General features: G+C 42.9%; 6 protein-coding genes across 7 annotated transcripts in view; 1 reads left to right on the forward strand and 5 right to left on the reverse strand.

The window, feature by feature from the left end:
- Positions 1–505: 505 nt before the first annotated feature.
- Positions 506–4,314, reverse strand: LOC135551424 (C-type lectin domain family 6 member A-like). The gene is made up of 6 exons (XM_064982639.1): positions 4,169–4,314; positions 3,899–3,991; positions 3,519–3,683; positions 2,856–3,007; positions 2,279–2,397; positions 506–1,830 (listed from the first exon to the last, which is right to left on the reverse strand). Exons 1-6 carry the CDS (start codon positions 4,251–4,253, stop codon positions 1,668–1,670), a joined length of 777 nt encoding a protein of 258 aa, XP_064838711.1. The 5' UTR covers positions 4,254–4,314; the 3' UTR covers positions 506–1,667.
- A 3,761-nt stretch (positions 4,315–8,075) lies between these two features.
- Positions 8,076–16,304, reverse strand: LOC135553325 (neuronal pentraxin-2-like). The gene is made up of 7 exons (XM_064985483.1): positions 16,295–16,304; positions 14,377–14,990; positions 12,323–12,599; positions 11,942–12,187; positions 10,552–10,802; positions 9,307–9,486; positions 8,076–8,285 (listed from the first exon to the last, which is right to left on the reverse strand). The coding sequence occupies exons 1-7, from the start codon at positions 16,302–16,304 to the stop codon at positions 8,076–8,078; spliced, it is 1,788 nt and encodes a 595-aa protein (XP_064841555.1).
- A 24,186-nt stretch (positions 16,305–40,490) lies between these two features.
- LOC135551425 (voltage-dependent calcium channel gamma-6 subunit-like) lies at positions 40,491–45,101 on the forward strand. The gene is made up of 4 exons (XM_064982640.1): positions 40,491–40,914; positions 43,292–43,366; positions 44,201–44,338; positions 44,878–45,101. Exons 1-4 carry the CDS (start codon positions 40,491–40,493, stop codon positions 45,099–45,101), a joined length of 861 nt encoding a protein of 286 aa, XP_064838712.1.
- A 7,068-nt stretch (positions 45,102–52,169) lies between these two features.
- On the reverse strand, positions 52,170–66,339 carry LOC135552269 (voltage-dependent calcium channel gamma-4 subunit-like). Its single transcript, XM_064983790.1, has 6 exons — positions 66,278–66,339; positions 65,842–66,130; positions 65,120–65,347; positions 58,656–58,739; positions 55,937–56,077; positions 52,170–54,344 (listed from the first exon to the last, which is right to left on the reverse strand). Exons 2-6 carry the CDS (start codon positions 65,870–65,872, stop codon positions 53,527–53,529), a joined length of 1,302 nt encoding a protein of 433 aa, XP_064839862.1. The 5' UTR covers positions 65,873–66,130; positions 66,278–66,339; the 3' UTR covers positions 52,170–53,526.
- A 12,768-nt stretch (positions 66,340–79,107) lies between these two features.
- Positions 79,108–118,340, reverse strand: LOC135552270 (voltage-dependent calcium channel gamma-7 subunit-like). Of its 2 annotated transcripts, XM_064983791.1 has the most exons (7): positions 118,254–118,340; positions 116,201–116,375; positions 111,472–111,667; positions 91,162–91,251; positions 87,258–87,398; positions 84,616–84,761; positions 79,108–83,348 (listed from the first exon to the last, which is right to left on the reverse strand). In XM_064983791.1, the coding sequence occupies exons 3-7, from the start codon at positions 111,659–111,661 to the stop codon at positions 82,872–82,874; spliced, it is 1,044 nt and encodes a 347-aa protein (XP_064839863.1). In that variant the 5' UTR covers positions 111,662–111,667; positions 116,201–116,375; positions 118,254–118,340; the 3' UTR covers positions 79,108–82,871. The 2 variants fall into 2 exon arrangements, with proteins under 2 accessions (XP_064839863.1, XP_064839864.1); XM_064983792.1 differs by lacking the exon at positions 116,201–116,375.
- A 25,736-nt stretch (positions 118,341–144,076) lies between these two features.
- LOC135553326 (glutamate receptor ionotropic, NMDA 2D-like) overlaps positions 144,077–144,179 on the reverse strand; it is a 48,784-nt gene continuing 48,681 nt past the window's right edge. Inside the window, exon 14 of the mRNA XM_064985484.1 lies at positions 144,077–144,179. This exon is cut by the window's right edge and continues 2,912 nt beyond it. Coding sequence (XP_064841556.1) covers positions 144,077–144,179 — 103 coding nt within the window.

Below are 144,179 nucleotides of genomic sequence, written 5' to 3' on the forward strand. Positions count from 1 at the left end.
CAGGCAGTTCAAAATATTGATCGAAGATATTTTTGAAGAATGTGATTGTTTTTCCTGAGTGTGTCTGTAGTTTAGTTTAGTCTCTTGTATTTTATATTGATATCTTGTCAAATGTGTGAAATTGTAAAATACAGAGCTGCATGGTGAAAGATACCTTGGTCTCAATCAGACTCCCTGTTGAAATAAAGGTTAAATAAAATAATTTCAAAATGATAGTTTTCAACAAGTAGCTATGTTTCGCGGCTATAGGCCTACAGTGTTTGTTTATAATTTCATTGTTATAAACAATGGAGTAAAAAACAAACTTATATTTTGGCTTCTGATGGGGTAGTTGAGCTCATAAGGCATTCATTCATAAGTTACAATGCCACCAGAAAGTATTCATACCCCTTGTCTTATTCAAAACATTGTTGTGTTACAGCCTGAATTCAAAATGTATTCAACAGATTTGTTTTCTCACCCAACACCCCATAATGACAAAGTGATTATATTTTTTTGAAATGTTTGCACATTTATTGAAAATGAAATACAGAAATAAACATTCACATAAGTAGTGACACCCCTGAGTCAATACATGTTAGAATCACATTTGGCAGCAATTACAGCTTTGAGTCTTTCTGGGCAAGTCTCTACCTGGATTGTACAATATGTGCACATTGTTCTTAAAAAAATATTCAAGCTCTGTCAAATTGATTTTTGATTATTACTAGACAACAGACTTAAGTCAAATCTGTAACTCGGCAACTCTTTTCTTGATAAGCAACTCTGCTGAAAGGTGAATTCATCTCCCAGTGTCTGGTCGAAAGCAGACTGAACTAGGTTTTCCTCTAGGATGCTTAGCTTCATTACGTTTATTTATCCTGAAAAACACCCCAGTCCTTAACAATTACAAGCATACCCATAACATGATGCAGCCACCACTATCCTTGAAAATAAGGATTTGCCTCAAACATAACACTTTGTATTCAGGACAAAAGGTTCTTTGCTTTGTCACATTTCTTACAGTATTACTTTAGTGCCTTGCTGCAAACAGGATGCATGTTTAGAAATATTTTTAGTTCTGTACAGGCTTAATTCTTTTCAATCTTGTCAATAAGGTTAGTATTGTGGAGTAACTACAATGTTGTTAAGCCATCCTCAGTTTTCTTCCATCACAGCCACTCTGTAACTGTTTTAAAGTTGCACTTTTTTATCCCTTATTTAAACCTGCCATAACAAAAGGGTTGAATATTTATTGACTGAAGACATTTCCGCTTTCCATTTTTAAATAAATTGTAAAATTATTGTGTATATTCCAGTGACAAAAACATCTACGCTTCAATCCATTTGAATTTTGGGCTGTCACACAACAACATTTGGAAAAAGTCAAGGGGTGTGAATACTTGGAGAATCAATGGGTTTCTATTCTTAATTTAAAAGTCCAAAAATGGACGTAGGCTAGCAATTTTACAGCAACTTAATTGTCAATGTGCAAACCCCCACATCCACCAGCAAGAGGAAATGACAAATCATAGGTATTTCGTTATGTATTTCAGTTGTACATACATTGCATAATTACCAATACCATACATCAAAAGACAGTTAAAAGATCTTTAATGCAACCAAATGGCACGGACTCCGACTACCCTCTCCCTTCCCCTTTCTCTCCTCTCCTGAGATAGAGTCTGTCACTGCAGGGTGCCCTGGGTCCTCTCACAGATGCTCTTCAGGCTGTTCTTGCACATGGTGGCGTACCAACCGGCCCTGTGGCTGTCTCCTGGCGACAGCCGGGCACACAGTTCCCTGGTGTCCCCCTTCTCTGGCTCGTGATCCCAAAATATGTCCCAAAACCTGTAGAGGTAACACAGACACCATCAGTTTGTACTTAAAAAAAACTTTTTAAAAATGACCATATACTGTAGATACATTTGGTTACTTTGTCAAATAACCATCAATGCAGAGTAATACATCAGTAATGCATCATACATGGAATTTCATCAAATGAAATGGACATATGGCAATAAATATGCTGTCTTCTTGAGCTTAACTAGGCCAATATCTCTTCAACGAGACCTCATACAGTAAGTATCCTCATATGGTACTGTGATTTGAGGTAAGGTGATCCCGTCTCGAGTCTCGATTCAGGACTCCACGCCAAACTATAGAATTGAGATCCAAACTCAGGTCATTTCTGGACAATACTTTTATCAATTTACCGGACCTTTTTTTTTTTTGTTTTTGCCCTAGACTATCCTCAGAGGCAAATCTTCTGTAACTTTAAGTTAAGATTCTAAGTTACCCCTTCTCCACCGGGGAGTCGTCCACCCAGTGCCAGGCCCCGCCTGGGTTACCATTCCTCAAGCCGATCCAGTAGGAGTCTCCCTGGCTCAACTCCTTGGCTCTCGCCCACAGAAAAATCTGAGAGAAATGCAACACTCAGATGTATGCCTCAAATAGACATGGCCCCACACTTTCGTATAACTCCTAAATCTATTCTTAACTTTAACTGAGAGGGTCAAATGTACTGAATTGCACAATGAATGTCTAAACACGAATGACTGACCTTAGATGATGTTTGTGTCTGTATTAGGCCTACTGCATAAAGGAATACCGCAGCTTTGAGTGACGGGGCAGCCTATTTATTGGCAATAGTTCCAGGTAATTCTCAGTAAATCTCAGTTCTCCATTTACTGCCAAAGCACAGGATTTTTGTGAAGATTTTGATTTATCATGATTTAGGTTCTCAATAATCTCTTGATTCAAATGAGATCCAAATGTGATATTACAGAATTGAGAAATAGGCTACAAAGCATTCCTCCAAAGAAACCGAAATCTGTATCGATATCATTGGGTGACGGGGTTCATGGCTGTCATACTTGCTCCTCCTCACTCTTCACCATGGCAAGGTTGCCCCCTGCAGCTAGGCAGTGGTACTGACTGGAAATCCAGTCCAGTCTGTCATGGGTGTAGAGGTAGCATCTCTCCCCAAAAGACTCCCATCCCTCTGGGCATGGCCTGCACTCACGCTCTGCGAAACAGGTGGAAGGTTACGCCAGAGGTCAGTCAATGTCATAGGGGTAAAGGTGAACAGGGGTGAAACAGGTCCCCCATGTAATAGGTTTTTACATCTCTATAGGATCACTTGTATAAATAAAAAATGTCCTAAATACATCAATAGAAATACTCTTAAAACCATCAAGTGGTGATTATATATTGTGCTACAATATGATCTAATAATAGCTAAAGCAATGCTGTTATTAGGATGCCAGGCCAAAAGCCTAGGCCAAGTGTGATAGTATACCATTTGCACCACTCTTGTCAGTATCGGCCATTTTGGAATTTTAGGTTGATCCTGGTGATCCTTCATCATCTTTTGTCTGCCTGTCCATATATTAAACAGGCCATTGGATGAGAGTATTTCCAGTAGGCCATCATCCATGTCCCAGCTAAAAGCTCGCAGAACTATGCAAACTCAAGCAAAACTCTTCATAATTAATGGCTTCATAGCAAGAGTTTGATCAACCTGAACGTCTGCTCACCATTGGTGCTGCTATTGGTGATGGGACAGTACTGGTTGAGTGCTGGGTACTTGTGGAAGAGGAGGAGGTAGGAGTGGTTCAGGGTGTTCAGCTTCTGAGTCAGGTCTTTGAGTCTGACCTCCTGCAAGGCGGACTGGGATTGAAAGACCAAGGTGATCTGCACCACTGCATCATGCACCCCCGCGACCCCATTGCGATGGACACAAAACAGTGAAAGGGCAATGTGAGGATGAGGTAGCATCAGGAGACAATTCTAATTAAATGGTCAAGTTAGGGTTAAAACCTTAAGTCTTGACCTTCAATAACAATGTAAATCAGTGGACTCCTATTTCTGATCCTTGAACCTGTTCATTTCAAAATGATGACCAAATAAAACTCACAGTAAAATGTCTGTAGGAGTGTGGCCATGGTCAGTAGAAAACAGAGCAGGGCCAGGTAATGTGATAACTGTCTGTACTGGGTGTACCACCAATCTGAGAGGGGGAATAGTTCAGCCACAGACATTAACGTCACTATAGACATATTTCACACACAAAAAGTACAGCATTATGTCTTTTAGACATCAAACAGGCAATAATCCAGACTTCAATTTGAGCTGAGCTTTTGTCTATGGATAAAAATGTGCTATCACTTTATGATAATGGCATCACCTCTCTCTGTTGACCACTCCGTCTTTTCAGGATGTAGCAAGCCTGGTCCAGATGTCCCATTCTCCCCTGGTCTTATGACTCCCATTCTCCCGAAGCAGTAGGACACTGCTGGAGACTGAAAATAGATCCAGCTCTGCTGAGTTCCACCTCCCAAATGAGCGTTGAGGCGGTATGTCACCTTTAGCTTCATGCAAAGTACATTTGATAGCAAACGTGTTAGGCAGGAAAAGTTTTGATTATGGTCAAACACCCTTATTCTGTTGTGATGTTTGTGGACAACTTGTAAAAACTCTACATAGCTTGTTGTAACGTTTCTGTTAAGAATATCTGTGGTTCTCCAGGGCCCGTTTCCCAAAACATCTTAAGGATCCTATGGTTCTAAGCTGAATTTAGCCGTAAGATGCTTTTGGGAAACCCTGGCCCCTGGTCTCTAGGTGTTGTCTCGGTCAATTCAACATGGCGCCCAAAATAAAGATGTAAGCAATCAGTATGTGGGCCATAACAGAATGCAATGTCCAGCCACAAGACTTCTAATTCAAATGCCCTCCGTGCTTAGATAACTGCTATTGTTTTAAAATGCAGAGCTTATCTATACTTAGACACCTAGAGTCTTGCATAAAAAAACTCAATAATTCATAATCATATCTGTTTCAACTGACGCGGCTTAGGTGCTTGGTTATGCTTTTAAGCGGACCAATTTTGTAGGCTGTGCGAGAGTCTTGTTTTGCCAACTGATAATCACCAGCCAGTTGAGACCGGCAGCCACAGGATTTGAATTCTTCCAACAGCACGCACCCTCTGCACGCTTATCAGCTCTCGGGTTCTCAACACAAGGCAAATATCAAGGCATAGGACATCCCTGGGGGGTTGAAAGTGCTATACGAAGAAAGACAAACATACCGTACAGAGCTGAGGCTACAGCTAATATTGTGAGTTAAAATAGGCTACAGTTTATTCCTGAAAAAGATGAGGACCTTATTGCTGGCGGATATTCCAAACCGAGCCTATATTGTGCCTTGCCAAAAGTAAATGTATTTCGTATACTTTGTTCTTCTAATCTTGTTGATTATATATGATATGTGATCTTTGTTGTTGTGCTGCTTGCCTCTTTATAGCATACAAAACAAAGCTGAAGCATTCTAACTTGGACAGAAAAAAAAACAGGAAAAAAAAACAGAAAGACGAACAAATAACATCTGGAGTGTTAGGATTTTGAGAACAATATCCCGGCATAATATGTCCCACTTTTATTGGTCTTTAAGCCGTCATGATGATATCGGCTACTGAACATACAGAACACCTTCCAAAGGCAACTCACACCCTCTTGTGGCCAACAAGGTGGACTCCGATTGATCATCATGCCTCTGCTTCCTTTGTATTAAGGCCTCCCATCCTTTACCTGTTTGGTGTTCACAGATCTGTAAAGGGGCTGGATATGTGTAAGCAATATAACAGTAGCTGCCCTTCCCAGCATGCTCTGTGTTTGGAAATCTTACCTTGACAGGGCTGGTGTAGGCGCAAGCATTTGCTCCATCAAAGCAGTAACACATCTGATTTTACTTAATCACAGTTTTAACAAAAATTAACAGTCTTTATTCAATGCTTTAATTAGAAGTGTTACTGCTTGACTGGAGCAAAAGCTTGGATCAGCACCAGCCTTTGCAGGGTAAGACTGACCAGCAATGAAAGAAATGACATGATATCCATTCATGAGATACGCAATCGTTTTATTCAAAATCTTGATTTTATTGAAACATATTTAACAGAGTTAATTCACGTATTCCTCTTTTAAGTTTTACAATTCATTTGACATGTTTTGGCTTACACACAAAGGAAAGGGACTTTTGACCAAACACACAAGAATGAATAAATAAAAGGTTGCCCAATATTTACAGACAAGAAAGAAAAAAAACATTGAGTGTGTCTTTATATACAGATTAAAATGTATACCAAAGGCGAGATTAAGCAAACGTTATGGAAGCAACATAGATTCAGATTATACAACTGCATTCAATGCTGTTTAACCTGAATTATATCCAGTTGTATTAGCATTCATTAATGAATCAATAATATTTTTTATTTGTAACAAATTAGAAATATAATTGTTTTTTTTTGTGTGTTTCTTTACTTCACATACATTTGGCCCACTAACAGGAAAATGGGAGCATGGGTTTTTATAATGCTCAACTTGGCATTATAAACTCTTACACAACAATACAGACCACTATGTCCTCTCACAAAGGTGCATTAACAAATATCTACAAAATGTCACCCACTGTAATTGTTGTGTACTGTAATGGTTGTAATGACTATCAGTGGTCAGGGGGGCATGTCCAGCTAAGCTCTATACTATCACCATGGCAACAACAGATGACCCTTTTACGATCAGTGTTCATGTGATTCAATGAGACATAGACATTCCGAACTTAATAGCCCACAGTGAAATGGGGGTGAGTAAGCAAATGCAACTAAATCGATTCCTAATTTGAATGCTTTTACAGACAGAAAAGGGATGACCACAGTGAAAGGATAGACAAGGAAAGGATGTGTTGTTGTGTAAAATGCCTTATATTTACAAAAAAAAAATGAATGGTTTGTATTTGTTTATGATTTTGACAGTTGATATTCAAGACAGGCTATATTTTTTTTCACCTATTTTTATAAGCATTTTACATGCATAAAAAACACAGGACCCAATTAATAAAAACCAACATTGGATGAGGTTGACTTTGAATATAAGCCTTTTAGAGCATTACAGAATTGTTTTTCTTCCCCAAGCTGTTTTGAGTGCATGTGCATTCATGCGTGAATGTATTTAAGAGAATGTGTCTGCTATGACAACACGGAAATAGTCTGGATCTAGATCCGAGCTCTATTTGTCAGGTAAATCTGCCTGTAAAACCACAAGATTACAATGGAGATGTCAGCATTGGCTTCGGACCTCTTGACAGGCAGTTAACCTGTATTTATGCAGGGCTCATATCCACAACTTCAACTCGGGTGTTTCATAAAACCTGGCAGCCATTTCAGACACACTGATAGAAATTACAATCCAGTTGAGTGTTGAACAGTTGATATTGGTAGAGCTAAATTCATCTGAAAAATAAAATGGAACGTTTATCAGTTGCACGTGTGTACAACACAGTAGTATAAAATAGTCGTCTAACATTTTTTGCGTGAAAGGTAGACTTGAGAAAAGGCTAAACTACCCCCCCCCAAAAAAACAACTAAAACCATAGATGAGATCCTCCATCTTCATGTACAAAAAATACAATGTAGTACCTCACATTCAATCATCAAATCATTATCTTCCAACTCATACACTTGCCATCGATGTGGCTGTTTTGAGTGCCTTTAGTTTGTTCATTCCATATTGTCCACAGTTGGTTTATGAGCATTCTGCCTCAGTGCGTTCCTTTTAGTCACTGGTATCGTCCTGCTCGCCAGCAAAACAAACCCAGAAAGACGAACAAATAACATCTGGAGTGTTAGGATTTTGAGAACCATATCCCGGCATAATATGTCCCAGTGAAATGTTATGTTTCTTTGAACACCTGACTGATGAAGGGCTTTTACTAAGGCCCGAGGCAAACATGGGTGGACCCATTTAAAGACAGGGAATCCTATTACCGGTATTGGATCCCGGGAGCAGCAGCGCTCATGGCCATTCAGTTAAATCCAGCCTTTGCTCTTTTAAAGTCTTCCCAGTTCCTTGGCCCAGCGAGGTGGAAGGCAGAACAGAGAGGAAAGGGATGACAAAATTGCAGAATGGCTAAGGGCCAGCCTGGTTTGTTGCTAAGGGCCTGTCATGTGTCTGCAGCGTAGTGCACAGAGCCCTGCTGCCACACCAGACAGCTCGTTAAACAACATCAGGGGCCATTTTTTATGAGGCAGAGTGGGGTAGTCCTTAGTGGCAGGGGTCAAAGGGGTATTTGGTGACCCCGCCGTGAAGCTCGACCACTGCCTCTGTCCAGGAGATGAGGTCACCCGCCAGGTGACCTCCGCAGGAAGCCTGGCTATAGATTTCATTGGGTGTGAGAACGCGGGACCACAACTGGAGGTCTGACATCTCGCCCACAAAGGACTGGGTGGCGTCAAATCGGCCACCTAGGGTATCCTGTTAGGAAAACACAGGGTAATTGTTAAGACTAAAGGCCCACAAAATATGTAAAAGTACTAGATATACCACAATAAAAGATCAATACACAATTATTTAAACAGACTTGTCTCGTCTTTGAGTTTTCCACCTTTTTACCCCTTCAAAGCAAGGTTGGTTAACCCGCCAACAACGTTCTAAAACTAGGCCGTTCAGATCAATCAACCCTCGTACTTAAAACCATTTCATGGCCTAGTCTTATGGTAACTTGTTATTTGTGGCCTAAATCATCAGTCACTTCCTGGAACTCACTAGACATGACATTAGAGCCCCGGTCAGAGTGGATCTTCCAAGGAAGACCAAACTGAGTGATGAATTTGAAGCATTAGCAACAGTTTAAGCTGTAATATGTTTCAGAGGGATCAGTCATTTTATATTTACATTTGAGTCATTTAGCAGATGCTCCAACCTGGACTCAGGGGTAGATGTAACATAGTGAATGTAAATCTGGGACACTCCATTTAGTTTGATATGTTACATTTCATATGGTATGAATTCATTTGTGGATGTCCATCATCCATTTAGTATGAAATGTTATGAATTTCAATTCATATGATATGTTGTGGCTAAAGATAGCTAGGTGGCTAAAGCTAACGTCAGCTAGATGGCTAACATTAGCTAGGATATGGGTTAGGGGAAGGGTTAGCTAACATGCTAGTAGTTGCAAAGTAGCGAAAAACTAGTAAGTAGTTGCTTATTAATGCTAAAGTTGACTCCCCAGCTTAGTTTTTGGCAATAGCCTGTGTCTTCTCAGGACACAACTAAATTATAATCATCTTTAACATGATTGTATTAACCACTTTTTGTATTCTGCAAAGCCCAAAATTGGAAATTGTGACAGGCAATTCCCTGCTGGTAACATTTGGAGGCAGCAGTGGGATCCAGTACTGCTGTTTGAAATTTCAGTTCCTATCCCAGCGTTTCATATGTTCTTCAGAACTTTGAGAATGCAAATTCATAACGAGAAAACGTATAGTTGTACCTGTTCCTGGCCCAGAATAAAGACTCCACCAGGCTTGATGGGATGCCATGCAGATAGGTTCTCTCCAGACCCCCTTTTGACGCCATCCTGGAAGGCCTCCCAATGCCCATCGTGTGACGACCATGTCATGCACAGGTGGTGCCACTTCCCATCCGTCATTGCCATGGGCAACGTCACTGCCTGTGCAGAGAATTAGAGTCACTGGCTTGATTAAATAATTGCATGATTGGCTGAGTGATTGATTAATTGGCTCAAGCCAAAGAGTCCAAACAAAATATTTTGGTGAAAAGTTCTGTTCGGAGAAAGAGATTATTACTAGGTTAATTGATTGGTTCATTGGCTGACTGTAGTGTCACTGTCGTGGACATTTTGAAAAAATTCAACACAAATATTGTTTTTTAGGGAGATATTTTATGAAAGATTTGTCCGGTTTTGTGAATAGGTACAAATAGCCATCACATTTCAAGTAATGTCATTTTTTCCTTTTGTGTCAGCTCATAACAACATAGACTTCAGGTGTCATAGCTAGGCATCTCCCAGGTTGAACCACCAAATCCCCTCTTGTCTGGGAGAAACCCTGACTCATGCACAGGTATAGTATGGGCCCGGACCATGTGTCTATCCCCGCGTCCACCCTGTCATGGGACGCCTCTCCACATGACTGTGCTAGGTAAGCTGCTTGCCCTTTGCCCTCTGAGGTCTTATGCCATTAGGGAGGATGATAGATGAGGATAGGGCCACTGTCTCTAAGGGGGAAAGACAGGGTGATAGCAGGATCCAGGTGAACTGTAACTGTCACAACAGCCCCCTGCCTCGTTCCTTGAGGACAGGAGATAAATCGAAATCTGGTGCCTGATTGGATGAGAATGGAGTCACCTGCCACTGAAGTGTAAGCTTGCTTGCCTTGAGGTGATTGATTTTCCACTTGTGCTGCCAATGGGACAACTGACAGATAACATATGCTTATTAAAATGTTGATAAAAATGTTCAAACACTCCTTGTCAGAACCTGTTTTTGCTTTGTTATTATGGGGTATTGTGTGTAGATTGATGAGGGGGGAGAAACGATTTAATCAATTTTAGAATAAGGCTGTAACGTAACAAAATGTGGGGAAAATCAAGGGGTCTGAATACTTTCCAAATGCACTGTATATGTGTAAGAAGTGAGAATGTACAGTATATCTTCACAAATTGGTCACTAGGGGCACAATGTGAAAATATGCAAAATATGCAATCATGCTCTTACATTGTCGTTAACCAGTAGTTCCATGGGATTGTTGCCCCATTCGATCAGAACCAGTTCGTTGGCCTGTCCCGGGACAGAGTAGGAGAAGGGCGTGCCTAGGCCAGGCCCTGATCCCCCTTTTATCCAGAGGCAGACAGTGAGGGCGAAGATTTCAATGAGTAGGGTCTTTTTTATCCTTCCATACATGTAGTTAGTGCGCATAGGGAAGCCAATCTGGAAAGCATCCGGACTCTTTGGCTTTTTCCGGGTACCTGTTGGAATACAAAACAGCAAAATATAAGTAATGAACAGCTGAGGAGTGAAATTAAAGTCATTTGCCAGTGTCTGTGTTCTTCGAAGGCCAGCATCCCGGTGTCACCTCTACACTGTTGACTTTGAGACTGGTGTTTTGTTGCGGGTACTATTTAATGAAGCTGCCAGTTGAGGACTTGTGAGGCGTCTGTTTCTCAGACTAGACTCTCTAATGTTTTTGTCCTCTTGCTCAGTTGTGCACCGGGGCCTCCCACTCCTCTTTCTATTCTGGTTAGAGCCAGTTTGCGCTGTTCTGTGAAGGGAGTAGTACACAGCATTGTACGAGATCTTCAGTTTCTTGGCAATTTCTCGCATGGAATAGCCTTCATTTCTCAGAACAAGAATAGACTGAGTTTCAGAAGAAAGTTCTTTGTTTCTGGCCATTTTGAGCCTGTAATCGAACCCACAAATGCTGATGCTCCAGATACTCAACTAGTCTAAAGAAGGCCAGTTGTATTGCTTCTTTAATCAGTACAACAGTTTTCAGCTGTGTTAACATAATTGCAAAAGGGTTTTCTAATGATCAATTAGCCTTTCAAAATGATAAACTTGGATTAGCTAACACAAGGTGCCATTGGAACACAGGAGTGACGGTTGCTGATAATGGGCCTCTGTACGCCTATGTAGATATTCCATTAAAAATCTGCCGTTTCCAGCTACAATAGTCATTTAGAACATGAACAATGTCTACACTGTATTTCTGATCAATTTGATGTTATTGTAATTAATAGACAAAAAGATGTGCTTTTCTTTCAAAAACAAGGACATTTCTAAGTGACCCCAAACTTTTGAACGGTAGCGTATATGTTGTTTTTTTTGTACCTTTATTTAACCAGGCAAGTCAGTTAAGAACAAATTCTTATTTACAATGACGGCCTACCCCGGCCAAACTCAGACGATGCTTGGCCAATTGTGCGCCGCCCTATGGGACTCCCAATCATGGCCGAATGTGATACAGACTGGATTCAAACCAGGGACTGTAGTGGCGCCTCTTGCACTGACTATGTCTATACCTACAGCTACAACTTGAAATGCATGATATAAATCGGACAAGAGTAAACAATGGCAAAGTGGGTTATTTATCAGAGAGTTTCAATACCAGGGTTAGACTTCCTGTGGTTAAGGTGGCTCAGCACAGTTTCCAGCTTGTTGTGTCCACGGCCAAGAGGTAATGGAGGTGGTGGCTTGCTGTTATAGGCTGGACGAGGACGATGGGCATGGTCGTCAGTGCCTTGGTGGTCATCACCGTTTTCACGGTGGTCATCGTGAAGATCATCGTGGTGGTCGTCGTGATGATCATCAGGATGGTCGTCATGGTGATCGTCATGGTGGTCGTTATGGTGTGTGTCATGGCGGCCGTGGCTACGATCATAATGGTGGTCATAGTGTCGGTCATAGTGATGGTCATCATGGTGACTGTTTTGACGGTTGTTGGGGCGGTTGTTGTAGCGGGTGGGGGTGGGGGTGTGGGTGTCGTGATAGTCATCATGGTGGTCGTCGTGGTGACCCGGTCCATGTTGGTCATCGTGATGATCATCGTGGTGGTCATCACGGTGACCAGGTTCATGGTGGTCGACGTGGTGGTCGTCCGGATGGTCATCGTGGTGGTCGTCATGGTGGTCATCGTGGTGGTCGTCATGGTGACCATAATCATGATGCCCACCGTAGTGATTGTTGAGCTGCTTCTCAAGTGCGTTGATTTTACGTTGCAGGAGGTCTCTCAGTGAGCTTGAATAGGAGCTGGAGGAATTCCTGGCCTGGAGAAAGTGAGAATTAATAATAGTTATAATAGGAAATGTTTGCATATCTTATTATTAGTCCATGTGCTTGGTAATTAACACTTTCTGGAGAATATCCATGGTAATTTATTTCCATAATAGGACTTTTAAAGAGATGTTTTTTTGTTTGTTCTTTAGACACTTCTTCTACTTCAGCCCATTCTGGGTTGCTTACTTCGGCCATGTTGTGCTGCCCCTAATCTCTCCAAGTGGGCAGATAAATGAAATAATACGAAAGTCGGCTCCTCCCTCCCTGGAAAACCTCCTTCCTTCCTTCCCTCCCTCTACTTCTGTCAGTGTCTCTGATCAAATCCGGCTTTAGTCAGTGCCAGAGCACACCAAGATTATTAGCTCATCACCATGGATGATGCTAATTGGCATTGAAGGTGTCTCGAACCCTGCAACACTTGGAAACCGGTTCGCGGCATAGACGTCCCTGTTATGTGACGGAGCTCCAATCTCAGCTGTACTGTCTTTGTCTAACACCCTCAAGGCAAAGGTTTCTGTGTAACCCTTTCTCTATGAACCACCAGTGTTATTATGTGTTATTAATGCGCGCATAGGCTATAAGCCTATCTGATGTCTTATAGCAAGAATATTTGATAACAGTATATTTTTAGAGCATGACAAATATATCGTTTCATCTATATTATTGGCCAATATTGGCCTTTAACCGATATTTCGATGTAGGCCGATAAATCGGCCGATAAACAATATTCAATAAATAGGATGAAGAAAGTGAATCTCAGTGTTATCTGAACACTTACGGCCATTCTCATGGTCATTATTGTCACAATGTAAGCAAGCAACATTTGAAGAATTTTTTGGGACAACTGCTCTTTTGGTTGGCAATCTAAGAGAACTCAGTGTGAAAAATGTTCACTTTTAATTCTCCCTGCTGTAAAACACTATATCGGTCGGCATCTACTTTCAATGAACCACCAGTATTAATAAGTGTTATTAAGGCCGACACTCTTAGTAAAAAGGGTTCCAAAAGGGCTCTTCGGCTGTTCCCATAGGAGAACCCTTTATGTTCATGTAGAACCCTCTGTGTAAAGGGTTCTACATGGAACTCAAAAGGGATCTACCTGGAAGCAAAAATAGTTATTCAAAGGGTTCTCTTATGGGGCCAGCCGAAGAACGCTTTGAAGTTCTAGATAGCACCTTTTTGTCTTAGACTGTATACCAAGTCTTATAGCAGGTATTACAATTCATTATGGAGTGCTAGAATCACTTTAAGTGGATTGATAACACAGCTGGTTCATAATGAGAATCAGAATTCATTAGAATAAAAAAAATCATCTTTCATAATCCCCCCAAAATAGTGGTCAATTAAGTTTGATTTTTGTATCTATAAAGGATCTTCATTCACGCAATAAAATAAACAAAAACTGTGTTCAGTTGGTTGTTAGTGTCAACAGTCATATGTCATACAATCACTCAACAGGACCCTCTCCTAGGCTTCGTGAATTCCCATTGCATTAGTGCAAGACGGCTCTATGGTGAAAGTCAGGATAATTAACTAATCAATGTAGGTCTTCATACGCACACACATGGATGGAACTTGGGCTGTAGGCCACTTATATCCTCACGGCGTGGGAGAAAGCCGGAACGCCCTTTGTCGTGTTTAATTTCAGGTCAGTAACGAGACAAACAGTGCCCCGTAGTGATGCACAAGATGACCTCTATCCACACAAAGGGCAAATAAGCTTCCTATCCCTTTTCTTACTCATCCTTTGATCCTGTTCCCGCTCACCTGCAAGTTCTCCAGCCTCTCCTTGAGTGTCTGTAGCGTTTTCCTAGTCTGCTCAGGGGAGAAGGCCCCATGCTTGCTCCCAGGGTTATCCTTCCCTCGGTGGTGTGGGTCTGATCGGTGCCCATTGTTCAGTGGGTAGTGTGGGTCCCCGTGGTGGTCAGTGTCATGGTAGGAGTGATGCGAGCTCGGGTGATGGGAGTTGTGACGCGCGTTTCCATGGTGGTCGTCGTGATGGTCATCGTGATGACCCACCCCCCGGCCAAAGCCCTCACAGAGGGTCAGCTTGGCAGTCAGTTCCCTGATCGTCTCCCGTTGGTCTAAGATGGTCTCCTTTTGCCGCACCAGGCTCTCGCGAAGGTGCAGGATGGTGGATTTGGCCTCGTCTGATATTCCTATCCCCATCCCCATTCCTATCGGCCTCCTGCCGTTACCATTGGGCGCCCCTGCAGCAGGTCCATGATGCCCATTACTGCTGGGTCTGTCGTGGACAGGTCCGTGTGCTGCCCCGCCTGGTGTGAAGCAGCTGGGGTCTGCGTCCGCTGGAATTGGGGTGCAAACAAACTTGGGCTGGGCTCCATAGTCATAGTCTAATCCCGGCAAACTAACAGCAGCCGCTGAGGAAGATATGAGAGTATAGAGGAGTAGAGAAAAAAGAGGGAACGAGGGTAGGATGAAACCTGGAAGTACTCCACCCCAATGCGTTTGCCCTGTAGACAAAAGCGTCAGGGGTGGGATGGCGTTGTCGGCCATCTTTGGTCGGCGTCTCGTTTCTCTTCTGTCAAGGGAGGCGGCTGGGCAAGCTGATTTGACACATGGCAAAAACAAATCCCCAAATCCCCTGTACAACAGGGTCAATTTCTTCGAGAAGTATTACAGCACGCAGGATCTTGTCTCTCTGCTAAAGCTGTTAGTGCTTCATCACCGTGTCGCTGTATCAAACAATGCACGTTGGCTTCATAACGGGACAAATGGCTGTCGAGGTGTCCGCCTCCCGGTGATCCCTTTTGGCACAGCGGGCCTCTTGTGATCAGCAGCCAAACGAATCCGTTTCTAGCCGTCTTCTATCCATCCATCTCATCTGGAAGGAAAAGACAAAGGCGATAAGTCATTCATTGGAAATACTAAGTCTTGGGAAATACAAATGATTCCAAACCTTATGAATAGACAACAACGGTGAATAGACAACAACAGCAATATGCGAGGGCATGATCAGACATTGATTCAATGAACAGTACAGAGCAATAGGATGGCGATGACAGGACACGAGCACAGCAGCGGTGGGGAGTAAATGGAGCTAGGATCATAAGCAATTCAACTACAATGATGTAGTCAGTCAGTCACCGCTATTGGTTTTCAACGAGCCAGCAATGGCTTGGAGTGAATGATGCCAACAGCTGAGAACCCCCCTGGGCAGTGTAATTCGATTACAAGGCAGCCAGCAGGATGCAGTTAATGAATGATGGTTTTCATTTTCATGTGGACCGACAGGCAGTTTACTATGCAGGGTTAGTAGGAGGTTATTCATACTGGAACAACGGGAACAGTTGTCTGAGACACGGGGATACCACCAAAATAAAATATATTGAAAGAGACACAAATAGTCCTCGTGTTATTGAGGAGGTGTGTACAGACTACGATAGCACAGTATCCCTGAGTTACAATGTACAGTAATGGGAAAGAACCTATTTTTTAATCTGGGGAACAGCATTTAACAAATAGCCTTGTTAGAGTTAATGTTTATGTCATTTGTAATGTGTAGTCAGAGATTGACATCCATCAAACCACCAGACTGCAAAACAATTCTAAGAGTAGGTATAAAGCCTCAACTAATCCAACAGTTCCTGAATTGAGGGTCAGTGAGGAAAAACCAGGAGAAGGTAACAGATTTCTCAAGGACACTGCCTAATAAGCCTCTTACCAATCCCCATTGCGATCTTCAATTCACCACACCTACCGATAGGCCACGGCCTGCTTCTTACAATATAATCCCCAGTCCTATATTTTCATCAGATTATTGAGAGTTGATTGATTTGTCACATTAGTCATTCTTAATCCAATGTATTTAAAGGTAGTCTCAGCGAAATGACGTTGCAACAAGCAGCACCACAGATATTGAGATGGGCGAGATGCAACACTTCGCTCTCACACAGTAGCCACGGGACCAAAGAGCAGAGAAGCTGAGCCTCGCACATCAACGCTCTTCGTTGTTGAGGAAATTGACCCACTATGCTGTTTACTTTTTGCATCGACATCACATCATGGAGTATACCTTTAATCGGATACAGTATATTCTGAATAATACATGAAACATACTTTTATCAAGTTGGCAATTCTTGAGATGTCAGCATGCTATATTTCAACTTCTAACGTGGATTTTTAAAAATGTGGTAGAATAAACTCAGTAGATTTCCCCAGCATGTTTTAATGAGGAATTCGACGCTACTGGATGTGTGCAACAGATGTAGCGCATGGATGACACATTCATCTGCAAATGAACTCTCCACCATCTGTTTTCACTCACTTTAACACACTAGCGTAATCAGACATGGCCTTTGAAGCGTTTGTGCGTCACACATGATTCGTGCGTCATCATATTAACAACCACAGAGTATTTTTTCCCCTGGGGTAATATCACTGTTTGGACTACGATGTGGAGTAACACTTTACGTTAACTTGCTCTAAACTTGTAGTAAGTAATGCTGCAATTACCCTAGTAACAACATTGTATTAACCTGTTCTGATAGTTTTTTTGTAATTACACATTTTGACACCTGTTGTTAAGCAGTTTTTATTGTCAGACAGGTGGAAATAGGAAGATGTGAAATAACAAAAAACTCCCTTACTAGGTAATTACTAAGCACTTATTGAAGGGATAGACAGTAAAACTTTTCCCTGTAAATGTACAGCATTATACTTGCACCAGAGTTGCCAGATGAATACTGTCATTGTGCTTCACAGCAGTGATGCTGTGATATTTGACGGTACTATTTTCCTTACCGTAAAACATATTACAGCATCCCTTCTGTAAGGGAATGATGTAATGTTTTACAGTAAGGTAAATAGTACTGTCAAATATATGTCAGCAAAATTGCAGTATTAAGCTGACAACTCTGGTGTAAATGTACAGTGAAAATCTCCCTGAAAGCTACAATAAATGTAAGAAAAACAATACATTTGCATAAAATACGTTTCTTCAAACTGGTAACAACATTAACAGAATTGACAACAGAAGTAAGAACAGTTAACACATATTTAAACAAGTAAGAGCACAATTAAAACACACAAAAAAATATATATTTTGTGTGAGGTGTTTTAAAAACTATATTTTGAGTGGGGTGTGGGGTACAATCCTAGATCTATGGTAATCAGGGCAACTAATGGTGTTTAGAGGCAGTGAAACACAACGGGACAGTTTGGGCAGGAGAGCATCCAGGAGAGAGAAGTCTGTGGGTGTTCCTCATGGGGCGCCGTAACAATCCTCAGTTTTGATTTGTCAGCTCTTCTCACCCCTAAGACAAGCATAGAAAAAGAATGAACTGAACGATAGACAGAGAGCACCAGGGCTGTTAGTCTGTGGGTAAAAAGATGTGGTGACAAGGGGCATATCAAGTGTGATGTGGTGACAAGGGGCATATCAATTGTGATGTGGTGACAAGGGGCATATCAAGTGTGATGTGGTGACAAGGGGCATATCAAGCAGGTATGTGTGTGTGTGTGTGTGTGTGTGTGTGTGTGTGTGTGTGTGTGTGTGTACTGTGTGTACTGTGTGTACTGTGTGTACTTACCTCACTAGACGTCTTCAATCAAACTCAGTGAGGGTTGAAAACAGCTGTCTTCCTCTGGGCCACCTTGTCATGTCCCTTGTCCCATCTTCAGGGTTCATCATCTTGGGTGGATTCGAACCAGTACAGCCATATATCCAATATAGCTTATGAAGTCAATTGAGGCAATGAACAAATACAAATAAGACAGCTATGTATACAGTTGAAGTCGGAAGTTTACATACACATAGGTTGGAGTCATTAAAACTCGTTTTTCAACCACTCCGCAAATTTCTTGTTAACAAACTATAGTTTTAGCAAGTCGGTTAGGACATCTACTTTGTGCATGACACAAGTAATTGTTCCAACAATTGTTTACAGACAGATCATTTCACTTATAATTCACTGTATCACAATTCCAGTGGGTCAGAAGTTGACATATATTAAATTGACTTTGCCTTTAAACAGCTTGGGAAAATGGCTTTAGAAGCTTCTGATGGGCTAATTAACATCATTTGAGTCAATTGGAGGTGTACGTGTGGATGTATTTCAAGGCCTACCTTCAAACTCAGTGCCTCTTTGCTTGACATCAAAAGAAATCAGCCAATTGTAGACCTCCACAAATCTGGTTCATCCTTGGGAGCAATTTCCAAACGCCTGAAGGTATCACGTACAGCTGTACAAACAATAGTATGCAAGTATAAACACCATTGGACCACGCAGCCGTCTTACCGCTCAGGAAGGAGACGCGTTCTGTGTCCTAGAGATGAACTTTGGTGCGAAAAGTGCAAATCAATCCCAGAACAACAGCAAAGGCCCTTGTGAAGATGCTGGAGGAAACAGGTACAAAAGTATATATATCCAGAGTAAAACGAGTCCTATATCAACCTAACCTGAAAGGCTGCTCAGCAAGGAAGAAGCCACTGCTTCAAACCCGCCATAAAAAGCCAGACTACGGTTTGCATCTGCACATGGAGACAAAGATCGTACCTTTTGGAGAAATATCCTCTGGTCTAATGAAACAAAAATAGAACTGTTTGGCCATAATGACCAACGTTATGTTTGGAGGAAAAAGGGGGAGGCTTGCAAGCCAAAGAACACCATCCCAACCGTGAAGCACGGGGTGGCAGCATCATGTTGTGTGGGTACTTTGCTGCAGGAGGGACTGGTGCACTTCACAAAATAGATGGCATCATGAGGAGTAAAATTATGTGGATATATTGAAGCAACATCTCAAGACATCAGTCAGGAAGTTAAAGCTTGGTCGCAAATGGGTCTTCCAAATGGACAATGACCCCAAGCATACTTCCAAAGTTGTGGCAAAATGGCTTAAGGACAACAAAGTCAAGGTATTGGAGTGGCCATCACAAAGCCCTGACCTCCATCCTATAGAAAATTTGTGGGCAGAACTGAAAAAGTGTGTGCGAGTAAAGAGGCCTACAAACCTGACTCCGTCACACCAGCTCTGTCATGGGGAATGGGCCAAAATTCACCCAACTTATTGTGGGAAGCTTGCGGGAGGCTACCAAAAACATTTGACCCAAGTTAAACAATTTAAAGGCAATGCTACCAAATACTAATTAAGTGTATGTAAACTTCTGACCCACTGGGAATGTGATGAAATAAATAAAAGCTGAAATAAATCATGCTCTACTATTATTCTGACATTTCACATTCTTAAAATAAAGTGGTGATCCTAACTGACTTAAGACAGGGGATTTTTACTCGGATTAAATGTCAGGAATTGTGAAAAACAGAGTTTAAATGTATTTTGCTAAGGTGTATGTAAACCGACTTCAATTGTATGTCACACAGGGTTGTGACAGCTAAGGAGAATACTGTGCTGATGTTGTTACCATTCATGCTCTCCTCATTGAGTAGACTGTATCACAGTGACATCTAGATGGCTAGCCATATTAGTTCTTTTTTTGTGTAGGCTGCTATCCTACTTGAAATATAATCCTGGGAGGAAAATAAATTGGATATGCTTCTAGCTACCTCCGGTGACACTGTGATAGAGCTGCCCAGTGGTTGGCAGGCACAACACTATGAGTCTTATCCAATGGCCATGACTTTTGAATTGCTAAAAACAAGCCTTTTCTCTGTAGTAGTAGTGAAAACATAATGGGTCCCGCATCTGTGCTCAGTTGATTCCCTAATGCACTCAGAGGCTGCGGTAGAGCAAAGCCTATCATCACAACAATTATTATCTGGCCGATTTTTTTTAGGTCGCACAGAGTAAGATATTTACGAGCAATTTAGAGCCGATCGAAAAGGCTTGTGTCAACATTAGCCAGCTAACTGTTGGTTCGCAATAAAGATACTTACAGTGCCTTCGGAAAGTATTCAGACTCCTTGTCCTTTTCCACATTTTGTTACGTTACAGCTTTATTCTAAAATGGATTAAATAATCTACACACAATACCACATAACGACAAAGCGAGAGAAAAAAGGTTTTTAAAAAAAGAGTTTTAATTGTTTTTCTCAAATTAATAAAAAAAAATACAAAACTGAAATACCTTATTTACAAAGGTATTCAGACCCTTTGATATGAGACACGAAATTGAGCTCAGGTGCATCCTGTTTCCATTGATCATCCTTGAGATGTTTCTACAACTTGATGGGTAACTGTGGTAAATTTAATTGATTGGACATGATTTGGAAAGGAGGACATCTGTCTATATAAGGCCCCAGAGTTGACAGTGCATGTCAGATCAAAAACCAAGCCATGAGGTTGAAGGATTTATCCATAGGGCTCTGAGAAAGGATTGTGTCGAGGCACAGATCTGGGGAAGGGTACAATTTTTTTTCTACCATTGAAAGTCCCCAACAACACAGTGGACTCTTCATAGAGCTGGCCGCCTGGCCAAACAGAGCAATCGGGAGAGAAGGCCTTGGTCAGGGATATGACCAAGAACCCCATGGTCACTCTGACAGAGCTCTAGAGTTCCTCTGTGAAGATGGAAGAACCTTGCTGCACTCCACCAATCAGGCCTTTATGGTAGAGCGGCCAGGCAGAACTCACTCCTCAGTAAAACGCACATGATAGCCCGCTTGGAGTTTGTAAAAAGTCACCTAAAGACTCTCAGACCATGAGAAACAAGATACTCTGGTCTGATGAATGCCAAGTGTCACTTCTGGAGGAAACCTGGCACAATTCCCTACAGTGAAGCTTGGTGGTGGCAGCATCATGCTGTGAGATAATTTTTTAGCAGCAGGGACTGGGAGACTAGTCAGGATCTTGGGAAAGATGAACAGAGCAAATACAGAGAGATTCTTGATGAAAACTTGCTCCAGAGTGCTCAAGACCTCAGACTGGGGCGGAAGTTCACCTTCCAACAGGACAACGACCCTAAGCACACAGCCAAGACAACACAGGAGTGGCTTGAGGACAAGTCTCTGATTGCCCTTGAGTGGCCCAGCCAGAGCCCAGACTTGAACCCGATCGAACATCTCTGGAGAGACCTGAAAATAGCTGTGCAGCGATGCTCCCAATCCAACCTGACAGACATTGAGAGGATCTAGAGAGAAGAATGGGAGAAACTCCCCAAACACAGGTGTGCCAAGCTTGTAGCGTAATGCTCAAGGAGACTCGCTGCTGTAATCGCTGCCAAAGGTGCTTCAACAAAGTACTGAGTAAAGGCTCTGAATTCTTATGTAAATGTGAAATTTCCATTTTTCCTTTTTATACATTTGCAAAAATTTCTAAAAACTGTTTTTGCTTTGTCATTATGGGGTATTGTGTGTAGATTGATGAGGGGAAAAAATGTAATCAATTTTATAATAAGGCTGTAACATAACAAAATGTAGAAAAAGTCAAGGGGTCTGAATACTTTTCGAAGGCAGTGTATAAACAAGTCAAGGTACCTACCCAGTAGCTTTTGAAAATGTTATTCCACTTCACAGCAGCTTCAAGAAGGTATTTTATAAAATAGTCTGATATTCATGTCTCGCCAGACAGCATGAGTTTGGTGCCTGAAACGGATCATTTGAATCTACAGTAGGCCTGAGCTATTACCATAAAGAAGTACAGCATGTTAGAGTAATTTTCTACAACAGTACTTTTTAAGCATTTTACCCATAATTCAGGGCAATCTACAGTCTTATTAACGCTGTGTAACAAATTTACAGTGTTTTACTGTTGAAATGACAGAAAAGTCCAACAGTACAGTGAGAGATTATGCCATTATTTGCTACAAAACAGCCACAACCTATAATGTTTGTAATTAAGACGGATGTCTATAGTTCACGAGCAATATTATACTTTGAATTCAGGTTGGACGTAGCTTCTCACTCTAGATCAAATGCACTATCGACGTTAACATCAGGTGCTTCTAAAATATGTATTCAGAGCATAAAACAGGTTGTTTTGTTGATGATCCTTGATGACCAAGTCTCAAATCCTCAGTATCGCATGTTTCTACCTCTTTATATCTTTCTGTTCCACCACTCCTTCATAGAGCAATTTACAGTAACACTGACACTTCCTATAAGTAATCTATTTGCTGCCTTTAATTAATAAGTCAATGGAATGACTAAATGTGGGGTAAGTCATTGTTTTGGACAAGCAGCTACGCGCAAAGAATCCTCCACGAGCCTTGGCAAGTCCAAGTCTTCTAACCAGGAGGGACTTTCCTCCTCCCAAGGTTGACACACTAATAGGATTCCCAGGATTAATACCTGAGGGTGGAGCGGAGGATTAGCCCTGGCCTGCTCACCTCAGAAAGTCAAGGCGTTGTTTCCATACGTGTAGAATATATAGGATATTTACAGTATTTCACGTTGACTTTTCCACAAGGTATGCCTTCCACAACACATTCTCATCAAATAAAGTTGTTCGGTATAGGTGCTACGAATGGTACACAATTTCCTTTAACCTGATTCTAAATTAAAGTTTTAAAACAGTACCACATATCATATCATGGGTATGTATTCATATATAATATCAAGGGTATATAGAAATATAAATACTACTTTGAAAATCTGACACTGTATCAAGGCAATGACATTTTCCAATTTAGTTGTACCTTTTTTTCGTCTTTCGCTCTCAAACCTTAAAGGACAATTCCGCCAGTTTTCAACCTCATATTCTTCATTTGGGCAGCAGGGTAGCCTAGGGGTTAGAGCATTGGACTAGGAACCGAAAGAGTTGCAAGTTCAAATCCCTGAGCTGACAAGATACAAATCTGTCGTTTTGCCCCTGAACAGGCAGTTAACCCACTGTTCCTAGGCTGTCATTGAAAATAATAATTTGTTCTTAACTGACTTACCTAGGTAAATAAAGGTTAAAAACAAAAATTAAATATCCAGCACCAAACCAGTGAAAACAGTGTGTTTCTATGATCTGTGGTTAAAAAGATGAGAAGAAGAAAGGTCTTTAAAAAAATGATTCTCTGTGACATGGTAGGATTAAAAAACGGTGATTTTCAAAACCTATAATGCGTTTTTAGTCCAAGGGAGGGTATTTCCATGCTCCCAGTGTCACCGCGAATCTCATAGTGTTTGAAAATCACTGTTTTCAAACTACGTAGGACAATTACAGTGTACCACCACAGACCTGTCCATCCAAGCAATTAGTAAGACACAGTCTACTATAAGTGGGACCCATGCTGTTTCCAACAAGTGTTTTGTTAACTGGAGTTAAAAAAATTCTGCAACATCAACGTGTGTTCAACAGGCCCTTCATTTTGGCGTCGATAAGCATGCTTGCCGTTAACACTTCCTAAAAATAGGCTGAGCCATGTTAACTTCACTGCAGGGGTTGAAGTAAAAGTCTAAAGGTTGTGCCACTGACTCAACCTCAACCGTGACACGATGTGACGGTTTACCCCTGGGCAGCTATCGGGAACATGTAGGACAGGTGTCTCTGGACTGTACAGTTGTATACCATGCTTTCAAAAGCTCATTATTAAGTGTGTTAAGAATAAAACACAGACACTTAATCTGACTTAATAGATTAGTTGAAGCTGCAGAAAAGCACATGTTTCATTGTAATCCATAGTGGAAAGGAAACTATCTAAAAATCAATGACCGTGTTGCCTTACATATTTTCATTCTGAAACACCATGTGAAATGCAGTACTCTTATGACCAATAGGAAATATCAGCAACAAAGCAAGAATTGGTTATGTATCGCCGCGACTATGTAGAGATGTCAAATATTTGAAGGTGCCAAACATATGAGCCTGGGTCAAAGGTCATGACCTTGACACAAGCATGTGGCCACAAGCCCATTCAAAGAAGGCATTGGACTGAGAAATATGCTTATGCTGGTGAATTATCCAGTTATCACAACCAAGGTGATCGTCTGACTTCACACTTAGTTCCCATGGACTCTGTGTACAGTAAAACACTGGTAACTGTCCATGACCACTACAATTCCATTTCATACCGTTGAAGCAGTGGTGGGAAAAGTACTTAATTGCCATACATTGATCAAAAGTAAAGATACCTTAACAGAAAATGGCTCAAGTTAAAGTGAAAGTCACCCAGTAAAATACTGTACAATGTGATTAAAAGTCTATAAGCACTTAATTTTAAAAATACTTCAGTATCGAAAGTAAATGTAATTCAAAATATATACTTAAGTATACTTTTAGTATAAATAATTTCAAATTCCGTATATATGGCAAACCAGACGGCACGGTTGTCTTGATATTAATTTACGGATAGTCGGGCACACTCATCATTTACAAATGAAGCATTTGTGTCTATTGAGTCCGTCAAATCAGAGGCGGAAGGGAGGAGCAGGGATGTTCTCTTGATAAGTGGGTGAATTGGACCATTTTCCTGTCCTTGTCACACCCTGATCTGTTTCACCTGTCTTGTGATTGGCTCCACACCCTCCATGTGTCGCTTATTATCCCTGGTGTATACAGTTGAAGTCGGATGTTCATACACCTTAGCCAAATACATTTAAACTTCTTTCACAATCCTAGTAAAACTTCCCTGTCTTAGGTCAGTTAGGATCACCACTTTATTTAAAGAATGTGAAATGTCAGAATAATAGCAGAGAAAATGATTTATTTCAGCTTTTATTTCTTTCATCGCATTCCCAGTGGGTCAGAAATGTACATATGCTAAATTAGTATTTGGTAGCATTGCCTTTAAATTGTTTAACTTGGGTCAAAGGTTTCGGGTAGCCTTCCAAAAGCTTCCCACAACAAGTTGGGTGAATTTTGGCCCATTCCTCCTGACAGAGCTGGTATAACTGAGTCAGGCTTGTAGGCCTCCTTGCTCGCACACGCTTTTTCAGCTCTGCCCATAAACTGCTTCAATATATCCACATAATTTTACCCCTCATGATGCCATCTATTTTGTGAAGTGCACCAGTTCCTCCTGCAGCATAGCACCCACACAACATGATGCTGCCACCCCGTGCTTCACGGTTGGAATGGTGTTCTTCGGCTTGCAAGCCTCCCCCTTTTTCCTCCAAACATAACAATGGTAATTATGGCCAAACAGTTCTATTTTTGTTTCATCAGACCGGAGGACATTTCTCCAAAAAGTACGATCTTTGTTCCCATGTGCAGTTGCAAACCGTAGTCTGGTTTTAATGGCGGTTTTGGAGCAGTGGCTCCTTCCTTGCTGAGCTGCCTTTCATGTATGTTAATATAGGACTCATTTTACTCTGAATATATATACTTTTGTACCTGTTTCCTCCAGCATCTTCACAGGGGCCTTTGCTGTTGTTCTGGGATTGATTTGCACTATTTGCACCAAAGTACGTTCATCTGTAGGAGACAGAACGCGTCTCCTTCCTGAGCGGTTTGACGGCTGCGTGTTCCCATGGTGTTTATACTTGCGTACTATTGTTTGTACAGATGAACGTGGTACCTTCAGGCGTTTGGAAAATGCTCCCAAGGATAAACCAGACTTGTGGAGGTCTACATTTTTTTTCTGAGGTCTTGGCTGATTTCTTTTGATTTTCCCATGATGTCAAGCAAAGAGGCACTGAGTTTGAAGGTAGGCCTTGAAATACATCCACAGGTTTTATATATATTTTTATTTTACCTTTATTTAACCAGGTAAGCTAGTTGAGGGACAAGTTCTCATTTGCAACTGCGACCTGGCCAAGATAAAGTGTCGCAGTTCAGAGTTACACATGGAATAAACAAAACATACAGTCAATAATACAATAGAAAAAAAAGAAAAAAAAGTCTATATACAGTGAATGCAAATGAGGTAAGATAAGGGAGTTAAGGCAATAAATAGGCCATGGTGGTGAAGTAATTATGAAGTAATTACACTATAGCAATTAAACACTGGAATGGTAGATGTGCAGAAGTTGAATGTGCAAGTAGAGATACTGGGGTGCAAAGGAGCAAGATAAATCAATAAATACAGTATGGGGATGAGGTAGTTGGATGGGCTGTTTACAGATGGGTTATGTACAGGTGCAGTGATCTGTGAGCTGCTCAGACAGGTGGTGCTTAAAGCTAGTGAGGGAGATAGGAGTCTCCAGCTTCAGTGATTTTTGCAGTTCGTTCCAGTCATTGGCAGCAGAGAACTGGAAGGAAAGGCGGCCAAAGGAAGAATTGGCTTTGGGGGTGACCAGTGAGATATACCTGCTGGAGCGTGTGCTACGGGTGGGTGCTGCTATGGTGACCAGTGAGCTGAGATAAGGCGGGGCTTTACCTAGCAGAGACTTGTAGATGACCTGGAGCCAGTGGGTTTGGCGACGAGTATGAAGCGAGTGCCAGCCAACGAGAGCGTACAGGTCGCAGTGGTGGGTAGTGTATGGGGCTTTGGTGACAAAACGGATGGCACTGTGATAGTCTGCATCCAATCTGTTGAGTAGAATGTTGGAGGCTATTTTATAAATGACATCGCTGAAGTCGAGGATCGGTAGGATGGTCAGTTTTACGAGGGTATGTTTGGCAGCATGAGTGAAGGATGCTGTGTTGTGAAATAGGAAGCCAATTCTAGATTTAATTTTAGATTGGATATGCTTAATGTGAGTCTGGAAGGAGAGTTTACAGTCAAACCAGACACGTAGGTATTTGTAGTTACATTTAAGAGCATTTGGAGGCGACGGAAGGAGAGTTGTAATGGAGCTCGTCTGGAGGTTAGTTATTAACACAGTGTCCAAAGAAGGGCCAGAAGTTTACAGAATGGTGTCGTCTGTGTAGAGGTGGATCAGAGAATCACCAGCAGCAAGAGCGACATCATTGATGTGTATTTGGAGGTACATCTCCAATTGACTCAAATGATGTCAATTAGCCAATCAGAAGCTTCTAAAGCCATGACATAATTTAATGGAATTGTGCAAGCTGGTTAAAGGCACAGTCAACTTAATGTATGTAAACCTGAGACCCACTGGAATTGTGATACAGTGAATTATAATCTGTCTGTAAACAATTGTCATTCACAAACTAGAGGTCCTAACCGACTTGCCAAAACTACAGTTTGTTAACAAGAAATTTGTGGAGTGGTTGAAAAATTAGTTTTAATGACTCCAACCTAAGTGTATGTAAACTTTCGACTTCAACTGTATATCCCTGTGTTTCCTGTCTCTCTGTGCCAGTTTGTCTTGTATGTTTTTCAAGTCAACCAGCGGTTTTCCCGTTCTCCTGCCTTTTCTATTCTCTTTTGCTAGTCCTCCCGGTTTTGACCCTTGCCTGTTTTTTGGACTCCGTACTCGCCTGCCTGACCATTTTGCATGCCCTGACCTCGAGCCTGCCTGTCACACTGTACCTCCTGCACTCTGAACTGGTTTGGACCTTTTGCCTGTCCACGACCATTCTCTTGCCTACCCATTTTGGAATGTTTAATAAATATCTTAGACTCAAACCATCTGCCTCCCGTGTCTGCATCTGGGTCTCACCTTGTGCCTTTATAGTCCTGTTAATCACTCAAAATGTAACGTGTTCTTTTGGGTGTCAGGGAAAATGAATGGAGTAAAAAGTACATTGTTTTCTTTAGGAATGTAGTGGAGTAAAAGTAAAGGGTGTCAAAAATAGAAATAGTGAAGTGAAGATACCCCCCCCCCCCAAAAAAAAACTATTTAAGTAGTAGTTTAAAGTATTTTTTACTTAAGTCCTTTACACCACTGAGTAGGAGCTTTTGTAAACGAGCACTATCCAAACCTGACTTGGCACAGTGGAAGATCCCTTTAAAGTGTTTAGGTACTGGGGAAATACCTTGTTGTCCAATATATATTTGCTCAGTGTTTCGGACAAATCCCCTATTCAGTATCCTAGTCAAGCAATCATTATGATATGATTTTGCATTACGGTCTTAGAGAAAAGGGTTCCAAAAGGGTTCTTCGGCGAGGTTCCAAAAGGGTTCTTTGGCTGTCAAATAAGAGAACCCTTTTGGGATCTATGTACAACTCTTGAGGGAACCCTATTTGAGTCAAAGGATATTTATGTACGTAAGATATACAAACCTTGCAGAGAGCCTATCCAACTGATAATCTCTTAAATGTATATAAACTACTGGAACCAAGACATAAAAATAACTGATATTGGCTCAAGGTGAAGGGAATGTTGGAACATAACGAACAAAATTATTGTTAACGAAAATGTACACTTAATCCAGTTTATACAACAGGTGGGTCTAATCCTGGATGCTGATTGGTTAAAACCGCATTCCAGACGGTGTCTATTCCACAAGTTACAACCGGCTAAATCTATGACGTGGAAATGCTTAATTACTCTGTTCCATCTGACTGTGCTATCCACTGTCTCATCAGCCCAGCCAGGCAATTTATATACTAGATCTACATTGTAAAAAAGCATCTAGACATAATTTCCCATTTCTTTTAGAGTAACATTTGTTTTTCATCAGCAGAGATTTTGTATAACATTGCTGTCCGTCTTTCCGATATTTGCAACACTGTTTCAATTTTGAAATTTGATCTCCTATGGTAATGAACAAGTCGAGAGTGGGAACGAGACAGATAGGCTGGCAGCTTTTCAGCCAGTCAAAATCATGAATCAGCATAATTTCAATGGATAAATCCAAAAAAATGTCAATAGGAAAACGCGAAATGCGGCTAGTTTGCTGTCATTCCAGCTTCAGTTTGAAGTGACTGTGTTAGCTGTGCAGTTGGCTACTGTATCTCTTCTGAACAGTGGCTTGGCGAGAGAGCAAATGTTCTATGCCAGGTGAAATCGCACACTAGCTCAATATTATGTATGTTTAAAAAATAGCTTTAACAAAAGCAAATGCAGCAACTTTGACGTTATTCTGACTGCACTGTTGTTTGACGTGACTGTGTTAGCCAAAGTTGGCTAGCTAGCAAGCAAAGGATAACAATGTTGCCAGCCATCATGGCAACGGAACATTTAAAACGAACAACTGGGTCGCGTCCATAGATTTAGAACAAAAGACTTAACGACTGGATCGAGTCTCTGGCATCCGAACCGATAGAATGAACAACCAGCTAGCTTGAGTAGCAACCCTAGATTCGACTTTGCCTCGGGCATAACAAAACCCGTGCCAATAACATCCTCCAAACACCGGCTTCTCGGGCATTATCACTTAAATAAACTAATGCATAGAATTTATTACACAAGACAAAATTCACAAATTCTGTAGCACAACAGCAAAGCCATGTCTTAAGTGTAAAACTAACAATGACTCAATAATCCATGCCTTCTGGGAATGTTATAAAGTCCAGGAGTTGTGGGCGGAGCTGGAAAGTTGGCTGTCAGAATTACAATGTAAACGTATTTTTAATTTGTGTTTGCATATTTCAAGACATGGCATATGAGTGTGCAGTGAGATACCAAATGTGTTGGACGATACTTTTCTTGTCAATCATTTTTTTAAAGTATACTTAAAAAGCGAAAATCAATCAATCCTCCATCGTTGATACAATGGTAAGGCTTTATTATTTACATGTTGAAAGTGCATGGGCGATGGAGAGAAACAAAATGGTGCAGTTTAGGCCACGTGGGGGTGGCGGTGGGTCTGGTCAGGGGTGATGTTATGGATGTTTGTGTACGTCCATTTTTTAAACGAGGGTTCTACCTGTAACCAAAAGAGTTCTACCTGGAACCAACAATGGTTCTCTCAATGGGTTATCCTATGGGGACAGCCGAATAACCCTTTTAGGTTCCAGATAGCAACTTTTTTTCTACAAATGTACATTTCAATCGACTTCTTTATTCTATAGATAGTGAAGCATAATTACAATACCAAAGTACAAACTTGAGAAAAAATACAGACAAACAAGATTCCAGAAATAACCATACCAATAGTAAAGACATAATACAACATTTAAATCCCAATGCAGCTTGAAAGCAAGCATGCACATTTGCAGCAATACAATTGGCTACTCCAAAATATTTAAGTCATTCCTAAATAAGCAGTCACAATTGATCTATTTGTAATACTTTGTCACGTCAAACTGTTTCAGATCATGCTTCTATTATACTGTAGTTGAAATATCACGTATGATCCTATGGAAAATATGACTATTGTATAATTCATTTACATGGAAAAACCTTTATCCTATACTTTTCATAAGTTACATTTTATAGACATTTGTAGAATCCCAGGTAAGGTGTCTTGACAATTACGTAAAAAAGTACTAACACTCTAACACACTAATACTACATTGAGGGAGATCAATAAAAACTATGTCTACAAATTTGAACATATTGTTTTATACTAGCTTTTTCTGACTTCACTAGAAAATAAGAACAGCACCCTATAATTCTGAAGACATTTACTTTCAATCTGAAATCTTTCTAAAATAGAGTTCTAGCCAGGCTCGATCAACCATTTGGACAGAGCAAAGCAGATTATCTTGAAGGTTAGATTTGTACATTTTAAAACATTTGCAGCCATCCCAAGGAGTAATAAATGTTTTGGGGGAGAATACGTTTCCTTACCTGGTCACAAGCTACAGAGTCCCAAGCTGGTTAGTCCATCCCAAACACTGATCAGATTGAAAAGGATTTGTTCGAGGAGGATCATTTTAACTCTCTCTTCCTCTCCCTCCCTCTCTCACTCCTTTGTCTTTGTTTGCATATCCCTCCACTCCTCCTGGTTCTCACGGTCAACAATTGTATTGATTCTTCTTGACTTTCAAGGCATCAACAAGTACCCTTTCTCAGGTTCAGATTATTTCCCTACAGAGTTTTGGACACTCTTTTGTCCATGAACATCCAAGCATTAAAACTGAACTGGTAAAAAAAAATCTGAGTATAATAATGATGTTTATGAGCCTATATTGGCAATATATAATACATATAAGTTGATTAATTAAGTCCAAGCAACTGATACACTTTGACTACACTATATTCTACTTCCATGTACCAGAACAAACTAGGGAACCATTTATATACCGTGAAGACCATTGGGGAAATGAAACAAACAAAATGCTAGGTGGTTAAATGATACTGAACATACACCTCACATTATATTGATATGACAAATACAAGGCAGAAGCATAAGTTATCACATTCATTAAAGGAAAAGGTCAAATCTTTAGAAAAATGTATTATATAATATTGTTAAATATGTAGAATAGTTCGTAATTACCTTCATAAAGAAGATGAAACTGCCTTTTCACTTTTCACATTTCACCCATAATAATGACCAAATCAGAAATATGTTTTCTAATGCTAATTGTCGGAGAGTTCAGACAGTTTGGAGAGAAAATGGTGGATGAGAGAGAGACAGATTCCTAGAGGTAGAGCGGAGGATGGACAAGAGAGGAATGGACAGGAGGAGGGCGGACCGGGGGAAGGACAATGATAGCGAGGAGGGAGTGTGAGAGAGAGGTGAGAGGTGAGATGGACATTAGACACTAATTGCCATGTGAACGCCAAGTAGTCCTACCCAGCGAGAAGTCCTGGCCAGTGATTCTTCAGTCCAACCAGTGTGGCCTCTTATCTGCCGGGATGAACAAGAGTGGCATGGTCAGTGCACAACACCTATCAGCATGTTAGTAGCACATGGCTATTGTTGTTGTACGGTGTATTGCTGAATTTGAGAGCCAGGGTCACTCTCAGGGCGTCTACTGTACATTTGGAGTCGAGAGTGAGCAACATTTCAAGTGTTGCATCAACTCTAATAGTGTTACATTTAACCCTCAAAAGAGTTTCTGTAACTCTGCAAATAATTGCAATTGGCCAACACTGGTTATTGGTCCATTAACTTTATAATGGTGCCAGTCCCCAGAAATCGTGAAATCCTATTTTTCTTTTGTCAAGTACACATTTTGCACAGTGCGTGCTTGCAACAGCTCGTAAACAAACACGGGAAGGACAAAAGCCCCATTGATTGAGGAGGGTAAAATTATTGGCATTGTCAACAGTCACGCAGTCCCATCCAACCTATACGATCAAGGCCTGGCTTTTCCACAACTACTGTAATCATATTTCATAACCCAGATCTGTGCTCTCCACATTTCGTAGCTCAATGGTGCTCGACATAGGCCTTTCCTTCTAGCCTGACCCTAGTCATCCTTGTTATGGCACCCCAATAATAGACCTACCAGCTTTGGGGTCTTTTGGGGACAACGCCCCTATGTCTTCTATGTTCTGACTGGAATTATAAAATGACTGTGGGTCCAAGGTACCCTAATGATGACCGACGTCTCAACTTCCCCCCAGACACGTTAGTTTATTTAACATGGGCATTGATACCATATAGATAGGTTAGAGGATAGTTCAATTTGCCATTTTAATGGAATCAATGGCTGCATCATTTCAATTAAATTGAAACATCTTTATTTAAGTTCTGTTGCCAGATTGCTGTTAAGTAACGCTGCGGCTTTAAGATTGTGGGGAGCATGGAACATCCCTTTGTCTAAACGTGAGTGGCAACCTCTGATCATGTACTGTAAGTGTTATGCTACCAACTGATCATTTCTCTGGGGGCACCCGTTGAGAGAGAGCTAGGTTCTACCTCTGTCTGCCTGTATGACTCATCCTCTAACTACCGTCGCCAGCTACGGTCGCCAGCTAATCTGTCTCTTATAACCAGGAGTTGAGTGAAGAGCAGTTGTGAGAACAGGAACATGATCTAAGGATTAAGGAGAAGGGCGGGGAATGTTCTGCCTGCTCCCGTTCTGATCTAGGTCGTTTCCCTTTACCACACTTTCTTATGGTTGCATTTCAGTTGTTTTCATGTTACACCCAAAGACTGATTAAATTGTTCGTGAACTGTATTACACATCAATTTACATACTATTTTTTTATGATTTGGATTTGCACTATACTGTGGCTCAGTTTGCATTTTTCTGTATTTAAATCAAGTTAAAAAGTTGTCACTGAAAACAAGTAGCAGAGCCTACCAGCAGGGTCAAGCAGCGGCACTATGAATACATTTGCATACATTTGGCTGCAGGGCGAATTAGGGACCTTGGTCTCAGCCGGTTGCATCATATCCTCTTTCATCAATCTGTTGAGTGACAGGTTCCCACATGTGATGGGGCAATCCAGGGTCATCCTAATTTAGCCTCAGTGTACAACGGCTGGAGCCATTCAATCCGGCAAGGTGTCCTGTCGTGTCTTGAGGCTGTCAGGCATTCAACTGGTGTCCATTCCTGTTGCACAATCCCAGTATGGAGGTGTTCTTGAACTGGTCAGTCCAACACCTGGCCAGCTAACTGATCCTTTGGTGAAATAAAATGCTTTATTGGGTAGCTGGGTGGCCATTTTGTGTCTCTTGCAATGGTTGGTTACTCATTGAAATGCTGCTGTTAAACGTTATACTGAGTGCACCTCAGTACTAGGTGTAACTCCAGTAACGGTCATTTCTCTTTCACACAGTCAGTCTCTTCATAATGATAATTTTGTCAGGAGATATGGGAGTGGAAATTTGAGAAGGGGATATATTATGAGTGAGAGAGGACATAGTGTGTTAAACGTAATTGTTGATAGAGAAATGGTCTGTGACTTTAGGGTGTGTGTGTGTGTGTGTGTGTGTGTGTGTGTGTGTGTGTGTGTGTGTGTGTGTGTGTGTGTGTGTGTGTGTGTGTGTGTGTGTGTGTGTGTGTGTGTGTGTTGGCGTAGGCGTACCTTCAATTTCATTTGTATGTCACCAAGCGAGTGATAGAAGGATTGAGAGAGAGACAAGGAGGTTGATGAGTAATCGTTTTTCTTTGCAGTGCACATAACTGGCAGGTGCTCCTCCTGTGGCAATCCCCTTATCTCTCCCTGCATCAGCCTGGACCTATAATATAATCAGAGAGAGAAGGAAGCACAGCATTACCACTGGCTATAATGCACCTCACAGTCAGGGAGGAGTGGAGATGCACTGCCATACAGACAACACATAGAGCGCCACAATGGAATATACACTGCTAAACCCTTATACCACACCATAGACAATCATTCGAGCTATAACTATAGATATACACTGAGCATACACAACAGTAGGAACACCTGCTCTTTCCGTGACATAGACTGACCAGGTGAATCCAGGTGAAAACGATGATCCTTTTTTGATTTCAACTGTTAAATCCACTTCAATCAGTTTAGATGAAGGGGAGGAGACAGGTTAAAGAAGGATTTTTAAGCCTTGAGACAATTGAGACATGGATTGTGTATGACTGCCATTCAGAGGGTGAGTGAGCAAGACAAAAGATTTAAGTGCCTTTGAATGGGCGTCGTAGTAGGTGCCAGACGATACCGATTTGTGTCAAGAACTGCAACGCTGCTGGGTTTTTCACGCTCAACAGTTTAGAAGCAGTTTAGAAACACTATGCCATGCCTACATGCCAAATAAGGCATTAAAGGAAAGGTTCACCCATTTTGAATGTTATATTGTTTTTGTGCGTCTCCGAGGGATGTTCCATCGATTCCCTGGGTCATTTCATGTTTTCAGGTGCATCTGAGTTATTGGCATTCAAGCAGGCAGAAATCCGTCCGGGATGACGTAGCACCGTGATAAAGTCGCTCTCACTACACTGGATGTTCATTTGAATATGACTTCTAGATCGCAGAAACATCGATCCAGGTGTCAGATTTCAATACTGGTCGTTGCCTACTCTAGAATATTTTTGCGATATTCCTACCCCAAGAAATGTGTAATTTAACGGAGGGTCTAGCACATTTGACCTATTTGTCTGCCTCTATGGTCCAGGGTGCATTGCATGGTGCCGTTGCCAGAGATAATATAGAAAGGAGGTATGAATGCAAAGAATGAAGGCACATATAACACCCTACCCGTGCAGACTGTCCACCAATCACGTTCACATGCTGCGTCACGCGGTCGCTAAGCTAATCGTTACGCAATCCATTCTCAAAGTCAGGGTATATGTCGAGAAATGTGCCTATTTTCCTGAAAGGAAGGAATGTCAGGATTCCAAAGCTATACGATACTACAGATAGCAAGTTAATTATCCCACATCTCATAAAATATTTGTAATGTTGTACTTCTTGTTGATGAATGTTGCTAATGTTCGGTTTTTGAGCTAGGACCCAATAGACTCCTTGTCCCAGAATCGTCCAGAATGGACTGTGCGGCCCATTGACGTAGCATGGGCAACGTTTCCCATCTCCTCAAAAGTATACCTGCTGTTGCGAATGTTAGACTCCACTCTGTAAGGCGCATAAATCTGCAGGTTGAACATGATGAGATAGACTCCTAAATTGATAGTGCAGTTTGTTTAGGAGATTTTACAGCTAACTAGCTGCGTTACATGCTGATATTGTCTTTGGTATTATTGTGTGTAGCTAGCTTTGCTAGCTAGCTAGCCAGTCGGTCCATAGAGAGAGCATTGCATTGTGGATTTTGTAGTTGACTTGACCTGCAACAGATTTTCACAGGGATTTTCCATGTTGCTACCAACCTTATTATAACGCAAAAATATTGTCCTCACGTATTAATGTTAAATAACACTAAATTAAAGGAATGAGTGGTTTTGGGTGGATTTCAGTACCACTCCAATGCAACACAACCCCAACTTTGTCCCTAACGAATCATCTCGCACTGGTCTAATCCTATCACACATTAAAGTCAAACTTCGCCATGCATGCCTTTTAAATCAGGGTGGCTCATTTTGTCAGCACCGCCACCCCACAAAGCTCTGACTGGTAGTGCCATCTTATGGAGATCATTCACTACTACATTATCTTAGTAACTCGCAGTCCAGGGCCCTTTTGTAGTACTTCAGAAATGCATCCTTCCTTCCTACCTGTCTTGAAGTAATCAGAGCTCTGAATCAGTTGGATTGGTGATAACATTGCTTACACCTATCCGATCACTTCTAAATCTATGCTTACCTCAAGGACGCAAGGAAGGAAGGAGACATTCCAAAAATATTTGAGGAAACAAGGAAGGAAGGATGCATTTCTGAAGTATTCAAACAGGGCCCTCAGTGTCTCTCGTTACTTATCACAATGCTGAGCACATCTGACTGCAGCATCCTGCCAGCAGAATAATTCCCTGTGCGAATGAATGTTTCCAGTCGCATAATTACCAACCCTGTTGAAGCACTGTTTGGACCAGAGAGGTCACACCTACCCCTGCGTTGCATTCTCATAGTCTAAGTTGAATTCACCAATTTGTAAGTCGCTCTGGATAAGAGCGTCTGCTAAATGACTTAAATGTAAATGTAAATGTTATTATGTTGGCCCAAAAGTACATACCAGCAGTGCACTATAGACATGTATTTTTGTTATAAAAAATGATTTGTGCATACAGTATGTATATTGTTTTTGAAATGCACGGATCCCTGTTTACATGGTCTAGAACTGATTACAATCCTCCTGTCTGTTAGTGTAGCAAGGTTTGGAGACAGTCATCCCTGGAGTCCCTGTATAACCTCACTACATAAATCTTTCCCCCTGATAGGGAGTTGTGGTGTGGTGTTGCGGTCCTTATGCCCATGTCGTGTACTGTATGTGCTTCTGGACATGGGATCTGAATGGCATGTGCTCGACATACAGTAGTGGCACGAACAGCCATCCCCATGCTCTCACTGTGTAAGGTTGTGCATTGCACGGCAGAGGTGTAAGAGAATTACGGCTCAAATCATTTATGGAACTTTCCGATACAGGAGAAAAAGGGACGTTTACGTTTGACTCAGCTTGAATTTGAGTTTTTATCAATCATTTATTAAGTCTCCCTGGGAAACTATTGCAATAACGTTGCCTTACGAATGGAAGACATCAAGTACATTTCTAAATTGTCTCCATTTCATATTGTTTTCCTGCCAAGAGGACGCCTTTATCTAGGGCAATGTACATAACTCACACTCACTTTTGCATAGCGTCTTCATATAGCAGCTTTAAAATAGGCTTCCAGTTGACTCAAGCAATACAGGTTTAAAGTCTTTGGATCTTGCTCAAGGATATGTTACTACTAACTGTTATAGACCCTGTGAACAGATCCTGAAAATCCAGCTGCTTAGCTGGAATCAGACAATACTGTCTCCTACATAAACCCAGATTGACCATGGATAAACTCTGGGTTTGAAAGGTGTCAGCAAAAGGCAGAGTACAGGGTTTGCCCCTGGCCATTACTCGATCTCGCTCAGCCTACGTCACACCAAGGCTATATGCAAAGTTTCTGATTTCAAGTGTTGCAGCCACAATTCTTTAATCTACCAAGTACTAGCAGAAGCCCCAGGAATCTACCTTCACCCCCTTTCCTGACATAAACTCGTCAGCAGGCCTGTGTCTCTAGTAAAAGAAAATGTATGTCATTAACAGGTGGTTGTCAAAAATAGAACGAAGAGACACACACACTAAATTATTTTGTGTGTGCGCGCTCTGTCTCTCTCTCACACACACCACAAAACACACCCAAACACACACACACACACACACACACACACACACACACACACACGCACACACACGCACACACGCACACACATGCACACACATGCACACACACACACTATCAGGTGCACGCTCACACACACACACACATACACACACACATACGCATGCACACACAGACACTGATATGGTGATATAGAGTGATATAGAGTGATACACACAGAGATATAGAGACCACACACTCTTGACCCATATTCTCGCTCATACATATTACAGGGGCCAGCAAAGACAGATAGATCCAGCACAACCGTACGTGCATGTCTAAACAAACATATACACAGGCATAGGCGTGTGGCCGCATAGCTACTAAACACACCCACTCACACAAGACTACTTTGGCCTCCACCCTCTTTCCACTCCCCATACCTCCTTTCCTCTCTTCCTCGGCGACCCCTCTCTCGCGCACTCCCTCTCTTCGCCTCGCCCTGTTTCATTCCCGAACTGAACCACACGCACACCGAACAGGTCAGCAATTTCTTCATATCATTGTTATGATTCGTAATGTGGCCATGACTGAGTATATAGTAAAGCAAAATTAGTAGAAATAAATTAATTTGGGTCCGTCGTAGAGAGATATTGAATTACATAATTGAAAAATAAATGGAATTGCTTATGCTTATGCTTATGATGGCCTTTAAAGTTGCTCTGGGGTGTCGGCATCTGTTGCTGGTCGAGTTTGCGTTTTTTTTGCGTATTTAATGGAGTTACTGATCACAATGTTGTATATTTCAATAGGTATTGAAATGGAATAAGTTGATTTGAATGGAATATTGCGAGGCACTTCAAAACCTCTTCAAGATTGGTGGGTCCCGGTTCAGCTAACGTAGGCTAATGCAATTAGCATGAGGTTGTAAGTAACAAGAACATTTCCCAGGACATAGACATATCTGATATTGTCAGAAAGCTTACATTATTGCTAATCTAACTGCACTGTCTAATTTACAGTAGCTATTACAGTGAGAGAATACCATGCTATTGCTTGAGAAGAGTGCACAGTTCTGAACATGAAAAGTTATTAATAAACAAATGAGCCACATTTGGGCAGTCTTGATACAAAAGTTTTAACAGATATGCAATTGGATCAGTCTGAAACTTTGCACATACACTGCTGCCATCTAGTGGACAAAATCTAAATTGCACCTTGGCTGGAATAATACATTATGGCCTCTCTCTTGCTTTTCAAAGATGATGGTACAACTTTTTTCTTGTTTTTTTCTTGTATTATCTTTTACCAGATCTAATGTGTTTTATTATCCTACATTCCATTCACATTTCCACAAACGTCAAAGTGTTTCCTTACAAATGGTATCAGGAATATGCATATCCTGGCTTCAAGGCCTGAGCTACAGGCAGTTTGATTTGTCATTTTAGGCGGAAATTGTAAAAAAGGGGCCAATCCAAAAGAGGTATTCAAGACTGAATCATACAGCACTGTTTTGCATCTGTAATTTGAATCTTTATTGTTCAGAACTTCCTCTTCCGGTCAATTTTTATATCCTGTGAGGGTAACGGTAATGAGGTGCAAACATTATTGCTGAAGCCTTTTCATTGCCTTATTTTGAGTTAGCGCACTAGTTGCTTAGACTTCTTTGTAAGATACAGTAGCAATTGTGTTGTCCATCTTTCAGTCGACATCTAAATATAGATATAGTTATTTAAGATGTATAAAAACATGTTAAAAAAGTGACTTTAACACAACTTTGACTTGATGATAGTAACTGATGTAACATGTGCACACAATATTTGCTTCGAAAGGTGAGAAAGGGTCAATGTAGCAACCATGCAGTTGGAAAATAGTATGTGCAGCATTAAATTGCCCATCATGTAGCCGTCAAGATGAAAATAATATTTGCCATGTTGGATTTTATCAGCCACTATAAGGGGGATACGGCAGTTTTAACATTTAGTTGATATTAACATTGTGATTGTTTAAAAAGGCAGTAGATTGTCTTCTACTGATGTTAAAACCCTCTGCTTTCGCCTTCTCCTCCATAACTCTGTTTCCCAACTTCTACCCAGAAGCTACCTCTCTTTTTGATATTCTTTTAAATTCTGTTCTAATTTATGACCCATTTTTTTCATTATGACCCGCTCATCATTGCATTCTTCTTCCAAACCACTTTTACATCAAGCTTTCGATGTCTGGTGTTAATAACTTACAATTAATGATTTGTGCCGACACCCAAAAAAAAACTAAACAAAATATATTTTCTGCACTGATAATCCTAAACATGATTTATCCTTTTTTATCATGGGTTTTAGCATGTTTGCTTCATAAACTGAGTCAGCAGTGCTGCTAATTCCCATTTGCCTTTTTTTCCTGTCCTCCCACATCTTCCTGTTTCCCTCCTGTCCTCCCACATCTTCCTGTTTCCCTCCTGTCCTCCCACATCTTCCTGTTTCCCTCCTGTCCTCCCACATCTTCCTGTTTCCCTCGCTCCATCCCGCTTGCCAAAACAACCCCTGTCTATCATAATTTCTATTGCTCCATTGCCACTTCACCATAGAAACCCATTTCCTGTCTCCTGCACTCTCTACATGTTTTTAGCCATTATTCATATTCATTTTTTTCTCCAATCGTGAACATCTGCAAAGCTGTTATGTGGTCCACCTTCTTTCTGCACGAAGAGGATGGCAGGCCGGTTCCACCGGGGGTGGGCGTAGGACCAGGGGGAGGTCTACTGGGACTGACCGGTGTCATGGGTGGCAGAGGGGCTGGGGCTGGTGCTATGGGAGTTAAGCGCCGGGGAAAAGCGTTGACATCGAGACACCCAGGGGACATGAGCGAGGTCCAGAAGGGCAAGATCAAGCTGGCGTTCTTCGTGGCCATCGTGGGCGTGGTATTGACAGTCTTGGGCTTGGGCACAGAGTATTGGGTGGAGCTGTCCCCGCCCAAGAACTTCTACAACAACCAGACGTGTCTGGCGGCTCACTACGGGCTGTGGAAAGGATGCTCCCGGACTCTGTGGGTGGCGGACATAGACCCTGAGCGAGAGAGCTGTGGTCCGGCTGAACTGCCAGGAGGTGACTGCTCTGGCGCTGCATGAATAGGCCTACATGATTTTGTGTAAACCAAACAGCATTAACTCAAACTCATTCATTCCAAACTATACACACCCAACTATCAGAAATCACAGACCGGCAAATTTTGAATACCGGCAAATTGTGTAAACCAGACAGAGTTCACTCAAACTCGTACATTCAAAACTATACAAAACGCTCTCTTGAGAAATCCTATGGACCCTTCTATGACAGATTTGAAAGGGGAAGTTCAGCCACATCTCACGATTTCAAGGCCAGAAGTGACAATTAAGATTTCATTACATAGCTATAGCCCCCACCGTTAGATACGGCTAGATATCAGGTATTAGCATTGTGTCCACAATCCAATCACTGGATGCAGGTGTAGACTGGGTCACAGATGGACTGCAATATACATTTACATTCTGTAGGGATAGATGCTTACCTTGAACAAACACACATATTACTCTCAAATACTTTACTAAAATAGAATAATAGTGAAGGCAGAGCTGTAGTATATTTGTATGGTAGTCTATACAGTGCCTTGCGAAAGTATTCGGCCCCCTTGAACTTTGCGACCTTTTGCCACATTTCAGGCTTCAAACATAAAGATATAAAACTGTATTTTTTGTGAAGAATCAACAACAAGTGGGACACAATCATGAAGTGGAATGACATTTATTGGATATTTCAAACTTTTTTAACAAATCAAAAACTCAAAAATTGGGCATGCAAAATTATTCAGCCCCTTTACTTTCAGTGCAGCAAACTCTCTCCAGAAGTTCAGTGAGGATCTCTGAATGATCCAATGTTGACCTAAATGACTAATGATGATAAATACAATACACCCGTGTGTAATCAAGTCTCCGTATAAATGTACCTGCACGTGATAGTCTCAGAGGTCCGTTAAAAGCGCAGAGAGCATCATGAAGAACAAGGAACACACCAGGCAGGTCCGAGATACTGTTGTGAAGAAGTTTAAAGCCGGATTTGGATACAAAAAGATTTCCCAAGCTTTAAACATCCCAAGGAGCACTGTGCAAGCGATAATATTGAAATGGAAGGAGTATCAGACCACTGCAAATCTACCAAGACCTGGCCATCCCTCTAAACTTTCAGCTCATACAAGGAGAAGACTGATCAGAGATGCAGCCAAGAGGCCCATGATCACTCTGGATGAACTGCAGAGATCTACAGCTGAGGTGGGAGACTCTGTCCACAGGACAACAACCAGTCGTATATTGCACAAATCTGGCCTTTATGGAAGAGTGGCAAGAAGAAAGCCATTTCTTAAAGATATCCATAAAAAGTGTCATTTAAAGTTTGCCACAATCCACCTGGGAGACACCAAACATGTGGAAGAAGGTGCTCTGGTCAGATGAAACCAAAATTGAACTTTTTGGCAACAATGCAAAATGTTATGTTTGGCGTAAAAGCAACACAGCTCATCACCCTGACCACACCATCCCCACTGTCAAACATGGTGGTGGCAGCATCATGGTTTGGGCCTGCTTTTCTTCAGCAGGGACAGGGAAGACGGTTAAAATTGATGGGAAGATGGATGGAGCCAAATACAGGACCATTCTGGAAGAAAACCTGATGGAGTCTGCAAAAGACCTGAGACTGGGACGGAGATTTGTCTTCCAACAAGACAATGATCCAAAACATAAAGCAAAATCTACAATGGAATGGTTCAAAAATAAACATATCCAGGTGTTAGAATGGCCAAGTCAAAGTCCAGACCTGAATCCAATCGAGAATCTGTGGAAAGAACTGAAAACTGCTGTTCACAAATGCTCTCCATCCAACCTCACTGAGCTCGAGCTGTTTTGCAAGGAGGAAAGGGAAAAAAATTTCAGTCTCTCGATGTGCAAAACTGATAGAGACATACCACAAGCGACTTACAGCTGTAATCGCAGCAAAAGGTGGCGCTACAAAGTATTAACTTAAGGGGGCTGAATAATTTTGCACGCCCAATTTTTCAGTTTTTGATTTGTTAAAAAAGTTTGAAATATCCAATAAATGTCGTTCCACTTCATGATTGTGTCCCACTTGTTGTTGATTCTTCACAAAAAAATACAGTTTTATATCTTTATGTTTGAAGCCTGAAATGTGGCAAAAGGTCGCAAAGTTCAAGGGGGCCGAATACTTTCGCAAGGCACTGTATGTAGGATCAACTGCATGTATTGGATTACGAGATGTCATGACACTAATTGTATAGAAGAGATAACAGCCTTGGTATTGTCATCAATGTGCGCGAATGTACGACAACTAGTGTGCAGCAAGCCGTACGAATCTCAATAAGATTATGGTGACGGGCAAGTGAATAAGGTCTCCATCCGTTTCAAATAAGTTCCTCGTCTCTCTTCATCTCCTTCAGAATCTCACTGCAACTACTTCAAGTTCTACACCACTGGAGAGAATGCCGTCATCTTCCAGAAGACAACAGAAAAGAGTGAGTCAGCTTGTCCCCTGCCCTCTTTCAACCTATGACCCACCTTTGCCCGCCCACTCTCTCTCTTTCTTCCTCGAGTCTGTCGTCTATGTTTCACTGGGTCAGCCATTGACTGCAGTGAGTGTCTATAATGCATTCCACCCACTCCTCTTCCGTTACAGCACTGAAGTCAGCAAGACAGCGTTTCTTCGTGGGTCTATGGGGACCAATTGTGAAATCCTTTTTTTTTTTCTCGAGCTCTAAACCAGAAGTGTTATTTATTTATTATGCTCAAAAGTACAATATCTTCTGTGTTTTGTATTTGTTTCAATGGGAATGATGCCCTATATTTATTTTCATTTTTTATTTTTTAAACTAGGCAAGTCAGTTAAGAACAAATTCTTATTTTTAATGACGGCCAAGGAACAGTGGGTTAGCTGCCTGTTAAGGGGCAGAACGAAACATTTGTACCTTGTCAGCTCGGAGGTTTGAGCTTGCAACCTTCCGGTTACTAGTCCAAAGCTCTAACCACTGGGCTACCCTGCCACCCCCATATGTCAGGAGTGTGACATTTTACGCTTCCCATTGTCCTCTAGGCTAGTCAGAGATGATGTACCAATATCTGTTAGAATTATAAGTGGATGCCATGACCTTGACCTTTTTGTCGATTGCCATTTTTGAACACTGTTTCCCACATGTGGTTGTTTTACTTACCTTAGTTGAATGCCCTCATTGCAAGGCGCTCTGGATAAGAGAGTCTGCTAAATGACTAAAATGTCATTGTACCTGGTGCCAATGTACTATGAATAATAGAATGTACCTGTATCAAGACAATAACCGTTTCTCTCTTCCCAGGTCTGAATGTGGCGGCGGCCATGATGGCCCTCTTCGGTCTCTTCCTGATGGTCATGGGGGCCATATGCATCACCACAGCCCTCAGCAAAGGAGAATCGTTCTTCCTCAAGCCTGCCTCGGTTTGCTTCGTTCTGTCAGGTGAGCGAGTAGACATGTGAGCCAAGGTATTATACACTGTGTTGACATAACATTAAGAATATCTGCTCTTTCCATGTCATAGACTGACCAGGTGAATCCAGGTGAAAAGCAATGATCCCTTATTCATCCCTTGTGGGAAGCATTAGAGTCAACAGAGATAGGAGATAGGATGCGAGGAGAACACCATTCAGACCTTACCCATGTTGCAGAGAGTTAGGACTTAACCTGTGCAGGCAGCAGAAACAAAACAAAGCTACTGGTACTCAACACCATTTTTTTTATTTTTACGAAAAACATAGAGCCATTGTTCAAGAGTATCAAGGGAGGTAATTAGATACAAAGGGCATTAGTCATGGCACCTGTAGAGTCCTGATATACTCTGAGGATCTGAGAAGTGGATGATGAAAAGGTCATATACTGTATATCAATACCACCTCCACTATCCCATCAGTAAGGTGTATTTACCATCTCCACACACACCAAGCCCCTAATATCTCTCTCTCTCTTTTGTTCTTCATCCCTCTCTTTCTCTCTCTTAGGCCTCCTGATGCTCCTATCTCTTACTGTTTTCAACCAATCGGTCCTCTCCTTCCTAGCCAGTGACCACTCGGTGCCTTTGCATCACGAGCTGTCTTGGTCAGTGTCCTGTATTGGGTGTGCAGGGGTCATGCTTATTTTGGGCGGAATCCTCTTTCTCTTGCTTGCACTGCCATTCAGCCCCTGGCGAAGGTGTTTCCCCCCCAAAAATGAAAGTGACAGCTAGTGAAGAGAAGGAAGTATTGCACTTTATCTGTATGTCTTATAACTGTTGTTGAGAAACGGTGTCTCTTGCAGTTTTACATTTTACGAAGATGTTCCTCATCATAAATGTTTTTTTTCTCTCCTTATTTTGCATAAATCAGTAGAGCTCATTAACGAGACATTATACTGCTCTTGACCTATGAAAGCTGAATAATTAACACTTACGATAACCAGGTTTCCATTCAATATTTTTATGTGAGTAAAATGCATGTTGAATAACAAAATGTCATGACAGGCGTGAAACATATTTTTTGGAAACATATTTTTTGGGGGGTAAACTTTCCAAATGTCAACAAAACAAAACATGGTGGGATCTTTCTTTGTCGGTAAAATTAATTATGCGAGAAATGTCGGTGGAAACGATTTTAACAATCATATCGAGTAAACTTTGAGTCACGCAATAACATGTAGTGTGGTCCTCCCACTACGACCTGTCGGAAAGCATACAGTCTATTAGGCTACAGATGAAATCATTTATGACAAACTTCACAGGCTGGTGAAAGTGCAAGGTGATGAGCTTGATGCTCCTTTCCAATAAATATTGAGGGTCTTATTCTGGTGAACGGATAATCGATGCTTGGCTGCCGTTTGACAAATAAAAAATAATGTTGCTCTTTTGTCCATAATGATGGTAGGCTATAGGTGCGCTCTAGCCAACAGCGAAATGCACGTGCGTGGCTTCAAGCTCAAGTGACAATACCAATGTAAGCGAACACGCTATATACGGAAACCTTTTGTTGTTGTTGTTGTGAGAAAACCATCAGTAGAGTCTAAAATGCGATGGAAACCCATTTCATTTGTATTTTTTATTCGGGTACATGGGAATGTAACAGCAAAATGTATTTTATGTGCACTACTTCATCGCGTACAGCCTTTTATCTTCAATAAGTACATTTGATGGAAACATGTCTGGTGGGAAAATGCACATATTTGTTTTTATGAACATTTTAGAATACTCACCTGAACATCTGTCACCAATTGGATGGAAGCCTAGCTACTGACACATATATTGGGAGAATCGAAGGTGTTAGTTGACAGCAAAAATATCACATTGCGTGTGCAAAAATGTAATGTGCTGGTATGTTCAAACATCTCCCCAAGTGTGAAATTCAAGTTATTCAAAATAATATTAAATTAATGTAACAAGAACAACTGTTTACATCTTAAGTATTTTTGCCAAAACTTTGATGATATTGTGATCGACAGTCTTATCAGAGAGTATACTTTTAAAGATAGTAATTGGAATTCAGATGTATTACACAGTAAGTACAATACAAAAATTCTAGAGTTTCTATTAAGTAAACACATACACAATCCCATGATATTGTAACGTTTTTACAACTGCCTTTAATATACAGATACAGTGCATTCGGGAAGTATTCAGACCCCATGACTTTTTACACATTTTGTTACGTTAAAGCCTTATTCTAAAATGTATCACACTGTTTTTTCCCCCCTCATCAATCTATAAACAATACCCCATAATGACAAAAGCAACAACAGTTTTTTAGATTTTTTTCTACATTTATTAAAACAAAAAAAACTGAAGTATCACATTTACTAAGTATTCAGACTCTTTATCCAGTATTTTGTTGAAGCACCTTTGCAGCGATTACAGCCTTGAATCTTTTTGGGTATGACGCTACAAGCTTGGCACACCTGTATTTAGGGTGTTTCTCCCATTCTTCTCTGCAGATCCTCTCAAGCTCTGTCAGGTAGGATGGGTAGCGTCACTGCACAGCTATTTTCTCAAGAGATGTTCGATCAGGTTCAAGTCTGGGCTCTGGATGGGCCACTCAAGGACATTCAGAGACTTGTCCCGAAGCCACTCCTGCGTTGTCTTGCCTGTGTGCTTGGGGTCATTGTGCTGTTGGAAGGTGAACCTTCGCCCCCAGTCAGAGGTTCGGAGCGCTCTGGAGCAGGTTTTCATCAAGGATCTCTCTGTACTTTGCTCCGTTCATCTTTCCCTTGATCCTGACTAGTCTCCCAATCCCTGCAATTGAAAAACATTCCCACAGCATGATGCTGCCACCACCATGCTTCACCGTAGGGATGGTGCCAGGTTTCCTCCAGATGTGAAACTTGGCATTGAAGCCAAAGAGTTCAATCCTGGTTTCATCAGACCAGAGAATCTTGTTGCTCTTGTGAGAGTCCTTTAGGTACCTTTTGGCAAACTCCAAGCAGGCTATCATGTGCCTTTTATTGAGGAGTGGCTTCCGTCTGGCCACTCTACCATAAAGGCCTGATTGGTGGAGTGCTGCAGAGATGGTTGTCCTTCTGGAAGGTTCTCTCATCTCCACAGATGAACTCTGGAGCTCTGTCAGAGTGACCATTGAGTTATTGGTAACCTCCCTGATCAAGGCCCTTCTCCTCCGATTGCACAGTTTGTACGGGCGGTGTGCTCTAGGATGAGTCTTGGTGGTTCCAAACTTCTTCCATTTAAGAATGATGGAGGTCACTGGGTTTTTGGAGACCTGTAATGCTGCAGACATTTTTTGGTACCCTTCCCCAGATCTGTGCCTCAACACAATCCTGTCTCGGAGCTCTACGGACAATTCCTTTGACCTGGCTTGGCTTGGTTTTTGCTCTGACATGCACTGTCACCTCTGGACCTTATATAGACAGGTCTCTGCCTTTCCAAATCATGTCTAATCAAATGAATTTAAGACAGGTGTACTCCAATCAAGTTGTAGAAACATCTCAAGGATGATCAATGGAAACAAGATGCTCCGTAGTTCAATTTCTTGTATCATAGTAAAGGGTCTGAATACTTATGTAAATAAGATATTTTTTAGTTTAATACATTTCCTCAAATTTATAAAACCTGTTTCCGCCTTGTCGTTATGAGGTATTGTGTGTAGATTGATGAGTAATTTTTATTTATTTAATACATTTTAGAATAAGGATGTAACGTAACAAAATGTGGAAAAAGACAAAGGGTCTGTATACTTTCCAAATGCACCGTATATATAAATATACCAAAGAGACATTACCCTCTAAAATCGAAATATTTTCAGACCTCAAAGGTAATGTCACGATTAGTCTACGTCCCAGGCCATCATGTCTTGTAGATTCAGTTATAATCCGCAATTTAAAAGTAAAAGACCATATAAATTCCAGAGCTGCGGTGCTTATCTTTTTCATTCATTTGTGCAGGTTGATCTACATAACCAATGGCGTGGGATGTGTCGACTCACACTGACATTAGACTACTTTTCAGGTCTTAAAAACATCTGACAGATGTTGATTTTGGAGTCCAATGTCCCTTTAAATGTTAGACGCGCCACCTGCTCCAGGTACGTGGGTGACCATATTATAGAAATGGCCATAAATTACTAAAGCAGCACTGTCTAAAAACATATCTGGCAGAAAGAACAGGCAATTTCATTGTCAACAATATTGAAGAGGTAAAGTGGCACAATTTACTGCAGCATTTCGGCTACTAACCAGGTACAGTACCTTCTGAAAGTATTCACGCCCCTTTACTTTTCCAGATCTTGTTGTGTTACAGTCTGAATTTAACAATGAATTAGATTGAAAATTGTTTTTGTCACTGGCCTAAGCAGAACACCCCATAATGTCAAAGTGGAATTATGTTTTTCGAAATGTTTACAGATGAATTTAAAAAACGAAAAGCTGAAATGTCTTCAGTCAATGAACTCTCTGTTATGGCAAGCCTAAATGAGTTCAGGAGTAAAAATGGCCTCAACAAGTCACATAATAAGTTGCATGGATTCACTCTGTTTGCAATAATAGTGTTGAACATGATTTTGGAATGACTGCCTCATCTCTGTACCCCACACATACAGTTATATGTAAGGTCCCTCAGTTAAGCAGTGAATATCAAACACAGATTCAATCACAAAGACCAGCGATGTCTCGCAAAGTAGGTCACCTATTGGTAGATGGATTTAATTTTTTTTATAAAAAAGCAGACACTGAATATCCCTTTGAGCATTGTAACGTTATTAATTACACTTTGGATGGCGTATGAATACACCCAGGCACCATAAAGATACAGGCGTCCTTCCTAACTCAGTTGCCGGAGAGAAAGGAAACCATTCAGGGATTTCACCATGAGGCCAATGGTGACTTAAAAACAGTTACGGAGTTTAATGTCTATGATAGAAGAAAACTGAGGATGGATCAACAACATTGCAGTTAATCCACAATATGAACCTAATTATCGGAGTGAAAAGAAGGAAGCCTATACAGAAAAAAACTTTCCGAAACATGCTTCCTGTTTGCAACAAGGCACTAAAGTAAAACTTCAAGAAATGTGGCAACATTTTTTATTTTTGTCCTGAATACAAACTATCATGTTTGGGGCAAATCAAATACAACATGTTATTGAGTACCACTCTCCATGTTTTCAAGCATAGTGGTGGCTGCAACATCTTATGGGTATGCTTGTCATCGTTAAGGGCTGAGTCGTTTTTCAGGATAAAGCAAACCTGAATGGAGCTAAGCGCAGGCAAAATCCAAGAGGAAAGCCTGGTTCAGTCTGCTTTCCACCAGACACTGGGATATGAATACACCTTTCAAAGTACTGACTCGGGGGTGTGAATACTTATGTAAATTAGATATTTCTGTTTTTCATTTTCAATACATGTTTCTAAAGACATGTTCTCACTTTGTCATTTAGGGGATTATTATGTGTCGATGGGTGAGAGAGAAAAAAATCTATTTAATCCATTTTGAATTCAGGCTGTAACACAACTAAATGTGGATTATGTCAAGAGATATGAAAACTTTCTGAGGTCAACATATGTAAGGTTGCATTGTGAGAAAAAAATAACTATTCAGAATCATACGAGCCTTCAGTGTTGTAAAACATTAACCCAAGGACATTTCATGTGTTCTGTATAACCGTTCAAAAATACCGTAAGACGTTTTATCTATTTGAACTTTTTGTAGTGAGAGTTCAACGGGTATTGGAAGGTGAATTGTTTCTGTGGTTTTTAATGAGAAACAATTGCGCATGTAAGACTGGATGTAACTATTAAATGTGAAGACGAGACATATCCCTCTCTTGTGCCTTTTTTCTGTCCCCATCTTTCAGCTCTCCGTCATCTTAAACACACATCTCAGTCACCATCTTGACCTCTTTCCAGCTCTGTCTCCACTGTCTGCCACATGTTATCACCTTCCGCCACAAAATGTAGAGCTTGGCGACTACTGCTGAAGTGTATAAGAAACACAAAACCCCCCAAATCTCCCCACCACCAACTCTGCCCGCCCTTCCCACAAGTTTTAAAAAAAAAAGTCATTCCGGGCTGGTCCTCGGTGTAGGCCTATCATGTGTCTCTAAAAATGCCACACACACTGTTACTCATGTCTCACCCTGCCTCTAGTGGCTGCTCCTGTGGGACGGGGTCCAGACGATTGGTGGTGGGGTCTACGCTGTGTTAACCTCCACCCCCGTTCACCACCCTCCTGACCTGGCATGTAGACCTGAAACACGAACCAACCGTCTCTAGACACCTGACTCTTGGCCAAAGCTGTATATATAACACGTTAATCATTTTTAGTGTGGGTAAGTGATGTGAATCTGTCTGCATTGTAAGTGTGTGTAGCCTGTGTGTGTGTGTGTGTGTGTGTGTGTGTGTGTGTGTGTGTGTGTGTGTGTGTGTGTGTGTGTGTGTGTGTGTGTGTGTGTGTGTGTGTGTGTGTGTGCGTGTGTGTGTGTGATGGTGATCATGGGTGTTATGACCTTTTGTGTGTGTGTGTGTCAGCAAGAATCAAGATGTATTAAGAAGAACTGGCTTCTCTTGACATGACCAAAATAAAGGAAACCCCACCACCTCTTAACTTAACTGGTTATGAATGTCACACTGAGCCAGCAGGGATCACAGGTCTCCTGTCCATGGCACTGGTACCTATTCCTGTCGGGGTGATTTCTAGGGACCAGGGGCACATTACAAATGTTCACACTATCGTGCCAACCTGACCCAAGGTATTTTCTCTTCACATTTACATTTATAGCACTGTTCCAGGAACCATGGTTCAGTACGGGAAAAGGTTTTGAAACAGGGAAACATTATGTTTTCAAATGTTTTGCTACAGTGTACCCTACTGAACACAACCCAGGGCTCTCCAGAGAGAAAGGACTAATTAAACTCCCCAACTAAATCACACATGAACTGTGCACTCCATGCTGTTGAACAAATAGTGCATCACTCTCCCTCCCTAGCTCCCTTCATCCTCCAAAGTCATTGCTTGAATGAGATTAAAACAGTCACTTTCATTTCCATCCCAAGAGTGAAGAGATTCAGTGTTATTCAATTATTATTCAATTAATCAACTGTACTTGTAGTCATGTGTTAAGGAATTCTGCTGCTTTTCTGGGCCTGTGTCTTTCTTAGCCTCAGCGTTCATTTCTGTGACCTTTGACCCCAATATCAACTGGACAATCAAGGTCACCTGTTAAGGTATAGAACAAACATTACACGTTTTTTGTCACCTCAAAAGGGTTCATTTGTTGAGATGAGTCAATGTCCCAGTCTGTTTTGTAGATGTCACACCCTGATCTGTTTCACCTGTCTTCGTGCATTTCTCCACCCCCCTCCAGGTGTCACCCATCTTCCCCATTACCCCCAGTGCATTTATACCTGTGTTCTCTAGTTTTCTGTTGCCAGTTCGTCTCGTCAAGCCTACCAACGTGTTTTTTCCGCGTTCCTGTTTTTCCTAGTCTCTGTTTTCTAGCCCTCCCGGTTCCGACCTTGTCTGCCTGCCCTGACCTCGAGCCTGCCTGCCGCCCTGTACCTTTCAGACTCTGACCTGGTTAATGAACTTATGCCTGTCCTCGACCTGCCTATTGCCTGCCCTTTGTAGTTTAATAAATGTCAGAGACTCGCACCATCTGCCTCCTGTGTCTGCATCTGGGTCTCTCCCTGTGTCGTTATAGTAGATCCAGCTATATGAATGGAAAAAATTTGCACCATTTAATTTCCAAACATTTTTACATTCATTTGTACTATTACCATCTTGTTTAGATGTCAAATAACACACTCCACATAATACATTTTCATATATAACTTTATTGAATATATTTGTTTTATTTTGTATTTATTTTTGAGGCTCAGAATGTTGTATTGCTTACCCATCACAAATGTCCTTAGTTTGATGAATGTGAATTAGAGTAGAAATATAATTGATTATGATCACAGGATCACAGGCACTCAGCCCCCTAACCCCAAGGTAGGCTCTCAGCCCCCTAACCCCAAGGTAGGATCTTAAAAGCAGTGGTTCTCAACTGGTTTTTCCTCGGAACCCAAATTAAACCAGGTTGTCTCAGTAGTGACCCAATATTTGCATTGCAAAAGAAAATATGTGAAAACGCAATCTGGAAAACTATTTTGAATTCCATATTGATTGTAATTGTAGCAACTATACGTCAAAGAAAATTTGTCAAATTTACACATATTCTTGATGAAGAATGTTAATAAACTTGATTGTTTGACTCCACAAAATCAACCAAATTCGCTAATTAGTGCTGCTAGCTCTACATTTCTTCATTGAAGAATAATAGTTCAGAGATTAAACAATTTCATCACTTTCTACCTGGTTTTTAGTTTAAGTAAATGTTTTAATTATTTTATTTTATACTCAGACACGAGAATAAAAACAACAGTAATGTGATAATATTCTAGAAGTTACAATGGGTATACCCATTCAAAACATCCCGTGACCCAAATTTGGGTCGCGACCCACGAGTTGAGAATCACTGCTTTAAAGAAGAACAATAAGAATACAGTACATACCATCACTAAAATAAAGCCTATAATCTAATACACTTGTCATGAAGAATAAAAAACACAGATTAGGCTATGTTGGTTATACCTGTAATAACAAACAAAAACAATAGCCTTAAAAATGTGATGATAACAATAATTATAACAATAATAACAATAATAGTAACAATATTATTATTATTAATAAGAATAATAATAGAATAAAATATATTTAAAATAAAATACAAATACAATATTACACTCATAATTTGCGCACATGCTTCCTGCATGACGCCATCAGATTTAATAGTGATGGAGCTAGAAATCAATGAAAACTTTAAAATACAAAAATCATAGTTCAAAATGTACAAATTTACCCTTCAGTTACGATTACGAGAAACAACAGCAATGTGATAATATTCAAGAAGTTACCATCTTTACAGTCTTGTAACCTGGCTATGATACTCGGAATGATAAGACAAACCAAAGTTTACAACTATAGACATATTGTGCATTTCAAAATGAATATATACTCAATACTGTTGTTAATAATACATTTGATATTCTCGTCAGTGGAATAGATATATTCATAGTAGTCAAAAACAGACTGAGATGGCCCTGCACCTCCATGGCCCTTGCTCCCATCTCCAAGGCTCACACTGGCGTGGTTCTCCTGTTCAGCGTGTCCGAGTCAGTGTCCCTGTTCCGTTTGCCCCCGAGGCGGTCCAGGGTGCCCATGCCCCTCTCTCTCTCCATGGTGCCAGTGGACAGAGGTGGCTGCTGGGGGGTAAGACCGGAGGATGACAAGGTATTCAGGGGCGCAATGGCAGTGCCGCCGACCGCGGCATTCTGGCCCGCCGCAGAGAGGTTGGACTTGGAGAGAGAAGGCAGTGTACCGCTCATCATCACCCCCACTTCCTCATTGGGGAAGTAGCTGTGCAGCTGGTAGAGGGAAGCCCGGTCCACCGTGCCGTAGAGAGGGGGCCCGCCGCCACCAAGACTCCCCATCTTGGAGTCCCGGGTCAGGGTATACATGGAGATATCGCCCCCTACTCCTCCACCAGCATGGTGCGGGTTGGGCAGGGTGGCCACAGAGAAAGGCGGGGCAGACGGCGGTAATGTAAAACTCTTGGCGTCTGTGGGTGAGGTGTCACGGGGGGAGCGTGGCGGGTCGGTAGAGTGCGAGCTGGAGCGGGAGCGCCGGCGGAAGCGGTAGCTGGGCAGGCGGAGCATGGCGTGCGTGGTGCTCTTGAAGAGTTCGGTGCGTGAGCGGCAGCGCAGCTCCTTGTTCTTCTCGATGTAGATGTTGACGGCCAGGACGCCCACCATCTCAGCCAGGATAAATGAGAGGCCTCCGAAGTAGAAGGACCAGCCGTACGAGTAATGCCACTTCTTGTCCTCGTCCTTCTTGGGCGAGATGTCGCTTAGCGCCGCAGAGATGTACACTATCACGCCGATGATGTTGCTCAGGCCTGGGGGACAGACAGAGGTGAGACGTGTAAAAAAAAAAGGTGAGATATAGACTCGAATATACACTGAACAAAATACACGCACAACATGTAAAGTCTTGGTCCCATGATTCATGAGATGAAATAAAAGATCCCAGAAATGTTTCAAATGTACAAAAAGCTTATTTCTCTCAAATTTTGACCACAAATTTGTTAGCATGCTTTTTATGTGAGCATTTCTCCTTTGCCAAGATAATCCATCCACCTGACCGGTGTGGCATATCAAGAAGCTGATTAAACAGAATGATGATTGCACAGGTGCACCACTCTAAAATGTGCAGTTTTGCCACACAACATAATGCCACAGAGTTTTGAGGGAGCGTGCAATTGGCATGCTGACTGCAGAAATGTCCACCAAAGCTGTTGCCAGAGAATTTAATGTTAATTTCTCTACCATAAGCCGCCTCAAACGTCGTTTTAGAGAATCTGTCAGTACGTCCAACCGGCCTCACAACCACAGACCACATGCAACCATACCAGCCCAGCAAAGGACCACCACATCTGACTTCTTCACCTGTAGGATCATCTGAGAGTATTTCTGTATCTAATAAAGCCCCTTTGTGGGGGAAAACTCATTCTGATTGGCCTGGGCTTGGCTCCCCAGTGGGTGGGCTTGACTCCCAAGTGGGTGGGCCTATGCCCTCCTAGGCCTACCCAAATCTGCGCGCCTGCCCAGTCATGTGAAATCCATAGATTAGGACCTAATACATGTAGTTCAATTGACTGATTTCATTATATGAACTGGAACCTCAGTAAAATCTTTTAAATTGTTGCCTTCTGCATTTACATTTTTGTTCAGTATAATATGCCATTGATTTTCTCTGAGCTTTTCCATAGGGGGCTGGGGGAATGGCTCTAAACGAACCATCTCAACTTGATTACTTCTCTTGTGTTATGTCTCATTGACCCATATCTCCACTTAGGAGGTAATATATGGCATATTACTAAATAAACAATATTTATTACTTCTGTTGTGTTGTGCCTCATTGACCTGAGTCTCCACTCAAGGGATGATATACTGTATGTGGTTGCAGGTAGCCTAGTGGTGAGAGCGTTGGGCATAACCGAAAGGTGGCTGGATCAAATCCTCGAGCTGACAAGGTAAAAATCTGTCGTTCTGCCCCTAAACAAGACAGTTAACCCACTGTCCCCCGGTAAGCCGTCATTGTAAATAAGAATTTGTTCTTAACTGACTTGCCAAATTAAATGTAAAAAAATCTCATTTACATGTGGGAAATCTAAGCCGCAACCAACATCATTAACATGAAACGAGCTATGGGGAGGGAAAAACAACACAAAAGTGAATATCATGGATGGATGAAATGATGGGGATAATTATATTAGCCTGAACAACAACACTCGTTTCCGAGTTCAGAGACCATTGAGAACATTTAAGGCAGAGTAGGGCATTCCATCATAACAAGAGGAAAAGGAGTATGAGACACCATCGAGCATGATTTGAACTCCAGGACGAGGCTTCATCTGTGTCCAGGAAACCAGCCCCATGTGTACTGAGTAATAGAGAAACTGTCAAGAACAAGACGCCGGCGCCTTACCAGCAGCCACAAACAGGATGCCTCCTCCTAGGATGATGTTCCTCTTGCTCTTGTAGAAGCTGCTGGATGCAACACATATCGCTCCCATCAGGAGCAGTATAGCACTCAGGATGGGGAAGATACTGGAGGCTCGGACAACACCTGCAGACGGAAGGTGGTGAAATGTTCCTTAGTTGCTGATCTAAGGTCAGTTTCTTGTTGACAGTGGTGAATGGTTATAGTTGTGATTTGGGAAGGGTAATTTGAGCCTGGATCTATGCCTATGGGTATCTTCTACCTGGACCTTTGCTTAGATAGGAGATCCGATCCTCTGATAATATTAGAAGCGACTGCAGACTTATTGTGTCGTAACCTGCTGAGCTTAGCAAATACGTGTATTAAAGATGAATGATTAAAGATAAAGTTGTGAAGGTGACTTGTAGGGGTAGAAACCCAAATTATTTCCCACTCGTTTCGTTCCGAACAGAACCATTATTTGTTAAGTTACGTTCTGCTGTTCCGACCAGCAAAATAAAGTTCTGAACCGGTTTGAACTCCCCAAAAAGTACCGGTTTATATTATTCCTTTCTGTTCCATTTTAAACCTCTAAAATAGTTGGGGAAAAAATTACATTTAGCTGTAGATTAAATTACTTCACCAATCAGTGCAGCTAAATGAGCAGGTAAGCGATTTAATCTGTATAGGAAAGTCACAAAGAGCTAATTATATTTTGCCGTAACAGCATGGTTTTAATCATAATGAAAGACAAACACAGACACACTGTGCTGCCAGTCACAGTGTAAGGCGCCAGATGCAACTGAAATGTTGCAGGTGAGGACAAAGCAAGAGAGGATGGGAGGAAGCTTGCCTTGAAGCGCTGGGAATCTTGTTATGATGCATTATCTGAATTACGCCCACAGAATTATACCTCCACAGAATTATAGAATTATACCTCCATAGAGCTGATCCTCAGCTCTATGGAGGAACTTGAATGTCTTTGAACTTCTGAGTTGGTTTAATGTTGGACCAGAGCAAACGTACCTAGCTAACAAGCTTGTGTGTGCAGAGCAGCACTAGAATTAAAAACACATCTTACCTTTCTATACTTAATAAATCCAATGTGGTAACTATAGTATATCTCCCCAATTTCTGAAACCATGCTTGTAACGTCATCAGGTGGCTACAGTTACCTATGCAGGTAGCCTACACACACACGTACACCCACTGGTAAAGATTTCCAGCTGCCAGACAGACGCTGGAATAGGTTTCTGAGTGACACAGGGGCTTTGTTATGGACTGGAAGAAAAAAAATGTCTGGAATGTAAAAGAATGTTATTAACCGGTTCCCATGCTTTTAAAATAACGGTTCCGTTCTGGAACAGTATAGATCACGGGCTCCGTTACTCAGATAATTGTGTTATTTTCCAGTTTTTGATTCTGTTCCCTGAACTGGTTCCAGCCCTTGCTTTTCCGGCTGCGTATGTGACATTGTCACCATCTGGGGTAGAGTCATATGCCACACTAAGCATTTATTTTGTAACACCTTTCATAAATGACTAAATGTATCCTACATTCTTATTCCAACCGATGTTCTGGTTGGATTGGAATATCCTATTCCTTTGTTATAATTCCCTCCGGCAAATGAGAGATACTGATTGAGTTAGCTAACTCATAACCTTGTACATCGGCATTCACTAATGCTGTTTCCCAGCATTTCTTTTCAATTCGACATCACATCTTTCTAGTGACATCCTCCCACTGCCCACGTCCCCTTACTCACGCAGGAGATACTCTGCTGGATCCCACGTCCCCTTACTCACGCAGGAGATACTCTGCTGCATCCCACGTCCCCTTACTCACGCAGGAGATACTCTGCTGGATCCCACGTCCCCTTACTCACGCAGGAGATACTCTGCTGGATCCCACGTCCCCTTACTCACGCAGGAGATACTCTGCTGCATCCCACGTCCCCTTACTCACGCAGGAGATACTCTGCTGGATCCCACGTCCCCTTACTCACGCAGGAGATACTCTGCTGCATCCCACGTCTCCTTACTCACGCAGGAGATACTCTGCTGCATCCCACGTCCCCTTACCCACGCAGGAGATACTCTGCTGGATCCCACGTCCCCTTACTCACACCGGAGATACTCTGCTGGATCCCACGTCTCCTCACTCACGCAGGAGATACTCTGCTGGATCCCACGTCCACTTACTCACGCAGGAGATACTCTGCTGCATCCCACGTCTCCTTACTCACGCAGGAGATACTCTGCTGCATCCCACGTCCCCTTACTCACGCAGGAGATACTCTGCTGGATCCCACGTCCCCTTACTCACGCAGGAGATACTCTGCTGGATCCCACGTCCACTTACTCACGCAGGAGATACTCTGCTGGATCCCACGTCCCCTTACTCACGCAGGAGATACTCTGCTGGATCCCACGTCCCCTTACTCACACAGGAGATACTCTGCTGGATCCCACGTCCACTTACTCACGCAGGAGATACTCTGCTGCATTCCACGTCCCCTTACTCACGCAGGAGATACTCTGCTGCATTCCACGTCCCCTTACTCACGCAGGAGATACTCTGCTGCATTCCACGTCCCCTTACCCACGCAGGAGATACTCTGCTGGATCCCACGTCCCCTTACTCACGCAGGAGATACTCTGCTGGATCCCACGTCCCCTTACTCACGCAGGAGATACTCTGCTGCATCCCACGTCCCCTTACTCACGCAGGAGATACTCTGCTGCATCCTGATCATAGTCTGCATCGTCCGGGAAATGATTGATCTGAGAACACACTCCTCTCTTCAGCCCTGAGAAGGAGAGAGAGAGAGAGAACGAGAGAGAGAGAGAGAGACCCTTGAGGAAGAGACGTGCCATTTCCAGGCCCAGGGAAAAGTGCTCATCTGTGGGGACACAAATGTGCGTACAGGAACACTACTTGATCTAACGAGCACACTGTACTTTGTCAATGGTAGGTTACCATCTTTGGGAGATTCACCTACTGCTCACCTCGGCCACAGTACAGTAAACTATAAGATTACAGACATTGACCCTTTCTCTCTCAGCTCATTCACTGTCAAGCCACTAACACCTCTGTCTGATCACAGCCAAATTACGTTGTTCCTCAAAAGAACAGACATGGAAACAACCACACATTCACAGCCCAGTAAGCTATGCAACATCATCAATTCATACAGATGGGCCAAAAACAACACAGAAGAATACCAGAAAGCAACCTGGAACCAAAATATCCAAACACTTTTAGATAACTTTCTGGATACCACATTCACTCACAGTAAAGAAGCTGACACTAATTGAGGAGTCCATAAACACACACAATTTCTGGAAAAATTGAAGAAAAAAAACCAACAACATCTAAACAAGAGGAATTAGCGATACAAAATGGTGACATATGGACGACCCATTTTAAAACACTCTACAACTGTAACGGTCGTCATATGAAGGAGAGGACCAAAGTGCAGCGTGGTAAGTGTTCATCTTGATTTTTAATAAGAAACATGAACACTGAAACAAAAACAATAAACGACAACGTGAAATAACTAAACCAAAACAGTACCGTGTGGACCAAACACTGACATGGAAAACAAACTCCCACAACTCAAAAGTGAGACCAGGCTACCTAAGTATGATTCTCAATCAGGGACAACGATTGACAGCTGCCTCTGATTGAGAACCATACCAGGCCAAACAGAGAAATAGCAAATCATAGAAAAACGAACATAGACAACCCAACCAACTCACACCCAGACCATACTAAAACAAAGACATAACAAAAGAACTAAGGTCAGAACGTGACAACAACACCGTTCAAATTGACACAAACGCAGAACAACGCCCAATTCATGAGAAGTTGAATGGATTAGAAAAAGCTATAAAGGACAATCAAAATTCATTGGACTCCCCAATTACTGACCAGGAGCTCTATAAGAAACTTCAGGCTCTCAAATTTAAAGAGCCATGCAGACCTGATGGCATCTTAAATGAGATGCTCAAACTCACTAGTGCAAAATTTCAATTGGCTATATTAAAACTGTTTAATTTGATCCTGAGTGTAGGTTATTTCCCTGACATCTGGAATCAAGGACTCATAACCCCAATCTTTAAGAATGGAGACATATTTGACCCTAACAATTACAGAGGCATTTGTGTGAACAGTAACCTGGGGGAGGTTTTCTGTAGTATTATAAACTTCCTTGATAAGCACAATGTTTTGAGTAAAAGCCCAATTGGATTTATACCAAAACATCGCACAACTGATCATATTTACACCCGACACACCAAGATAGATAAACATGTCCACCAAAATAATACCAAAATATATGCTTGCTTTTTCGACTTCCAAAAAGCATTTGATTCTATTTGGCATACAGGACTGTTCTACAAAGTTATTGTAGGGGGTAAAACATATGATATAATTAAATCAATGTATTCTGGCAATACGTGCAGCATTAAAATTGGTAAGAAAATAACTGAATTCTTTAACTAGGGGCGGGGCCTTCGCCAGGGTTGCAATCTGAGCCCTGCACTCTTCAATATTTACATTAACGAATTGGCCACTATTCTAGAAAAATCCTCAGCCCCTGGTGTTAGTCTCCACAATTCAGAAGTTAAATGCCTACTCTTCGCAGATGACCTATGCCTGCTGTCACCCACAGCACATGGCCTACAGCAGAGCCTGGACCTGCTAGAGCAGTACTGCCAGACCTGGGCCCTGGCAGTAAACCCCAAAAAGAATAAAATAATGATTTTCCAGAGAAGATCCAGATCTCAGGGAATTAAACCAAAGTTCTCAATTGGTACAAAATATATAGAGTACTGTACACACTACAATTACTTATGTTTAAAAATAAGCTCAACTGGACACCTTAATGAGCTGAGAGAGAAAGCACACAGGGCATTCTATGCCATTAAAAAGCTAATTCAAATTGAAATACTTATTCAAATTTGGCTAAAACTAATTCAATATGTCATTGAACCAATTGCACTTTATGGCAGCGAGGTGTGGAGTCCACTTGCAAAACAAGATTTCAACAAATGGGACAAATACCCCATTGAAACCCTGCATGCAGAGTTCTGTAAGATTCTCCTACATGTCCAGAGGAAAACTACAAACAATGCATGCAGGGCAGAATTAGACTAATATCTACTAATAATAACAACTCAAAAAAGAGCAATTAAGTTTTGGAAACATCTCAAATACAGTGACCCCTTCTCACATCCTTATCAAGCCCTGCAATGCCAAGAGCTGAGCAAAGAAAAGAGTCCCCTCATCCAGCTGATCCTGGGACTGAGTTCACAAACCTGTTAAACTAATGCACTGAAGCCTCAGGACCAGAACATCCAATCAATTAGGATAAACCAAATTACAACATAGTCAAAACAATACTATATTGCTTATTGGGAAACACAAACACAAGCACAAAGCAAAATGCAGTGCTATCTGGCCCTAAATCGACAGTACACCGTGGCTAAATATTTGACCATGGTTACTGATCAAAACCTTAGAAAACCCTTGACAAAGTACAGGCTCAGTGAGCACAGCCTTGCCATTGAGAAGGGTAGACACAGGAAAACCTGGCTCCCTGTAGAGGAAAGGCTGTGCAACCACTACACAACAGCAGAACCTGAGACGGAGTTGCATTTCCTGACAAAATGTAAAAAATATAAAACAATTAGAAAGTGTCATTTTCCCAAATTTGAAACACTTATTCAAGAGAGAGAGAGAGAGAGAGAGAGAGAGAGACATGGATGGATGGATGGATGGATGGATGGATGGATGGATGGAGAGAGATGGACAGAGAGAGAGAGAGACAGAGACAGAGAGAGAGATGGACATAGACAGAGAGAGAGATGGACAGAGAGAGCAAGATGGACAGAGAGAGAGAGATAGGCAGAGAGCGAGAGAGAGAGAGATGGACAGAGAGAGAAAACAGAGATGGACAGAGAGAGAAAACAGATGGACAGAGAGAAATACAGAAATATGGGAGAGAGATGGGTATTAGAGAGTATTAGAGACAGAAACAGGACAGGACAGATATCTGGGGCTTGGTGTATGGACATATTAAATATTCATTTGAATCCCTTTTCAAGTCGGTTGTGACAGTCAAATGAACCACAAACAACTCTTTGTACTCTGAAGAGGACAACAGACTTCATCAATAATTAAGAAGCTGTAATCAGTATGTTGAGCATCTGCCACAAATATTATATATAATGGCTGTTGTTGTCCTCTTTTGCGGTCTATCACTTACTGTAGGTAGCAAATGGAGTCCCACTCCATCAGACTATAACTAATGACTCATCACTCATACTTCTGACTCGTTACAGGAAACTAGGCGTATGTCCGCGTCACTATTTCACAGGAATAGTCTTAAAAAAAATCTAAACGCATTTTTGGCCAGAAATATCTTCTGGAACATGTCAACTTTCATGTGCCTTAATATCTTTTATTTATTTATTTTAATTTTACCCCAATTTCGTGGTATCCAATTGCTTTTTTTAGTAGTTACTATCTTGTCTCATCGCTACAACTCCTGTACGGGCGTATCGGGCTGCGATACACAACCCAACCAAGCCGCACTGCTTCTTAACACAGCGCGCATCCAACCTGGAAGCCAGCCCCACCAATGTGTCAGAGGAAACACCTTGCACCTGGCAACCTTGGTTAGCGCGCACTGTGCCCAGCCCGCCACAGGAGTCGCTGATGTGGGATGAGACAAGGACATCCCTACCGGCCAAGCCCTATCTAACCCGGACAACGCTAGGCCAATTGTGCGTTGCCCCACGGACCTCCCGGTTGCGGCCGGTTACGACAGAGCCTGGGCGCGAACCCAGAGTCTCTGATGGCACAGCTGGCGCTGCAGTACAGTGCCCTTCACCATTGCTCCACCCGGGAGGCCACATGTACCTTAATATCAAACATGTACAGTATGCCATCTGTAAATACGAATAAATTTGTTAAATTTCGAGCCTAGTTGGTTTAGCCACAGAAAAAGTCAGCAACCTTCCCGCTTGCTATGATTGGCTGAGATAATGAATGGCTTGACACGCCGAGAGATGAGTCTGGATTGGTCTGCCATGTAGCAGGCTTTTATCTATTTAAGCTGGTCAGTATGTGTAGGCAATTCTGTCTAATGTAGTTTACATATATATATATATTGCGTAATAGAACTGCATAAGTGTTGCTCTCCACTTTCTTGAGGACTGAGTTTTGAAATCAGTGGAATGCATGTTGGAATTACAGTATGATACAGTAGCTAAGGAAATGGAGAAAACACTCTGGATTACATTTTCAAACTAAGGGCAACCGTGGCATCTGTGACAGAGAGGGAGAAGCGTCCCTCCATGTATATGGGTAAGATAGTCTAGCTAGCTACATTTTCTGATATTACACGTTTCGAATTAAGTTAAAGTGTACTATTAGCTAGTTAGCTAACATTACATGTATGATCTGTGTAATAATATTATTTGTATTTCAGAGCCATTTGCTTTTGTCACGTTCTGACCTTTGTTTCCTTTGTTTTGTCATTATTTAGTATGGTCAGGTCGTGAGTTGGGGTGGGCAGTCTATGTTTGTTTTTCTATGATTTGGGGATTTCTATGTTTCGGCCTAGTATGGTAATCAGAGGCAGGTGTCGTTAGTTGTCTCTGATTGAGAATCATACTTAGGTAGCCTGGGTTTCACTGTGTGTTAGTGGGTGTTTGTTTCCGTGTCTGTGTATTTCACCACACGGTACTGTTTTGGGTTTCGTTCATTCCACAGTTATTGTTTTTTGTATTCAGCTGTTCATGTGTACTATTTCGTATTAAAAGAAGCATGGACACTTACCACGCCGCATATAGGTCCTCCGATCCTTTTCACCTCTCCTCTTTGGAAGAAGAGGAGGAAATCCCTTACAGCTTGGCTAGTTATAGCCTAATGTTAGCTAGCTAACATTGAACCTGATTGGTAAGCTACCTGCAGATTCATGCAGGGTAGTAACGTCGTGAGTTGGGATTATGGTTCACTGTTTAGCTAGCTACATGTCTTAACAAAAGACTCCACTATGCACGTAACCATTTCAATTGAATGTTAACGATGTCACTGCGACAACTGTTGATATACGTAGCTGGTAAATTCGCTCTGGCTATCTACTCCGATTTCAGAGCACATTCATCTAAATTACCAAGGTTCTGGACAACATAAAAACAGCCTAGCCAGCTCTGCTAGGGCGAGTAAAATAGTCAGTGAGCTGTTCTCTCATTTGTGTCTGGAAGTAACTAGCAAGCTAGCCAACGTTAGCCAGTTAGCTTGGGTGCCCGACTGCTGTTGTTGGACAGAACGCTCAGATCAACCCTTAAAGAGACGGGTGGGGCTAAAGCTTAAGAGGGTGTGAACGATGCTGAATAGGTGTAAACAAAAAAGAGCTCTTCAATAGGTGCACCAAAACATTCAAAGGCTATTTTCTCAAAAGTGAGGTTACAAGTTTATCAACTTTCAAAGCAGAATTACATTCCCATTTTTCCTCAACTGTAGTGTATGATAAACCCTTTTCTAGCTCTGAGTCTCTACCTGTATCCAATGTAAAAATAAAATAAAAAAAACACAATTTCAAATTTGCTACAATAAGACTGAACCGAATTGGTCGATCACAATTGCCTCTTTAGCATTCGCTGGTCTCACGAAGCCAAACCTTCAAAATCAAGTCATTGTCACGCATGGTTCTCGACAAGACTAGTTTCTCGCAGATGACAATAGGGTAAAAATGCTAATGTTAGATCATGTTAGATAAGCAGCTCTTGAAATGTGCCTTTTTTTCTCCTGACTGTCTGCCACTGCCCACTGGATGTCCTCTAAATGCACTCCAGGCAGCACTGTGTCGAACCGTGTCTTTCATGGTTGAGCTGCTCATCAGCTGCACAACACACACACTCTTGTACACACACCTGCACATGCACGTATGTGCACATAAACGTGCGAGCCAAACACAGTGATCCACCCACACACACCCACGCATGCACACACACACACACACACACACACACACACACACACACACACACACACACACACACACACACACACACACACACACACTGAGGCATTCATCTGACCCCACCAAAAGCCTGGAAATACACTGATTCCCCCATCGCCCCTCCCCATCCCCACAAACATCAAGACCTCCCCTACCCTCCAGACAGCAGATCCTCCAGAGGCCAGAGTGGGTGAGGGCACCAGGGTCTTTCTTGTCCTTGTTGTTGGGGTCGTCCTGGGAGGAGTTGGCCGTGCTGTTGCAGATGAAGGCCCGTGCGTACAGCCAGTAGTCCGTCCCAATGGCCACGGCCATCAGGGAAAAGGCTGCAAACGCCCCCAAAGTGGTGAGGACAACCTGGATCCCCTTCTCCCACCACACCATGACTGGGCCGGAGAGAGGGAGGAGAGAGAGGGATTGAGAAAGAGAAGAGCTGGTGAAATGGAAAAGATGCCTGAAAAGCTACAAATCAAGAGTATCCTCTTGAATGGTGTGGGTGTGTCTGTGTTTCAAAGGAAACAACCGATATGCCACAATTGACCCGTTATTGACCTGGATGTCCAAAACCTGGTGTGTCGATTTCAATTCAATAAGACTTTATTAATCCCAGAGAGACAATTAGAAAGGTATTGTCAGTTCTTTGTCTCTCTGATGACTTGTAATTGTTTAAATACAAAAGCAGGGAAAAAAGAAGGGAAAAAAACGAAAACTTCAGCATAACTGTCTAGTCTAGTTACAGAATAATTACTTGGGTAAATCATATTGTTTCCTTTTGAATCCAGGCATCTGTTAAGCTGTCTTTGGTTAAGTGTTAACGTTAAGTGTGTGTGCACGTGTGTGCGCGTTTGGTGAAGTGTGTTTCTAGTGAAATGTGTGTTACCTTGGGGCATGCCTCTGCCTTTTGCCTCCATGTCTGCAGCTTGCTGTTCCTCGTCAGTGAAGAGTGCGCATTCAGAGTCCCCTCTGTCCAAGCCGCATCCATAGACCGCTCTTCCTCTCTCGTTTCCTCTCTCGTTTCCTCTCTTCTCGTTCCCCTCTCTCTCTCTCTCTCTGCTCCCGTGTTCCTCCCCTTCTCACTTACCTCTGTCTCTATGTGAACGTGGATCCACAACTCAAGGTTTCGTCCCTCTTCTCAGTAAGTGGCCATGGCATGCATCTCAGCGTTGCTCCTGTGGGGTGAAGAATAAGAAGAAAAAAGAAAGGATTTAATACATTAATGTGATGTGAGAGGGAAGCCAAGTAAAATGGTCTTTCTTAACCTTACAAAAAGATGAATCATTAATACAACTGGGTTTGAACATTATGCGACGACCAACCCGAAAGGAAAGAAGCTGATCCGTTTCCACATTTCACCTAGAGAGAGACAGAGGGATATATAAAGCAAGAGGGAACAGGAAAGAAGCGAGAGAGCGTGCTCTATTCCATTGCCATGGCAACAGCAAATTCCAAAGTCTAGGACGGAACAGAACACTGTGAGTGAGAAGCGAGTGGGGGGTGAGGGGCAGCTGAAACAGCTGAGGGGATTTTGCCGCGATTAAACAGTATATAAATACTGATGCTGAAGATCTCAATATGATATATATTTTTAAAAGAGTGAGTCATTTCAAAGCCATGATAAAACATGTAGAATCCTAGTGTACTGTTCAATTAAGGGAAGTAATCAAGACCATTCAGATGATGACAAGCACTTCAGTATCATTATGTAGTTGAGCTAACATATGATGTATGTGAGCATCTCTGGTACACATCATGGCCATTAATATGGAGTTGTTCCCGCCTTTGCTGCTATAACAGTCTCCACTCATCTGGGAAGGCTTTCCACTAGATGTTTGAACATTACTGCGGGGACTTGATCCCATTCAGCAACAAGAGCATTAGTGAGGTCGGGCACTGATGTTGGGCGATTAGGCCTAGCTCGGCGTTCCAATTCATCCTAAATATGTGTTCAATGGGGTTGAGGTCAAGGCTCTGTGCAGGCCAGTTAACTTCTTAGTGATCCCTTCACGCGCCAATCCCGTTAACGGGATTGATTTGACAACACCCAGTGAAATAGCAGGCGCCAAATTCAAAAACAGATATACTCATAATAATAATTCATAAATCATACAAGTGTTATACATCGGATTAAAGATGAACTTGTTGTTAATCCAGCCACAGTGTCAGATTTCATAAAGGCTTTACAGCGAAAGCAAACCATGCTATTATCTGAGGACAGCACCCCATCAAACATTTAATAAATTACCTGTAATCTTGATCCAAACATTTCAAACAACTTTCCTAATACAACTTTAGGTATTTTTTTAACATAAATAATCGATCAAATTTAAGATGGAATAAACTGTGTTTAATTGCAGATAAAAACAAAGTGGAGCGAGCTTTCAGGTTGCGCGCCCCAACCACAACAGTACACTTCAATCGACCCTCGTTCTGAATTGCCCTACTTCTTCATTTCTCAAAGGAAAAACATCAACCAATTTCTAAAGACTGTTGACAACTAGTGGAAGTGATAGGAACTGCAAGCAAGTGCCTTAGAAATCTAGTTCCCCATAGAAACCCCATTGAAAAGAGAGTGACCTCAAAAAACAAAATTCCTGGATGGTTTGTCCTTGGGGTTTCGCCTGCCAAATAAGTTCTGTTATACTCACAGACATAATTCTAACAGTTTTAGAAACTTTCCAGTGGTTTCTATCCAAATCTACCAATTATATGCAGATCCTAGATTCTGTGTCTGAGTAGCAGGCGGTTTACTTTGTGCAAACTTTTCATCCGGATGTGAAAATAGTGCCCCCTAGCCTTTATTAAGTTCTTCCACACCAATCTCTAAAAAACATTTCTGTATGGACCTCACTTTGTGCACAGGATTATTATCATGCTGAAACACGAAGGGGTCTTCGCCAAACTGTTGCCACAAAGTTGGAAGCACAGCATCGTCTAGAATGTTATTGTAAGCTGTAGCATTAAGATTTCCCTTCACTGGATCTTAGGGGCCTAGCCCGAACCAGGAAAAACAGCCCAGACCATTATTCATCCTCCACCAAACTTTACAGTGACACTATGCATTCGGGCAGGTAGTGTTCTTTTGGTGTCCATCAAACTACCAGATGGTGAAGCGTGATTCATTACTCCAGAGAACGAGTTTCCACTGCGCTTTACACCACTCCAGCCAAAGCTTGGCATTGCGTATGGTAGTCTTAGGCTTGTGTGTGGTTGCTCGGCCATGGGCAATACTTTCATGAAGCTCCCGGCGAACAGTTCTTGTGCTGACTTAGCTTCCAGAGGAAGTTTGGAACTCGGTAGTGAGTGTTGCAACTGAGGACAGACAATTTTTGTCCGCGCTACGCTCTTCAGCACTCAGCAGCCCCATTCTGTGAGCTTGTGTGTTCTATCACTTCCCTTGTTGCCCCTAGATGTTTCCACTTCACAATACGAGCACTTACAATTGGCCGGGGCAGCTCTAGCAGGGCAGAAACTTGACAAATGTACTTGTTGGAACGTCACTGAGCTTTTCAGTACGGGCCATTCTACTGCCAATGTTTGTCTATGGAGATTGCATGGCGGTGTGCTCAATTTTTATACACTTGTCAGCAATGGTGTGGCTGAAATAGCCGTATCCATTCATTTGAAGAGTTGTCCACATACTTTTGTTCATCATAAGATGCAAACGTACATACAGAATGATTCATGAGCAGCAAATACAGTTACGTTTACAGAAATGACCTAAAATGCAACTTTTTTCTATATTAAATTAGGTGATGGATGCATCATTCATCAAATGATTCAGTGTACTGCAGGAGGAGCCTAGTAATGATAATATAACAGCCCAAAAGTTAGGTGATAGTCATCAAACAGTGGTTTATGACTCACTATTTCTACCCCAGTTTCAAGAAGCAAAGTTAGTTCAATCCATACCTGAACCTACTGAAACGTGTTTCAATTATACACAAAGATGATTTTCCTCCATATTAAAAACCATTAGAAGGTTTGTGTTTCTATAGTTGTTTCTGTACGTACTGTTTAGAAAGCAAATTACCTAGATGCACAGATATGGAGGGGTTTTGCCATTGGCAGCACATCAACACAGAATGATGATAAAGGAAGAGATCGAGTTCACGGACAAACCAGAACCACATACTGAAATGCATGAATGTACAGCTTTGGGGTACATGTGGCATTAAATGACGGGTGATTGGGGAGATTCTGTAAGACTATAACAATGCAGAGTGAACAAAAAATATGGGCTAAACAACAAGAGGGTAACCTCGGATATTAGTTGCACTTCTCCACATTGTGCACAAAGAGACACACAGACATGCAGAAGCACACACTTTTCTTATCTTTGGTCTGAATCCTGAAATGTCCCCTGATTTAAACACTGTATGTAAAGTGTATTGTCAGTAAAGAAGAACTGTGCTGCAAAAGTTGAGGAGAGGCAAGTAGCTCGGGAATACTTACTGTGTATGCCAGTGTGTACATGAGTGCGTATTTGCGTGTGTGCATGAAATCATAAAGCAGAACCATTGCATTGATATCTGCAAAACTAAATGCACAACACCCTGGTTTTAAGCAAACTGCCTTCATGGTCATTAACCAATTGCTGCTGAAGGGATAAGAAAATGTGTTGTATCTGGAGCATCATAGAAAGCAGAAGCAAAGCCAGTGCATTTATTAACTGATGAATGTGGTCTGTCTAAATGTAGCGCTTCCTCTGTCTTCTAGGCTAAGATCAATTCCATCTGTTTATTATCATCTACCACTTGTGAGACCAGCAGCGCCCGAGAGAGAGGCATGCCAAGTTAAGAAACCTGACAAAATCGGATTTAAAATAAAATGTTGAGTTATTAAAAGCTTTTTAGTAGTCTCTACCGGAACACAGTTGATGCACGCAAGGAATATTTGCATACTTTGCTGAGGTAAATCGTCTCAAGGCTATTGATTTGGGCATAGCTGGCATTGTACCGAGTAGCCTACATTTCTGTGTAAACATGAAATAAATAACTCTTATTTCAATGCAATATTGTTTTCAAAAAAACATAGGATAATTACAGTATGTGCATTTTGATATGTAGGCTAATATTGTGAAAATGAATACTATGCTAATTATGTACCTGGACCTGCTCTGCAGACTTAACACGCACATCCCTCTTTTTATCATGCAAATATAAAATAACTTTCGGGAAGCATATCATATACATATTTGACACAAACTTTATTCTGCTTATGTTTGATCTGTAAAATCTGAACTTCGGCAGTAGTTACGGTGGACGGACTCTTTATGCGAGGCATGTGCAAGAGACGTGAGAATGAATGGTATTTATTGCGAGGATGAACGTCGAGGGATGCGGTGGGAGTTGGATGCAGTGAGTGAAAAAGCTGTTTTTGAATAAAAGGACAAATCAGACGTTTAATTCCTTAATTATGTCATCCATTACAATAAACATTATTGTATAAATTAATAGGCTATGATTTTTTTAAACGATTATTGGATCATTTATCAAGGTTTATTAGGGAGGGGGGTTATAGCCTATGAACGTAATGCCAGTCTCAAGTGGATTTATTAGGCCTACATGAACCATCTTAAGACGGTGTAAAGGTCAACCATTTTGGTCCTGGAGTTGTTACACTATGCCTTGCAGTGCTGTGATATGATACTGTCTAAACTAATGAATTTGAAGTATTCAATCTGCACTGCATGCCAATGTTTGTTAGCTAGCCTGACAGTTTTAGTGACATCACTTTTTCTAATTAACTGCCAATATGCCAACATTCCATTAAAACAATGCAGTCAATCCACAGCCAGACACTGGATGAAATCAGTTGATGATAGGACATAGACAAGTTGTAACTGCAACAAGTATCATATTGTATCATACAATAGCACCCAGAGTTTTACAAGAAAACAGATATTGAGACACTTATGATCTGTTTGCATGTATGTTACAGGCTATTTATACAGAAAATTGGTAAAAACCTGTATAAACTGTATCTATAATTATATGAAAATATTGTATCTTAACAATTTTTCTATTGCACAATATCTGATATATCACATACCTTACTTTGATGTTCCTGCATAAGTAAATGTAGGATTATGGTCTACTGACATTCATTCCAATTAGAACAATGGCTGCCATTTTCACCCCATTCTGGCCCCTCTATGTGTCCACCTCATTTTCGAACATTGCTATGGGCAAAGCCAAACAACAGAGTAAATCACTTGAAAGGGTCAATTTATAGAGTATACAAGTCAAGTAAACAATTATAAATGTGAGTGTACAGGTGTAATTTTCTATGTATTTCGTTTAAGTTCGCTAACGCTAACGTCAGCTAGACTTACTAGTAGGCTAGTTCTGTTGTGATAATAACGTTAGTTGTGTTGTGTTAGAGTTAAGGCCTGAGCCATCCACCAAGTCAATAACTATAACGATAACTCTAATGATAAACTATAGGCTACATAACTATAAAACGTTGGAGGAAAGAACGTTTGGAGGAAAGCTTCTCATGTATCGTTCAACAGCCCTACACCTGTCAATCAACTGATCAAGGCATCCTAACGCACATCTTCTCTCACACACAGATACTGAGATACTGGTTCAGACCGTTCAGTGCTCTCGGGGTGTATTCATTGTCATAGTGACAACTGCAAATAATACTTAAATGCACATGCAGGCCTATATGAAAATATAGTAACTCGTATTTAAATGTAGCAATTCAACAACAAACGCCCATTAGCCAGCGTATCTTTTACAGCATGTATTGGCCTCGTTGCTCAAGTGGTTTGCAAGTGATTTCCAACATGCATTTTCTATGCTGTAGGCCTGTTATACGTTCAGCAATTAGCAAGAGCAAAGCCTGCTTCTTTCCCCGAACAGGCTGTTAGGCCTAGTATTACAACATATTTTAATAAATGTCCTATATCGTTTGTAGCCGATAGCTTTTCCTGGGATTTCACGAGAAGAGGTATTGCCTATTGTGGAGAGGCTTGTGTAGTCTATCGCCTGTTGCGCACGGTAGCAGCTGGAAGAGAGAGGCTAATGATGTGACCCCGAGGGAAAAAGCAAAATATTAGCTACATATTAGGCTATTCATTAGTTAAATATTAGGACTATAAGCTAAATATTTACCTGGCAAAGTGCAAGAAAAATAAATTAACAAATTATGAAATTAAATTCCTCCAGGCTGCACTCTGGTCCCTGGGCACGCCAAGCTCCACTATTGATAAGGCCTACGTTTTTTGACAATTATTATCAAGTGAATACGCAATTATTGTTCATAGGCTGTAAACTGCAGTGATGTATTGGGTCATTTTAATAACCACGCACACATCCTGTTTTGTTTCATGATGAAAAACTATTTTGTCAGATGTAACCCGGTGTGTTAAGATAGGCCTACTATAGGGACATATAGGTTTCTCCTTTCCAACTCTCAGCCCGTTAATGCTGGAGCCTATTTTACATTCAGCAAGCAAGAACAAGCTTGCATCTCTCATTCTATAGGCTAGTAGGCTAAAGAAATCGAAATAAGGGTCCAACAAGCTTTTGTAGTGTGGGCTTTTCCTGGAACTCCACAAGATCTAAAAGGAATAACCATGGCAGCGGGGAGGCCAGGTGCATAATTGCACTACAGGACAATGAAGACAGACAGGCTGGGAGATGTAACATGTAGCCTATGTTAGAAGCGTATGCATATTAGCCCATTATTCATAAACTCAATGTTAGGCTTCATACCGCAGTGAATATATCCAGTCAATTTACAAAGAGAACGAAATTAAGTTGATCGTGGGTAGTTCATGTGAGTACAAAACTCTATGCTGTAAACTGCTCAAAAGCCTGGCGTTTTGAATGTATGTTCATTTCGAATGAACTGCATCTAGCCTGCCCGATTGGGCAACCATTTGCATCAGCAGTGGAGTACAGTACGCAAGTAAAAATACTTTAAAGTACTAATTTAAGTCGTTTTTTGGAGGGTATCTGTACTTTACTTTACTATTTATATTTTTGACTACTTTTACTTTCATTTCACTACATTCCTAAAGAAAATAATGTACGTTTTACTCCATACATTTCCCTTGACACCCAAACGTACTCATTACATTTTGCATTCTTAGCAGGACAGGAAATTGGTCTAATTCACGCACTTATCAACAGAACAAATGGTCATCCCTACTGCCTCTGATCTGGCAACTAACTAAACACAAATGCATAGTTTTGGAGTGTGCCCCTGGTTATCCATACATTTTCAAAACAAGAAAATGGTGCATTCTGCTTTGCTTTATTTAAGGAATTTGAAATTATTTATACTTTTACATTGACTTTTAATACTTAAGTATATTTAGAACCGAATACTTTTAGACTTTACTCAAGTAGTATTTTACTGGGTGACTTTCACTTTCAGTTGCAGCGATAAGACAAGACTGTAACTAGTCCTTTTTAAGGATAAAGAAAAGGAAACTAAGCAGAACATTCTCCCATAAAAATATTAAGTCATCAAGAATATTAACAATTATGAATATCACTATGAATATCTTTCCATAATATCTATACATGTAGACAATGCCAAAATAAATGCAAAACAGTTTCTGGATGCTCAACACAAAAAGTACAGTTAATATTAATGTATTTGTTTTGTTTCTTTAGGTAATGATTCACAGGGTAATACTTATGTTGTACTTATGTTATACTCTTGTTAACAAACAGGTATTTGTGTGGTAATAACCAGACATTTTCCAACAAATATCATTGATGAATGTATTCCAGTAAGTTGTGAAAGAAGGAATGGAAACAATGTCCCCTTGAAATAAAGTATGTATAGATCTGTTGTTCTGAGGGAGCAAGGAGAAACACATTTCTCCTATTGGAGAGTCAACTGGACTAAGCGATGGAAGGTCAAGAAGGTGAAGTCTGGTTACACTTCTAAACAACATGAAAGGTCCAGATGGAATAGCATCAAAGACTATGGTGAACTCTCTTGGTGTAACAGGGATATTGTAGAGAGATAAAAATAAAAAAAATCCTCAGAATTGAGTAACAATCGTTCTGCATTAAAAAGTTGACTCACAAACAGGCTATAATTATTAAATAAATACTTTTTCTTGAAAAATAAATACTTTTTTTCTATACAAAATATCCTTATTGTTCCAAATGAAATACCTATGGAGGTAAAAATTATGTTGATATATTAATGACCACGCTAAGAGTACTTCTCTATGAAAAGCAGGTCATTTTGTAGGAATCTTATCAATGTTATAGTTACAAAGTAACATAAAAATGAAGCCACCAAAACGGGAGAAGATATAACGAGGGATGAAATTAGAAAAGTGAAGTTGGATTCTTTAAGACGTGTTTAGCCCAATTCATCTTAAAAGTATTATTCAAAGTTGGAAAACCTACAATATTGTGACCACCATATTCATATGTGTTCATAACGACAGATTTCCTAATATAATGTGTATGACTTTTCCAGATGAAGTTGAAAAGCATCTGGTCAACCACTTTACCTATTTTGTTGTCAAGATGTAGGGACTGGGCGACATAAGTAAGTCTGGAGATACCTTCAGCTTTAGAAAGCAATACTACCTACCCTACCTTTCAAGGATAAATCCCTCTGCAACCAACCAATGATTCAACTTCTTTTTTTTTCAATAATAGGTATGAAATTGAATGAGCATCTTTCCTGTTGATCCTTAGATATGGTAAACCCAAGGTATGTTACTTATTGCATATAGAAGGTATCACACAGTCTTTAACAGCAACCAATTCACACTTATTAAAGTTTAGGCAAAGACAAGAAAATATTTATCACATCAACAGCTCTAGAAATCTGGTCAGCATCTTTCAAAAAGAGGATTGTGTCATCTGCAAGCTGACTTATGATAATATCTGTCAGCATTAGAGATCCCTTTTATATCGCTGGATTTAACGAAACTTGTAAGAAGTTGGGTTGCAAGCAGGAAGAGGTAAGGCGAACTTGGGCAACCTTGCCTAATTCCTCTTTTCAAATCAAATCTAGGAGAAGTGCCATGCTTTAATTTAATGGAACTGTTCCCATTCATATAAAGTTTTAATAGTACTACACAATAATTCCCCAACAGTAGGCAAAGTTATGAGGGTAAAAGGGACCAAATTATTACGGTGAGGCACATGGGCTACTAACAGCTTACTACACAAAGTACACTTAGTATTACGTTCTTAGCTACAGTAAACATATCTCCCTGGCATGTTACATACTTTATGCAGCAGCATACAAGACATTTTTGGACGCACCTTGTTGTGCTGTGCTCACTTGAACTGGAAGGTGGCTCGGCTGTTCTTGTGGGCCATGTTTGTCATCAAACTTTGGCATCAAAGTCTGGCATTCTCTGGATTTATGATGCTTTCAGAACAACTGGGAACTCGGGAAAAAACAAGGTCAAATCACGACGTCAGTGTTCTTCAAGTCGGAGCTCTAGAAAGAGACCCGATATCCCAAGTTCAAAGCAAATTTTCCCAGTCGAAGCTAATTTTTTCAGAGTATTTTTTTTTTCAGAACTCATTGAAGTCTGAGATTTCCCAGTTCCGAGTTTCCAGTTGTTTTGAACTAGGCATAAATCATGCTGGATTGACAGCATGGTCAATGTATTAAACTTTTTCTGGCCCATGGTGTTGAATGTTTATCTTTAAAGAAACCTTTAAACCCAGACCTGAACCACACACCCATTCCACTGAATAGCAGGCTAGTGATTGCTTTGCAACGCTTGCAGTTAGCCACTGATTCCTTCCAAACCACTCATTGTTGAATTTGTGATTTCCAACTTCCTGTGTAATGTTTATGTCCAATGGCCGATGAGCACCAGTATGTTTTCTTTATACTTTCTCTTCATATGGATTGAAAAGGATTTGCCAGTAGATTTGCGACGTGATGCATGATGACAACTGCTTGTCTAGTTTGCTAGCTAAGATTTTGAAAGTATGATGTTGACATGATCAGACCAATCAAAGCTATGGTAGATATAACATGATTTGACTTAATTTTATCTGTGGCCAATGACCTTGAGCCTTCTTGGATGGGCACTTCTAATGTAACTCTATGGCCGACCCAAGGGACTTGAATTTTTTAGCTCTACCCGTAGATTTTGCGGTGATGTAGTATCCCCATGAGTGACAGAACACTAAGCCAATCACGGTGCAACTAGAGAGCATTACCAACCCATACGCTCCATATTTTTTGCTGGCTGCCCCACCACTACAGAAAAAACTGAGCTAGGCTGAAACACCTGCATTTTGGAGCTGCCTTACTCAAGGAAACAAAAAAGAGACCATGTTTGTATGCGGCTTTATTAACTCAATGATGATTTTTTTTGCCTGGTTTGGAAACTGATATGTGACACGTATTAATGCCAAAATAACAAGCAACAACAAAAAACATATATACAGTACCAGTCAAAGGTTTGGACACACCTACTCATTCAACTCCTGTAGTAACCAAAATAGTGCTAAACAAATCAAAATATATTTTATATTTGAGATTCTTCAAAGTAGCCACCCTTTGCCTTGACTCTTTTTTTTTGCTAAACAGGTCACCACTGTTAATATCACAGATAGAACAATCGTTGGTAATATGGTGTATTTTGTCACAATGTATCAGCGAACAGAAACATGCTAATGCAAGGGATTTCTAGTTGCGCGGATATGAATTATGATCATGCGCCAGCACGGAGGAGGTTGTATCCATAGTTTCAGCATTTGACTTCCGTGTTTTTTAAAAGAGGTTCGAAAATGAGGTGGATAGGATCTCTGTGATACAGAAGACATGGGCTGTGTTCATTCGCAGATAGAGGCTATCATCAACAGTTCATGGTGTTGGCTTCAGTTTGTACAACGTTTGAAAGAAGTTTGACTGCGCAATCTGAAGTGATTTATAGCCTATGGTGGGTCAATTAATGAAGTCAATTGAGAGAAAAATTGCTATTCAGCCCGGCATAAGTCGTGTAACACTTAACTGTGACAATGCGTTGAATTCACCCTACGGTCTTTGTAAGCCTACTCAGAATTTGAATGATATTCCTATGGGCATAAAACATATTACGAGCCTGAAATAGCTGTTCACTGCAAACTGCAATGCCTTTCCTTTGTATTTCCAGTTTATCCAAAGGTGATTCTGTATAGGTAATGTGTAATCTGTACTTTCCCATCACACGCAAACACACACACAAGCGGACATGTGAGCTGGTCATTTATTTTTTTAAATTATGCCAGCATCCAAAACGTGCACTGTGCACCCACCAACTTTCCTTCAATTCGCAAGGTTGAAACAATCTCACGGAGAAAGCATCCGAGCGAGTGAAACAGCACCCCTGTGTCTTACTATGTGTAGCCCATGTATCTGATGCTGTCTGGCCAAAAAGAGTATGGCCTCCACTCGCTCGGATGCTTTCTCCGTGAGATTGTTTCAGCCATGCAAATTAAAGGAAAGTTGGCGGGTGCACAGTGCACTGTTCGGATGCTGGAATTATTTTGGATGAACGTGCAAAGGATAACCTGTAACGGTCGTCGTATGAAGGAGAAGGAGAGGAGGACCAAGGTGCAGCGTGAGCGTAAGTGTTCATCTTGTTTTAATAAGAAATACTGAACACTGAACAAAACAATAAAACAACAAAACGAACAGTCCTGAACGGCGAAACAAAACACAGAACAGAAAATAAGCACCCACCACTCAAAAGTGAAACCAGGCTACCTAAGTATGATTGAGAACCATACCAGGCCAAACACAGAAATCCCAAATCATAGAAAAAAGAACATAGACAACCCACCCAACTTACGCCCTGACCATACTTAAAACAAATACATAACAAAAGAACTAAGGTCAGAACGTGACATAACCTACTCTTTGAAGTGATTTGACAATCAGATGAAAACGTCACTGCTGGTTGTGTTCGTGGAACATTAAAAGGTAATACATTCTTACAGAGAAATTGCATCTTTACTATAAAACCCATGGGGGCCTCAGACTGGCCTCTGCCTGGGGCCTCCATATCACAAACTCCACCCACCGCTGTAAACACACACACACACACACACACACACACACACACACACACACACACACACACATACACACACACACACACACACACACACACACACACACACACACACACACACACACACACACACACACACACACACACACACAGTAATGTACAGCTAACCTTGTGGAGACCCACAATTCAGTCCCATTCAAAATCCTATTTTTCCTAACCCTAAACCATACTCTTACCCTAACCCTAACCCTACCCTTAACCCAAAAACCTAACCTTGACCCTAAACCTGACACTAGCTCCTAACCCTAAACCGAATTCTAACCCTAACACTAATTCTAACCTTAACCCTAAACCCCCTAGAAATAGCATTTGATCTCGTGGGGGCCAACAAAATGTCCCCAGTTGGTCCAATTTTTGTTTGGTACTATTCTTGTGGAGTCTTCTGGTCGACACACTACACACAGTTCACACACACGCAAAACATCGTAACACCCATTAACACCATTACACACACACACACAGACACACACAGACACACATTTCATTTCATTTCATTTAAGTCATTTAGCAGACGCTCTTATCCAGAGCGACTTACAAATTGGTGAATTCACCTTCTGACATCCAGTGGAACAGCCACTTTACACACACACACATACGCGCACGCACACACACACACACACACACACACACACACACACACACACACACACACACACACACACACACACACACACACACACACACACACACACACACACACTTGGAAATGCTACATTTCTTATGGCTTTAAATAAGCAGAGCTTTGGATTAAAACACAATAGCAGGGGGCATTACCAAGATACTGAGTATGTCAGTCTCCAGTCATGCTATTCGTTCTCTACACCAGTGTGCAAACAGGATTTCATCTCAATATAGTTTAGCCATGTTGATCCTTTCAGCTCTAAAAGTTCCTGACATCAGTGGTAGGTGTGTCTGTGTGTGTGTGTGTGTGTGTGTGTGTGTGTGTGTGTGTGTGTGTGTGTGTGTGTGTGTGTGTGTGTGTGTGTGTGTGTGTGTGTGTGTGTGTGTGTGTGTGTGTGTGTGTGATTGTGTGTGCCAGACATCTGACCACAAACATTAAGCACACACAGATTTACCTCTAGGATTTATTAATTAGTTGTGGAACAATGACGTTAGTCAGCAACCCCCAGGCATCGATCCAATAACAAATGGTATCTCAGGTATGAACAATCACTTCAGATTCATTAGTGCATTGCTTAGCAAAAAGAAAATGTCATTATTGTCATTATTACCATTAAATCGTTGATTTTGTGGTAAATATGGGTAACATATTTACACTAATAATAATAGTAACAACAATAAGACTTATATAATGATCTTGATAATAATTAATAGCTTTGATCTCCGCTACTGTTGTTAGGCACAGTTCATTTTAATAAGCTCAAAGACAGGTTCTAAGAGAGCGCCTTAACAGAAGAAAGAAATGGAGAAAGAGTGAAAAACGAGGCCTGCAAAGAGAAGAGACAGGTGGAACAAGTCTGCCCCACATTACATTAACGGGGATTTGAGAGACAAACCAAGACAAATGATCAATAAAGTTCAAAAGGTAGGATTTACCGGGGGTGGGAAGCAAGAGGAGAAACAAGTGAAGGCAATAAAAGGAGCTTGAGGAAATCAATGAATCTCACTTGAGCTACGGAAAAACCACAATCGTCCTCAACTCCAATAACATTCACAGTCTAGTCAAGACATGGCTCTCCGAAAGGAAACCTCAATTTAGCAGAGCAGTATAATGAGGAAAAACAACAGCTGATAATATTTCAATGACAACATAATATGTGACTACAATTCTTATAGCTACCCCTTTCACCTCTCTCTCTCTCTCTCTCTCACTCTCTCCCTCTCTCCCTCTCTCTCTTAATCAACCTCTCACACCAAATCAGAATAGGCCTACTATATTTTACACTATAGAGTTAATAAAACTACACCACTACACTATTCTACCTATTATTATTACAGAACAAGCTACAAATATTCTTTTGTTATAGTTTTCCCTCCAGCAGGAGCCAGTCCTGTTTGCTAATGCGTTCATATATTTGACTCTATACTATATTATAGGCTGTACATCGCTGTCCTGGGTCCCAAACAAACGAATGCTACCACTCATAACATGTGTATGTGCATCTGCTACATAAAAAAAAACAATATAGATATTAAAAAAACATTTATCAAGTTCTCTGGTCGCATGAAAAGATCTGGAATTCGGAAAAACAACCACATCATACTAGGAAAACAATTGGAATGCAATTCAATGTCTGAAATTGAAATGAATGTACATTGATCGGGAATTAGTTCACTATTTGTAGGCAGATATTGCAAGACTTTGTTATAAGTCGTTCTACTATTCCCCAAGTCCAGAATTGCTATCGGTTCTCTAGAAAAAATGAGCATGTCATAACACAAAAGGCAAAGTTCAACCTCGATGGAGAGCAATCAGACTCACAAAGCACTAGGTGGTGCTACAGAGACCCATTGGTCATGTTTTGCTCTCGTTTAGACCTTCATTCACTAAGAGACGCTATTGTGAAATTCACTGAGTATACAAAGCATTAAGAATATCTGCTCTTTCCATGACATAGACTGACCAGGTGAATCCAGGTGAAAACGATGATCCTTTATTGATGTCACTTGTTAAATCCACTTCAATCAGTGTAGATGAAGGGGAGGAGACAGGTTAAAGAAGGATTTTTAAGCCCTGTGACAATTGAGACACGGATTGTGTATTTCTGCCAATCAGAGGTTGAATGGGCAAGACAAAAGACGTACTGTAAGTGCCTTTGAACAGGGGTATGGTAGCAGGGTTATCCCACGCTCGACAGTTTCCTGTGTGTATCAAGAATGGTCCACCACCCAAAGGACATCCAGCCAACTAGACCCAACTGTGGGAAACGTTGGAGTCAACATGGTTCAGCATCCCTGTGGAACGCTTTCGACACCTTGTAGAGTCCATGCCCCGACAAATTGATGAGGGAGGAGGGGTTTCTAATGTTTGGTACACTCAATGTTGATTTCTGTGCTTTATATTAGACATTGTTAAACTCTTATCAACCTCTCACTTTCTTTCTCACACATCCTCTATGGTTTTATTATATATTCATATATAGTTGCATTTACTTACATTATTATAATACAGATGTTTATAAACATAGATAATGATAATGGTCACAATCTTTCTTTTGATATTAGTAGTAGAAATAGTAGTAATTGTTATAGCAGGACTGTGGCAGCTGGTTTGTGTGTGTGTGTGTGTGTGTGTGTGTGTGTGTGTGTGTGTGTGTGTGTGTGTGTGTGTGTGTGTGTGTGTGTGTGTGTGTGTGTGTGTGTGTGTGTGTGTGTGTGTGTGTGTGTGTGTGTGTCCGTGGGTGTTGCATTCAGTATAAGGATGCCAATAAACATCAGAATAGAATGTAAACATGTTGTGCATTAGGTAGGCTACATAGGCAGCATGTATTATATATACCGAGTCACAGTCAGAAGGAGAAAAGTAAACATTTCAAAACAAACACAGTCTTTACTTCATCAATCTACTCCATTGCTGTATGGGAAGCTCTTTTGGTAACTATGAATAGAAGGAAGATACTCTACTGGTAAGCAGACATGTGCTACAGAATATGAACACTCAAGCTAATTAGCAATCAAAGGAGGATCATATGTCTCATGGAATCTGCAAATAAGCTCTCATTCTTCGTAGTAAAATGGGTGCTTTTTTAGATTCTCAGAAATAAATATTTCTAAATGATGGAAAGTTATGGATTTTCTTTGTTACCATGACATTTTAGTCAAAAACATGAAACAAAAATTCAAGTGTTTTTTTATGGATGCTGAAGCCTATGACCTGGACATTTATACACACACACACACACACACACACACACACACACACACACACACACACACACACACACACACACACACACACAAAAGATGCTAGCTAGAACCTAAAGGTTTTTTTCGGCTGTCCTCATGGTAGAAAAATCCTTTTTCTTTCCAGGTAGAACCCTTTTGGTTCCAGCTAGACCCCTTTTAGAATCCATGTCGAACCCTTTTCACAGAGGATTTTTACATGGAACCAAAAAGGGTTCTACCTGGAACCAAAAGGGTTGTCCTATGGGGAAAGCCGAAGAACCATTTTGGAACCCTTGGGGAATCTGAGATGTTACAGTATGTGCAGATAAGTCACAGAACCCTGAATGATCTTCAGATGTCTCAGATTTCCGTCTTCGTACTCACAATTCTTGCCTCTCAAATACAAACGATGAATGAAATGATAGAACTAATCATACAGGAATACACATCTCATGAAAGACAAACATGGTTAAGATTTCAACATTTGTTTTTCCAGGACTTAGAGAACGAAAAATGTCTATACAGTTTAAGTATAAATCTCTATGCATATACAATTTGTTCTTGATTCTTGTGTGTGTTAGTGCTTGAAATGCGAAATTCTTTTTCTTCTGAAACAGCATCACCCTTTCTTAAACCCCCCCTCCTCCCTCTTTTTCTTATTGTGTAAATGATGATCATATCCCTCCTTCTCTCTCTCCCTCTTTTAAAATATCTGTCTTCATTTTAAGCACAGCATCAATTGTGAATCATCCTCCACTCATCTCGTTTTCTTTCCTTCGTTCATTCCCTTCTTTCTCTTGATCTCCTAAATATCCTTCCTTCCTCGCCTCTTCCATCTCTCCTCCCACACTTCTGTGTGTGCACGTATGTGTGCATGTGTGTGTGTGTGTGTGTTTGCATCTGTCTCTGTGTGTTCGACGTACGACAGAGCCAACCCCTGCTCTGTCTATCCCCCCTCCCCTCCCTCCCTCATCCCTCACTCCCCCCTTCTAGCACGGCGAGGCACTCATGTGCATGTGTTGGTGGTATCGGGGAGGGGGCTGGGCAGAGGGGGGCATGGCCATGGGCATGGACTGGGGAGGGGGCCCACTGGGGTGGGAGGACATGGTGTGGTGGCTGGAGTGGAGGGGGTGGGAGGACATGGAGTGGTGGGGGTAGGAGGAGGAGGAGGAGGACGGCTGGTAGCTGGCGCCCGAGGAGGGGCCAGAGGATGGGGCCTGCTGCTGCTGCATGGAGCTGCCCTTGGGCGGCGGGGGCGTCTGGTTCAGCTGGATGGAGATGTCGCTGGAGACTTCAGACGCGCTGCGGCCCCTCTTTGGAGGAGGCCACGACTCGGGATGAAGGTATTGGCCACTGTAGTCGCTGCACTCGGACAGGCGGGGGCGGTAGAGTGACGGGTGGGGCCGGTACATCTCCTCCTCGGCGTAGCGCTTCATGAAGAGGTACACTGACATCACCCCAGCCCCCTGGGAGAGAGCAGCGCAAGCACACTATGAGACACCATGACTCATATTAACGCATGACATGAAACTGAAACAACATCATAAAGAAGTCATAAGTGACACATTTGGCCATCATACATACATCAGGCACACTGTGAACCACAGCAAAAAGAAGTCTAACTAAAAATAAATCATATTATATAAAAATGACATACAGTACTGGGCCATGAAATACAATAAATACTGGAACATTTAAAGGTCCAATGCAGCCATTTTTATCTCAATATCAAATAATTTGTGGGTAACAATTAAGTACCTTACTGTGATTGTTTTCAATGCAAATGTTTAAAAAAGATAGAACAATTGCTTCTAGGCAAAGAGCCATTTCTCAAGCAACAATTTTTCTAGGACTGTCTGGGAGTGGTCTGAGTGGGGAGGGGAAAACTGAAAACAACTTTCTTTCTGATTAGTATATTAACTAATTTGTCACCTAATTTATCACCAGGCAGGCCAAAACTCCATCCCACCCAAACAGGATGACATTTCATGAGTTCTTTTCATACAGCCCTTACAGTAAAATGGCATTGTAATAATTTTCACAATTTCACAGTATTATTCCAACCTCACAGTTTAGAAATATATATAAAACACAGTAAATCTCGTTTTTGACTGCACTGGGCCTTTAATAAAGCACAATACCCCTCAATACAACACAATGTAATATCGCTTCCTGAAAGATCTACAAACATTTTTTTTAATCAATATAAAATATGAAACATTTTAATAATATGATGCACAAACCTCTTAGTGTCTTAGCAACCTACCCTGCAATGCACTGAAGAGACAATAATGCTCAGACTCAACCAAACCGCTCCTCAGTAATAACTCATTATCAAAAATGCATTCATGTCGCGCCAAGCATTTGCACCTCATCCACTATTCATCGCTGACATCTTGATACAACATCCTTGAAACTTGAGCACATCGGCGCTGGCGCTAAGCGCTATTCCCTCTCCTCTTCCTCCTGCCGCCGCAGAGGGGCTGGAGAAAAACAAAAGCCCTCTAGCGAACTGTATATTCATGTGACGACAGCAGCGTTTTAAGCTGCCGCTGTGACAGAGCTGTCACCCTAAAGTGTGCGCTATTAACATTTATGAATGTTGACGCGAGGTGGTTGGGAGGGGGGGGGGGTCCTAACAGTGAAGTACTGCGCTAGACGTTGGTTAGCAGATAGCAGAGGTTAGTAGTTAGTGGTCTGGCGCTACGCTAGCAGGCGCACTGGTGTGCTGACCTCTTTGAGGAGGAAGGAGCTGGCAGCGAAGGCGAAGGACCAGCCGTAGTGGTAGTGGAAGAAGTGCTCGGGCTCACGTGGCCGGTTCATCACCTCGTCGTTGATGCTGCTGATGTAGAGGACCAGGCCCACCACCAGGCTCAGCCCTGAGAAGGGGGAGAGGAAGGTGATGGAGAGAAAAAGAGAGGGAGGGAAAGGGGGGAGAGAGAGGCAATGGAGAGGCATAGAAGCAGAGAAAGACATGAGAGGGAGTAGGTGAAAGAGAGTGAGATGGAATGGAGAGTGGGAGAGAAGAGGGGAGAGAAAGGAGGAGGGGAGAAGAGTCGAGCCAGTGGAGGGTGAGAGAGGAAGAGGAGAGAGGGAGAATGGAGAGAAGGAGTGTACAGGGTTGGGAAGATTATATGAAACAGTGAGTGAGAGAGAAAGGGTATTGTAAATTAGAATGAGAGAGGGAGAAAAGGATAGAGGAAAGAGAGAGGAAGGGAGGAGGGAAGGGACAAATGCCAGGGGCAAGAGTGGATGGGGGAATGGGTCAGAGGGTGTGAAGGTGAAGGGGAGGGTGGGTGGTAGGGAGAGCGAGAGAGAGATTTGGAGACAGGAGGATACACAGTGGGCAAGATGGAGGGAGAGAGTTGGTATGTTCATATGAGTACATCTCTGACTGCTTGTTGCCTTGGCATCCAAATAGATCCTCTTGACATAAAGGGCGAGACAGCTGGAAAGTGGGACAGTATGTGGCCTATAGTCACACCGCTGGAATGGGATCAAAAACACCATATTTCGAGCCAAAGGGCCACTCAAAGGGCATAGGATACAGACAGGAGCTTTGAGGACAACCCATTATTCTTGTTCTTTTATGAGAACATTATTTTACGAAAACAAGAATCATAAATTATAGATGGTAAAATGTGATTACGATACACTGCAAATGACCAACCATTGCTACTACTACTACTACCACGGCTGTATTACACGAGACAAGCTAAATTAGTGTCACCACCGCAAAAGAAATCATAGTTTCTCAAATGTTTTCTCAGTTAGCCTTCCAAAAGCCACCATTTTTGCTATGTGTTTCCGCCTTCACATGGAAAAGAGCTCGTATGGCCAAACATTTAAGCACATTTACCCTGACGCATTAAAAAGCAACAAGAAAACAACTGAATAATGTCCTCAAAACTTCCTCTTGAAGCACATGTTAACGATTCATTATTTGGAATAAATTAGCCTCATTATACTAAATGGAATCCAAATCCCAACCACTGCCTGTGAGTCTGCGATAAACAAGGACAACAGACAAGAGCAGTGGTGGAAGAGAAAGAAAACCTAATTAAAGGACGTGTCTGTGCTTTTCCCCAGCCGGCCAGCCTCAGCTGCTGCGGTCTCTGACCCTGAAATCCTCCTCCACCATTAACCAGCACAACAGCCCCACTGCATAATCAACCCTGACCAGCACCACAACAACAACAACAGCAGGAGGAGATTCAGGCAGTAGCAGCAGCAGCAGCAGCAGATGCAGTGGCCAAAGCTCTTGGGAACCAGTGACCTGGCTTTCCCTTACTGGGTCAGCAGGGGGAGCTGTGTGACTGGCTGCTGCTAGCTCCTCCCCTCGCCTGCTTCCCTCTCAGCAGTAGTCAGCTGTTCTGCGTGGGCGTGCTAGAGAACACTGTCCCTCTCTGAAGAAAGGCAGGCTGCACCGGGAGCCAGTTTGAAGGGTTGTCCATTCTGTTTCTTCAGAATAGTTTGGGTTAGGAGAAGGTGTATGGAGAGCTGGTCCTGAATCAGGATGTGAAAACGTTTTGTTTGCGAGGAATTTTTTTGTCATTTGTGTTGTGAAATTATGATGAAATGTAATTCCATGGCAACCACATTTTTATAGAACAGACATTGAGAACAATGTCATGCAGGAAAGACTAGAGAGCTGTCAGTTTGTTGAAATGGTTTCAGAATAACAGAATCTTTTCTCAAGTCCAGTGGATTTCTCAAGCCGTTTTTTGAGACCCATTACCTGAAGCTGTTGTGGTTTTACAATATTTGAAGTTTTATTTGTAAAAAAAAAAAATCTCAGCTCACAGCCCAGAAAGTTTCAAGTTGTATAAGTTGTATGTACAGGATATACATGGTCTACACCGTCCAACGAAAGGCTTACTTGCAGGTTCATTCTCGACAATGCAACAACAATAAAAAATAAGAAAAGATAAGAATACGAACATAAAGTAAATGGCTCAGTAGAAAAATAATAAACAGAAAATACCTTTCATCGAGTTAACTACTAGAAAAGCACAACGTATTCAATTTGCGCCTGAAACAGTGCAATCGTTCACTGCTGCAGATCAGTGACATGTAATAAGGACAAGATGGGCACATACCTGCTCTGTCAGCAGCGTCTCATGCTAGGCTAGCATCTGTGAGCAAGACATGCAATACCCCCAAATAGAAAATGATGTAATCTTATAGACAACTGAGGATCAGGATAAACTGTTAGCCAAGCCACTAAATCAGAAACCAATCACGAGGGTTCCAGACCCAGATCACACAGAACCTACTTTAGATACCATTGGCAGCTTTCATCAACCAAGAAGCAACTTGAATACTGAACATCATTAAAACAACAGCCAATAGGAAATGTTTATGTGGCTCCTTACCTGAGAGGATGAAGAAGATTCCAGAGATGAAGGCTAGGATGGTGCGCTGGGGCCGGATGTGTCCGATGTTACTGATGACGAAGGCGGTGAAGACGAAAAGCAACGAAACCATGGGGAACGGTGTGGCCGTCCGTACCATCTCTGATGAAGGAAACCGGTCAAGAGAAATACAGAAGAAGAGAGAAAGATATATTGAGATAAGGAGGGAGAGTTAAGTTCAACACTCCAGAAAAATATGAAATAGAAAAAACATGAACTATTTCTTACATCGTTTTAATCCAAGTTTCAGTGTCCCACTGGGATAATGAAGACGCGTTCAATGACAAAAGCTTTACGTTACACGTGTCCTCTATTGATTAATAATTAAGTTAATAAATACAATACCAGTCAAAAGTTTGGGCACACCTACTCATTCAATAGTTTTTCTTTATACAGTGCCTTGCGAAAGTATTCGGCCCCCTTGAACTTTGCGACCTTTTGCCACATTTCAGGCTTCAAACATAAAGATATAAAACTGTATTTTTTTGTGAAGAATCAACAACAAGTGGGACACAATCATGAAGTGGAACGACATTTATTAGATATTTCAAACTTTTTGAACAAATCAAAAACTCAAAAATTGGGCATGCAAAATTATTCAGCCCCTTTACTTTCAGTGCAGCAAACTCTCTCCAGAAGTTCAGTGAGGATCTCTGAATGATCCAATGTTGACCTAAATGACTAATGATAATAAATACAATCCACCTGTGTGTAATCAAGTCTCCGTATAAATGCACCTGCACTGTGATAGTCTCAGAGGTCCGTTAAAAGCGCAGAGAGCATCATGAAGAACAAGGAAAACACCAGGCAGGTCCGAGATACTGTTGTGAAAAAGTTTAAAGCCGGATTTGGATACAAAAAGATTTCCCAAGCTTTAAACATCCCAAGGAGCACTGTGCAAGCGATAATATTGAAATGGAAGGAGTATCAGACCACTGTAAATCTACCAAGACCTGGCCGTCCCTCTAAACTTTCAGCTCATACAAGGAGAAGACTGATCAGAGATGCAGCCAAGAGGCCCATGATCACTCTGGATGAACTGCAGAGATCTACAGCTGAGGTGGGAGACTCTGTCCATAGGACAACAATCAGTCGTATATTGCACAAATCTGGCCTTTATGGAAGAGTGGCAAGAAGAAAGCCATTTCCTAAAGATATCCATAAAAAGTGTCGTTTAAAGTTTGCCACAAGCCACCTGGGAGACACACCAAACATGTGGAATAAGGTGCTCTGGTCAGATGAAACCAAAATTGAACTTTTTGGCAACAATGCAAAACGTTATGTTTGGCGTAAAAGCAACACAGCTCATCACCCTGAACACACCATACCCACTGTCAAACATGGTGGTGGCAGCATCATGGTTTGGGCCTGCTTTTCTTCAGCAGGGACAGGGAAGATGGTTAAAATTGATGGGAAGATGGATGGAGCCAAATACAGGACCATTCTGGGAGAAAACCTGATGGAGTCTGCAAAAGACCTGAGACTGGGACGGAGATTTGTCTTCCAACAAGACAATGATCCAAAACATAAAGCAAAATCTACAATGGAATGGTTCAAAAATAAACATATCCAGGTGTTAGAATGGCCAAGTCAAAGTCCAGACCTGAATCCAATCGAGAATCTGTGGAAAGAACTGAAAACTGCTGTTCACAAATGCTCTCCATCCAACCTCACTGAGCTCGAGCTGTTTTGCAAGGAGGAATGGGAAAAAATGTCAGTCTCTCGATGTGCAAAACTGATAGAGACATACCCCAAGCGACTTACAGCTGTAATCGCAGCAAAAGGTGGCGCTACAAAGTATTAACTTAAGGGGGCTGAATAATTTTGCACGCCCAATTTTTCAGTTTTTGATTTGTTAAAAAAGTTTGAAATATCCAATAAATGTCGTTCCACTTCATGATTGTGTCCCACTTGTTGTTGATTCTTTATAAAAAAATACAGTTTTATATCTTTATGTTTGAAGCCTGAAATGTGGCAAAAGGTCGCAAAGTTCAAGGGGGCCGAATACTTTCGCAAGGCACTGTATTTACTATTTTCTACATTGTAGAATAATAGTGAAGACATCAAAACTATGAAATAACATATAAGGAATCATGTAGTAACCAAAAAGAAGAAAAAAAGACTCAACACACTATTTGGGCTATAAGAGCTATTTGACCAAGAAGGAGAGTGACGGAGTGCTGCATCAGATGACCTGGCCTCCACAATCACCTGACCTCAACCCAAGTGAGATGGTTTGGGATGAGTTGGACCGCAGAGTGAAAGAAAAGCAGCCAAGAAGTGCTCAGCATATGTGGAAACTCCTTCAAGACTGTTGGAAAAGAATTGCAGGTGAAGCTGGCTGAGAGAATGCCAAGAGTGTGCAAAGCTGTCATCAAGGCAAAGGGTGGCTACTTTGAAGATATTCAAATATAAAATATATTTGGATTTGTTTAACACTTTTCTTGTTTACTACATGATTCCATACGTGTTATTTCATAGTTTTGATTTCTTCACTATTATTCTACAAAGTAGAAAATAGTAAAAAAAAATAGAAATAAAGAAAGACCCTTGAATGAGTAGGTGTTCTAAAACTTTACCGGTACTGTAAATTAATGCACAATACATAAAACATGGAGAGAAAAAACAAGAATGGTCGAAATTGTTATATACGTGTACGAACGATTTGTAACTGTTGTGTTTTAGCTGTTTTACGCAAACCAATAACTAAGGCTACGTGTCTTTTTTTATGTCTGTCTGCTTGCGCTGCAATTATTTGTTACCTTGTCTATTTGTCTATTCAGTAGTGCTATGTTACTTGTATTGTAGTCTGACACTTTTTCTTCTAACAGGGTTTTCCTGTTACACTTTGCTACCCGTGCTGCCTACTTTGTTTCTCGTGTTATTGCCTGTTCCTACAACGTTTTGCGCTGTTGCCATAGATCTCCTGTCATGTAGTGTTGCAGTGGTCTCTATTGTCGTGATGTGCGTCGTCTCTGCCTATTTTGTGCCTCGTGCTGTTGTTGTCTGCGCTTAACAGTGTTTGTGCCATGTTGAGCTGTTGCCATGTTGAGCTGTTGCCATAGGTGTCGTATGATGGTATCTCTCCTGCTTTATTTCCACTGTCTGTCTGCTGATGTTTCTGTGCTGTTGCCAAGTGTCTGCCAGGCCGTCATTGTAAATGATAATTTGCTTTTAATTGACCTGCCTCGGAACATAAGGTTAAAGAAAAAGAAAAGGACAATGAAGAAAAAAACGTCACGAGTGAACACTTGAATTATACAGAAGAAGAAAAATCTTCCTTCACTTCATTTCTTACATGACTATAAGGTCTTTATGGAGTAGTCACAGAGGTTGACTTGAACTGAGGTTGGGAGCAATTTTGTACCGACATAAATACTTTATGTAATACTAGCCCCCACCATTCTAAATTCAATTGTTTTACTTGTCAATCACGAAGAAAGGAAATCATACAAAATAAGGATCAAGTAACATTTCCCAAGAACACATTTCCTGCATCAGTTTATCATTCCCTACAGGTTGTTATGCCTGCAGCCAGCTGTACAAAACAATACTCTGTAGTAATGATAATGTCCTTTGTCGTAACGTGTCAGGTCCCATTGTGGTCTATATAGTCCACTTTTGGCCCACAATGTTCTACGCCTTACAAGGTTTTCCCAAGTTTCCATATCTTGAATCATTTAAATAGTTGATAAATAAAGAAAAGGCAACTTCAGCAGTGTTCAACACAGGTTTTAAACGAATGAGGTTGGGAACCATTTTGCCTCACCATGTTTCCTGGATAGAGCCATAAGGTGCATAAAAGCAATGACACAATGACATGCAGGGGTTATTTTCCTGCACGTTTCTCGCTGTTGTCACTTACTTAGTATATTTGCAGTGTTTTCGGTCACGATGTCTATCTCAGCTTCAGTGGTGAAGTATTCCGATGCTACACATCTCCCCTTTTCAGGTCCTGAGAGAGACAGAGACAGATGAGCAAAAGAGACACTTGGGGTGGAATAGGGAGTAAGTCGTTAACCTGGAATTTGGACAGGGAGCGGGACACCTAATCAGAGTGGCACAGAGGTGAACAGTCGGTGAGGAAAGCCACATTCCACCTTGTGTACCAGGCACCAAAGCAAACAACGCCATTCTGCTGGAAGGCCACCAGTATAACTCTGGCTAAAGGAGCGTGTGTGTGTGTGTGTGTGTGTGTGTGTGTGTGTGTGTGTGTGTGTGTGTGTGTGTGTGTGTGTGTGTGTGTGTGTGTGTGTGTGTGTACATTCTTCCTTAAGCGTTCCTTTCAACTTTAGCCTACTGATGCCTCTGAGTCACGGGTAACAATCATCGTCTTACGTTAGATAGCGCGTCGATTCCGCCTGCACTGATCTGTCCAATAAAATGTATCATCGGACTGCAGTAACTACACGCTGGGACCACTACACGCTGCCCCCAATACACACCGCGACCATTGCCATTGAGCGTACTTGTAACAGTACAACCGCCATTAGCATTATGCCACTACATGCATTATGTCCAGTGGCGGCCGGTGCCGTTTAAGATGCGGGAGGACAATTTTTGTTTTTCATGAGCATGGCCTTATTTATATTACAGCATATTGGATGACTGTCATTCATATTCCACTCACCCAGTTCAGTGTAACAGTGATAGGTTTAGGCTACTACATGATAGATTTTCCCTCTGCCTATCATGAGGTTTCTACAATCTAGCCTATGAATGAAAGTTTACAATGTAGGTGCACACAAGTCGAGAGATAAATTTGAGGCAACAGGCATTGATAAATGGACAGGTCTACAGTTTAATTTTAAAATTTTTATTTCACCTTTATTTAACCAGGTAGGCTAGTTGAGAAAAAGTTCTCGTTTGCAACTGTGACCTGGCCAAGATAAAGCGTAGCAATTCGACACATACAACAACAGAGTTACACATGGAATAAACAAAACATACAGTCAATAATACACTAGAACAAAAGAAAACAAAAAGTCTACATAGTGAGTGCAAATGAGGTAAGTTAAGGAAATAAATAGGCCATGGTGGCGAAGTAATTACAATATAGCAATTAAACACTGGAATGGTAGATCGGCAGAAGATGAATGTGCAGGTAGAGATACTGGGGTGCAAAGGAGCAAAATAAATAAATACCAGTATGGGGATGAGATAGGTAGATAGATGGGCTATTTACAGATAGGCTAAGTACAGGTGCAGTGATCTGTAAAATGCTCTGACAGCTGGTGCTTAAAGCTAGTGAGGGAGATGTGAGTCTCCAGCTTCAGAGATTTTTGCAATTCGTTCCAGTCATGGGCAGCAAAGAACTGGAAGGAAAGACGACCAAAGAAGGAATTGGCTTTGGGGCTGACCAGTGAGATATACCTGCTGGAGCGCATGCTACGTGTGGGTGCTGCTATGGTGACCAGTGAGCTGAGATAAGGCGGGGCTTTACCTAGCAGAGACTTGTAGATAACCTGTAGCCAGTGGGTTTGGCGACGAGTATGAAGCGAGGGCCAACCAACGAGAGCGTACAGGTCGCAATGGTGGGTAGTGTATGGGGCTTTGGTGACAAAACGGATGGCACTGTGATAGACTGCATACAGTTTGTTGAGTAGAGTGTTGGAGGCTATTTTATAGATGACATCACCAAAGTCGAGGATCGGTAGGATGGTCAGTTTTACGAGGGTATGTTTGGCAGTATGTGTGAAGGATGCTTTGTTGACACATTCAATACCGCTACTCTAGCCTGCATCTTGCTGATTTTGGGTGTAATTGCCTATGATCACACGTAACACAGTTCACTTTCATAGCAGCCACGTTGTATTACTTCTCGCATTTAGGCGCTCTACTCCTCTCACCTTCTCTCTTCGCTTGTGGGATTCAACACACAACACATCAGCTGTATGTGACCAGGCAAAAAAACATTTCCAAGCCAAACCATATCATAACCCCTACTCACAGCCTACATCATTTTTACCATATTAGCTAAAGTAACATCATTGTCAACATAGCTAATAGAACTGACACGTTACAATCATGCACTAACGTTACAGTTACAGTGTACAGTCAGTAAGCAGTTTAGCACTTACACCGGCAGGCCAAGGTGGCATTAAATTAGTAAAACCAAAAGCTTAGCTTGATTTGGAAAAGTTCCAGTGTTGTGTTGGATAATCATAGCCAGCTAGCTAACATAGCATCCCTTGGTTTGAGCAGGGTGTTTGAGTAGGCTAAACTAGCTAGCTGTATTTGCTAACTAAGTAAGTGAAACTGATACCGATTTAAAATTTTTGTTTTATCTCTCTCTCTCCTCTCTTGCTTCTTCTTCATTTTGGAAGATGGTCCTCCCCTTCCTCCTCTGAGGATCCTCCACTGATTACGTCACTACATGCACACTAGCTAGTACACACTAGCTAGCTTGTACACATATCTGTCAGAACCAGACCCTATTGAACCAAACTCTCGCATGGCACTACTTGGTAGGTGTGGTGTGTAATCATTTGTCACTACACGCCATGCCCCACCTCCCTCTCTGATATGACCTAGGTAACATTGCCTAATGAATCCTATTTCACCCTAAAATTGGTCCGTAATATGTTTTTTTTTTCAGAGGAAGTCTTAATAGATCATTTGTACATCTTGCTAAGATGTTTGGTGCTTGACTTGACATTATTTCTGGAGTTGGACAATGTGTGCACAACAACTAACTTACAGTGCCTTGCGAAAGTATTCGGACCCCTTGAACTTTGCGACCTTTTGCCACATTTCAAGCTTCAAACATAAAGATATAAAACTGTATTTTTTTGTGAAGAATCAACAACAAGTGGGACACAATCATGAAGTGGAACGACATTTATTGGATATTTCAAACTTTTTTAACAAATCAAAAACTGAAAAATTGGGCGTGCAAAATTATTCAGCCCCCTTAAGTTAATACTTTGTAGCGCCACCTTTTGCTGCGATTACAGCTGTAAGTCGCTTGGGGTATGTCTCTATCAGTTTTGCACATCGAGAGACTGACATTTTTTCCCATTCCTCCTTGCAAAACAGCTCGAGCTCAGTGAGGTTGGATGGAGAGCATTTGTGAACAGCAGTTTTCAGTTCTTTCCACAGATTCTCGATTGGATTCAGGTCTGGACTTTGACTTGGCCATTCTAACACCTGGATATGTTTATTTTTGAACCATTCCATTGTAGATTTTGCTTTATGTTTTGGATCATTGTCTTGTTGGAAGACAAATCTCCGTCCCAGTCTCAGGTCTTTTGCAGACTCCATCAGGTTTTCTTCCAGAATGGTCCTGTATTTGGCTCCATCCATCTTCCCATCAATTTTAACCATCTTCCCTGTCCATGCGGAAGAAAAGCAAGCCCAAACCATGATGCTGCCACCACCATGTTTGACAGTGGAGATGGTGTGTTCAGGGTGATGAGCTGTGTTGCTTTTACGCCAAACATAACGTTTTGCATTGTTGCCAAAAAAATCAATTTTGGTTTCATTGGACCAGAGCACCTTCTTCCACATGTTTGGTGTGTCTCCCAGGTGGCTTGTGGCAAACTTTAAACAACACTTTTTATGGATATCTTTAAGAAATGGCTTTCTTCTTGCCACTCTTCCATAAAGGCCAGATTTGTGCAATATACGACTGATTGTTGTCCTATGGACAGAGTCTCCCACCTCAGCTGTAGATCTCTGCAGTTCATCCAGAGTGATCATGGGCCTCTTGGCTGCATCTCTGATCAGTCTTCTCCTTGTATGAGCTGAAAGTTTAGAGGGACGGCCAGGTCTTGGTAGCTTTGCAGTGGTCTGATACTCCTTCCATTTCAATATTATCGCTTGCACAGTGCTCCTTGGGATGTTTAAAGCTTGGGAAATCTTTTTGTATCCAAATCCGGCTTTAAACTTTTTCACAACAGTATCTCGGACCTGCCTGGTGTGTTCCTTGTTCTTCATGGTGCTCTCTGCGCTTTTAACGGACCTCTGAGACTATCACAGTGCAGGTGCATTTATATGGAGACTTGATTACACACAGGTGGATTGTATTTATCATCATTAGTCATTTAGGTCAACATTGGATCATTCAGAGATCCTCACTGAACTTCTGGAGAGAGTTTGCTGCACTGAAAGTAAAGGGGCTGAATAATTTTGCACGCATAATTTTTCAGTTTTTGATTTGTTAAAAAAGTTAGAAATATCCAATAAATGTCGTTCCACTTCATGATTGTGTCCCACTTGTTGTTGATTCTTCACAAAAAAATACAGTTTTATAACTTTATGTTTGAAGCCTGAAATGTGGCAAAAGGTCGCAAAGTTCAAGGGGGACGAATACTTTCGCAAGGCACTGTACATTTGTCCATGGCATTAGCTTGCTAACGTTGTTCGAAGCCAGTCACTTCGTATGAAAATAATAGGAAGCTAACCTAGTCCACACATTCAATGCTGAACAAACGCCTAAAGGTACCACGTTCATCTGTACAAACAATAGAACATAAGTATAAACACCATGGGATCCGTCATATTGCTCAGGAAGGAGACGCATTCTGTCTCCTAGAGATGAACGGAGGAAACAGGTACAAAAGTATCTATATCCACAGTTAAACAAGTCCTATATCGACATAACCTGAAAGGCTGCTCAGCCAGGAAGAAGCCACTGCTCCAAAACTGCCATAAAAAAAAGCCAGACTACGGTTTGCAACTGCACATGGGGACAAAGATCGTACTTTTTGGAGAAATGTCCTCTGGTCTGATGAAACAAAAATAGAACTGTTTGACCATAATGACCATTGTTATGTTTGGAAGAAAAAGGGGGAGGCTTTCAAGCCGAAGAACACCATCCCAATCGTGAAGCACGGGGTGGCAGCATCATGTTGTGTGGGTGCTTTGCTGCAAGAGCGACTGGTGCACTTAACAAAATATATGGCATCATGAGGTAGGAAAATTATGTGGATATATTGAAGCAACATCTCAAGACATCAGTCAGGAAGTTAAAGCTTGGTCGCAAATGGGTCTTCCAAATGGACAATGACCCAAAGTTGTAATGACAATGACCCAAAGCATACTTCCAAAGTTGTGGCAAAATGGCTTAAGGACCACAAAGTCAAGGTATTGGAGTAGCCTTCACAAAGCCATGACCTCAATCCTATAGAAAATGTGTGGGCAGAACTGAAAAAGCTTGTGTGAGCAAGGAGGTCTACAAACCTGACTCAGTTACACCAGCTCTGTCAGGAGGAATGGGCCAAAATTCACCCAATTTATTGTGGGAAGCTTGTGGAAGGATAACCAAAATGTTTGACCCAAGTTTAACAATTTAAAGGCAATGTGTATGTTAACCTCTGACCCACTGGGAATGTGATGAAGAAAATAAAGGCTGAAATACTTTTATTCTGACATTTCACATTCTTAAAATCAAGTGGTGATCGTAACTGACCTGAGACAGGGAATATTTCTTCAATGATTAAATGTCAGGAATTGTTAAAAACTAAGTTTATTAAATGTTTTTGGCTAAGGTGTATGTAAACTTCCGACTTCAACTCTACGTATTTAGTTGGTGCTGTATATTAACTAATATACATGAAAACTTGAAAAAGTATTTGTTAGTATAGAATTGTACAATTTATGCTCCCTGCATATAAAAACCACGAAGACCGATGGAACCTCCGACTGCAAAATCATAATTTCTATGACTCAGGCGGAACATATTACTTGTAGCCTACTGTATTTGTTTTATTTTACCTTTATTTAACCAGGCAAGTCAGTTAAGAACAAACTCTTGTTTTCAATGACGGCCTAGGAAAAGTGGGTTAACTGCCTGTTCAGGGGCAGAACGACAGATTTGTACCTTGTCAGCTCGGGGATTTGAACTTGCAACCTTTCGGTTACTAGTCCAACACTCTAACCACTGCCGCCCTGTACATTTTAAACTGGTGTGCACTTTTTTTAATGGAAAACAATGACAACATTGATTCTAAGATCAGGAAATAAGCAAAATCCACAATCCACCCCTCCAAAGAAATCCACGATCGGATCCAATGCGAAGCGTCACATTTCAGTTCAGCCCGCACTCGGCAAATCCCCCCCCCCCCAGAGCCACAGAATGGCCGAATTACCGCAGCGTGCAGCCCCCACAACGGGCAGCCAGCCCCAACATATTCAATTTTCCGTTCCTAAAATCTGCAGTCAATCCAGTGTAGGGAATATCTTCATGATGCCCTTAGCCCTGTAGTCACCAACCTTTTCTGACGTAAGCATATGCAACATTAACCTATTAAAGACAGTTGTGTAACAATGAGGTTTGTGCAGTAGGCTATAAGTTTAGTGCATTATCACTTCATATGGTCTATTCTTGAATTGCCCCGCCAATGTTCTTCTCAGACCATTTATATATATATATGATCACACTTGTAAAATATCAATTGTTTCTTTACTGGACTGATGGTGCCTACATCTGTTGGTTAGTCTCAGTACAGAGAGAGAGAGAGAGAGAGCGAGAGAGAGCGAGAGAGAGGCAGAGAACTCCACTGAGTGCTGCTGATTGACTAAAAATGGGACACCGTCTTCGAGCTGATGGCAAAACTCGAGTCGCACTTCATTATTTCTGACACATGCACCAATTCATGGTGTTACTCGTCTGACCGGAGAACGTGAAATACTCCTCGATATTAAATAGACACAAGACGCTAACAATAAAAACGCAAGTCAATCAATATACGTTGTATCGCGAGTGGATAGGGAGAGGGTGTTTTATGGCTTATAAAAGTATTCAATTAGTGCTTAATTTGAGCCGGATCCTGGCACTTCTCCGTTTTGGACTGTTTTGTCCAGAAGCTATTTGTTCCGATCCGTGGCATGAAAAATAATTGTCACTTTTTGTCATGTAAAAATCAAAGTTCTTTCAAGTTGCCTCTTCATTAATTCTCCTGCCCCCACACAAAAAAAAACGTAATGTTAAAAAGTAGATTTCTGCACAGGCATTGTAACCTACTGTAGGCCTATGTGTGAGACCAGCGCGTGGCTGTGATTGTGTTATAGAAGCGTGCCTGTATCTCTTACATAACTAAAATGAGATTCACTTTCTATGATCTCAACTTCTCTGCCCTGATAGACATGAGCCTGTATCTCTCATCCTCCAGCGTTGACATCACCATGTATTTCCTCTCAAAGCGCTTCATGATGACGTAAGTGAGTGACGTAAGAAATCATAGAATCAAGGACCTGCAGCACCCCTAATAAATTGAAATACATTTGCCAAAGTTATAGAATAACTTCTGTCTGTTCAGAAAGTAATGGAATCATCCAGAATAGCCTACTACACCACGAGAAGGACTATAATTTAGCCACAGAGGATAAATAGCGTCCTTTAAAAATAGCCTAGCTGTGGATTGTAGTCCAATAACAAGGAATAGCATACAGTCGGGAACGTGCGGCATATCTGTCAGTGACACAAACAGCATGCAGACAAAACCATTTCAAATACAATCAAGGGAAAACACAGGTTGGAAAGCAAAAAGGCTACTGCTGAAAAGAGAAGACTATGCTGTAGGCTACCAAAAGATTTGATCAACTTCCAGATATTATTATACAAAGTAAAACAAGAAGCGAGGCTTTTGGCATGCGCGCATCGGCCATCAACCGCGAGTGAGCTGCGCATCATTGGGTAAATCAGTGAAACTGGCATTTTTAGGACTAAAATGTCCTCCTCGTATTGTAGCCTACAATATGTCTCCACACACCTAGGCCTAGGCTTTTGATAGATTCAAGACAAGGTCGTTTTTATTGATGCCAGTTTTTCAGTGTCAAAGAGGCCTGCCATCTCGATCATTTGTGCGGTATTAAAAAAGATTCCGCCAAAGATTCTGCTAAATGATGTAGAATTGCATGAAATACATTTCTAAAATGCCACATTTTTCCCAGACCCCATGTGTGCAACTTCTGTAAGTGCCTCTACTCTACTAGTGTAACGGATGTGAAACGGCTAGCTTAGTTAGCGGTGCGCGCTAAATAGCGTTTCAATCGGTGACGTCACTTGCTCTGAGACCTTGACGTAGTAGTTCCCCTTGCTCTGCAAGGGCCCCGGCTTTTTTGTGGAGCGATGGGTAACGACGCTTCGAGGGTGACTGTTGTTGATGTGTGCAGAGGGTCCCTGGTTCGTGCCCGGGTATGGGCGAGGGGACGGTTTAAAATTATACTGTTACACTGGCACTACGCAAATGCGACCATATGCATGCAATGCTGATGGTACCTCAGAACTCCCCCTGTCGAGCTCTATTTTGGATCCGGCACCTCTCAATTAGCAAATTATGCTCTGTTGTACGGATAAAAATGTTAGATTATCAGATACTCAACAAGGTCTGATTTCATTATTACGGAAACAGGACCCAAGTGGTAAATACTGTTTAAAGATCCAGTCCATCTAAAAAAATGGAGGACCCTTACACTTCAGTGTTGTGATGCAAAAGTTCTAACAAAGTTCATAGCGCTTAGAATTAAAAAGGATTTGTAGGATATTATTCATCCTAATCAGTCAGGTTTTCTCCATGGATGATACATTGGAGATAATAGAGATAACTGGAAACAATAGAACAGTATGACAAATCCGTCAAACCAGTTATGGTATTCGTAGCTGACTTTGAAAAGGCTTTTGCTAAAGTATGACTGGAATGTATATTAAATGCCTGGAATATTTCCATATTGGAGAATCTCTTATACAATGGGTTACCATTATATATAGAAACCTTAGGTGTAAAATAGTTTTAAAAAATGGCTACTTCTCAGTAATTTTTAAACTGTCAAGAGGAGTAAAACAATGTTGTCCACTATCGCATATCTACCTATTAGGGCCATCGAAGTGTTACCTATTACAATCAGATCCAACAATAATATCATGGGCCTAGAAACCCAGGGATTATAAACAAAGGCGCCATTGTAAGCTGATGATTCATGTTTTCTTTTAAATCCACAATTTGCACCCTTCCACATCCTCATAGATGATCTAGATACTTTTTCTAACCTCTCTGGATCACAAAAAAAATACACCTTTTACATTACCGTGTACTTTACCAACACAACGGTCTGACGGTAAAGCAGACTTACTCGGTTTTCATATCCCGAAAGAAAGAAGTGATCTCATTACAATATGTTTTAATAGAAAGTTAACAAACATAGATTAAATATTGAAGCATTGGACCTCTCACTGAAGGCTTCCATCATTCAAAATGTATACTTACATTAGCAGATTAGTAAGAATGTCTCACCCCATGTTCAAGAATATCCTTTTCCCCTTTATTCACTTTGGGTATTTGAAAAAAAATAGCAAAAGTATCGCTATTTTTTAAACAAACCATAGAAAGTTGGTTGCAATTTCAATTTAATCCACCAGAAACGTCAGAACAAATATTCCAACAAATGTTATGGTTAAACTCAAATATACTAATTGATTAAAAAATATAAAAATAAAAATTGGTCTAATCTTTGTAAATTTTATCATAAATAGGACTGGTGGAGTTATGTCACACACACATCTAACAAAAATATATGGAAATGTCTGCTTTTCTCAAAATTACAACCAATTGCAGCATTACCGAAAAAATTGAAGAGGCAAGAGGAAGGGGGAGAAAGTAAGGAACTTGTCTGTCGGCCATGCATTAAAGACCAAAATTGTCTAAAGACATTTTTGATAAATAAAAAAGTATTCTAGTTTCATTTAAGGACCCAAAAAATTGACAGCTGTGCCATATAGATTGCTAAATAGTTGGGGAAATTATTAAAACCACTGTTTTAATCATGGTAAGGCAACAGGAAACATGACCGAATACAAACAGTGTAGCTATTCCCTCCGCAAGGCAATCAAACAAGCTAAGCGTCAGTATAGAGACAAAGTAGAGTCGCATTTCAATGGCTCAGACACGAGACATATGTGGCAGGGTCTACAGTCAATCATGGATTACAAAAATAAAACCAGCCCCGTCGCGGACACCGACATATTGCTCCCTGACAAACTAAACAACTTCTTTGCTCACTTTGAGGACAATACAGTGCCACTGACACAGCCCGCTACCTAAACCTGTGGGCTCTCCTTCACCGCAGCCAACGTGAGTAAAACATTTAAACTTGTTAATACTCGCAAGGCTGCCGGCCCAGACGGCTGGCTGGTGTGTTTACGGACATATTCAATCAATTCCTATCCCAGTCTGCTGTTCCCACATGCTTCAAGAGGGCCACCATTGTTCCTCTTCCCAAGAAAGCTAAGGTAACTGAGCTAAACGACTATCGCGCCGTAGCACTCACTTACGTCATCATGAAGTGCTATGAGAGACTCGTCAAGGATCATATCACCTCCATCCTACCTGACACCCTAGACCTACTCCAATTTGCTTACCGCCCCAATATGTCCACAGACGACGCAATCGCAATCACACTGCACACTGCCCTAACCCATCTGGAAAAGAGGAATACCAATGTAAGAATGCTGTTCATTGATTACAGCTCAGCATTTAAAACCATAGTACCCTCCAAACTCGTCATTAAGCTCGAGACCCTGTGTCTCGACCCTGCCCTGTGCAACTGGGTCCTGGACTTTCTGACGGGCCGCCCCGATGTGGTGAGGGTAGGAAACAACATCTCCACCCTGCTGATCCTCAACACTGGAGCCCCACAATGGTGCGTTCTCAGCCCTCTCCTGTACTCCCTGTTCACCCAGGACTGCATGGCCAAGCACGCCTCCAACTCAATCATCAAGTTTTCAGACGACACTACAGTGGTAGGCTTGATTACTAACAACGACGAGACGGCCAACAGGGAGGAGGTGAGGGCCCTCGGAGTGTGGTGTCAGGAGGCTGAAGAAATTTGGCTTGTCACCAAAAACCCTGACAAACATTTACAGATGCACAATCGAGAGCATCCTGTCGACCTGTATCACCACCTGGCACGGCAACTGCTCCGCCCACAACTGTAAGGCGCTCCAGAGGGTAGTGAGGTCTGCACAACGCATCACCGGGTGTAAACTACCTATCCTCCAGGACACCTACACCACCTGATGTCACTAGAAGGCCAAAAAGTTCATCAAGGACAACAACCACCCGAGCCACTGCCTGTTCAACCCGCTAATGTCACTCCCTGACCTTAGAGAGCCTTTTTATGTCTCTATTTGGTTTGGCCAGGGTGTGATTTGGGTGGGCATTCTATGTTCTGTTTTCTATGTTTTTGTATTTCTATGTTTTGGCCGGGTATGGTTCTCAATCAGGGACAGCTGTCTATCGTTGTCTCTGATTGGGTATCATACTTAAGCAGCCTTTTTCCCTTTTGTATTTGTGGGAAGTTATCTTTGTTAGTGGCACTATAGCCCTTGTAAGCGTCACGGTCGTTTCTTTGTTCTTGTTTTGTTGGCGACATTTACAAAATAAAAGTAACGTACGCTCACCACGCTGCACCTTGGTCTACTTCTTCAGATGGTCGTGACAGCTATCATCCAGAAGGCGAGGCCAGTACAGGTGGATCAAAGCTGGGACTGAGAGACTAAAAAACAGCTTCTATCTCAAGGCCATCAGACTGTTAAACAGCCCTCACCAACATTGAGTGGCTGCTGCCAACATACTGACTAAAATCTCTATACACTTTTCTAATTAAAAATTGGATGTAATAAATGTATCACTAGTCACTTTAAACAATTCCACTTTATATAATGTTTACATACCCTACATTACTCATCTCATATGTATATACTGTACTCTATACCATCTACTGCATCTTCCCTATGCCGCATGGCCATCGCTCATCCATATATTTATATGTACATATTCTTATTCACCCCCTTATATTGTGTGTATAAGGTAGTTGTTGTGAAATTGGTAGATTACTTGGTAGATATTACTGCACGGTCGGCACTAGAAGCATTTCCCTACATTCGCATTAATTAACATCTGCTAACCATGTGTATGTGACCTTTTTATTATTATTATTAGTTTTTTGACACTAGGGTTAGGGGAAAATAATAAAGGGAAATATATTACGAAAAAGGTATATATATATTTATAAACAATGATATTGGGGATTGGAAATTATGCAGACAATTAAGCTGATGTGTCAGGATTTGGCCAGGGTTGTTCCGGGTTTTGGTCAGTAGATGTCCCCATTGTGCTTTTTGTCCCTATGTTTTTCCCTTGATCCCCATTATTATTTGCACCTGTGTCTCGTTTTCCCCTGATTGTATTTAAACCCTTTGTTTCCCTCAGTTCTGTGCTCTGTGTTTGTATGTTAGCACCCTGCCCTAGTGTTCTGTGTGCTCTTGTCGATTCCGGGTGAAGTTCTTGTGGTATTCTGTTTTTTGTTTTTGTTTATTTTTGGTGAGTTTCTTTTGAGGTCTTTTTGTGTTTTTCCTACCACCTTTTGGATTTGCCATTTTTTGTATTTTAGGATTTTTCTTTATTAAATACACCGTCTTAAGTACTGCTGTGTCTGCCTCATCTTCTGGGTTCTGCTGACTATTCGTGGCTCAGTTGGTTAAGTGACTGTTTCTCACTCCGGAGACCCAGGTTCGAAACCGGGTCCTGACAGAAACACAGAGCCAAAAATGAACCCAGAGGCAGCCAGTTCCCAGGAACTTTTTGCCACGCTGTCCCACCACCAGGAGACTGTCCAACGCCACGAAGCCGTCCTGGTTCAGCAAGAGGCCTTAATGGCTAGACATTCTCATCTTCTGTCGGAGATGCTGACTTCCATAAAGCAGATATCTGATCGACTTACCCCGGCAACGGTTCCCGTCCCAGTACCTCAGGTTCACGTACCCATGGCAGTTAACCCCCTGGCTGAACCTTGTCTTCCACCTCCCCAACGGTTCTCAGGTGATCCAAGTGCTTGTAAAGGCTTTCTCACTCAATGTTCTCTCTCCTTTGAGCTGCAACCTTCGTCGTTTCCCACCGACCGGTCTAAGATCGCATATATCATTACCCTGCTGTCGGAAAAAGCCCTGGCCTGGGCTACTGCTGTGTGGGATGCCCATAGTTCCTGCTGTGCCAGCTACTCTGCCTTTGCTGAGGAATTCAAACGAGTGTTTCAAGGCCCAAGCAGTGGTTCTGACTCAGTCAAACAGCTCCTGACTCTCCATCAAGGTTGGCGCAGCGTGACGGACTATGCCATCCAGTTCCGCACGGTGGCAGCAGCGAGTGGCTGGAACAACGAGGCGCTCACGGTGTGCTTTCTGAAAGGCCTTTCCGACACTATCCAAGATGAACTGGCCACTCGGGAACCACCGGACAATCTCGAGTCCCTGATCAAGTTGGCCTCACGCATTGACCAGCGTCTGAGAGAGAGAACTCAACCGTAGACCTCTAGCCCCTATCAGTCCCAGCTCCGAGTCCCCACCTTTATCATCGCTGGCTCCACCGGAACCCATGCAGATTGGACGCATCTCCCAGGCTGAGAGAGACCGCCGGATGAGGAGCGACGCTGTCTATATTGCGGCAAACCGGGCCATTTCCGTTCCACGTGTCCCGGGCTCCAGGGAAACGCTCTGTCCTGTACAGACCGGGGGAACTGTAACGGGAAACATAACCTCCTCCCATCCGTCCAACTCCCGTCTGCTCATTCCAGTCACCCTCTCCTGGGACAACCACAAGCTTCACCTTCAAGCCTTGGTAGACTCTGGAGCCGCAGGTAACTTCATGGATGGTGTCTGGGCGAAGGAGAATGGCGTTCCCTCTGAACCTCTAAGTGACCCCATGAGGGTTACTACATTGGATGGAAGCCCTTTGGGATCTGGACTTGTCACTCATGTCACTACCTCCTTGAGACTTTCAGTTTCACAACACCAGGAATTGATGAACTTTCATTTGATCTCCTGTTCCGAGTTCCCTCTCGTCCTTGGATACCCCTGGCTTCACAGCCATAACCCTCACATCGACTGGTCTGTGGGCACTATCAAGCAGTGGGGTCCTACGTGCCAAGCTACTTGTATTTTCCAGAATTCCCGAGTTCTACTCCCGAGTCTTTAGAATCCATCGACCTGACCCGAGTTCCCGAGTGTTACCATGACCTCAAACTGGTGTTTAGCAAACAGAGGGCCACCATGCTACCACCCCATAGATCTTACGATTGCCCCATCGACCTGTTTCCGGGCACTTGCCCCCAGGGGTCGGATCTTTTCCCTATCTCCACCCGAACGAGCTGCTATGGATACCTACATCAAGGACTCTCTGGAAGCAGGCCTCATGCGTCCATCAACCTCTCCGGCGGGAGCAGGGTTTTTCTTTGTGGCCAAGAAAGACGGTGGATTACGTCCTTGCATCGACTACCGGGGACTCAATGACATAACCGTCCGTAACCGTTACCCGCTACCCCTTATGGCCACAGCCTTCGAGCTGCTCCAGGAAGCAGTTGTTTTCACTAAGCTTGACCTGCGGAACGCATACCATCTTGTGCGGATCAGACCTGGTGACGAGTGGAAGACCGCTTTCAACACGCCTACTGGTCACTATGAATACTTGGTGATGCCCTTCGGCCTGACCAACGCCCCAGCGGTGTTCCAAGCGCTCATAAACGATGTGCTTAGGGATATGCTTAACATATTTGTGTTCGTTTACTTGGATGACATCCTCATCTTTTCGAGCTCCCTTCAAGAACACACTAAGCATGTCAGACAAGTACTCAAACGCCTCCTGGACAGCCATCTGTACGTTAAGCCGGAAAAATGTGAATTCCATTCATCCCGAGTACAATTCCTGGGATTTGTAGTGGAACCCGGTCGAGTCCAAATGGACCCTAGGAAGGTAGGGGCGGTAGCGGATTGGCCCACCCCCAAATCCGTTAAGGATGTTCAGCGTTTCCTGGGCTTCACAAACTTTTACCGCAAGTTCATCAAGAACTTCAGTTTGGTGGCAGCTCCTCTCTCAGCTTTAACCAAAGGTGGCAATGCAAGGTTTGTGTGGGGAAGAGAAGCTGAGACGGCCTTCCAAGGACTCAAGCAGCGCGTCCTCTCTGCTCCCATCCTGATACTACCGACTACGGATGAACCATTTGTGGTGGAGGTAGACGCATCAGAGGTTGGTGTTGGAGCTGTTCTGTCTCAGAGGGTGAAGACAAGAAGCTTCATCCGTGCGCTTTCTTCTCACACCGGCTTACCCCGACTGAGAGGAACTACGATGTGGGGGATCGTGAACTCCTAGCGGTTAAGATGGCATTGAAGGAATGGAGACACTGGCTCGAGGGGGCTTCTCACCCGTTTCAAGTGCTTACGGACCACAAAAATCTGGAGTATATCCAGCAGGCGAAGCGATTGAACTCTAGACAAGCTAGATGGTCTCTTTTCTTCAATCGATTCCAGTTTATCCTCACCTATCGGCCCGGGTCGAAGAATCTCAAACCGGATGCCCTGTCCCGAGTCTACGCTCCTGCCATTCGAGATGACACGGACATGCCTGTCCTTCCTGCTGCTAAGATTGTGGCTCCGATCTCGTGGCAAGTTGAGGATACCGTGAGACGTGCTCAAGCTAGCGAACCGGACCCTAAAGGAGGCCCTGCCAATCGGTTGTTTGTCCCCAAGGCAGTGAGGACTCAGGTCCTTTTGTGGGGGCACTCCTCTCGCCTCACCTGTCATCCGGGCGTAGGTCGCACCTTGGAGTTCATCCAGCGTAAGTTCTGGTGGCCTACCATAAGAGAAGACGTTGCCACTTTCGTCAATGCCTGCCCCGTGTGCTGCCAGGGCAAATCTTCTCACCTCCGCCCTCAAGGACTCCTTCACCCTTTACCTGTTCCCCACAGACCCTGGTCCCATATCTCATTGGACTTTATTACTGGACTTCCTCCATCCCATGGCAATACTACTATCCTAGTCATAATCGACAGGTTTTCAAAGGCGGCCAGGTTCGTCCCTCTGACTAAGTTACCTTCTGCCAAGGAAACGGCTGAGTTGGTAATTAATCATGTGTTCCGAGTCTTCGGCATTCCTCAAGATGTGGTTTCTGACAGAGGTCCCCAGTTCGCCTCAAGGTTTTGGAAGGCCTTCTGCCAACTCATGGGGGCTTCTGCCAGTCTATCTTCAGGGTACCATCCGGAGTCCAACGGCCAAACAGAGAGGATGAATCAAGAGCTGGAAACCACCCTCCGATGTATGACTCGTGACAACCCGTCCACATGGTCATCCTTTATTGTTTGGGCCGAATACGCGCACAACACCTTGCGCTCCTCCTCCACTGGTATGTCCCCGCACGAGTGTCAGTTTGGCTATGCTCCTCCATTGTTCCCGGACCAGGAGGCAGAAGTCAGAGTGCCTTCAGCCTTGAGGTTCGTCAGACGCTGTCGGCTTATGTGGAGGAAGACCTGTCTTAATCTGATGCGTTCCTCACAGAGGTATCAACAACAAGCCAACAGACGTCGCCGTCCCGGGCCTACCCTGCGCCCCGGCCAGAGAGTCTGGCTTTCCACAAGAGACTTACCTCTACGGGTGGAGTCTCGCAAGCTGTCCCAAAAATACATCGGTCCCTTCAAGGTTGCCAGGAGAGTTAACCCAGTTTCTTATCGCCTACACTTACCCAGATCCCTTAAGATTAATCCCACATTTCATGTGTCATTGTTAAAACCTGTTGTTTTTTCTCCCCTTGTCCCGGCAGACAGACCTCCCCCTCCGCCTCGTGTCATTGGAGGCCAGCCGGCTTATACCGTCCACCGGATACTGGATTCCCGCCGGGTGCAGCGGTCCTGGCAGTATCTGGTGGACTGGAAAGGCTACGGTCCTGAGGAGCGCTCCTGGGTTCCTGCCAAAGACATCCTGGACCCTGACCTCATTCGTCAGTTCAGGGTCCTCCACCCTGAGAGAGCTGGTAGGAACGTCAGGAGCCGTTCCTAGGGGGATTCTGTCAGGATTTGGCCAGGGTTGTTCCGGGTTTTGGTCAGTAGATGTCCCCATTGTGCTTTTTCTCCCTATGTTTTTCCCTTGATCCCCATTATTATTTGCACCTGTGTCTCGTTTCCCCTGATTGTATTTAAACCCTTTGTTTCCCTCAGTTCTGTGCTCTGTGTTTGTATGTTAGCACCCTGCCCTAGTGTTCTGTGTGCTCTTGTCGATTCCGGGTGAAGTTCTTGTGGTATTCTGTTTTTTGTTTTTGTTTATTTTTGGTGAGTTTCTTTTGAGGTCTTTTTGTGTTTTTCCTACCACCTTTTGGATTTGCCATTTTTTGTATTTTAGGATTTTTTCTTTATTAAATACACCGTCTTAAGTACTGCTGTATCTGCCTCATCTTCTGGGTTCTGCTGACTATTCGTGGCTCAGTTGGTTAAGTGACTGTTTCTCACTCCGGAGACCCAGGTTCGAAACCGGGTCCTGACATGACACAATCCATCTGCAATATTAAAGCTGATCTACCCCCCCCCCAAAAAAATATATATATACAGTATATATATATATACATAATAAGTAAGCAATGTGTTGAATAAAGTGTTTACAGTGCTGAATAAAATCTTAAACATGAACTCACTCATAAAAACAGCAGTTCTTTGCTGTATTTGTCAGTCTTTAGCGATGTTTTTTAGAGATTTGAAATCTCACACAGTAGAGTTGACTATCGACTTTGCCGTGGGCTCGTGAAAGCTTCAGACCAATGACATACCATATTTTCTGCAGACACTGGGATCGGAGCTATCTGATTGGCCAGCGGTAGGTCAATCTGTGCACTTCATTTGGTCTCAGTGCCTGCCGGGTAGGTGCAGTTTGTACCGTCAGACGCAACAAAATGGTTAAAAATCCATGGCAACCCGAAACATGTGCCGCTACCGCAAGCAGCGCAAAACGAATAAAAAACAGGAAAGCAAGGCCATCGTTGGGCTTTTTACTGAAGTATTTGACGATTGACTAGGAAGGCCTTGGAGACCACTGCCCAAGTCCATGTAGATGTCAGAATAAAATTCTACTGGAGGTGTTGCATCAACCCGCGCGGATCAATCCGACAAGTCATCCACGCACATCGTTTTGGCCCCAGCCATAGGGCTCTCTACCGTAACAGTGACCTCTGGCGTAGCCAAAACTACTCTTTCCCATACTCGTACTGAACTCGGCAAAAAAAGAAACGGCTTCTCACTGTCAACTGTGTTTATTTTCAGCAAACTTAAACTTAATGTGTAAATATTTGTATGAACATAACAAGATCAACTGAGACATAAACTGAACACGTTCCACAGACATGTGACTAACAGAAATGGAAGAATGTGTCCCTGAACAAAGGGGGGGGATCAAAATCAAAAGTAACAGTTAGAATATGGTGTGGCCACCAGCTGCATTAAGTACTGCAGTGCATCTCCTCCTCAAGGACTGCACCAGATTTGCCAGTTCTTGCTGTGAGATGTTACCCTACTCTTCTACCAAGGCAACTGCAAGTTCCCAGACATTTCTGGGGGGAATGGCCCTAGCCCTCACCCTCTGATCCAACAGATCCCAGACGTGCTCAATGGGATTGAGATCCGGGCTCTTCGCTGGCCATGGCAGAACACTGACATTCCTGTCTTGCAGGAAATCATGCACAGAACGAGCAGTATGGCTGGTGGCATTGTCATGCTGGAAGGTCATGTCAGGATGAGCCTGCAGGAAGGGTACCACAAGAGGGAGGAGGATGTCTTCCCTGTAACGCATAGCGTGGAGATTGCCTGCAATGACAACAAGCTCTGTCTGATGATGCTGTGACACACCGCCCCAGACCATGACGGACCCACCACCTCCAAATCGGTCCCCCTCCTGTTAGTGTCTTAATGACCGTTCCACAGGTGCATGTTAATTAATTGTTTATGGTTCATTGAACAAGCATGGGAAACAGTGTTTAAACCCTTTACAATGAAGATCTGTGAAGTTATTTGGATTTTTACTAATTATCTTTGACAGACAGGGTCCTGAAAAAGGGACATTTATTTTTTTGCTGAGTTTATGTATAGTATGATAGCACCAGCAGTTAGCTACCAACAGCTGGCAGACATGTTAACATTTGGTTTGTTTTATCAGTGTTATTTAGGTGGAAGTCGCGAGCTAAATGCGGTAGCTCTATAGCTAGATAATGGTAGCATAGAGGTACAGTAGCTCTTTCACTTATCCAGTTCACTTCCATGCTCACTGAAGCCCGTGATAATGCTCAGGTGATAATGCACACTCAAATACACCTGCCTCATTCTTACTAATTTTGCCCACTTTTTACAACGTTTTTTAATCCCTGTGTGACCATGAGCTGCTTTAGAGAAAACCTAATTATAATACTATAGCAATTGATTTAAGAGTTTTTAATTTGAGTTTTGTTTGGATGCTCTAAGTTACTATTCTTCGTCTCGGGTGTAACGGCACCCGTGCCAATATATCCTCCAAAACACTGTCTTCTCAGGCCTTATCACTGAATTATACACTGAGTGTAGAAAACATTAGGAATGCCTTCCTAATATTGAGTTTACACACCCTTTTGCCCTCAGAACAGTCTCAACTGGTTGGGACATTGACTCAATGTGTTGAAAACGTTCCAAAGAGCAGGTTTCTTAATGATTTGTATACTCAGTGTATTACTCTTTAAATACACAATATAAGTATACAGTGCATTCGGAAACTATTCAGACCCCTTGAATGTTTCCACATTATGTTACGTTGCAGTCTTATTCTAAAATGGATTTAAATAAATGTTTTTCCTCATCAATCTACACACAATACCGCATAATGACAAAGCAAAAACATGGTGTGGTATAAAGGTTTAGCAGTGTATATTAACCCCACTGCTAACAGTATGCTTAACCCTAACCCTAAATTAAGAAAACACTTTTTTGTTTTTTAAGAATTTTTACAATATAGCCAATTCTGACTTTGTGGCTTTGGTAACTAGTGACAACCATTGAGGGATGAGCTCCGTGTATGAGTAATGTGATCTGACGCAAGACAATAGGGTAACAATAAAACACGTGTGTGTGTGTGTGTGTGTGTGTGTGTGTGTGTGTGTGTGTGTGTGTGTGTGTGTGTGTGTGTGTGTGTGTGTGTGTGACAGAACAAAATGTGAAATGTAGCCTATGTTGATTCCAGTACCTGCCACAAAGCATTACAGTAAGGTACTGTGTGCCTCTGTACATATGAACTACTGTTTATACGTAGCGCTTTCCTCACGTGAAACCTGCCACAAAGCATTATGTGTACAATACGTTCATGCGTGCTTCTGTACATTCTAAACGAAATGTGTCTATTCCAGCATACCTGCCACGAAGCAGACCCTCCACATGCCGGAGTGCAGGGCCATCCTGACCTCCATGCTCTGGTTCTGCTGTAGAACCACGCCCTCCTCCATCAGCAGCCAATAGTCTGTGGACACAGCCACGCCCACCAGGAGCAGGCCGCAAGCCCCAAACACAGAGGACAGGAGCGTGAGTGCCCGTGTGCTGAACATGCTCGTCTGAGGGAGAGAGGAGAGAGGATAAGAAAGAAGAGAGAGGGAGGTGAGAGGACAGGTGAGGTTTGGGGTCGAGTCGATTTCAGTGCAGCTAATTCGGCAGATGAATGGGAAAGCCTGGTTGAAATGGAGTTGGCCTCTCCCCTGGTGGGTTTTCTCATCAGAATAACTGAACAGAGACCAATTTACAGTAGAGGAACCACTTGGTTAGTTTTATCACTTGGTTAGTTTTAGAGGAAGAGAAAGCTTCTCCACGTGACTGAATGATCCCTTTTATGACATTGCTTCACGTTTCATTGAAGATAATTAACCAAAGGACAGTTTTCTGTCTTCAACTCATCTTAAAAGAGAAACAGACAGAGGAAAGTGGAGGATTATCTGCCAGTGTCTTTGGATACATAGCGGTGACAACTGGTACATATCCTGTACATACTAACCTGATTAAACCAAGCTGAATGTTGCAGTCAGTCTGGTTTAACTACCCCCCTGGGCACACACTGGTTGAATCGACGTTGTTTCCACATCATTCTGACGAAATTACGTTGAACCAACACGGAATAGACGTCAAATTGACGTCTGTGTGCAGCGGGTAGGCTATAGGTAGCATAAGCAGTGGTAAAAATGCAACACATGACCGCACAGCCCGCTATGCCAGTGAATGGGAACGACCTCACCGCCACAGAGCAGCGTGCTGCAAATTACAGGTGAGGCTCCTCCACTGATGACAGTGTGGCTTTACCCACTCAAACCGTTTCACTGGTGAGAAGAAAGAAAAAGAGAAAACCTGCACGAGGAAAAGAGGAGAGGAGGAGAGCAACTGTGGTGCCCGAAAACCAATGACCTCATCACCGATTTGAGATGCACTGCACATTCACGAGTGTCACAATGTATTTTTCTCACTCATGATGACTCACCAGTTACAAATATTTGATATGGTAAGAAGCAGCCCCCCCCCATCCTGTCTCCCTCGTGTGAATAGAGTCTACCCAGACCTTCAGAAATCCGTTGAATAAACATTGTCAACTCAAGAGGACAGTGACCAAGGGTAAAAGGAGGACTGTGTACGTGTCAAGATTCCCTCACAAGATTCCCTCAAGGCGACCGATGATGGTGGTAAGGAGGTGAAACCGTTAGCATCTGTTGTGCTCGGGAGTTGTGTACTTGTGTCTGCAAGGTCAAACAGAATGTGAAGATGAGGCACGCCATCGAATTTGGATGGGAGCTGAGAAGAGGCTTCTTTATAAACAGTGTTGAATGTGAGTGCTAGACACGGCAGCCAGAGAGAGGGAAAACACCATTCTCAAACAGATACTATGACAATTTGCAGTAAAATGTCCGTCACACTACTGGGCAACCGAACCAAGCCAAACCAACCTACAGTGCATTCAGAAAGTAGTCAGACCCCTTGATTCCAATTGTTGCTATATTACAGCCTTATTCTAATGGATAAACAAATACCCCATAATGACAGAACAAAAACAGGTTTTTATACATTTTAAGGACATTAATGACAAATTCAAAACTGAAATATCACATTTACATAAGTATTCAGACCTTTTACCCAGTACTTTGTTGAAGTACCTTTGGCAGCGAATACAGCCTCAAGTCTTCCTGGGTATGACGCTACAAGCTTGGCACACCTGTATTTGGGGAGTTTCTTCCATTCTACTTTGCAGATCCTCTCAAGCTCTGTCAGGTTGGATGGGGAGCGTCGCTGCACAGCTATTTTCAGGTCTCTCCGGAGATGTTCGATCAGGTTCAAGTCTGTGCTCTAGCTGGGCCACTCAAGGACATTCAGAGATTTGTTTTCCAAAGCCACTCCTACGTTGTCTTGGCTGTGTGCTTAGGGTCATTGTTACTGTTGGAAGGTGAACCTTCACCCCAATCTAAGGTCCTGAGTGCTCTGGAGCAGGTTTTCATCAAGGATCTCTCTGTACTTTGCTCTGTTCATCTTTCCCTTGATCCTGACAAGTCTCCCCAGTCCCTGCCGCTGAAAACAATCCCCACAGCATGATGCTGCTACCAGCATGCTTCATCTTAGGGATGGTGCCAGGTTTCCTCCAGACGGGCGGCCAGCTCTTTGGCCGGGCGGCCAGCTCTAGGAAGAGTCTTGGGGATTCCAAACTTCTTCCATTTAAGAAATGTTTTGGTACCCTTTCCCAGATCAGTGCCTCGACACAATCCTGTCTCTGGGCTTTACGGACAATTCCTTCAACATCAAGGCTTGATTTTTGCTCTGACATACATTGTCAACTGTGGGACTTATATAGACAGGTGTGTGCCCTTCAAAATCATGTCCTATCAATTGAATTTACCACAGGTGGACTCCAATCAAGTTGTGGAAACATCTCAAGGATGATCATTGAAAACAGGATGCACCGGAGCTCAATTTCGAGTCTCATAGCAAAGGGTCTGAATACTTATGTAAATAAGGTTTTTTATTTTCAATAAATTTGCAAAAAAATCTAAGAACTGGTTTTCACTTTGTCATTATGTGTAGATTTATGAGGAAAAACAGTCATTTAAGATATTTTATCATATGGCTATAACGTCACAAAATGTGGAAAAAGACAAGGGGTCTGAATACTTATGGAATGCACAGTATACATAGTTGTTGGAACCGTTCTGAAAAGGGCAACGTAAAAAATAAAATATCCAAGACTGCACAGTTTGGTTGGGGTCGGCACGATGTGTGGAAAGGGTAATAGATACCATCTGGCCTTACGGATGGACAAAAGTAAGAGTAAGAGGCGTGGATCGTGGACCGGGTCAATCCCTCATGGATCATTCATTATGGGCTCTCACATTTTGAAGCGAGGAAAGAGACGAGAAAGAACAATTCCCTTGATTCTTCATTCCCTTGAAACACTCTGGACTTCAGTAACATGAAGAGACCTATGTTTCTCTAAGATAAGGCATTGGGGTGAATGAGATTCCCTTTGTAGTTAAAGCCTACAGAATAAACCACAATTCCCATGCTGCACCCTCAGCTAGGCTCCATTACAGCTAGGCAATTTGGACATTCACCTATATTGCAATGAATTGCCTGAATTGATGTGATAATGAGAAATAGAATGATACATTTATAACATGAATTTGCACCACAGCTTTTTTTAATGATCATTTAAACTACTACTACTAGTTTGATGGTTGGTCAAATCAATTGTCCCATTAAAAATTACCAATATTAGCAAACGTATTTCTTGTTAAAACTTCACATTTCTCTAGTATAGGCTACTTATCGTATTGATCAGCAAAAAGCCTGCGTAAAGTGATGGGTACTGTCAGTGTCGATTGTTTTTAGTCTATCGTCCCAGCTCTAGGCTCCACCACTTTGTGTTGGGACTGGGAGAGCTTAGGTCTCTGGGAGCAAATGTACGGAATGACACTTGAATGTGGGGGGTGAATAGTGAATGGTGGCTTATGTTATAGCATGGATGGGGGAGGGAATCCATGAAGAGATAAATAAAAGGAGGGATCAGTAGAGGGAGAGTTTGGAGAGAGAGAGAGAGAGAGAGAGAGAGAAATAGAGAGAAGCTTCAAAGGAAAAATGTTTGAGGTCAGTGAGAGTGTGGATCTGTCCACTAGTATGGTGCTGAAATAACAGAATAATAGAACGCTTAAAACTAAGAGAGAGGGAGAGAGAGAGAGAGAGACTGGCTAAGGGGGAATATGTTTGAGGTCATGGTTAGAGTGTGGAGCTGTCCACGAGTGAGGTGCTGAAATACCAGAAAACTAGATAGCGTAAAACCAAGGACACTATTAGCCTATAGTCTCATGTATGGGTCCAAGCACACTACTGTACTGGGTCAGCTCCTTCTTTTTGTTTTAGCTTAAATAACAAACGTCACACTTAATTAATTAGATAGGTTTATTCATTAAGGTAGTAATGTTGGGTCATTAGCATACAGGTGTTAATAAGTATGTAATAATATTAATATTTTTGAATAATTGAGACCTTCCACCAGTGAGAAATGGAGTCTGGGAATAGGCACTTTACTTGAGGTATTGTGCCCTGCAGCATGCAGCATATAGGGCTGTCATACGAATAGCATGATCCATTATCTTAACATGTCATGATGGGACATTAGTGGCGAATCCAATGTCAGCCTGCATGAAAACATTGGTGTTGAAAAAACGTCACCACGTGTCATGACAAAATGATATAGCTTGACATGAACCGTCATAGCGTGTTATGACAGGTCTCGTAATTCTGTTGAGTGTGTGATGACATGCGTGTAGGTACAGTCCAATGGGACTAGGCTTCTCTCAATGAAATGTGGCCAATACAGCGACTTTCAAGGACACACGGCAGTTTATAGAATCCAATAGGGAGAAATACTTGGAATACTACGGAGAGTCAGAGTGCTTCATTGTGCCGTTGTCTCCTTAGAACAACATTGGATTAAACGTCGTAGGACAGTATGATGGAAAGAAGAAGGGATGGATGGGTAAGACAATTTGGAGCGATCGTGGGTCAAGTGGACAAACTGCTGAGTGGTACAGAAACTACAACTCCCAACACCCACTACTCACTCTTTCTGACCAGCCCCACAGTTGATATTCCCAGCTAAGCGGCCAATGAAGGCTCAGGAAGGGTGTCGTTTTCTGTTGAGGCGGCAATATGTTCCACTGTCAGCAGGCTCGGCCAACTGGCATGAAGAATGCAGTATTTAAAGCAGGGACAGGAAAGTAGGTCTGACATCAGCTTCTTGAGTGAGGAAAACCATGCACAGGAGAAAGCACATGAAAAACACAGTAATGTACAGAGTGTAGTACATTGTATAAATGTACAGAGTGTAGTACATTGTATGAATGTAAAGAGTGCAGTACATTGTATGAATGTACAGAGTGCAGTACATTGTATGAATGTACAGAGTGTAGTACATGGTATGAATGTACAGAGTGCAGTACATTGTATGAATGTACAGAGTGTAGTACATTGTATGCATGTACAGAGTGTAGTACATTGTATGAATGTACAGAGTGCAGTACATTGTATGAATGTACAGAGTGTAGTACATTGTATGAATGTACAGAGTGTAGTACATTGTATGAATGTACAGAGTGCAGTACATGGTATGAATGTGCAGAGTGTAGTACATGGTATGAATGTACAGAGTGTAGTACATTGTATGAATGTACAGAGTGTAGTACATTGTATGAATGTACAGAGTGCAGTACATTGTATGAATGTACAGAGTGCAGTACATTGTATGAATGTACAGAGTGCAGTACATTGTATGAATGTACAGAGTGCAGTACATTGTATGAATGTACAGAGTGTAGTACATTGTATGCATGTACAGAGTGCAGTACATTGTATGAATGTACAGAGTGTAGTACATTGTATGAATGTACAGAGTGTAGTACATTGTATGAATGTACAGAGTGCAGTACATTGTATGAATGTACAGAGTGCAGTACATTGTATGAATGTACAGAGTGTAGTACATTGGAATCCATGAATGATATAGAGATAACGAACATCAAATGTGCTCAATGAGGGAAGAAGATAAACTGTTGCGAGAGAGTGATGGAGAGAGGGGCGGGGAGGAGACATGTGGGGGGGGGACATGTCTAGGGAAAGACCTTGGCCCCCCAAAAATGTAGGAGCATCCAAGAGCTCTGACTGAACCTACACATGCCTGTACAAAGCCAACTATTCTTACAGTTACGGGCACCAACCACCATTCACAAATACATCCAGGATCTATAAACAGCCATGTCTGTTTTCTTTAGCATTATATGCAGAGGCATTGAAAGCTATTAAAACTGATTGATGGAGACAGGGATAACCCATCCGAGCATTTAAATTGGACACCCAGAGCCACACTCCCCCCCCCCCCTCTCTCGAGCTCTCCTCCTCCTCTCCCTCTTTTTCCTCCTGCCCCCCCCCCCCCCCCAATCAAAAACTCGACACACACACTATTTTAAACATGCACATGGACCCAGATACAGAACAACTAGGCTACTGCAGCACACATCATATACCATCACCTTCCCCTCAGGTTTTACCAAGTAACAGGCATTACTTTTAGTCTCCCATACCAACTACATACCAAAATTGTCGTGATTCCCATTCCCTTCACACTTCCACACAGAGCTTCACCACACATTACAGTGCGCTGTTGCACTGCAATGAACAATGCTCACCAGTGGCAAAAGCGACACGAAAATGATTCTAATCATCAAGAAATGTCATGGGAAGGAAATATTCACGAAGGTAACATTCTCAGAGCCTGCCACACGCACATCTTGCGGGGAGCGAGAGAGAGAGCGAGAGACCAAAGGCAGTATATTATAGAATGATTGACTTCTTTTTCAGATTTTTCAAAACCAAATGTCAGTCGCATGCATTTCTTGTGTGTATTCAGCGAGACTAAATAGATGCAGCAAATGTTACAGACAGACTGACTGTAGCCCACAACACACTGACAGACGGACATCATCATGAAACGTGTGAACTGCTATAACCCAAAATGAAAACTATGATGATGTATGATGAGACATTTTTCAAGACGGTTTATGAAACGAATGGTCATTTGTATAGCGTAATTATGACATATAAGCAACAGGCACTACTCACTCTTTCCGACCGTCCAAATTATTGGTGCAGCCGTCGAAAGATCCGCGCGCTAGGGAGCTTTGACGGATTGTGCAATTTTCCTTTTGCCCCCCCTCTCTCTCTCTCTCGCTCTCTCCCGCTCTCTCTCTCTCTCTCTCTCTCTCTCTCTCCCTCTCTCTCTCTCTCTCGGACTCTCTCTCGTGTGTTTCCCCGTATCGCCCCCTGTCTCCTCTCTCCCCCGCTCTCTCTCTCTCTCTCTCTCTCTCTCTCTCTCTCTCTCTCTCTCTCTCTCTCTCTCTCTCGCTCTCTCTCACTATCTCTCTTGTGTTTCCCCGTATCGCCCCCTTGCTCCTCTCTCTCCCGCTCTCTCTCTCTCTCTCTCTCACTATCTCTCTTGTGTTTCCCCGTATCGCCCCCTTGCTCATCTCTCTCTCTCTCTCTCTCTCTCTCTCTCTCTCTCTCTCTCTTTTGCCACCCTCCTTTCACTCACTCTCTATTTCAGCACTGCGGAGAATAGGTTGAATGGGCTACACCGAGGAACGCGCAGAAGATACATTGAAGCGCGGGGGAAAGCGCCACACAGATCGAGGGACAGAAAGACCGTGGAGAGTTGCGAGCGGAAGACGTGCTACTTTTGCAAGGAGACAGACAAAATCCTACGACACAGAAGCAGGCAGGGACACGCAGTTGGGTTGGCTATCGCACTCACGCAAGCACGAGCCCGCACGCAACTAGCAACACGTACACACACATTGCATTCAACGTGGTATGGAGAGGGTAATGAGGACAGTGATTATTCTACCAGTCTCGCGCAACAACACAGTGCTAATTGGAAACATTGCATTGGTTCATCCAATTAATGTATCATTTGAATTGAAACAGAGAATGAACAGGGAAGCATATAGAAACTGCTCCTGAGTTAGAGTCTAATTAGTATTTTCAATACAAAATGTTTTTTTTTTACGGAGAGGAGTGATCAGAGACAATATATGTATGGTTTTGAATCATATATCAATACTATTTCATGCTCATAGATATACTGAAAAAAAATACAGAAACGCAGCATGTAACAATTTCAATTATTTTACTGAGTTACAGTTCATATAAGGAAATCAGTCAATTGAAATAAATTAGTTAGGCCCTGGAGGCGGCTTATGGTAGAGAAATGAACATTGCACTCTCAGGCAACAGCTCTGGTGGACATTCCTGCAGTCAGCATGCCAATTGCACGCTCCCTCAAAACTTGAGTCATCTGTGGCATTGTGTGACAAAACTGCACATTTTAGAGTGGCCTTTTATTGTCCCCAGCACAAGGTGCACCTGTGTAATGTTCATGCCATGCAGGTACTTCTACACCGGCATTGCTTGCTTTTGGGGGTTTTAGGCTGGGTTTTTGTACAGCACTTTGAGATAACAGCTGATCTCAGAATGTCTATATAAATACATAAATATATATATATATATCCCATTTAGCAGACGCTTTTGTACAAAGCGACTTACAAGTTGGCTGGGGCCACTACTTTTACATATGGGTGGCCCTAGCGGGAATCGAACCCATGACGCTTGGCGTTGCAAGCGCCATGCTCTACCGACTGAGTACCTATAAGATCATATTCTTGGTATGCCACACCTGTCAGGTGGATGGATGATCTTGGCGAAGGAGAAATGCAAACATAACAGGGATTCAAACAAATGTGTGCATTAAATCTGAGAGAAATAAGCTTGTTGTGTGCATGGAACATCTCTTTTATTTCAGCTCATGAAACATGGAACCAACACTTTACATGTTGCCTTTATATTTTTCTTCAGTGTATATTTGATGCATGCTTAAAATGGCAAGCGAGTGAGCTGCGCTGGCTTGCAGAGGGAGCTGAAGTTGTATAAGGGAAGGGGAGGAGGGATTGGCAGTCGTAGCTCAGTTCAGGCTGCTGCTCACCGCGTGACGCACACCGCTCTGCTTCTATGCCTACAGCCAACTGCACAACCGCACACACACACTGGGCATACCTGACTTCGTGGTCATCCAGATGTATAAATCGCCATGGTGTGTGTGTGTGTGTGTGTGTGTATGTGTGTGTGTGTGTGTGTGTGTTCATGCTTGCATGCTCCCATTCATGCCCGAGTAGCCACAATAACCTTAACAGACTGATAGGAATGGCTGTGAGTCACAGAGGTGTGTGCTCAGCATTGGACTCTCTCCCTTTCCAAACCACACACAACCACACACAACCACACACAACCACACACAGGACCGACTGTACCGCCTGTCCTGCATAATAGACTGAAAGGTCACAAAGTAGAACAGAGATTATTTTATTGATGGGGGAAATTAGACCTTTCAACCCTATGGATGCTATCACCATTAGCTGTCAATCATTGGTCCGATCTGATGCTCTTTGACATTTAGTCAAGTTTTCATTGAGTTGCATGAGTAGTTAGCCGTTAGCTATTTCCAGGTTCTCCATGGCTTATATTTACACAATGAGGCCAGGGGAGGTGTGGTATATGGCCAATGTACCACGGTTAAGGGCTGTTCTTATTGGCCATATACCACAAACCCATGAGGTGCCTTATTGTTATTATAAACTGGTTACAAACGTAATTAGAACAGTAAGAATACATGTTTTGTCATACCTGTGGTATATGGTCTGATATACAGCTTTCACAGCTTTCAGCCAATCAGCATTCAGGGCTCGAACCACCCAGTTTATAATAATGGGTAACTCCCTGTTTGCTGTACTTGAGTATAACTGTTTACTGCTATGGCACCAATGCATTAGAACAAGGGGATTGGGAACTGCAGAACTTGCTTGGTCACAGAACTGTTTTGTGCTCTCATCCCAACTCCTAAGGTGACAATGACCAAAGGAGTTGGCAAAACAGAACAAACAGATCTTGGACCAGGCTAGTAGAATCACCAAGCACTTGGGGGGGGAAAAAAAACAGAACATCTGAGATGACAAAATAGGATTCAAAAACCAGAAAAAAACTCTATATGTTCCTGAAATATGTTAAAAAGAAGCCTTCATTTGAATACAGCCCCCTTGAGAGAGGGGCAAGTCGGCCTCATTGACCCAAACACCCCAAGCCAGCTCATGGAACACCAACAACATGAAGAGGACATATTATTTTAATCGTTCATCATCCCTCCCTCTTCCTTCCCCGTTGTATTTATTTTTGGTCCCCCCTCCCTCCTCCTTTCTCTATTTTTTCAGTCTATTTTTAGATGCATGCTGGGGAAATCCAATACATGAACAGTGATATAAATAGCATGCTGTACATTGACCGCCACACATGAAATAAAAGGTGACACACTCATACCCATGTTATCATATGTCATAGCAACTGATATAACTTGTCATAACCTGTCATAACACTGTCATGACCCATATGCTTGCACATATATTGTGCTATTTTATGGCTGGTGATGACACCTACGTAAGACTGTCAAAACCCACATTCCTTAAATGTGTTTGTTTTTGTTCAATGCCAAGAAGTTTCCATTCGTTTGAAAGTTTGTTTCTGAAGCCCTTTGCTGTTGTTGCAATGAATTCTTTTACAGTCATGTTTTTTTTTTAAATCCGAAATAACTTGTAGAAAATACACTTTATGACAAGGTTATATGACCATCCTGTGTCGCTTTACTTGGACTAAGAAAATGCACTTTTTATGTCCCTCACAATCATTTAAGCCAGATAGGCCTATCACATACATGCCCTTATGTCAATCCTCAGTCACAAAGAGGGTGTCTTGTCCTGCTCCTAAAATATAATCCTGCATTCATCCCAGTCATTGGGGGTAGGTGCACATCTGACATCAATGTTTGTGCAATAACAATGATCATTTAATATGGTCATTTTCAGAACATGTTACAGTAACAAAAGCATACTGGTGACAAGTAGACTATGGTGTAATGGAACGTTTTGTCTGGTGTGGTGGGTTTTGACACTTTTATGTAGGTGTCATAACCAGCTATAGAGTAACACAAGATAGGTCACGACAGGTCTAAAAATGTGTGTCATGACAGTGTTATGACCATGACAAGTTATGTCAGCTGTAATGACATATTATGACATGGTTTCCAAATTAACATGTAAGGAACAGAGACACCTGCTTAGAATTTCAGGTCAATGTTGATGCTTGAACCCATGCCAATGAATATGTCCAGTGTGGGCATGATAAATAGAGCAAAGCTTTAACAGGAATGTTACAATATCATTCTGCCTACGTTGATGTATATGCAGACGCGTGATCCGTGTGTTTGTTTTGGGGGGCTGCGTCCTGTTGGAAATTCCCACTCTCCTTATAAAGATGGTCTTGAATACTTCCATTATCTTGTTGCTGTGACAACCATGACTTCAAAGAAATTCTGTCAGAAGAGAAAGGTGGGGTGGGAGAGGGAGAGAGGGAGAGAGGGAGAGAAAAAAAATGTGTTCAGCAAAAAAAAAATAGCACAGGGGGTTTGACAGTGAGCTGTGAGTTCGTGATGGGGAGGGAGGTGAAGAGGAGAGGGGAGCAGTTGAGGTGCGGTCTACGGAGAGAAAGGGGGGGTGAAGAGGAGAGGGAAGCAGTTGAGGTGCGGACTATGGAGAGAAAGGGGGGTGAAGAGGAGAGGGAAGCAGTTGAGGTGCAGTCTACGGAGAGAAAGGGGGAGGGGGTGAAGAGGAGAGGGAAGCAGTTGAGGTGCAGTCTACGGAGAGAAAGGGGGGGTAAAGAGGAGAGGGTAGCAGCTGAGGTGCGGTCTACGGAGAGAAGGGGGGGTGAAGAGGAGAGGGAAGCAGTTGAGGTGCGGTCTATACGGAGAGAAGGGGGAGGGAGGTGAAGAGGAGAGGGAAGCAGTTGAGGTGCGGTCTACGGAGAGAAGGGGGGGTGAAGAGGAGAGGGATGCAGTTGAGGTGCGGTCTATATGGAGAGAAGGGGGAGGGAGGTGAAGAGGAGAGGGAAGCAGTTGAGGTGCGGTCTACGGAGAGAAGGGGGGTGAAGAGGAGAGGGATGCAGTTGAGGTGCGGTCTATATGGAGAGAAGGGGGAGGGAGGTGAAGAGGAGAGGGAAGCAGTTGAGGTGCGGTCTACGGAGAGAAATGGGGAGGGGGGGTGAAGAGGAGAGGGAAGCAGTTGAGGTGCGGTCTATATGGAGAGAAGGGGGAGGGAGGTGAAGAGGAGAGGGAAGCAGTTGAGGTGCGGTCTACGGAGAGAAAGGGGGAGGGAGGTGAAGAGGAGAGGGAAGCAGTTGAGGTGCGGTCTACGGAGAGAAAGGGGGGGTTAAGAGGAGAGGGTAGCAGCTGAGGTGCGGTCTACGGAGAGAAGGGGGGGGTGAAGTGGAGAGGGAAGCAGTTGAGGTGCGGTCTATACGGAGAGAAGGGGGAGGGAGGTGAAGAGGAGAGGGAAGCAGTTGAGGTGCGGTCTACGGAGAGAAATGGGGAGGGGGGGTGAAGAGGAGAGGGAAGCAGTTGAGGTGCGGTCTATGGAGAGAAAGGGGGAGGGGGTGAAGAGGAGAGGGAAGCAGTTGAGGTGCGGCCTACGGAGAGAAAGGGGGAGGGGGTGAAGAGGAGAGGGAAGCAGTTGAGGTGCGGTCTACGGAGAGAAAGGGGGAGGTGAAGAGGAGAGGGAAGCAGTTGAGGTGCGGTCTACGGAAAGAAGGGGGTGAAGAGGAGAGGGAAGCAGTTGAGGTGCGGTCTACAGAGAGAAAGGGGGAGGGAGGTGAAGAGGAGAGGGAAGCAGTTGAGGTGCGGTCTACGGAGAGAAAGGGGGGGGGGTTAAGAGGAGAGGGTAGCAGTTGAGGTGCGGTCTACGGAGAGAAAGGGGGAGGGGGGTGAGGAGGAGAGGGAAGCAGTTGAGGTGCAGTCTACGGAGAGAAAGGGGGAGGGGGGTGAAGAGGAGAGGGAAGCAGTTGAGGTGCGGTCCAAGGAGAGAAAGGGGGAGAGGGGTGAAGAGGAGAGGGAAGCAGTTGAGGTGCGGTCTATGGAGAGAAAGGGGGATGGAGGTGAAGAGGAGAGGGAAGCAGTTGAGGTGCGGTCTACGGAGAGAAAGGGGGAGGGGGTGAAGAGGAGAGGGTAGCAGTTGAGGTGCGGTCTACGGAGAGAAAGGGGGGGTGAAGAGGAGAGGGAAGCAGTTGAGGTGCGGTCTACGGAGAGAAAGGGGGAGGGGGGTGAAGAGGAGAGGGAAGCAGTTGAGGTGCGGTCTATGGAGAGAAAGGGGGAGGGGGTGAAGAGGAGAGGGAAGCAGTTGAGGTGCAGTCCAAGGAGAGAAAGGGGGAGAGGGGTGAAGAGGAGAGGGAAGCAGTTGAGGTGCGGTCTACGGAGAGAAAGGGGGAGGGGGGTGAAGAGGAGAGGGAAGCAGTTGAGGTGCGGTCTACGGGGGGGGGGTTAAGAGGAGAGGGTAGCAGTTGAGGTGCGGTCTACGGAGAGAAAGGGGGGGTGAAGTGGAGAGGGAAGCAGTTGAGGTGCGGTCTACGGAGAGAAAGGGGGAGGGGGTGAAGAGGAGAGGGAAGCAGTTGAGGTGCGGACTACAGAGAGAAAGGGGGGGGGTGAAGAGGAGAGAGAAGCAGTTGAGGTGCGGTCTACGAAGAGAAAGGGGGAGGGAGGTGAAGAGGAGAGGGAAGCAGTTGAGGTGCGGTCTAAGGAGAGAAAGGGGGAGGGGGGTGAAGAGGAGAGGGAAGCAGTTGAGGTGCGGTCTACGGAGAGAAAAGGGGGTTAAGAGGAGAGGGTAGCAGTTGAGGTGCGGTCTATGGAGAGAAAGGGGGAGGGGGGGTGAAGAGGAGAGGGAAGCAGTTGAGGTGCGGTCTATGGAGAGAAAGGGGGAGGGGGTGAAGAGGAGAGGGAAGCAGTTGAGGTGCGGTCTATGGAGAGAAAGGGGGAGGGGGGTGAAGAGGGGAGGGAAGCAGTTGAGGTGCGGTCTACGGAGAGAAAGGGGGAGGGGGGTGAAGAGGAGAGGGAAGCAGTTGAGGTGCGGTCCAAGAAGAGAAATGGGTAGGGGGGTGAAGAGGAGAGGGAAGCAGTTGAGGTGCGGTCTTCAGAGAGAAAGGGGGAGGGGGTGAAGAGGAGAGGGAAGCAGTTGAGGTGCGATCTACGGAGAGAAAGGGGGAGGGGGGGTGAAGAGGAGAGGGAAGCAGTTGAGGTGCGGTCTACGGAGAGAAAGGGGGAGGGAGGTGAAGAGGAGAGGGAAGCAGTTGAGGTGCGGACTATGGAGAGAAGGGGGAGGGAGGTGAAGAGGAGAGGGAAGCAGTTGAGGTGCGGTCTACGGAGAGAAAGGGGGGGGGGTGAAGAGGAGAGGGAAGCAGTTGAGGTGCGGACTACAGAGAGAAAGGGGGAGGGGGGGGTGAAGAGGAGAGGGAAGCAGTTGAGGTGCGGTTTACGGAGAGAAAGGGGGAAGGGGTGGAGAGGAGAGGGAAGCAGTTGAGGTGCGGTCTACGGAGAGAAAGGGGGAGGGGGGTGAAGAGGAGAGGGAAGCAGTTGAGGTGCGGTCTATACGGAGAGAAGGGGGAGGGGGCTGAAGGGGAGAGGGTAGCAGTTGAGGTGCGGTCTACGGAGAGAAAGGGGGGGATGAAGAGGAGAGGGAAGCAGTTGAGGTGCGGTCTACGGAGAGAAAGGGGGAGGGGGTGAAGAGGAGACGGAAGCAGAGAAAGAGGAGACGGTCTACGGAGAGAAAGGGGGAGGGGGGGGTGACGTGTCCAAACAAAGTGGTGGGAAATGTAGGTGGGATACAAACACTGAAATTAACAAGCAGAGAGAGATATACATCAACAGTAATGTATACAGCACATCTACCTGTATGTACACACAGAGAGGGAGAGAGAGAAAGAGAGAGGGGGGGGGACGAGAGAGATGAGGGAGAGAGAGAGGGGGGGGGCGAGAGAGGTGAGGGAGAGAGAGAGGGGGAGGGAGAGAGGTGAGGGAGATAGAGAGGGGGCGAGAGAGGTGAGGGAGAGAGAGAAGGGGGAGCGAGAGAAGTGAGGGAGAGAGAGAGAGAGGGGGTGAGAGAGGTGAGGGAGAGAGAGAGAGACAGAGAGAAGAGACAGAGAGAGACAGAGAGAGAGAGGGGGCGTGAGAGAGGTGAGGGAGAGGGGGGTGAGAGAGGTGAGGGCGAGAGAGAGATAGAAGGGGGGTGGGAGGGAGGGAGCGAGAGAGAGAGAGAGAGGTGAGGGAAAGAGGTAGAGCGGTTTCGTTCTGACTTTTAGATCGAAATTTAGAAGGACAAGGAGAAGGAAGAAAGTGGTGGGGAGGGAGGGAGGGAGGGAGGGAGGGAGGGAGGGAGGGAGGGAGGGAGGGAGGGAGGGAGGGAGGGAGGGAGGGAGGGAGGGAGGGAGGGAGGGAGGGAGGGAGGGAGGGAGGATGAGGAAGGCTTGGGTTACTGAAAAAAAGAGAGGTTTTGCTGTTTCAACCATTACTAAACGGAGTGGTCAGCATCTTATGACTGCAGACTGAGGAAGAGGGGAGGACAGAGGAGGTGCGATAGAGAAAGAGTGGGAGCGGAAGAGAGAAAATAGGGAGGAGACAAATTGGAGGAGTGAGAGATGGAGGAATGCAGTAAAGGAATGAAGCTTGGAATAAGAGATGGGAAGAGGTAAGGGAGGATGAGGAGGGGTTGAATGAGAGGAAGACCAGAATGACAAGGAGAAGGTAAAGGTTACAGTGGCTGGTAAAGGAAGAGAGAAGAAACGAAAGATTGGGAAAATGGAGGAGGGAATTATGGAATCATTTGGGGGGGGGGGGAATTTGTCAAGGATTCAAAAGACGCATTAAGATTTGGCGCCATCTCTGTTGAAGTGCGCCTGAATCATTTCTTTAGGCTTTTAGTGCAATAACAAATCAAATCAAATGTATATACATCGCCCTTCTGATAAGCTGATATATCAAAGTGCTGTACAGAAACCCAGCCTAAAACCCCAAAAAGCAAGCAATGCAGGTGTAGAAGCACGGTGGCTAGGAAAAACTCCCTAGAAAGGCCAAAACCTAGGAAGAAACCTAGAGAGGAACCAGGCTATGAGGGGTGGCCAGTCCTCTTCTGGCTGTGCCGGGTGGAGATTATAACAGAACATGGCAAAGATGTTCAAATGTTCATAAATGACCAGCATGGTCAAATAATAATAATCACAGTGGTTGTAGAGGGTGCAACAAGTCAGCACCTCAGGAGTAAATGTCAGTTGGCTTTTCATAGCCAATCATTGAGAGTATCTCTACCGCTCCTACTGTCTCTCGAGAGTTGAAAACAGCAGGTCTGGGACAGGTAGCACGTCCGGTGAACAGGTCAGGATTCCATAGCCGCAGGCAGAACAGTTGAAACTGGAGCAGCAGCACGGCCAGGTGGACTGGGGACAGCAAGGAGTCATCATGCCAGGTCGTCCTGAGGCATGGTCCTAAGGGCTCAGGTCCTCAGAGAGAGAGAGAAAGAAAGAAAGAGATAATTAGAGAGAGCACACTTAAATTCACACAGGACACCGGATAAGACAGGAGAAATACACCAGATATAACAGACTGAGCCTAGCCCCCCGACACATAAACTATTACAGCATAAATACTGGATGATGACACTGTATAATAACACACTGTATAATATGAGGCAAATTCCACCAAATATCGCAGCATGAAAGCAACAACAGTGTTCATCCTCTTAATTTGGTCCCACTGTAAAAGATACTAAGCAAGTGTTGGTCTCATGTTTCACGAGCTGAAATAAAAGATCCCAGAAATGTTCCATATGCACAAAAACGCCAATATCCAGCAACTTCTCACAGCCATTGAAGAGGAGCGGGACAACATTCCACAGGTGACAATCAACAGCCTGATCAACTCTATGTGAAGGAGATTTGTTGCGCTGCACAAGACAAATGGTCACATCAGATACTGACTGGTTTTCTCATCCACACCCCTCCTTTAAAAAAAATATATATCTGTTACTAACAAATGCGTATCTGTATTCCCAGTCATGTGAAATCCATAGATTAGGGCCAAATAAATGTATTTCAACGAACTCATTTCCTTATATGAACTGGAACTCAGTCACATCTTTGAAATTGTTGCATGTTGCGTTTCTATTTTCGTTCAGTATATAATCGCTACTTTGTCGCACAGGTAAACTTTGCCAAGCCTTTGGATGACATAAGTAAATAAATGATAATATGCCCTTCACAGGAGAGAAAAAAAACCCACAAGGGGCACATATACAATCTGGAAAAATGTGAGTTAGCTGTCAGACATCTCATAGTACTTACAGTACTGGAGATGCTGCACTAATGAATATGTGTATTAAAAAAATAGAGAAAAAGGAGGTGCATAGTGAACATACACAATCTGTCATACATGACATAGTCATGCACGTACACTACCGGTCAAAAGTTTTAGAACACCTACTTATTCAAGGGTTTTTCTTTCTTTTTACTATTTTCTACATTGTAGAATAATAGTGAAGACATCAATGCAGCGCTCCATCAATCTCCTTTTTGGTCAAATAGCCCTTACACAACCTGGAGGTGTGTTTTAGGTCATTGTCCTGTTGAAAAACAAATCATTGTCCCAATAAGCCCAACCCAGATGGGATGGTGTATTTCTGCAGAATGCTGTGGTAGCCATGCTGGTTAAGTGTGCCTTGAATTCTAAATAAATCACACACAGTGTCACCAGCAAAGCACCCCCACAACATGACACCTCCTCCTCCATGCTTTACGGTGGGAAATACACATGTGGAGATCATCCGTTCAGCCACACCAGGTCTCATAAAGACACTGCGGTTGGAACCAAAAACCTGATCTGTTTCACCTGTCCTTGTGCTTATCTCCGCCCCCTCCAGGTGTCACCCATCGTCCCCATTTATCACCTGGGTATTTAAACCTGTGTTTTCTGTCTGCCTGTGGCCAGTTCGTCTTGTATGTTCCAAGTCAACTAACATGGTTTCCCCCGTTCTCCTGCCTTTTCTATTCTCTTTTGCTAGTCCTCCCGGTTTTGACCCTTGCCTGTTTTCTGGACTCCGTACTCGCCTGCCTGACCGTTCTGCCTGCCCTGACCTCGAGCCTGCCTGTCACACTGTACCTCCTGCACTCTGAACTGGTTTTGACCTTTTGCCTGTCCACGGCCATTCTCTTGCCTACCCATTTTGGATGATTAATAAATATCAAAGACTCAAACCACCTGCCTCTCGTGTCTGCGTCTGGGTCTCTCCTTGTGCCCGTATAGGTTGAGAGAATGCCAAGAGTGTGCAAAGCTGCCATCAAGGCAAAGGGTGGCTATTTGAAGAATCTCAAATATAAAATACATTTTGATTTGTTCAACACTTTTTTGCTTACTACATGATACCATTACGTGTCATTTCATAGTTGTGATGTCTTCACTAACACAGTATTCCACAATGCAGAAAATAGTACAAATCTCGAAAAACCCTTGAATGAGTAGGCGTGTCCAAACGTTTGACCGGTAGTGTACATACTGTCGAGCAGAAATGAACAGACGACGCACACATATTTATAAGCATATACGTATCCACATGGGGACACCCATGACCGAACACACTGATCACACGCCCCACATTCCCATTAAAAACAGCAACTTCCTCCCTCCCGCGTTGGGCAGAAGCCACAGAAGCCATGTTCTATTGGCAGAAGGTGCAGGAGCCTACAGGGCATTGGCAGTGAAAGTGACCGACTCCTCTCCTCTCTATCTAGAATATCCAGACACGTCCACGTGTATCGGATTCTGATGTATTGCCTTAACGCACTTCCATGCACCTGGATTCATATGGATTCAATGACTACATACATTAGGGCTATTGAGGAATATTAAGTTGCTGTTAAGAGTGTTTTTCGGCCTATTGACCCAGTTAGGGACTCTTGTCTGCGCAAGTGAGAGGTACTCTGGGAAGCTGTGTTTTTAGCCGCAAGCTACTCAGCTCAGGCACATCTGTGACAGAAGCCTTTTGGACCTCCAACGTGTGTTTATGAGGACTTAGAGGCTTGAGTCCTGACTTTGCCATGTGTGGGATTGTGAGGACATAGGGATCCCATGTCCTCATTTCTTGGCATCCTTACCGTGTGTCTTTGAGGACTCAATGACCCGTGTCCTCACTTTGATATCCAGTGTGCTTGTGAGGACTCAATGACCTGTGTCTTCACTGTGATAGCCAGTGTGTTTGTGAGGACTCAATGACCCGTGTCTTCACTTTGATATCCAGTGTGCTTGTGAGGACTCAATGACCCGTGTCTTCACTGTGATAGCCAGTGTGTTTGTGAGGACTCAATGACCCGTGTCTTCACTGTGATAGCCAGTGTGTTTGTGAGGACTTACTGACCCGTGTCTTCACTGTGATAGCCAGTGTGTTTGTGAGGACTTACTGACCCGTGTCTTCACTGTGATATCCAGTGTGCTTGTGAGGACTCAATGACCCGTGTCTTCACTGTGATAGCCAGTGTGTTTGTGAGGACTCAATGACCCGTGTCTTCACTGTGATAGCCAGTGTGTTTGTGAGGACTTACTGACCCGTGTCTTCACTGTGATAGCCAGTGTGTTTGTGAGGACTCAATGACCCGTGTCTTCACTTTGATATCCAGTGTGCTTGTGAGGACTCAATGACCCGTGTCTTCACTGTGATAGCCAGTGTGTTTGTGAGGACTAACTGACCCATGTCTTCACTGTGATAGCCAGTGTGTTTGTGAGGACTTACTCACCCGTGTCCTCATTTTTTCCCCAGTGTGTCTTTGAGGACTGAATGAGCCGTGTCCTCACTGTGATATCCAGTGTGCTTGTGAGGACTCAATGACCCGTGTCTTCACTGTGATAGTCAGTGTGTTTGTGAGGACTTACTGACCCGTGTCTTCACTGTGATAGCCAGTGTGTTTGTGAGGACTTACTGACCCGTGTCTTCACTGTGATATCCAGTGTGCTTGTGAGGACTCAATGACCCGTGTCTTCACTGTGATAGCCAGTGTGTTTGTGAGGACTCAATGACCCGTGTCTTCACTGTGATAGCCAGTGTGTTTGTGAGGACTCAATGACCCGTGTCTTCACTGTGATAGCCAGTGTGTTTGTGAGGACTTACTGACCCGTGTCTTCACTGTGATAGCCAGTGTGTTTGTGAGGACTCAATGACCCGTGTCTTCACTTTGATATCCAGTGTGCTTGTGAGGACTCAATGACCCGTGTCTTCACTGTGATAGCCAGTGTGTTTGTGAGGACTTACTGACCCATGTCTTCACTGTGATAGCCAGTGTGTTTGTGAGGACTTACTCACCCGTGTCCTCATTTTTTCCCCAGTGTGTCTTTGAGGACTGAATGAGCCGTGTCCTCACTGTGATATCCAGTGTGCTTGTGAGGACTCAATGACCCGTGTCTTCACTGTGATAGCCAGTGTGTTTGTGAGGACTTACTGACCCGTGTCTTCACTGTGATAGCCAGTGTGTTTGTGAGGACTTACTGACCCGTGTCTTCACTGTGATATCCAGTGTGCTTGTGAGGACTCAATGACCCGTGTCTTCACTGTGATTGCCAGTGTGTTTGTGAGGACTTACTGACCCGTGTCTTCACTGTGATAGCCAGTGTGTTTGTGAGGACTCAATGACCCGTGTCTTCACTGTGATAGCCAGTGTGTTTGTGAGGACTTACTGACCCGTGTCTTCACTGTGATAGCCAGTGTGTTTGTGAGGACTTACTGACCCGTGTCTTCACTGTGATAGCCAGTGTGTTTGTGAGGACTTACTGACCCGTGTCTTCACTGTGATAGCCAGTGTGTTTGTGAGGACTTACTGATCCGTGTCTTCACTGTGATAGCCAGTGTGTTTGTGAGGACTCAATGACCCGTGTCTTCACTGTGATAGCCAGTGTGTTTGTGAGGACTTACTGACCCGTGTCTTCACTGTGATAGCCAGTGTGTTTGTGAGGACTTACTGACCCGTGTCTTCACTGTGATAGCCAGTGTGTTTGTGAGGACTTCCTGACCCGTGTCTTCACTGTGATAGCCAGTGTGTTTGTGAGGACTTACTCACCCGTGTCCTCATTTTTTCCCCAGTGTGTCTTTGAGGACTGAATGAGCCGTGTCCTCACTTTGCCGCTTGTGGCTGTTTCGATCTTACAGTTCTATGAAGGTCTTCGTGTAGATCTTTCGGAAGGTCTTTCATTTAGCCACTGCTCCAATGGTGTATGTGGCATTGAAAATGACCTAATAATTATTCCAACTTTGCAGTTCATTCAAATATTTGGTACGAGACAGTTTCCAATAGTTTCCAATTCTTTAAAGGTTACGGCAAAAAGCAGCTCTTGCTTCCAGACCAGTGAAATACCAGCTGAAAAGAAACTCTAATGAGCTGCAACAGGGACTCGAACCATTGCTCCTAAGGTGCAGAGGCATCTTGTGAACTGTGCCTCCGGGCCGAGGCAGTAAAATGTTACAAAGGTATTTACCGTTGAGATTTAAGCTTTCTGATTAATAGAATGATGTGTCAATGTCATCACATCAGTGAGCATGAAGATATATTATGAATATGTAATGACAGAGGTGGCTCTAAGAAATGTGAGATGTAATCAATCGTGAGATAACTATCTCGCCATCACACACACGCGCACACACGCACACGCTCGCTTTTACTCTCACATATCCGACACACACATTATGTAACGCGCTTTAGGTCAAAATGCAAGAGCAATCTGTTCTTGTTAAACACCCCAGTGCATGACTGTTAATAATGGCTTTGTTAGGAGACGCAGGCTCCTTTTTAAAATTAACTTGGTTAATTAAAGCACTGAAGTGTGCCAGCGTTGAACATTAAAGGGGGTGAAACACCTATGAGACCAACGGTTAAAAGGTACCCCTCATTATCTGCCTGTTCACATGTATTACCCATACTACTGTGCCTATATTACCGGACAACAAGGGGTGATCAGTGTTCCTTTCTCTGCTTTCGCATATACATTGCCTCTCATTTCGTATAGTGTAATTGGCAAGCCTTTCGCAATGAGCTGTGTGTGTCCACACCCTCGCTATGACACTGACGCTGATTTGCCAATTGCACCTCTTCCACTTTTTAGGGCATCATGTCCTCAATAAATTAGATGGATTTTTGCATCTGAGCCTCCATTTTGGTTTTCTCCTTGTTTTTTTTTCGACAGTGTGTGGCTCTCTATCCTTCCTACACTCTCAATTTCTCTGTCGTAGACAGGACAGGACATACAGTGTGTGTGTGTAATGCTTGAGGTCCTTCCCAGGACTGCTGACCTGGGACATTAACTTTAAAGGTCAAATGCAGCCGTTTTGATCTCAATATCAAATCATTTTTGGGTAACAATTAAATATTTTCCTGTGATTGTTTTAAACACAAAAATAATTGGCCTCCTGGGTGGCGCAGGGGTTAATGGCGCTGTACTGCCAGTGCCAGCTGTGCCACTCTGGGTTCGCGCCCAGTCTCTGTCATAACCGGCTGCGACCCGGAGGTCCGTGGGGCGATGCACAATTGGCCTAGCGTTGTCCGGGTTAGGGAGGGTTTGGCCGGTAGGGATATCCTTGTCTCATCGCGCACCAGTGACCCCTGTGGCGGACCGGGCACAGTGCACGCTAACCAAGGTTGCATGGTGTTTCCTCTGACACATTGGTGCGGCTGGCTTCCGGGTTGGATGTGCACTGTGTTAAGAAGAAGCAGTGCGGCTCATTGGGTTGTGTATTGGAGGACACATGACTTTCAACCTTTGTCTCTCCAGAGCCCATACGGGAGTTGTAGCGATGAGACAAGATAGTAGCTACTAACATTTGGGGGGGAAAAATAAACATAGCTTCTAAGAAGAGAGCAATTTCTCAAGCAATAATTTTGCTAGGACTGTCTGGGTGTGGTCTTAGTGGGGAAGGGGAAATCTGAAAACTACCTGTTATTGGCAGAGGGGTTTGGAACCCTCTTTCTTATTGGTCTAATAACTAATTTACCACCCCTGGTTATGTCACCAGGCAGGTCGAAATTCCATCTCACCAAAACAGGCTGAAATTTCAGGCAACCTTTTCAAACAGCTCTTACACTAAAACGCCATTATCCTCATTTTCTCAATTTCAGAGTATTATTCCAACCCCATAGTGTGGAAATGTATATAAAACACCAGAAAATCACGTTTTTGACTGCAAAGGGTCTTTTTATTCTGCTCGGAGACATCTGCTACATAAGTATGTATGCTGAGTATTTTGCATACAGAACATATACACTTGGTTTCGATTTCCGTTGTCTGTTATGTAAATATATCCTCACACACACGCACACACACACACACTTTCTTTACACACACTGCAGAGTACACACTATCACTGCCTGTTTAAACACACACATATTTACTTCTCATCATCAATCAACCTCCCTCTCCAGCAGCCTCATGCTCATGGCCAGACACACTATGCACACAATCTCTCTAGCTTGTACACAAGCCCACAATGACTCTCTTCGCCTCTCTGTCACATTCACACTCTCCTCTGCATAAACACACTCTGTTCCCCCTTGCCATGTGCACGCACGCACGCACGCACACACGCACACACACACACACACACACACACACACACACACACACACACACACACACACACACACACACACACACACACACACACACACACACACACACACACACACACACACACACACACACACACACACACACCAGTGGAGGCTGCTGAGGGGAGGACGGCTCATAATAATGGCTGGATTGGAGCAAATGGAATGGTATCAAACACATGGAAACCACTTGTTCAATAGATACAATTCCACTACTCCGCTCCAGCCATTACCACAAGCCACCAACCTCCTGTGACACACACATACTGTATGCACGTGCATGCACACAATATCCCCCTTTATCCCTCTGCCACATGCACACACACACACATACTGTATGCACGCGCATGCACACAATATCCCCCTTTATCCCTCTGCCACATGCACACACACACATGTTCTGCGTAAACACACTCTTCCTTGCCATAATGTGCACTCATTCACGCACACTCCATATCTCTCATTGTCACATTTTCACACCCCACCATCGTCCTCATTGGTTCTTCCGCATCTCATATTCTCAGTGTGGTGCATTGAGACCCTACCCGGGGGCACAGCACTGGATCGTTCTGTGACTGTTACCATCTGACGCTGTAGTCTACTCTACCTCCTCTTTCCCCCATAACTCCTGTATAGGAGAAAATGTACCTAACTCCAAATGTGTGATCACTTCTGTATCTAAATCGATATAGACCTGGGCCTGAGTCGGCAGCATTTCAGTGGTGGCGTTGGCCAGATCCTTCGAAGGCGTCCAGGCGGCATGGGAACGGGGCTGAAATTAGCATCATCGCCGTCGTGCGCCGGCAGTTCTCCAGGAATATGCGTATGGTGAGTGATTCATTCCACTGGCAACCGCCACGCTCTGCTGCAGAAGAGGACCCCACCTGCTCCATGGTGGCGGAAACAGAGTACTGCACCCTCCGCAGCGTTTTTCATACATACAAACTCCCAACACCAAATGAAATGTAATGTGTTCGGACAGCACAAGAGCTTCGACGTATCCGAGGTCGCTGGTACTTGTGGGTCGTGAAGGCAGCCGAAGCCGCTCTTAGTAAAATCAGAGTTCAAAAGGAGAGAGGGCTAAGATAGTAATTACTAATTAGTGATCGAAACACTAATTTGATTTATTTGCATTAGGTCAGTACAGTAAGTGGGGGTTCCCTGGTCCCATTCTGGTGGTTCTGCTGCCCTCTGGTGGAGTGAGGAGGACTGTGCTGCAGAACAGCAGACGACTATTATGACTCATACATAGTCAATGACCACCAGCTCGTCAAATGTTAATTTCATGTAGTTTCTTTAATTACACTATAAATGATTTACAGTTCAGAGGCCTTGTTAAGGGACTGGATGTTATTCAATTGGTCCCATTTTTATCTCCTCGTATATATTAAAAGAAAGAGGTTAAAGGAGTATATTTAACAGAATATAACATTTTCGTGTGTGAAGTCTAGGTAGACGAGGAGTAAAAATCTCCAATAGTGCAGTAATGCCTAGCAAGACAAAACAATACACACACAATCCAAAAAGTTAAATTAAGAAATATCAGAATGAACATTGTCAGTCTGGAATATGCACTGCATATATATTTTAACCTTTATTTAACTAGGCAAGTCAGTTAAGAACAATTTATTATTTTCAATGACGGCCTAGGAACAGTGGGTTAACTGCCTGTTCAGGGGCAGAACGACAGATTTGTACCTTGTCAGCTCGGGGGGGGGTAAGCTCTGGGATTTTAACTTGCAGCCTTTTGGTTACTCGTCCAATGCTCTAACCACTAGGCTACCCTGGTGTGTATCAACAGCATGGACAATATATGAACAGCAAAAGGTGTGTACATTAGCACTTATATAAGATCAACCATGACATGAATACACTATATACATATAAAGTGGGTTAAACAGTATGCAAACATTATTCAAGTGACCAGTGTTCAATGACTCTTTGTACATAGGGCAGCAGTCTCAAAAATGCAGAGTAGAGTAGAGTATCGGGTGATAGCCGGCTAGTAACAGTGTGCTAAGGTTGAGGTCAGGGTACTGGGTGGAGGCCGGCTAGTGGGGACTAACAGTCTGATGACCTGGAGATAGAAGCCGTCTCTATGTCCCAGCTTTGATGCACCTGTATGCTCTCTGCATTCTAGATGGTAGCAGGGTGAACAGGCCCTGGCTCGGGTGGCTGAGGTCCTTGATGATCGTCTTGACCTTCCTATGAAACCGGGTGCAGTAGGTGTTCTGGAGGGCAGGCAGTGTGCCCCCGGTGATGATTCGGGCTAATCGCACCACCCTCTGGAGAGCCCTGTGGTTACGGATGGTGCAATTGCTGTACCAGGTGATACAGCAGTGATACAGCCCGACAGGATGCTGTATCGCAGTGATACAGCCCGACTCTCTCTCTCTTTTCCCCCTCTCCTCTTCGTGTGTGTGACCCTCTCTCTCTTTTCCCCTCTCCTCTTTGTGTGTGTGACTCTCTCTTTTCCCCTCTCCTCTTCGTGTGTGTGACTCTCTCTCTCTTTCCCCTCTCCTCTTCGTGTGTGTGACACTCTCTCTCTTCCCCTCTCCTCTTTGTGTGTGTGACTCTCTCTCTCTCTTTTCCCCTCTCCTCTTCGTGTGTGTGACTCTCTCTCTCTTTTCCCTCTCCTCTTCGTGTGTGTGACTCTCTCTCTTCCCCTCTCCTCTTTGTGTGTGTGACTCTCTCTCTCTTTTCCCCTCTCCTCTTTGTGTGTGTGACTCTCTCTCTCTTTTCCCCTCTCCTCTTCGTGTGTGTGACTCTCTCTCTCTTTTCCCCTCTCCTCTTCGTGTGTGTGACTCTCTCTCTCTTTTCCCCTCTCCTCTTCGTGTGTGTGACTCTCTCTCTTTTCCCTCTCCTCTTCGTGTGTGTGACTCTCTCTCTCTCTTCCCTCTCCTCTTCGTGTGTGTGACTCTCTCTCTCTCTTTTCCCCTCTCCTCTTCGTGTGTGTGACTCTCTCTCTCTTTTCCCCTCTCCTCTTCGTGTGTGTGACTCTCTCTCTCTTCCCTCTCCTCTTCGTGTGTGTGACTCTCTCTCTCTTCCCTCTCCTCTTTTGTGTGTGACTCTCTCTCTCTTTTCCCCTCTCCTCTTCGTGTGTGTGACTCTCTCTCTTTTCCCCTCTCCTCTTCATGTGTGTGACTCTCTCTCTCTCTTCCCCTCTCCTCTTCGTGTGTGTGACTCTCTCTCTCTCTCTCTTCCCCTCTCCTCTTCGTGTGTGTGACTCTCTCTCTCTCTCTTCCCTCTCCTCTTCGTGTGTGTGACTCTCTCTCTCTTCCCATCTCCTCTTTGTGTGTGTGACTCTCTCTCTCTTTTCCCTCTCCTCTTCATGTGTGTGACTCTCTCTCTCTCTTCCCCTCTCCTCTTCGTGTGTGTGACTCTCTCTCTCTCTCTTCCCCTCTCCTCTTCGTGTGTGTGACTCTCTCTCTCTCTCTCTTCCCCTCTCCTCTTCGTGTGTGTGACTCTCTCTCTCTTCCCATCTCCTCTTTGTGTGTGTGACTCTCTCGCTCTTTTCCCCTGTTCTCTTTGTGTCTCGCTCTCCATTTTCCTCTCTCTCTCTCTCTCTCTCTATTTTCCCCTCGTCTCTCTCTCCTCTCCTCTTCTCTCCCCTAATGTGCGTCTCTCTCTCTGGTTTCCTGTCTCTCAACTCCTGTGCACTGTCAGGGTTTACTTTGGCCTGGTTTCTGTTCTAGTTTGTCTAGCAGGAACAGGAGAGTGAACAGGCTGTTCAGACAATATGACAGGTGTTCTGTCATCTATACATAGAATAGAATACATTAACATTCATTACATACATATGTTACACAATAAACACGCCGTGAATTAATTAAGTGTAGACTCCCTCAATAATAGCGTAATTAGTGATATCATTTTAAGTGTTGATATAATTTAAGTATTGCAATAAAGGACAATTGTATTGTATCGTGTAATTGCGGTGTGAAAACAATTCTGAGAATTTGAAGGGCCGATTATGGTGAAAGGCAGAACACAAGCACTTGCTGAGACAGGCAACAATGGCAACTCAGGGCGAGAGCCTATCTTCTTGGCAGATCATCACGTCTGCCTCGCCTTGGATCGTGGCTCTCACACCAAGAGTGTCTGCCTGAATACCAAGTCTGTCAGATGGTTGCATCAGAAAGTGAGGACCTTAGTAATGGAATAGAAATAGGCTACATACACATCCATCTCACGGGAGAAGACATTACTTCACGTACAGTACATTCGGAAAGTATTCCGACCCCTTGACATTTCCCACGTTTTGTTACGCTACAGCCTTGTTCTAAAATGGATCAAATAAAAACACGTTCCTCATCAATCTACACACAATACCCCATAATGACAACGCAAAAACAGGTTTGACGACATTTTTGCAAATTTCAAAAGATTGTAAATAAAAAAAAGTACCTTATTTACATAAGTTATTCAGACCGTTTGCTATGAGACTTGAAATTGTGCATCCGGTTTCCATTGATCATCCTTAATTGGAGTCCACCTGTGGTAAATTCTATTGATTGGACATGATTTGGAAAGGCACACATCTGTCTATTTAAGGTCCCACAGTTGTATATCAGAGTTGTATATTTCAGAGCTACGAGACAGGGTTGTGTCGAGGCACAGATCTGGGGAAGGGTACCAAAAAATGTCTGTAGCATTGAAGGTCCCCAAGAACACAGTGGCCTCCATCATTCCTAAATGGAAGAAGTTGGAACCATCAAGAGCTGGCCGCCCGGCCAAACTGAGCGATCGGGAGAGAAGGGCCTTGGTCAGGGAGGTGACCAAGAACCCGATGGTCACTCTGACAGAGCTCCAGAGTTCCTCTGTGGAGATGGGAGAACCTTCCAGAAGGACAACCATCACTGCGGCACTCCACCAATCAGGCGGAAGCCACTCCTCAGTAAAAGCCACATGACAGCCAACTTGGAGTTTGCCAAAAGGCACCTAAAGGACTCTCAGACAATGAGAAACAAGATTCTCTGGTCGGATGAAACCAAGATTGAACTCTTTGGCCTGAATGCCAAGCGTCATGTCTGGAGGAAACCTGGCACCATCCCCACTATGGCAAAGCATGGTGGTAGCAGCATCATGCTGTGGGGATGTTTTGTCAGAGGCAGGGACTGGGAGACTAGTCAGGATTGAGGGAAAGATGAATGAAGCAAAGTACAGAGAGATCCTTGATGAAAACCTGCTCCAGAGGACTCAGGACCTCAGACTGGGGCGAAGGTCACCTTCCAACTGGACAACGACCCTAAGTACACAGCCAAGACAACACAGGAATGACGTCGGGACAAGTCTCTGAATGTCCTTGAGTGGCCCAGCCAGAGCCCGGAGTTGAACCCTATCTAACATCTCTGGAGAGACCTGAAAATAGCTCTGCAGCGACGCTCCCCATCTAACTTGACAGAGCTTGAGAGGATCTGCAGAGAAGAATGGGAGAAACTCCTCAAATACAGGTTTGCCAAGCTTGTAGCATCATACCCAAGAAGACTCGAGGCTGTAGTCGCTGCTAAAGGTGCTTCAACAAAGTACTGAGTAAAGGGTCTGAATACTTATGTAGTGATGAAGGTATTTATTCTAAACACATTCACAAAAATGTCTAAAAACCTGTTTTTGCTTTATCATTAAAGGGGTGTTGTGTGTTGATAGATTAGGAAAAAATATGATTTAATCAATTTTATAATAAGGCTGTAACGTAACAAAATGTGGAAAAAGTAAAGGGGTCTGAATACTTTTCCAGCAGCATACCACCCTGCATACCACTGCTGGCTTGCTTCTGAAGCTAAGCAGGGTTGGTCCTGGTCAGTTCCTGGATGGGAGACCAGATGCTGCTGGAAGTGGTGTTAGAGGGCCAGTAAGGAGGCACTCATTCCTCTGGTCTAAAAATATCCCAATGCCCCAGGGCAGTGATTGGGGACACTGCCCTGTGTAGGGGGACGTTAAATGGGTGTCCTGACTCTCTGCGGTCATTAAAGATCCCATGGCATTTATCGTAAGAGTAGGGGAGTTAACCCCGGTGTCCTGGCTAAATTCCCAATCTGGCCCTCAAACCATCACGGTCACCTAATCATCCCCAGTTTACAATTGGCTCATTCATCCCCCTCCTCTCCCCTGTAACTATTCCCCAGGTTGTTGCTGCAAATGAGAATGTGTCCTCAGTCAACTTACCTGGTAAAATAACGGATAAATAAAAAATAAAAACTTTCCAAATGCAAAATGTGAATACAGTAGATATTAGATACGGACGGGAGCACCAAAACAACAAACTATAAATCAATATAAATATATTTGATATTCAGAGGAAATAATGTTTATAAAATATATTTTATATCAGTACCCCTTATAAAACAAAATCCCATTCCTTCTCTTACAATATCTTATACAGATCCATCTAATCCTTTTTCACTTTAACTGTGTGGGTGATAACTGACCTTCTCGCAGTGAGGGGTGATGGGAGAAAGGCACTCTGGCACAAAATGGCACTCAACCAACATCCATGAAGGTGTTTATTAATGGCCCTAGCTAACTCGTAACAATGCACTGCTCTGTAAATGCGCCAATATCTGTTGAGGGGCTCCATCTCAATGAAATGTGTTATTGGCATTAATGAGCTTCCGTATTCATTTATATGTGTGTGTGAATGTTCCTAGTCCAGAGTTGGTACATGGTAAAAACACATTTGAGTCAACACTTTGGACGTGAGCCTCGACGAACCCGCCTTTCTCTCCTTATTGCCGTTGCTTTTTTTTGAGAGGTGAACCCGCAAGTAAGAATTGAATTGTAATTGTGTCCACAATGTGTTCCTGTGCAATATGACAAATTGACCTGACCTGTAAAAGAATTGAACTGGAAGTGGACCCTAACCATGGGCTGCAGCTGTGTGTGTGAATGAGAACACCTCACTCTGTTAGTCTCTCCACCACAGTGTCACTCGCTGTGATAAAACCGTTGCACTTTTCTCAGGACCGACTGTCTCCTGCACAACACGTCCTCATTGAGATATGTGAACGGATTTATCCCTCACTCCACGTTTTCCCAATCATCCCTCTCGCACCCGCTTCTCTGAGGCCGACACAAAGAAAAAATGGAAATTGGACGGAAGAGGTTTTAATACGAAAATTCTTTTTTATTCTGTTCTGCTTTTGGTGTTTAAAGAAGTTGAAATCCAGGCTCAGTTATCTCATTGGTGTTACTGAGCAGACTATGCCCTGGTAAAAAAATACCTAATATCTTAGAATGGTTATTAATAACGTGTTACAGCCAAGGCCCAAACTTACACTACTACAGTGACACGGTCGTCAGACACACACCTCCATCACATGGCGAATATCATTGTTAACTAATCGTGGTGGATGGTCGGTAAGAACACAGTCAGGTACTGGTCTCTGATTTCACTGGGTTTTGAGACAAGGTAAGACAGACAAAAAGCCAGCTTCCTAGATAATACTGTAAATTTAGTAGACAAACGTAACAGATAAGATCTTATATTTGAGATATATTATTATATATAGATATGCTATTATTGAGATGAAAGAAATATTCACAGATACATAATAAGAAATTGAACGGTTTAAAGTTGCAGACACTCATCAACACAACAAATAGACGAGGAGAAGGGACAGGGATTTCGGTTCGATTGTGGCACAAATACCTTAGCAGGTAACATTTTCCCCACAGTTAGCCTGGTCATTGGATTCTTGCAAGCTGTTGATTGTAACAAGCAAAGCACTGCTTCCATTGTGTTCCTGTCGCTCTCGGGTCAACTAGGTTTTAAGAATAAAAACCTATACTTTTAGCAACAGAGAGCGCTCCCAATTGCGGATGAAAAAAAGGGAGATATTTCCTTCACATGGAATATTCATATCTTATCTAATGGCACTGGAATGATAAACAATATCCCCATATCAAGATGCTAAACAACAATTACTCTAATGCTACCCAACTACACCAATATATATATATGCGATATATATCTAGATATTCAAAGAAATGCAGACAAACTTTACACTAACAATTTTGTGTTAACTAAGGTTACTCTTTTTTCTTCTTCAGCTGAAGTATGGCTCAGATGCAGTCACTGGCAGATGAATGAGCTAAACAGACTATATGGAGAAGATGGAACTAGCCTTGTGGGTTACTGACATAACACACACAAAAAAAACTGGCTGATTTGAAAGTACATCTGACTGTGCAGGTATCAGCTTTTACCGTCAAATTGCTACGAGCAAGCTAGCTCGTGATTACGGATTTTCAAACGCATCTCTGGTAGCATCATTTAGGCACCTATCATGTTGACATCATTACTGGGACACAGAATGAATTCTGGCCACCTGTGAGGCCACATGTCCAACATTTACATCTAGTCCCCCCCCAAAATGGTACAATCTTATAGTGTCTTCATAGTTGCAGCAGACTAGGTCAAGGCTACATTCTGTCTTATGGGGGGGGGGGGGCTGCCAATGACGTTAGGTAGTTGAGAACATTTAGCTTGTACCCAGTATAGTACAGCACAGTGCTTGTCAAAATTAAAACATTTGTCTCAGCTTATCATAACACTATAGTAAAATAACCTTTTAAAATATAAAATGCATGAACTGTTGGTCTGCAGGTAATGTATTGCTCAAGAGGGTCATGAATGGGGGGGGGTTACCTGTGGTATCAATGAAACAGCATTGTATGTAAGCTCCACTGAAGTTTGGCACAGTATAAGATCAGTCACGGTCGACTTACCCTGTTGTCAAGGATACAAACACGGTAAAAACACAGACACAGAACATCAAATGTGAGTTTGAGAGGGTGAATGGAGAAAACCGAGAGAGCTAGCTACTATTCTATTCTCCCTAAACGTGAAACATAGAACGTACACAACTATGACCCTCAGATCTCACAGGCCTGTGAGGTGTGAACCGCTCGGTAAAGGAACGTTGGAGGTTCATGTTTCAGGGACATGAGTCAAATGTTCCTGCATTGGAGCCCTCAGTAGGGAGGCCTATGAACGAGTACCTGAGCCCTCGTGAACAAATATAACTGAACAATGACAAGCACTTCACTTCAAGACCCAAAGACGCGGCCGTGTCAGGAGGACGGCCCCATTTCGGAGATCCCACTTCTGACACCAGTTTCAGTTCACCAACAATTACATGTAGTCTCACAGATACTCTGACCAGAATGAAGAGAGCCCCAGTAAACATGACATTACTGTGCACTCCCTTTGACTGGACAATGGGGGTTGTGCAAGAGTTACAGGGGGCTGAGATACAAAACTGAGGTGGCCAAACAGTCATGACCCAAGGTTGTCTGAATAGGTCGGTGTTTCCGACCCTGGTAGGTGTCTATGATTCGCCTCACACCTCACTCTCCACACTGGAGAAGTGTGCAGACCCCCTCCGTGAGCAGAGGCTCTTGGCCTTGAGGGGCAGGTGAGGTGACTGTAACCTTTGGAGCGGA

This window comes from Oncorhynchus masou, chromosome 13, assembly GCF_036934945.1.
Source record: "Oncorhynchus masou masou isolate Uvic2021 chromosome 13, UVic_Omas_1.1, whole genome shotgun sequence".
NCBI classification, from domain to species: Eukaryota; Metazoa; Chordata; class Actinopteri; order Salmoniformes; family Salmonidae; genus Oncorhynchus; species Oncorhynchus masou.

Excerpts from the sequence above, each read along its gene's own strand:
- LOC135551424 (XM_064982639.1), bottom strand. The coding sequence starts at position 4,253 with ATGGGAGTCATAAGACCAGGGGAGAATGGGACATCTGGACCAGGCTTG. Across the intron at positions 3,684-3,898 it reads ACTCCTACAGACATTTTACT|TGGTGCAGATCACCTTGGTC; the intron begins GTGAGTTTTATT and ends TGCATGATGCAG. Across the intron at positions 1,831-2,278 it reads GACTCCCCGGTGGAGAAGGG|GTTTTGGGACATATTTTGGG; the intron begins GTAACTTAGAAT and ends TTACCTCTACAG.
- LOC135553325 (XM_064985483.1), bottom strand. Across the intron at positions 12,188-12,322 it reads CGACGACCACCATGATGACT|CACACCATAACGACCACCAT; the intron begins ATCACGACACCC and ends GCCGCCATGACA. Across the intron at positions 8,286-9,306 it reads TTATTCTGGGCCAGGAACAG|GATACCCTAGGTGGCCGATT; the intron begins GTACAACTATAC and ends TTTTCCTAACAG.
- LOC135551425 (XM_064982640.1), top strand. The coding sequence starts at position 40,491 with ATGTGGTCCACCTTCTTTCTGCACGAAGAGGATGGCAGGCCGGTTCCA. Across the intron at positions 40,915-43,291 it reads TCCGGCTGAACTGCCAGGAG|AATCTCACTGCAACTACTTC; the intron begins GTGACTGCTCTG and ends CATCTCCTTCAG. Across the intron at positions 43,367-44,200 it reads CCAGAAGACAACAGAAAAGA|GTCTGAATGTGGCGGCGGCC; the intron begins GTGAGTCAGCTT and ends CTCTCTTCCCAG.
- LOC135552269 (XM_064983790.1), bottom strand. The coding sequence starts at position 65,872 with ATGGAGGCAAAAGGCAGAGGCATGCCCCAAG. Across the intron at positions 65,348-65,841 it reads AGGCAGAGGCATGCCCCAAG|TCATGGTGTGGTGGGAGAAG; the intron begins GTAACACACATT and ends TCTCCGGCCCAG. Across the intron at positions 54,345-55,936 it reads CATCCTGTTTGTGGCTGCTG|GCCTGAGCAACATCATCGGC; the intron begins GTAAGGCGCCGG and ends TCTGTCCCCCAG.
- LOC135552270 (XM_064983792.1), bottom strand. The coding sequence starts at position 111,661 with ATGTTCAGCACACGGGCACTCACGCTCCTGTCCTCTGTGTTTGGGGCT. Across the intron at positions 84,762-87,257 it reads AATCTTCTTCATCCTCTCAG|GGCTGAGCCTGGTGGTGGGC; the intron begins GTAAGGAGCCAC and ends CCCCCTTCTCAG. Across the intron at positions 83,349-84,615 it reads GCTCCTTCCTCCTCAAAGAG|GGGGCTGGGGTGATGTCAGT; the intron begins GTCAGCACACCA and ends GCTCTCTCCCAG.